At 45.0% G+C, this 144,179-nt stretch overlaps 1 protein-coding gene across 2 annotated transcripts; it reads right to left on the reverse strand.

Annotated features, from left to right (window-relative positions):
• Positions 1–33,170: 33,170 nt before the first annotated feature.
• On the reverse strand, positions 33,171–110,244 carry DIPK2B (divergent protein kinase domain 2B). Of its 2 annotated transcripts, none has more exons than XM_083172673.1 (5): positions 109,956–110,244; positions 65,745–66,009; positions 38,004–38,177; positions 35,929–36,217; positions 33,171–33,971 (listed from the first exon to the last, which is right to left on the reverse strand). In XM_083172673.1, exons 1-5 carry the CDS (start codon positions 110,171–110,173, stop codon positions 33,634–33,636), a joined length of 1,284 nt encoding a protein of 427 aa, XP_083028799.1. In that variant the 5' UTR covers positions 110,174–110,244; the 3' UTR covers positions 33,171–33,633. The 2 variants fall into 2 exon arrangements, with proteins under 2 accessions (XP_083028799.1, XP_083028800.1); XM_083172674.1 differs by lacking the exon at positions 109,956–110,244 and adding an exon at positions 83,904–83,971.
• Between the last annotated feature and the right edge of the window lie 33,935 nt (positions 110,245–144,179).

The raw sequence follows: 144,179 nt of genomic DNA on the forward strand, positions 1-144,179 counted from the left end.
CTGATGAAAACGAGACACTGCCTGGGGAAAGCTACTGCAGGGCTGTTCCTGGTGACCATTGCCCTGTAGAAACAGGGATATGGTCACTCAGCGACCATATCCCTGGCTATTTCAGCTGAAATCGCCACATGTGTAAGGGGCTTAAGATCAGATAGTGTTGGTGTCTCTGCTGGGAAAATATAAACCAGCAATTGTCCGTGCTGCCGTCTAGAAGGGATACTCAGCCCTTCTTAAAAAAAAACAAAAAGAAACTACAAGGGTAGGCGGCGCGAATAGACACACTTAATAAATCAATTTGTTAAAAATCCATATATATCTTTTATTTTATCAATCTCTGAATAAAAACAGGCACTGGCCGGTGAGACCAAAGATCAAAACATCAATTACATGAAATTACACACACATAAATTAATAACAAAGTTTTTGCAATACTCTCAGGTTAACACCAATCACTCACTGAGTGACTTTTAGCAGAGGTGTGATATGGCCTTTAATCAAAGCAGAAAGAGCTAGGTAGCGGTTCGCTTATTTTTACCATGCAAGCAGTTAGTCATTTGTTCCTGTCCAACAAGGGTTAATGACAGTTATTAAGAGAGGCAAGCTGCCTGTTTTAAGCGTAAGGAAAGATTCCAATGTGCACTCAGTGGCTCTTATTTAGCACTGGTTAGTAGCTCAGTCACACACAAGCTTGGCAAGAATTGATTAATGCAGAGAAGGAAAAAGGAATATTATACTTATTCTCCTGTAGCTGCAGCGGTGCTGTAATTTGTAATCCACTTTGTAGGGGTTAGATGCCCATGCCTCAAGCGGGTTCCCGGCTGTGCTGTGTCTCCAAATATAGCCAGCCTTATCTGGAACTCTCTGCTACGGCTTCCGGGTCTTCCAAACAGCGGTGTTTCCTCTAACCATCTGATGAAGCCGCTGACACTTTGTGAGGCGGGGAAACGCGTCATCGAGTGCCTGTTACAGGAAACACCGCTGTTTTGGAGACACGGAAGCCGTAGCAAAGAGTTCCAGATAAGGCTGGCGATATTTGGAGACACAGCACAGCTGGTAACCCGCTTGAGGCATGGGCATCTAACCCCTACAAAGTGGATTACAAATTACAGCACCGCTGCAGCTACGGGAGAATAAGTATAATACTCCTTTTTCCTTCTCTGCACTAATCAATTCTTGCTAACAAGCTTGTGTGTGACTGAGCTACTAACCAGTGCTAAATAAGAGCCAGAGTGCACATTGGAATCTTTCCTTAAGCTTAAAACAGGCAGCTTGCCTCTCTTAATAACTGTCATTAACCCTTGTTGGACAGGAACAAATGACTAACTGCTTGCATGCTAAAAATAAGCTAACCGCTACCTAGCTCTTTCTGCTTGGATTAAAGGCCATATCACACCTCTGCTAAAAGTCACTCAGTTAGTGATTGGTGTTAACCTGAGAGTATTGCAAAACTATGTTATTAATTTATGTGTGTGTAATTTCATGTAATTAATGTTTTGATCTTTGGTCTCACCGGCCGGCCGGTGCCTGTTTTTATTCATAGATTGATAAAATAAAAGACATATATGTATTTTTAACAAATTGATTTATTAAGTGTGTCCATTCGCGCCGCCTACCCTTGTAGATATATGAAATACCTGATTTTTCATATTCCTAATGAGAATGAACATTAAGCTCAATCAAACAATAGAGAGGATCAGTGGGGATTGACAATGTTTTGCAATGAAAAGTTTTGTAGCTATCAAAGTGTTGCCCATTATATATGTCATTTTGGGGCAGCTCTTCCTGGTATAGGTGAAGTATCGCTAACAATGGGGTTGGGGAAATGGATGAATTCAGAACTGTAGACCTAAGAGCAAATACTGATGACCATAGTTTAGCTATGGCAGGACACGCCCAAAAAATATGTATTAGAGAGCCCACACCACCGCAATTAGGCCAGCCAAGATTGGAGTGAAATGGCCAAATCTTATGGAGCAAGGCCGGTGTCAAATAGAGATGATGCAATAATTTATTTTTTTTTAATCCTTTTTTTAGTGGGAAATACACCTAGATAAATGAATACATGACATAAAGATCTACCAGTTATCAGTAAGTGAGGTAGAGCGATAATTTTCCCATTTCATTAAAGAGGGCAATTTAATAAATCCTGCAGGCTTTATCAAGAGGTGATTCCACCTTTACTATCAGTACATGTCAATCTATCATGGAGATACTTGAGAAGTTTAAATATACTGTGTGGAGGTTTGGTGATACCTGCCAACCAGTGTCTAAGCTGAAGATTTTTTTTTTTATATATATATATATATATATAATCCCTATGGGAAAGGGAATATTGGTATAGGATCTGAGTGAGAGAGCAAGGTGCCAGGTGAAGATGCCTCAGCTAATGAGGATATTCCTCGGGATGACCAGGATACAAAAGAAAGATTCGAAATCCGTCGCACCACCCCACCAAGGGAAACATCAGAGCATGGAAAGGAAATGTCTGTTGATGTATTAGCGAATTCTAACCATGCCTGACATGTAATCAGTACCAGGAAACCGGTGTAAAGGAGCAGAGGTCAAATGAAGGGAGAACTCCTAATCGGGGTACTTGTTTCCTATCTGGGCGCCCGCTACGTTAATTGCGCACCTTGCTAATCTCCGTATTAAAATCGGATCGCATCGGATACCACAAATGCACATACACGATATTGAACGATGCGATCCGATTTTGTTCCCGCTTTTATGGTTGGCCCATAGGATGGGCCATCTGTAACACTACTGTATTTATTTACCCTTGTCACATCTGCACAGAAACACAGTATTGACGTCAACCCGAAGCGTGGCGAGCGCAGCGGTACGCGTCCTCCGACTTTTTCATACCCCCACTATCCACGTCGGCGTGGAGTTGAGAATAGAAAGTGTGGCGAGCCCGAAGCGTGGCGAGCGCAGGCGGATACTTCACAGGTATCCGTGTCCCCTCGCAGGCTTCACAGGTATAGTTACATAGTTACATAGTAGATAAGGCTGAATAAAGACTTGCGTCCATCTAGTTCAACCTACGTTTTAATAGCTTATCCCTTGTAAAAGACAGAATATGGTTCTTATTAGTACCCCTGGATATTTTTATCCAATAAATGTTTGTCCAACCTTATTTTGAACGTATTTATTGTATCTGCCAACACCACCTCTCCAGGAAGAGAGTTCCAAAGTTTGACTGCTCTGACCGTAAAGAAATTTTTTCTTTTGAGGGAACGAAATTTTCTTTCCTCTAATCTAAATTCGTGCCCTCGTGTCCTAGTTTCCTTTCTTGCAGTAAAAAGAGTGCTTGAGAGTTCCTTATATTGGCCCCTGATATATTTGTACATGTTGAGCATGTCCCCCCTTAAACGTCTCTTCTCAAGTGTAAATAGTCCTAGCTTGCTTAATCTCTCCTAATAGCTTAAATTCTCCATTCCCCTGATAAGCTTTGTTGCTCTTCTTTGGGTTTTTTCCAATTCCATGATGTCCTTTTTATAGTGTGGGGCCCAGAACTGTACTCCATATTCAAGATGCGGTCTAACCAATGCCTTGTATAGTGGCATAATTACTTTTGAGTCCCTAGTTTCCATGCCCCTTTTAATACATGCTAGAATTCTGTTGGCCTTTTTTGTTGCAATGTGACATTGAACACTGCACCCCAGCTTATTATCTATATGGACTCCTAGATCCTTTTCAAGTGCTGAAGTACCTAATGCCTCCCCGCTTAGGTTGTAACTTACACACTGGTTACGTCTCCCGAGATGCATAACCTTGCATTTATCCACATTGAACCTCATCTTCCACTTTTTAGCCCACTCATCTAGTTTGTTAAGATCATTTTGAAGTATGTTCACATCCTCTGTTGATTCAATAATTCTACTCAGTTTAGTGTCATCAGCAAAGATGGATACATCGCTGAGAATCCCCATCCCTATATCGTTAATATAAATGTTAAACAAGATGGGCCCCAGTACCGAACCCTGTGGCACTCCACTTAGTACTGGTATCATAGTTGATACTGCACTGTTCACAACCACTCTTTGTTCTCTATTACATAGCCAGTTCCCTACCCATCTACAGATATTTGCACCTAGTCCCAGGTCCACCATTTTATTTATCAACCTCTTGTGTGGTACTGTATCAAAAGCTTTTGCAAAATCAAGGAAGACCACATCTACTGCGCTTCCATTATCAAGGTTTTTGCTGACATCCTCATAGAAGCCCAGTAGATTTGTCTGGCAGGAACGATTTTTCACAAACCCATGTTGGTTAATACTAAGCAAACTATGAAGGTCTAAGTATTCCAGGATACCATCCCTTAAAATGCCTTCAAATATTTTACCCACTATTGATGTTAAACTCACAGGCCTGTAATTTGCAGGGTCATCCCTTTTACCTTTTTTATATATTGGCACTACCTCTGCTATTCTCCAGTCTTTTGGTACCATACCTGTTGATAGTGAATTTTCAAAAATGCAATATAGAGGGGTCGCAAGTTCCTCCCTTAACTCCATAAGTACCCTAGGATGTATACCATCTGGCCCTGGTGATTTGTTAGTTTTTATTTTGCGGAGCCTCAAAATTATATCCTCGGTCGAGAGATCCATATTGAGGTCCGGTTTGTTTGTCCCAGTTGGGGTATCTGTGCTTTCCACTAACTGCTCTCCCCTAGTAAATACTGATGAGAAGAACTTATTTAACACTTCCGCTTTTTCATTATCTTCTGCAAATTTTTTACCGTTGATATCTGTTAGTGGGCCTATGTTCTCTTTAATTATTCGCTTGCTGTTTATGTACTTGAAAAACTTCTTGGGGTTAGTTTTGCTTTCTGTGGCTATACGCTCTTCGTTTTCCCTTTTAGCTACTTTGATTACTTCTTTACAAGTTTTGTTTGTTTCTTTATACTTGATGAACGTCTCCTCATTTACGTTATTTTTATAGAACTTAAACGCTTTTGTTTTATTGTTGTTCGCTGTCCTTACTTTTTTGTCCAACCATGTTGGCTTTTTTTTGTTAAATTTACCCTTGTTGACTTTTGGAATGTATTTAGTAGTTAGTGATTCTAGTACATTTTTAAATGTATCCCACATTTCCTCTGTATTCTTTCCTTCGAATAACTCTCCCCAATTAATTTCTTTTAGAGCTTCCCGGAATAAAATGAAATTAGCTTTTCTGAAGTTTAGTACTTTACCCGGTCCTGTATTATATTTAGGTTTTCGGAAGTTGATTTCCAGTGAAACCATGTTGTGGTCACTGTTCCCTAGGTGTTCAATTACTCTGGTGTTTGAAACTAAATCTATGTTATTTGTTAATACTAAGTCCAATAGTGCCCCATTACGGGTTGGAGCATCTACCGTTTGAGTGATAAACTGATCCTTGAGCAAGCTTAGGAACCCACTGCTTTTAGATGATTTACATGTCTCATTTTTCCAGTCAATATCTGGTAAATTAAAATCCCCCATTATTATTACCTGCCCCTGATCTGATGATTTTTTAATTTGGTTTAGGAGTAGAGACTCATCCCTATCGTTCACGTTTGGTGGTCTGTAGCATACCCCTACTAAAATTTTATTATTGGGTTTTTTATTTTTATCAGTTATCTCTGCCCACACGGCCTCCGAGTTATCTTCTTCTGTATCTGAGATCATAATTTGCCCACAAGATATTAAGTCCTTTTTTACATAAAGGCACACCCCCCCCCGCCCCTTCTATTTTCCCTGTCTTTCCTGTAGAGTGTATATCCCTCCATGCTTAACGCCCAATCGTGTGACTCATTACACCAGGTTTCTGTTATACCAATAATGTCATAGTCGTCCCTAATGGCCACGGCCTCTAGTTCCCCAATTTTTCCTGCTAAGCTTCTTGCATTAGCCAGTATGCATTTGAGTTTGTGTTTATTATTAGATGCTACCGTTGAGGCTACGTTGGGATCTCGTTTCTCTATTGATTTCTTACTGATTCTAGTTTTTTTCCCCAACCCCCCTTCTCCACCCTCCAATCTCTTAAATGCCCCTTCATCACTGTACTGTCTAATATGCCCATAGTTTATATCTGCATCCCTCCCCCCTATATCTAGTTTAAAGACTCCTCCAACCTTCTAACCATCCTGCCTCCCAGCACTGCCGCCCCCTTTCCATTCAGGTGCAATCCGTCTCTGCTGTATAGATGGCGCCCGTCTGAAAAGTCCGACCAATGCTCTAGGAACCCGAACCCCTCTTTCCTACACCATCCCTTTAGCCACGCGTTTAGCTCCATAAGCTCCCTCTGACTTCCTGTACTAGCGCGTGGCACAGGTAAAATTTCAGAGAAAATTACCTTGGATGTCCTTGCTTTTAATCTACGTCCTAAGTCCCTGAAATCGTTTTTAAGGACACCCCACCTGCCGCTGACTTGATCATTTGTGCCAACATGCACCATGACCGCTGGGTCTGTTCCAGCCCCTCCCAGTAATCTGTCCACCCGGTCCGCGATATGCCGTACCCGAGCACCCGGAAGACAACAGACTGTACGACAATCACGGTCCCGGTAGCAGATTGCCCTATCTGTCTTACGGATGATAGAATCCCCTACCACCACCATCTGTCTTGTGGTCCCTGGTTCTCTAGCCCCCGCTATGTCTGATGTGCCTGTCCTCTGGTTGCTAGAGGTACATGTCACATCCGACCCCACCAGTATTGAAGTAACATCCGCAGTAGCTTCATCCAGTCTGGGGAATCTACTGGGATTGGTTAAGTCAGCACTGGCCTGCCTCTTCCTCCCCCTACTACCCCTTCTGACTGTTACCCAGCTAGCTGGCTCTACCTCCTCATCTACTGCTAAAACCCCCTGATCCTCCAAAGTTTCCACCGTGAGGCGGAAACTTTCTTCTAATTTGGCAATGTCCCTCAGAGTTTCGATGGTCTGCTTTAGATCAGAAATCTGGGCTTCCAAAGCAGTCATCTCTACGCACCTCACACAGATGTATTCTCTCTGGATCTTTTGATCCAAATGCGCATACATCTGGCAAGACACGCACTGAGTGAGATTGCCGACCCCACTCATGGTTAATTAGTTTGGGTTCTGCTGTTTCGTACGGGGGTGCTATATGCTATATTATTTTAAATTAATTTTATTTAATTTTATTTTATTTTATTTCAGTACTTATTATCTGTGGACTATGTTACTGGGGGAAACTAATGGGCACCTATACCTTAGTCAGAACACAAAAAAAAGAAAATATGTAGTGTAGAGTGAAGGAAGAAAAGAGACAAAAGACAAGGAGACAAAAATGTACTGCTTATAACAGTGATCCTATGCAGAATCTACCCTATAGAATAAAAGAAAAGAATACCCCCAAACAACTCTAAACAACTCTAAGCAACCCAATAAAAAAAAAACAAAAAAAAAACAGTACAGTAAGTGGCAAAAGACGACAAAAGAGACAATTTATACAGTTTGATGCAGTATACTTGCGGTTTTTTGCTTCCTCAGTTGATCGTGCAGCTCCTTGCTTCGCAGCGTACCCCGTCCTTTTCCTGGTGCTTGCTTCCCTTGACCGACCTGCTTTTCTTCGCCTCACTGCCGCACACGTGAGTCCTGCTCCGGCTCCCTGATGATTCTTCTTAGGTAACCTGGTTAGGCACCTGTTTGATGGCGCCTGTTTGTCAGTGAAGTGAAGGTAAAGTGAAGGACTGGCCTGGTTCCTGCCTGAGGGTGTCCGGGCTTCACCTTGTCCCCCTGGTGCCACTGATCAGCCCCTTAGACCGGTCCTCCTTGCCTGGTCCCCCCTTACAGCACTGCAAAGCCCCACGTACACCCCTCGTACACCCCCTTGGTGCCGCTGCCTCTGTACAGTCGGTTCCGGTGTACAGACTCTTTTTCCCGGTGCTCTTTGCCCGGGCCCCCGCGTCCCCTCGCCACGCTTCGGGCTCGGTGGCTCGCTGCGCTCGCCACACTTTCTATTCTCAACTCCACGCCGACGTGGATAGTGGGGGTATGAAAAAGTCGGAGGACGCGTACCGCTGCGCTCGCCACGCTTCGGGTTGACATCAATACTGGGGTGGCGTTAACAATGGAGGCGCATTTTAAACCATCAGGGGGGGTTTCCTATACAAATCGTGGGTTTGCGGGGTTATTACATTGAAATCAATGTAAAATCGGGTCTCAGGGACCATTTAACATTGATTCCAATGTAAAAATCAGGTTGATCGCGTCACCGCATGCGATGCGATCCGATTTAAAATGAAATCGGATCGGATAGCATCGTATGCCATCGTACACCATCGAGTACCGAATCCGATGCGATCCGATTTCATTACGGTGCCGTACGTAGAAAACCTGGGCGCCCAGATAGGAAACAAGTACCCTAATCGGTTATGGGAAAAAGGAGACCATACTACATTCTAGCATGACCCATACATTATGGTTATCAATGACAAACCAAGCACCAACCTAAGAGAGAATGTTTGCAAGCTGGTAACTACAAGTCTGGATATGTAACCCCTCCATCCTGTTTGGAAAGGGAGTGTTGTGGATTTCTTGACTCATGCACAGGTTATCTTAGTTTTTTGGAAGAGGGACAAAAAGGAGATGTTTAGAAGGTGCCCTGATTTTCCCCTAATATGGTAGATGAAATTCAAAGAACTGTTACACTGAGAGAATTATCACAGATTTTGCATTACTGTATGCAATATACACCAATAATACATGTACCAGTGGTGCTCTCAATATTTATAACCGAAACCATGTTTAGAAAGACCAACACGCTCACATAAATTGAATTAAAACTTACGTTTTAATCAAATTAAAATATGACACAAAAATAAACACATTAAAAACCGAATAATAATGGTGCTTATTTTTATATATATATATATATATATATATATATATATATATATATATATATGCACTTCTTAAATAAATAACACTTGGGACCGAGATCAGTCAAGCAGATAAAAGATTAAAATATCTTTATATATATTAAAGTCTAAAATACTTGGTATTCCCAGGTGGTCTCTCCTCCAAGTATTAATCAAGCCCAACACTCTTGGCTTCCAAGATCATTTGGGGTTGGGCTTTGCAAATGTGGTATGGCTTTAGGTTTATATAAACCATTACTGTGACAATGAGAAAACAATAGATGTACAGACATCAGTCAAGATTTTAAGGGATTTTTATGCAGATAAAGGATTTAACCTCAATTGCTGTTTATGTAAGAAGGGCAAACCTATCCAAAAGTCCTATCTTATTTTTTTTGAGGGGGGGGTATTTTTGAGTCGTAATTTAATCTGTGATTAACAGTTAAGATTTCATTTCTGTGAGTTCTCCAGCGAAGAGAGTTGTCTCCCTCTAAAGTTAAGGTCCATACACACTGGGCTATTATGCCCAGCGTGTATGGACAGCTATGATCGCTATCATTGCTGGGGGAAAAGCCGCTCAGTGCATACACACTGAGCGGCTTTCCCTCTGTCTGTCAGTGGGGGGGGGGGGGGGGGTGCAGCGCTATTCAAAGCCGCTCATCTGCTGGTAATACAATGATGTGGGAGCATGCATCATCGCCGAGCCGTACACACTGTACAGCTTTGAGCTGAAAGCTGCACAAACTTGGTGTTTTGAGCGGCTTTCAACCCAGTGTGTATGGGCCTTCAGTTTAACTATTTTTCTGATTCAGAATCTATCACCTGCTTCCACAGATAGATCCTCAAAACATGACCTGTTGTGAAAACTTGAGGAATGATGTTGAGAAATGCTGTTATAGGCAATGTTATCATTTCATAATGAAGAATGGTGACCAACATTTAGTGCACAAGAACAAAGTATATAACTTTATACAGCGCCTGGGTTAGGTGAAGTAATTGCAACAGAATATGTAATACAGAGGTGATCTATGATGCAAAGTATACTTCCTTTAAAACACATGGAGTTCCATTAGGTCCTCATTCACTTAATTCAGATTCCCCGGGGCGTGGCTTGGCTTGGCTTGGCTTGGCCGGCAACGTGAGCGGGTGCGGGGATTGAAAGCTCTGTCCATATCCTTCTAATATATCCTCCCCCGGGACCCGTGGAAGCTCCATACCTGTTACCCCTGGCTCTGGAGTTACTCCTGTCCTCCCTGCACCACTTGTGACGCTTTGGGGTGGATCGTGGAGGCTTGGGCGGCTGGCTGGTCTGGTGAGACTCGTGTGCCCTGTTTCCTGGATGCAGGCGCCATTTTAGAAGCTCCGGTGGATACCGGCATTTATGCTGCTATACTAACCACTGTCCTCGCGGATGCCGCATGTCGGGAGGGCGGACCGGTGAGAGCGTCTGGAGACCCTCTGGAGGATTAGCGGGGGAAGCGGGAGCTGCCTCTATTGAGGTGCGCTGCTTTGCCGCATGGAGGGGCTGGTGCCATCTTGCTTACCCGTCCCCTGAGCTGCGGTTCCCTAGAGGAAAATAACTCCTAAATGCGCTGGGCTCAGCGATATTTCTGACTACTTGGAGCCTGCAAAGAGGGATATATGCCTTGGTAAGCAGTTGATCCCCAACACTTGGCATCGGCTGACCTTTGTTTGTACCAAGGCTGGATACACTGATATTACCTGTTTGCCTGCACGTCAATATCTAGGGTAACTGTGCCTGGTTATTTAAATCCTGTTCTATCGGACTACTCTCAAGCTGTGGCTCTTTAACACTTATTTGGTGATGTGCTAGCCATTGCCTTTCACTTACATGACTATATTGTAGCTGGGAGTGGCTCTTATTGTTAATAATCGCACTCCTTTACTGTTTGCTATAAATTAATATGGATCTACCCGTCCAACAAATACTCTTGGCAATCCGGGCCTCCACTGCCAGACTTTTACGTAAGTTTGAGGATTTACGCTGTGATTACCCTGTTTCTTCCTATCCTGAGGATGTCCTGGAGGTTGGGGAGACTATGGATGATGGCCTGCTAATATCCATTCTGTCTGGGAACTTTGCTCCTCCTGTGCTTGCTCCTGATATGCGTCCCTTTCAGGCTGACCCTTCATTCAAATTGGCTTTGGACTCTGTAGATGTCTGGGACCTTTTGCCTGTACTCATTGAATACTGCCTGATCTTTCCGCAAGTTGCTGAAGCCATGTCTCATACTATGATCTCCCTATTTTGGCTTGGACTTGAGACTGTCCGGATGGACGAAATGCACAATACTACTTGTTTTTTAGATGGCCCTTTTAGGGTGCATATCCTCTTCCTCAGTTATTCTTATGATTGATATTTCACTGATGATGTCCGAGCTTTGCGTACTTCATTTTCACTAATGCTGTATATCTCCTGGTTCTCCAATATGTGATACTCCGATATGTTATGCTTACATTGATTGTGGAAACAGTGATTTTTTTCTTTTTCAATTTTGGTACTTTTCTTGAGAGAGCTTCATTTTCATTCATATGTACCAACGGTTTAAGTTCATTGCCCTCGGTATATATATTCTGCTAAAATATCCTGATTGGGGGGGGGGGGGGGGAGTTGGGTGAGATTTGGGTGGTTTGATTTGGGTTTATGGAGGGAACATTTTATTTTATTGGAGTTAGTGGGTTTAGGTCTCCCGACAGTTGACTATATCTTGGATACACTCCATATTTCTAGTCCAGTAGTATTATTTCTATTATTGCTCTGTGTATGACTCACCATTTTTTATTGATGCATGTGCCCGATTGGCGCCTCCGGGCTATTGCACTATATCCTTAGTAATGTAGGGGGTCAGTACTGCCTATTATACATATATGTCTATATCCTCCTGTATATGTTTTAAATATTACCTACTGTCATGCAGTATCTGTCACACCAGGGGACTCAGTCGACAAGACTGAGACCTCTGGTGGGGACCTGGACCGGTACCTGAACCGGGGAGGTTGGAGAGGACCCTTGCGCATGGAGTGCGCGACAGTGCACCCAGAGCCAATAAGCAGTCAGAGGTAAAATACAACCGGAGTTTATTTGCAGATGGTTGTAGTATAACAGACAGTAAAGCATGCAGGATAAATGACAGAGTTCATGCAGATTGCAATACTTTACAGATGTGATGATATGTGGGATCGATGGTGGAACATCAGATGTGAAGACTGTGGGTCCGGAATGACGGATGGAAGACTTGAGCTTGACTGTGGGTCCAGAATGACGGACGGAAGCTTGGCTTGGAGATCCGGAATATCGGACTATCGATGATGTGGGAACATCGGATCCGGGTATCGGATATGGAAGCAGACTGTGGGTCCGGAATGACGGACGGGAGATGAGACTGTGGGTCCGGAATGACGGACGGAAGCAGGAGATCCGGAATATCGGACTATCGATGGAACATCGATGGTGGATGATGCTGGAGCATCGGAAGGACCAGAGTCCCGGAGCTAGGCTTGGTCGCTGGGCTGAAGAGGCAGGATCACAGGCGATGGAATAACCTGGACTTCACAGGAGATGGAACAACCTGGAACACACTGCAGCATGGAAGACAACACCAGCATAGAAATACACTTGCACGGAGACAAGGACAGCTGACCATACACTGGAGACAACTGAAGCACTAGCAATGGTTCTGAGAGCTCCCAGCATACTTATCCCCACTGGGTGGCCAGGATTGGCTGAGGAAGTATGACAGGGAGATCAGAACCAACAGGATTGGACAGCACAGACATGTGACTGGAAAGAACATGGCAGCCCCCATGTCTGCTATGGCGGGAAAGTGTGTTTGTGCACACCATGCTGGATACTGGGAGCAATGGCGGCGGACAGGTGGATTGCCGTGCACTGGGGACTGTCACTGGGAGACAGGACGCCGGCAGAGATGACGTCTGGACCGCAAGCTGAACCTGCGGAGGCACTTAGCCGGTAAGAAAGTCTGTCTGACAGCTCGGATCGTGACAGCACCCCCCCCCTTTAAGCCTTTAAGGGTGGCCCCAGGACACCTTTTAGGCTTGCGGGGAAACTTGGAGTGGAACGCCCGGATGAGTCTGGGATCATGGACATCGATGGCATTGGTCCATGATCGCTCTTCGGGGCCGTAGCCCTTCCAATCGATCAAGTATTGCAGACGACCATATCGGATGCGAGAGTCCAAGATCTTACTGACCTCATATTCTGTTCCACGCTGGGTGCAAACCTTAGGAGCCTTGGGGAGCTTGGAATGAAAGCGATTCAGAACCAGCGGCTTGAGCAGCGAAATGTGGAATGTAGCTGGCACTTTCAAATAGGGCGGCAACTTGAGCTTGTAAGCTACTGGATTGACGACTCGCTCAACTGGGAAAGGACCAATATATCGGGGAGCGAACTTCATCGATGGCACTCTCAATCGAAGATTCTTGGTTGACAACCAGACACGATCTCCTGGACGGAGGGCTGGCACAGCTCTGCGTTTCCTGTCGGCAAATTTTTTGTACCTGCTTGAAGCCTTCAGAAGTGAAGAACGAATGAGCTTCCAGGATTTGACGAATTGCCGGATGGTCGTGTCGACCGCTGGAACAGAGGACACAGGTTGCAGAGTGAAGTCAGGAACTCGAGGATGAAACCCATAATTGGCAAGGAATGGAGTGACATTTGATGAAGAATGATATTGGTTATTATGGCAGAACTCTGCCCATGGAAGGAGTTGAGCCCAGTCATCTTGGGAAGAAGAGACATATGTGCGGAGAAATGCTTCAAGGTCCTGATTCACCCTCTCCGTTTGGCCATTGGTTTGAGGGTGGTAGGCTGTGGAAAACTTTAACTTGATTTGAAGCAGGGAGCACAGGCTTCGCCAGAACTTGGCTACGAATTGGACTCCTCTATCGGAGATGATTTCAAGAGGCAGCCCATGAAGCTTGAATATCTCTTTGATGAAGAGCTGGGAAAGCTTGGAAGCTGACGGAAGACCGGTGAGGGGAACGAAGTGAGCCATCTTGGTGAACCGGTCAACAATCACCCAGATGGTGGTGAACTTGTCAGACTCTGGAAGATCAGTTACAAAGTCCATAGAGATATGCGTCCAAGGACGATGTGGCACTGACAGTGGCATCAATTGCCCAGGAGGAGACTGACGACTGGTCTTGTGCTGAGCACATTTAGCACAAGAGGAAACAAAGTCCTGTACATCCTGTTTGAGGGACGGCCACCAGTAGGACCTGGTGATAAACTCGTAAGTTTTCTGAATGCCTGCATGGCCAGCGAATTTTGAAGAATGCGCCCAACAGAGCAACTTCTTTCTTAGAGCTGGCTTTACATATCTTTTCCCTGTAGGGGGCGTGAGATTTGAAACTCTCGTTGCGGAGAAGGCCACTGGATCAATAATGAAATGTTGATGTGTGGACTTAGACTCACTTTCTTGCTCCCATGAGCGGGAAAGGGCATCAGCTTTTCGGTTTTGTGTCCCTGGACAGAACGACAGCTTGAAACGGAACCTGGAAAAGAAAAGTGTCCATCTGGCTTGACGGGAATTTAAACATTGAGCAGACTTGAGATACAGAAGATTCTTATGGTCTGTGATAATTGTGATCTCATGAACAGCGCCCTCTAGAAGATATCTCCATTCTTCTAATGCCAACTTGATGGCGAGGAGCTCTTGGTCACCGATGGCATAGTTACGCTCTGCAGGCAGGAACTTACAGGAGTAGAACCCACAGGGATGAAGACGACCATCGGGCGCTTTCTGCGAGAGGACTGCCCCAACACCCACGGAGGAGGCATCAACCTTGAGAATAAAGGGCAAGGTGGTATCAGGTTGTCTTAAAACAGGAGCGGAAGTGAACCTCTGTTTCAACAGATGGAAGGCTTCGATGGCTTCTGCCGGCCACTTCGCTGGATTAGACCCCTTTTTCGTTAAGGCAGTGATGGGAGCCACAATAGACGAGAAATTACGAATGAATTTTCTGTAATAATTGGCAAAACCCAGGAAACGTTGAATACCTTTCAGCGAAGAGGGAATTGGCCAATCTTGGATGGCCTGCAGTTTTCCTGGGTCCATTTGAAGACCAGAACCGGAGACAATGAAGGGTATAGACTTCACCTCGAAGACACACTTCTCCAGTTTACAGTAGAGATGATTTGCTCGCAGCCGGGACAGAACCTCTTTGACCCAATAACGATGTTCTGTGATGTTATTGGCGTAGATTAAAATGTCATCGAGATATACAACTATATGACGATACAGAATGTCCCGAAAAATCTCATTGACATAGTGCTGGAACACGGCTGGGGCATTGCTGAGCCCGAAGGGCATGACGAGGTACTCATAGTGGCCGTCTCTGGTATTAAACGCCGTCTTCCACTCGTCGCCCTCTCGTATGAGATTATATGCACCCCTCAGGTCGAGTTTCGTGAAGAAGGTTGCACCGCTGACACGGTCAAACAGCTCGGTGATGAGGGGCAACGGATATCGGTTCTTTACTGTAATGTCATTGAGGCCGCGATAATCAATGCAGGGACGTAGGCCTCCATCCTTCTTCTTTACGAAGAAGAACCCTGCGCCAGCAGGAGAAGTCGAAGGACGGATGAATCCCTTTGCCAGATTTTCCTTGATGTAATTGGTCATGGCTTGAGTCTCTGGAAGAGAGAGAGGATAAGTTCTACCTCTGGGTGGTTCTTTGCCTGGGATAAGGTCGATAGGGCAATCCCACGGTCTGTGAGGAGGTAGGACATCAGCGCCAGACTTGCTGAATACATCTGAGTACTCTTGGTAGGGAAGAGGCGGAAGGTCTGCTGCATCGGCTGAAGAATGACGAGCTGGGAGTACCTTTTGGAGACAGGTACCGGAGCAGGAAGGATCCCAGGAAAGGATTTCCGATGTCTTCCAATCAAGACGAGGATTGTGAGGAGGAGGGTAAACCCAGAACCAGAGCATGAGTGGCTCGGGGTAAAACCAGGAAGGACAAAAGTTCAGTGTGCAGGACTCCCACTTTTACTGTAAGTGGCAAAGTTCTGCGGGAGACTGTCGCATCAGGAATCCTACTGCCATCCACAGCAGTAAGGAAGACAGTCTTGGAAAGACTTTCAGTGGGTAACCCCCACTTGCGGACCAGTTCTGCAGTAACGAAGTTGCCAGCGGCACCGGAATCAAGAAGTGCGGAGACAGTCTTGAAATGCTGACCAACTTGTAGGGAAACTGGAAGGACACAATCAGTTGCTGATGGAGAGGACTTAATTACTCCTAGCCTACCCTCTCCTTGACGGGCTCGGAGGAGGAGTTCTCCTTGACGCTTTGGGCATGCAGAAATTTGATGTGCAGGATCGGCACAATACAGGCAGAGCTGTGCCAACCGTCGACGTTCTCCTGGAGACAAACGGAAACGGTTTATCTCCATTGGTTCTTCTTTGGAATGGACCGCAGGAGCAGTGGGTAAAGAAGGCGGAGGAGTTGGCACTTTAACTGGAGCGCTCTTGTGACGTTCTACAGCCCTTTCTCGGAAGCGTAGGTCTACTTTGATACACAATGAAATAAGGTCACTTAGACCTGAGGGTAAGTCTCTGGTAGTGAGTTCATCCTTGATATGATCGGATAGGCCATGCCAGAAAGCTGCGTATAAGGCCCCATCACACCAGGAGAGTTCAGACGCCAGAATCTGGAACTGGACCAGATATTGCCCGACGGAGCGGGATCCCTGTCTGAGACGGAGGAGTTCAGTGGAGGCAGATGCTGATCGCCCAGGCTCATCGAAGATACGCCGGAATGTTGACACAAAGTCCTTGTAATTGGACAGGATGGCATCAGATCTTTCCCATAAGGGAGACGCCCATTCTAACGCTGCTCCACACAGGAGGGAGATGATGTAGGCGATCTTGACCCTTTCAGTAGGGAAGTTGCTGGGTTGCAGCTCGAAGTGAATCTCACACTGATTGAGAAAACCTCGACAGGTCTTGGGGTTCCCATCATACTTGGTGGGGACAGACAGATGAAGGCGAGGTGCAGCAGCCATTACAGGAGGATGAACTGGACTTGGAAGTTCTCTGACAGGCTCAGGGCCACTGAGAGTGGTCTGTAGCTTATCCAGCCGGGAAGACAGATCGTGCAGACAATGAATCACTTGGCTCTTCGCAGCCTCTTGCTGATCCAAGCGAACAGCCAGTTGCTGTACAGGGCTGGGTGGAGAAGCTTGGTTTGCGGCTGGATCCATTTGGCTAGTGCTTACTGTCACACCAGGGGACTCAGTCGACAAGACTGAGACCTCTGGTGGGGACCTGGACCGGTACCTGAACCGGGGAGGTTGGAGAGGACCCTTGCGCATGGAGTGCGCGACAGTGCACCCAGAGCCAATAAGCAGTCAGAGGTAAAATACAACCGGAGTTTATTTGCAGATGGTTGTAGTATAACAGACAGTAAAGCATGCAGGATAAATGACAGAGTTCATGCAGATTGCAATACTTTACAGATGTGATGATATGTGGGATCGATGGTGGAACATCAGATGTGAAGACTGTGGGTCCGGAATGACGGATGGAAGACTTGAGCTTGACTGTGGGTCCGGAATGACGGACGGAAGCTTGGCTTGGAGATCCGGAATATCGGACTATCGATGATGATGTGGGAACATCGGATCCGGGTATCGGATATGGAAGCAGACTGTGGGTCCGGAATGACGGACGGGAGATGAGACTGTGGGTCCGGAATGACGGACGGAAGCAGGAGATCTGGAATATCGGACTATCGATGGAACATCGATGGTGGATGATGCTGGAGCATCGGAAGGACCAGAGTCCCGGAGCTAGGCTTGGTCGCTGGGCTGAAGAGGCAGGATCACAGGCGATGGAATAACCTGGACTTTACAGGAGATGGAACAACCTGGAACACACTGCAGCATGGAAGACAACACCAGCATAGAAATACACTTGCACGGAGACAAGGACAGCTGACCATACACTGGAGACAACTGAAGCACTAGCAATGGTTCTGAGAGCTCCCAGCATACTTATCCCCACTGGGTGGCCAGGATTGGCCGAGGAAGTATGACAGGGAGATCAGAACCAACAGGATTGGACAGCACAGACATGTGACTGGAAAGAACATGGCAGCCCCCATGTCTGCTATGGCGGGAAAGTGTGTTTGTGCACACCATGCTGGATACTGGGAGCAATGGCGGCGGACAGGTGGATTGCCGTGCACTGGGGACTGTCACTGGGAGACAGGACGCCGGCAGAGATGACGTCTGGACCGCAAGCTGAACCTGCGGAGGCACTTAGCCGGTAAGAAAGTCTGTCTGACAGCTCGGATCTTGACAGTATCTATTCTTTTGGTGTCTGTCGGGGTTTTTGTACCTTGTTTATTTGTTATGTTATAAAATCCAATAAAAAACACTCAATTAAAAAAAAAAATCAGATTCCCCAAAGGGTAGAGTAATCCAACATATTTGGAGAGAAAAAGGCTTATAATGGTGAAGCCAGTTTTTATTACACACAATATACACAATACACTTAAATACACTTAAAAAAGGGTTTCCAGAAGGCAGGGTGCAAAAGGTACTAATTACCAAATGATGTATCCGAATTGGTGGTTAGTCAGTTCAAGCGCATATGGTTTGTCAATATTCACCAGTCTGGTGCCCGGGTGTCAGATCTGGGAAAAATTGAAGCAAGGTAAAGTCCTTAAGTCCTCCTAGTCTGGAAATCCGAATGCCACCAAAACTCTCCCAACGCGTTTCGACCTGAAAGAATGAGGGTCTTTCTCAAGGCTGTGTGGATGGCATACAGCAGGTCCTCTATTTATAGCTGGTCTGACAGGTGAAGTAATCAGCGGTGACAAGCGTTCACCTTCAGCTCGCTCCGCTGACTACTTCCAGGTCCAGCAGTCCGCTATGTCACTTCCGGCGAGTGGAACGCAGTCGAACTTCCGGTTTCCTAAGCTACGTAGTCACGGAGATATCGTCTAGCTGCTTTATTATTATCAGGACTCCTGTCCTATCAACAGGAATCCTAGCAGCAACACATAGAACGATCTACGGAAGATAATGAAAATAATATATAAACTTAAATATTCCATAGAGTACATATACGGGTGTAAATTACAATATAATAAAAATACATACAATACAATCATAAAAAAAATCTACTAAAAACGTGGGCTAAAAAATGGAACAGTTCGTAAAAAATTTCATAAAAACCATTTGATTTCAAAATTGGCGTTTAACCCGCCCGGTTTTAAAGTGCCAAAGTCATATATACTACGCATCTCTGCTTTAGCTAACAGAGTATTTAGGTTGCGTTGTCTATATTTGGGTTTCACGTTTTTGATAGCTACCAAACCAGGATAGTCCCTTAAACACACATCCATATTTTACTGAGCATTTCAAGAAAAATACATAAATAACACAGTATGTTCTAAGCTATTTGTTATGAGATTGTAGCCAATAGGTGGTTTTGTATGAATACTAATTTAGGAATGATCTAAATGGACACATTTATACCCCTTTCACATTTCAATGTCGTGTCCGGCACTTCCACATTAAACACGGGTCACCTATTGTACAGAGGGCGACCCGGGTTTAACCCTTTTTATAACCTGGCTCGAATTGCTGGATTAGTCACCAACCTGGCAATTACCCAGATGCAAGGTGCGGTTTGAAGGGGTAGTAGTCCTCATATGATAGTGTGCCCTAATTTAGATCAATTCTTTTAGGGCATGCGCTCCCCCATCTATTGCTAATTTAATTGCATTAAAATAGTGTAAACTGGCTTATTTGGGCTTGTTCCAATCATGTTAATAAAACCCCTTTCACTCCGCATCTCTTAAACGGTATATTACCGTTTAAGTGGCTTTTTTTTTTACACTGGCAGACCCGTTTTTGGAAGCCTTCCAAAAACAGGGTCAAAGCCAGTGCGGTCTTCAGTGCCGCCCCCCCCCCCCCCCCCCCCCCCCCCCCCCCCCCCCAGGATCCCGGCAGTATGGACGGATGCATTGCACTTGTAAAAAAAAAGTGTCTTTCGGAAAATGGCTGCCCCATAGGAAAGCCCGTTTAAAAAAACTGTCTTTCGTATGGGGGCAGCCATTTTCCGAAAGTCACTTTTCTTATAAGAAAAGTGACTTTCGGAAAATGGCTGCCCCCATACGAAAGTTTTTGTTTTTTTTCCTGTATTTGTTATCCTCCATCCTACTCCTTGTGTTTTAAAATTTTAGGCTGTTGCACAACCGCTTATACATTGATGCACACTTACCAGTAAAGGAAAAAGTAAAGTGCTTTGAAAGAAAATAGAAAACACATTAAAATTGTCACACAAAAAACACATGTAAAGTGTGTTTTACATGTTTTCATGTATCCTACCAATATTATTTTTCCCACATGTTTGTAAACAAAGATGAAGTTTAAAAGCGGTTTTGCGCTCTATCTATATAGATATAGATAGATAGATATATGTGTGTGTCCCATATGTCTGGCACTATAATATAATATATTTCATTTTGTGGCTTTTGTTTAATTTTGCAAATAGCCTAAAGTAGCACACATAAAAAGGTATAAAATGAAGGGTTATATGTCATAAAATTCTATATCATCTAAGAATTGCCTAATACCAAAAGAACTGTGCATGTAATTATTTTATAATGTAATTTTTCAGATTTCCTTTTTAGATTTAATTTGTTCTTAGAGGTTCTTTTCGATCTACTATTAGGGGGTATTCAATCTAGGATCACGGCTGTCGATCCCTGCCAACAGCCGTGATCCTGGCCCGTTTTCGGTCAGCCCAACAGCTGAACGACAGGCGGGATTCAATATCCCGCCTGCCGATCGGCGCAAAGGGGGCGTGGCCGTGAAAACGGCCGTGGATTGTTGATCTGCGGCCGGGATCGCGACAATCCACGGCCTTTATCGGCAGAACGGGCCTGACAGCTTCTAAAGTCGGGCCCGTTCTGCCGTGATCCCTCTTCAATGCTGTCGCTAAAGACTGCATTGAATAGGGAGCCGCCGCTATTTCCCCCGTCGGAAATAGCGGCGACACATTGAATACCCCCCCTAGTGTTCTTTAATCTTGAAGAACACATAAAATACACTGGTCAATAGGATTAGAATTTATTTTACTTGGCGAACTAATGTATGTGGTATTGAGGCTGCACTGTTTATACTGTACTTACTTGCTCATTGTGTCAGTTAGTTTCTGATTACCTTCTAGTTTATGTAAGCTTTACCTCTCTTCAATGCTTGGTATATACAATATAATTATATCTCCCTATTCAATGCTGCCTTGAAAGAAAGACCCTTAAGTGGTTATTCAATTCCGGCCGCTATTTGCAAGGAGGGAAATGGCAGATCGACAGAAGGGTCCCGACTTTAAAAACAGGCCCGTTTTGTCGATTTCGGATATGATCACAGTCAAATATGGACAAATCGTGGCTGGATACGCCCACTTTTTTGCCAAGTGAGACATTGAATGACGTCTGGCGATCTGCGGTTGAACAAAACGAAAGTGACCCAGGGTCTTGGTTGTCGGGCTGGATCAACAGTCGTGACCTGGGATTGAATACCTGCTTAAGTGTATGATGATGTTGATATTGTGACTATATTAAATTCTGAAATTATAACTGTTCAGCTAAGTGTTTTACCTTTCAAAGGTACGTGAAGGAAATTAACTATGCCTTATGCCAGCTAATATGATTTCAGAATTTTGGGGATGTGACAAAAAGGTAAAATATTTTTACTACCGCCATTTAAAAAGGGGGAGTTATCTTCAACTAATCAGAAATATAATTTAAAATCAGATTATAAAAGGAATTCTAAATAATTCCCAGACATATGTATTACATACTAGTTGATACCTGATTTTTTTTGTAGATACTAGAAAATACGGTACTTGTGTATTATCACGGCGCCCCCGATATTAAGTCGCACAATTTTTTTTGGTACTTGTTTCCTAGCACGGCCACAATCGCGGGCATCGTGTGTCATTTTTAGTGGTATACGACGCGACCGACGCGATGCCCCCGATTTTCCCATTGAAATGCATTGAAAATAGTCAAAATCGCGTCGGTCGCGTCGTATGCGGCTAAAAAACCCTTAAATGGTCCAGACGCGATGCCCACGATTTCCCCATAGGAAACGATGTTAAATGGCTCAATGTACCCGCGATGCCCCCGATTTCTCATAGGGAACAATGTTAAATACCTAAATTTCACCAAATCATCATAGGGAACAATGGTAAATGGGCCAGAAAGCCCCAAAAACACCCCAGAACAGTGAAATGTCCCCCCAAAAGTACTACGCCACCCCACGATCAACGCGAACCCGAAGCGTGGCGAGCGCAGCGGTACGCGTCCTCCGACCTTTTCATACCCCCACTATCCACTAGGGCGTGGAGTTGAGAATAGAATAGTGTGGCGAGCATGGCGAGCGGACGCGGATACCTTCACAGCTAAACGCGTCCCTTCGCGGCCTTCACAGGTATCCGCGTCCCCTCGCCACGCTTCGGGCTCGGTGGCTCGCTGCGCTCGCCACACTATTCTATTCTCAACTCCACGCCCTAGTGGATAGTGGGGGTATGAAAAGGTCGGAGGACGCGTACCACCACCGCTCGCCACGCTTCGGGTTCGCGTTGATCGTGGGGTGGCGTAAAATACTTTTGGGGGGACATTTCACTGTTCAGGGGTGTTTTGGGGGGTTTATGGCCCATTTAACATTGTTCCCTATGATGATTTGGGTAAATTGACCCATTTCACATTGTTTCCTATGGAAAATCGGGGGCATCGCGGCTAAATTGAGGCATTTAACATTGTTCCCTATGGGGAAATCGCGGGCATCGCGTCGCGACCATCGCACCCGATTTTTTTAGTGCTTGCGATGGCCGCGATGCCCCCGATTTTTCCTCACGATGCCCACGATCATGATCGTTGTGGCCGTGCTAGGAAACAAGTACCATTTTTTTATTGCATCGCATGCCATACACACAATGCACTGCGATGCGATGCGATGCGATGTAAGCCCCCTATACGATGTTAAATTGTATAAGCACCCTAATTGGTGCTTACAATGTTAAATGCACCCCCACGCCACCCTCCAGTATGAATGTGAATCTGAAGCGTGGTGAGCGCAGTGGTACGCGTCCTATGACCTTTTCATACCCCCACTATCCACGTCGGCATGGAGTTGATATTATATAGTGTGGCGAGTGCAGCGAGCCACTGAGCCCGAAGCGTGGCGAGCGCACGCGTATACCTGTGAAGTAATGCGCCTCCTCTCGCGGGGCTCGCCGCGCTTCGGGCTCGCTGCGCTCGCCACACTATATAACATCAACTCCACACCGATGTGGATAGTGGGGGTATGAAAAGGTCGGAGGACGCGTACCGTCGCCACGCTTCAGGTTCACGTTCATACTGGGGGTAGCGTGGGGGTGCATTTAACATTGTAAGCACCCATTAGGGTGCTTATACAATTTATAATCGCATCGCATTGTATGGCATTGTATGCCATATACAATGCCATACATTATGGGACATCGCATCGCATACCATCACATGCCTTATGGTCTGCGATGCGATGGGCGCCGTGATAATACACAAGTACCGAAAATACTATGATTTATTGGCCAGTCAGCAGTCGATTTTAAAAGTAATAGCTTAAATCCTACTGCAAAACTGCTTTTCAACAAATAAAACCAATTTCATTTAAAATCTATTTTACATCTGCAAGGAAAACCACTTTTCATGTTTTTCATACTGCATCTCAATCTATATATCAATGATTTTCATTATATCTGGTTTAGATTGCTTCAAAGGGTTTAACAAATATATAATTACAAGTGGCCAGTGTAATTTGATATCTGTTGGTGACAAAATGGTAACCATATAAAAGTTTTTGGCATTTCATCACTTTAGCTCTGCAAGCAGTTTGTTTTTAATGCAGCTTCCCATTGAATATAATTTAAATAATTTTCCGTAGTTAACGGTTCAACTGTCAAGCATCAGATTTTCACATTTCTTCCTCTGTATGATTTTTTGCTTCAGAACTGACAGTGGAAAGCATATACATGCAGACATATTTGGCAGCATTTTTTTTTTCTGTCGAATTTTGAAAAGATGTGTAAAAATGGCTCCTTGCCCTAAAAGTGGATTTATACTCCTGAAAAAAATGAGTTTTATGTTGCTACCAGTAAAGAACGGTTCATTTACTTGACATGATAAATAGGACAATACAATATATCTTTGTTTATCTATTGTCATTGTCACAAACTAACTTTTAAGATTCCAATCTCTACGCAAAATCCTTATCTAGTCCCTATCCATACTCCTTTCAGCCAGTGTGACATGAGTATTACCGTTTATCATTAAAAAAAAAACAGGGTTTTTTTGGACAATACTTATCACTATTAATTTGCAATCGCTGATATGTTGACAGGAACAACTATTTGGATAAGACATCAAGCACCACATTCTGGTGTCTTTCTTCTGAAATATAGTACTGATTGTTTCTCACCCATAGTTACAATTTTGATGTTTTGTGTACCCAGTGTACCCCTGGCTTAGTCCCTGTATGCTCCTACCTCCAATAATCTGTCTTCACAGCTCCCCTTCTCCATATCTTCACCTCAAGAGAGTAATAGTTAGCTATATATATAATCAACTGCAGCAAGTACGGCGCTCTGGTTTGAGAGAGAGAATACATTGACATGATGCAGGTATAACGTTCCAGTCAGTGAAGGATTGTCATCTGGATACAAACAACAAATGAAAATAATCTTAACTTATACCCCATTTGACACTCAGGTCTGTGTTTCTTTTTGTCGGACATCCGGTCCGTATAGGGTCGCAAAAACATGAGGCAACGTCAGTGATATCTTTAATTACCGTAACAGTACACAAGAAGCCTGACAAACCAACAAAAGTTGGTTCGGACCAGGGTCATTGTCCCGGTAGGAAAAGGAAAATAACACTGCTCTAGAACAGAGGTCTCTCTATAGAACCTGAACAAATGACAGTTATGGCAATATCATCACCATTAGGGGTCCCTAGATCCCAATTTTGTTGGTTTAGCTATACTCTTAAATGCTTTTATCAATTAAAGCCCAATCAGCCCAAGAAGTGCAAGTGCAATGTATATGATAGAAATAAGTTAAATGTTTAATTCTAACGCATAGAAATGGATAAATTAAGAATACAAAAAAACATAGAAAATATACAAATCAATTATAAAAAACTCCTAAAATGACAATCAAATATCCAATCCTAGTTAGAATATATAGAAACACTTCGCTGTTGGTGTTATTTGATTAGTATAACAGAAGGAATGTCTCTGCAGCTGGTTTTATTGCTTTCTGTTAGTATACAGTATATAGAAAACAGAGGGGCAGATTTATTAAGCTCGGCGAAGTGATAAAGTGTCTGGATTTTATCACCGGCCAATCAGCTCCTAGCTGTGAAGTTAAAGGCATTTTATCACTTCACCGATCTTAATAAATCTGCCCCAGAATGAGAGATAAGCTTTAATTAGTCCATGTTGGTTAGTGATTAAGGGGGACATTTACCAAAATGGATTCGTAGAAAAAAGGTGTATTCGTAGGGAGAAATACACCTTTTTTTTACGAATTTGTATTTTCGGGATTTACAATCCCAAAAATACAAAAATTCGTAGTCCTAAAGATGGAACATTCGTATTTGTATTTACAAATACGAATGTCTACACCATCGATAGAATACGACAGAAATCACCATTCAAAAGAATGGTGGTTTCTGATTTACTAAGCAGCCGTACTGATAATACGGCTGCTTAGTGGTGTAAAACACCCACGCAAATACGACAGGAAAATAGAACACCATTTTCATGTCGTATTTGCGTTTTAGCCTGCACGGATCAGTCAGATCCGTGCAGGCTTCAGTGTAAAAAAATAGAAAAAATAAATAAATAAAAAAAAAAACGGCGTGGGGTCCCCCCCACAGCCGAAACCAGCACCAGGCTGACAGAGCCTGGAGCCGGTAATTAAAAATCAGGGAACCCGACAAATAGGGGTTCCCCGATTTTTAACAACCAGCCCCAGGCTCCTGCTCTGGGGCTGGTTCCCAAAATACGGGGGACAAAATGACTAGGGGTCCCCCGTATTTTAAGAACCAGCCCCAGGCAAAACCAGCCAGCAGGCTAATGCCACAGCCGGGGGGAGACTTTTTATGCAAGTCCCCCCGGCCAAAGCATTAACACTACCGACCAGTCAGCCTGGCCAGGGGCCCTGGGGGAGTGGGGACCCCCCCAATAAAGGGGTCCCCCCCCTCCAGGACTTACCTGACCAGGCTGAAGCCTGGTGCTGTCCTCGATGCCCCTGGGCGGTGGGCATCGAGCTGATAGTTGTGTAAAAAATAGAAGAAACCATTGTTTTTTACTGTGGCACTACAAGTGCCAGCAAGCCTCCCCAGCAAGCTGGGACTTGGAGAACCACAAGTCCCAGCCTGCTGGGCATTAAAGGGCCCGCTGGGTCTTGTAGTGCCACAGTAAAAAAAATAGTTAAATGAAACACACTGACACACATTTTAAATAAAAGTTTAATACATACAAAACACACATACTGATACTTACCTAGCTTGATCCCGTTGGTAGGTCGCTGGCTCCGGTGTCGGCGGCTCCGTGTCGGCGGCTCCGTTGTCGGCGGCTCCGTGTCGGCGTCTCCGGGGTCGTCGGCGTCCTGTCCGAAGATAATCCATGTTGGACCTGTGGAAGGAAATCCTACTCACCCAGGTCCTGCATGGATGGTCTTCGTTCTTCATCCGTCGACATCCCGGTCTTCTGACAGCTGCTGGCGACTTCCAGCAGCTGTCGGCATCTTCCGCGACACTCCCCGGCTTTCAGAGCCGGAGAGAGAACCTTCCTGGTCGGCGTCTGGGCTCAGAATGAATTCTGGCCAATCAGGAGCCGCCTAGCCGCCTAGCGGCCAATCAGGAAAGACCTTTCCTGATTGGCCGCTAGGCGGCTAGGCGGCTCCTGATTGGCCAGAATTCATTCTGAGCCCAGACGCCGACCAGGAAGGTTCTCTCTCCGGCTCTGAAAGCCGGGGAGCGTCGCGGAAGATGCCGACAGCTGCTGGAAGTCGCCAGCAGCTGTCAGAAGACCGGGATGTCGACGGATGAAGAACGAAGACCATCCATGCAGGACCTGGGTGAGTAGGATTTCCTTCCACAGGTCCAACATGGATTATCTTCGGACAGGACGCCGACGACCCCGGAGACGCCGACACGGAGCCGCCGACAACGGAGCCGCCGACACGGAGCCGCCGACACCGGAGCCAGCGACCTACCAACGGGATCAAGCTAGGTAAGTATCAGTATGTGTGTTTTGTATGTATTAAACTTTTATTTAAAATGTGTGTCAGTGTGTTTCATTTAACTATTTTTTTTACTGTGGCACTACAAGACCCAGCGGGCCCTTTAATGCCCAGCAGGCTGGGACTTGTGGTTCTCCAAGTCCCAGCTTGCTGGGGAGGCTTGCTGGCACTTGTAGTGCCACAGTAAAAAACAATGGTTTCTTCTATTTTTTACACAACTATCAGCTCGATGCCCACCGCCCAGGGGCATCGAGGACAGCACCAGGCTTCAGCCTGGTCAGGTAAGTCCTGGAGGGGGGGGACCCCTTTATTGGGGGGGTCCCCACTCCCCCAGGGCCCCTGGCCAGGCTGACTGGTCGGTAGTGTTAATGCTTTGGCCGGGGGGACTTGCATAAAAAGTCTCCCCCCGGCTGTGGCATTAGCCTGCTGGCTGGTTTTGCCTGGGGCTGGTTCTTAAAATACGGGGGACCCCTAGTCATTTTGTCCCCCGTATTTTGGGAACCAGCCCCAGAGCAGGAGCCTGGGGCTGGTTGTTAAAAATCGGGGAACCCCTATTTGTCGGGTTCCCTGATTTTTAATTACCGGCTCCAGGCTCTGTCAGCCTGGTGCTGGTTTCGGCTGTGGGGGGGACCCCACGCCGTTTTTTTTTTATTTATTTATTTTTTCTATTTTTTTACACTGAAGCCTGCACGGATCTGACTGATCCGTGCAGACTGCTAGAAATAATTCGTATTAGCGGCCGTATATACGGCCGCTAATACGAATTCCTACGACATCGGTGGGTTACAAAGCAGTCGTATATGACTGCTTTGTAAATCCCCCTCCGGAACACGACTTTGCATACGACTTAAACAGTCGTATGCAGTCGTAGGGAAAATACCAATACGAAAAACTAGGTTTTTCATATTGGTAAATTTCCCCCTAAAAGTCTGTTAGTTAAGCAATTTCATAAAACATCACAGATGTAGGGTTAGGAGAAGTTGGTTATTGGTGTTCTAGTATATTTACCACTCCTTCACAGCACTGATGGTGCTTGCTGCTTTTTATAAGAACATGCTTGTAGGTAAACATTTGGCCACCTGAGCAGTATATGTAAAGATGCAGTCCCCGGCCTGGTTAGCACTTCCAGTTCTGCCTTCTCAGCGTTTGCAAATAATGGAGGCACTGCTGTCCACAAGAATACTGGTACAATCGATGGTGAGCATCTCTAAAGAACTTATTTGCCTAATAACGATCAGCGACTTCCTCAAAGCATAAAGTATCATGTGGCAGATGATTGTTATACAGGGCACGGATATCTGGCATTTCACAGGTTTACAGCGGTGTCTACGCGTGTCAAGCCTCGCTCTGCGTGTCGCTTGTATTCCAAGCCTCTGTTTGGGCCGTGGCGCTCATTGGTTATTCCCATCACATGATCAGGACTGAATCTTGTGGATTTTTAGCAGTTTCAGCATACCGGGTCTCACTGTCACTTCCTGTGTGTATTCCAGACCTCTCTTTGGATTATGGACAGCATTGGTTATTCTTTAATCTTATAACCAGACACTCCTCTCCATCATAACAAATCGGTAGCCTATAATTTCAAATACAGCGATGTGTACTAGCTTTCTCTCACCAATAAGTCTATATTAGCACAATTAAGTACTGCTCATTTTATTAATTTAATTAGATGGCTAAAACATATATAAATAGGGAAAGGGTAAACATGAAATAACATTAATAAAAACAATGTTTATAATAATAAAGGATACTAATCAATAATCTTCATAGTGTTGATAATCAATAGATAAGGTAAAGAAATATAAAAAATAAACACTGAATAGGGGAGAAAAAGTAAAACCTACATTATTAATGTATAAATCAATATACATATGTATAAACAAATAGATATACAACTATTTTGTCATTTTATTTAGCGATATAAATCATGATATGGTCGTAAATATCTCTACATATATACTTAGTGTCTATTATTCGATTATGTGTATTTAAAAATAATGTTATACAACTCTTATACTAATTAAATCCAAATTCAATGTCCCGGTCCCTTCTCCCTAAAGAGGTCTGTGTTATTACTCAAACCTATTCGTAGTAACAAAGCTGGACGGCTTGGTAGGCCCAATTCTGTACCTCAAATCAATGAACCCGTATCTACAAGTGTTCAACATAAGAATGGAGTCCTTGAGAGCAGTAATCTCTGGCCTGGAAAGGGGGGAGTTTGTGGTCTCTCTGGATGTCAGAGATGCGTACCTGCACATCCCGATCTGGCCGACCCATCAGGCATTCCTGTGGTTTGCCCTGCTGGAGGATCATTACCAGTTCTGTGCCCTGCCTTTCAGGCTGTAATGGAAATGGCAGAGATGATGCTGTGGCTGCAGGGGATCAACGTCATCCCTTACGTGGATGATCTCATAAAGGCGGGATCCAGGGAATAGCTGTCAGCCAGCATTTCTTGGACCACTCCGCTGTTGTCCCAACACGGGTGGCTTCTAAATTATTAGAAGTGTCACATCTGCTGCCTACCCAGAGACTTCTCTTTCTGGGGATGATTCTGAACACAGAGACTCTGATTCAGGCCTTCCATCTGCACCTAAATTAGGCAATTCAGGTGCAGTAGGACAACGATATGGCTGTAGCATTGGCAATCTTCAAGGAGGGACAAAAAGAAGGGCCTGCCATGCTGCAGGTCTCCACAATTCTTCTCTGGGCAAAAAAGCACGCAAGGGCCATATCGGCCTATTTTCATTCCAGGCGTGGAAAACTGGGAGGCAGACTTACCTAATCACCACGATCTACAGCATAGCCTCCACCTACAGTTGTTCCAGCTGATCCTAGCTCAACAAGAAGCTGCAGTTTACTGTGACAGGACCAGGGACCCTCAACGGCGGCAGTGGACAAATTTTCAACTCCTTGGTCATACCAGCTGGTAAGCTTATTTCTTCCAATTCTGTTGCTGTCCCGAGTACACCGCACGATCACTAGGGAGAGGGTGCAAGCAATTCTGATTGTGGATGAACCTTGGCCTCTTCCGCTGAGAAGGGATTTTCTTCAGCAGGGGCCATTCATTTATCCGAATTTACGCCAGCTTTGTTGAAGGAGATTCCGGGAAACGTAATCCCTACCATGATTCAGGCTAGAAAGCTGGTCACGTCCAGACACCATCATCGGATCAGGAAGCAATATGTGTCATGGTGTGAAGGGAGACCTTGTTCTCCTATGCTTTTCTGACTGGGTCTGTTTCTAAGGTTTCTGCAAGCTTGAGTCGATATGGGGCTGCGTTTGGACTTCATCAAGGTGCAGATCTCAGTCTTGTCCATCTTCTTTCAGAAGAAGTTGGCTCTGTTACCAGAGTTTCAGACATTTTTACAAGGTGTTCTGCACATCCAGCCACCTTTCGTACTGCCCACATCTCTGTGGGACCTTTCAGTGGTATGGTTGTTTTGCAGTCCTTCTGGTTTGAGCCGTTGGACTCCGTTGAGGGTAAGGGCCTTACATGGAAAGTGGTCATGCTTGTAGCCCTGGCCTCAGCTAGACGGTGCTCCAAATTGGGTGCTTTGTCATGTAAGTCCCTCTAAGTTTTTCTAGGACAGTGCGTAGCTCAGTACTCGAACGCCGTTTTTGCCAAAGGTGGTTGCGGCATTTCACTTTAACCCGCCGATTGTGGTTCCAGCTCGGTCTGGTTACTCAGACATTCCTTTGGATGTTGTCCGTGCTTTTAAAGACTTATCTTAAAAGGACAGCTGGGACTAGGAAGTCTAATTCCCTTTTTGTGTTGTATGATGCTCACAAAAGTAGTTGTCTTGCTTCAAAGCCGTCAATTGCTCACTGGATACAATTGACTATTCAGCAAGCTTATTCTTCGGCGGCTTTGCCTGTTATGAATTCTGTTAAGGCTTACTTTACTAGATCTGTGGGCTCCTCCTGGGTGGCTGCCTGCGGAATCTCAGCCATACAAATTTTCCGAGCTGCTACTTGGTTTGGGAAGAAAATGCTTGTTAAGTTCTACAGGTGTGATACCCTGGCCAAAGAGGATACCAAGTTTCGGCAGGTGGTGATGCAACAGTCTCACCACATTCCCGCCTGTTCTAGAAGCTTTGGGACATCCCCATAGTGCATCCCCATAGTTTTAGCACGGCCAAATAGCAAAACTGTTGCAAGGCATGCTGGGATATGTAGTTCAACAGCTGGAGGGCCAAAAGTTCCCCATCCCTGCCATAGTGAATCCCCAGTATACATTATGGATTATAGAGAAAATAGGATTTTATATACCTGCCGGTAAATCCGTTTCTTGGGGTCCATAAGGGATACTGGGCTCCCTGCTCAGTGGTTTTCCATCCTGCAGGTGGAGTTGAAAATTGTCTTGCAAGTTGTTATTCCAACAGTTTTTTTTTTCAGTTATGAATGGTGTGTGGTCGTTTGTCTCACCACTTGTATCTCAAGTTTCCTTCTCTCAAGTATGTCTTCCTCCGGGTACAGTTTTACCTAGACATAGCTGTGGGAGGGGCCATAGATGGGAGGAGCCAGCACACCCTGTTTCAAGTTTTATGTGTGCAGGATCCTTTGGACCCCATCTATACGCATATTACTAAGTGAATCCCCAGTATCCCTTATGGACTCTTTTCCTATAGAAAATAATCTGAATTATTTATATACCATTAGACACTTTTATTTATTTACAGTTTCTTATATAGCGCAGCATATTCCATTTCGATGTACAGTTGGAAACAACAGTGATAAAACCAACTGGGTAGTAACAGACCGATATAGAGGCAGGAGGGCCCTGTTTGCAAGCATACAATCTACAGTTTTTTTCAAAAGAGCACATAAAGCATATACACAAATTGCCTATAGAGTATGCTCAAATATATCAAAATGAAACCATAGGTATAAAATCATGAAATTATCACTACTAATTGAGATTGGAGTGGCTTCTGTGTCCCCATGGGTGCAACAAGCCGTCCAATAGTGTGTAAGTGATCTGATGCCTAGTTCGCAGGTCAGATTACTACTGCAGAACATACTACTTGTAATAGATGCATCCTGCTGCATTACCATACAAAACTATCACTGGGGCTTCCAAGTAAACAGTGGCTGTAACTACAACCACATCTGAAACGGCCCCAGGCAGCACTCTGAGTGTCTTCCCCAATGGCTCAGACCCCAGCAATGGAAATGGGACAGATCAACAAGAGAGAGTAGGAGTGGGTGGCTGTAGGCTGAGGTGTCTATTTCAATAATAAATAACTTGGAATTATCCTCTGTAACAGTGGGGAGAGGGGATGTCAAGGGCTAATGGGCAATTTTTACTAAGCAATTTTGAGTAAATGCATGAGAGATTTTGACTAGATGCACTGGAGATTTTGACAATGCGATTTTGTCTAAGTAGTGATAGTCTATGATCTATTCAAAATCGCCTTGCCTGCACAGTCCATCTACAGTATGCTAGCTTCTTGGAGATTTTGACTATCTAGTCAAAATCTCCTGCCAAAAATCTATCTGTGTGTACATTCCTTAAGACTAAAGGCCCCCATACATTAGGACCCAATTCTCCTCCGAGCCGCCCGTCCGCTCTCTGGGAGACTCACATACAATTTAGGACTTGATGTGCCATTTTTTACATGTGATAAATTGCATGCACTTTATCACACGTTAAAAAAAAATGGGGAGCTGCAGGGCGGTGAGGAGCAGTGGGGGCGGGCAGCGATGGCGGCTCTCAAATTAATGGCCAGCGGGGGGTGCTAGTGAGGAAGCAGTGCAGCCGCGGTGTTAATCCGATAATCAGAACAGTGGGGCAGGCGGTGGTGATCAGTGTCCAGCGCCACAGCGGGCAGCGGCGGCGGCTATTACAACTTTAAAATAATGTGGCAAATGACTCTCCGGCTTTTGATTGGCTGAGATAGAGAACTCTCAGCCAATCACCGACCACGGAGGGAGGCCGCTGATTGGCTGAGAGTGCTCTATCTCAGCCAATCATTAGCTGGGCATTTGACACATTATTTTAAAGTTGTATTTGCCGCTGCTGCCTGCCCGCTGCACACAGTGACAGCACGCTGATGATCACTGCACGGCCGCACTGCTTCCTCACAGGTACCCCCGCTCACTCATTTAAGAGCCGACGCTGCCCGTCCGCTGCAGGAGGTCGGACGTGATCGTACATGCTGCATGTCCGACCTCCTGATCCAGTCCGATGCGCACGGGACTCTGCATCGAATTGGATCAAATGTCAAACACCTGTGATTTTGGTCTGATTTCATGCGATTTATTGGCCCAAGTGATGAAATCGCGTGGAATCGGTCCAAAATCGCATAGTGTATGGGGGCCTTTAGTCATGTCTCAGTTGTACACACCTGGTGCTGTGACCAAGCATTATTTTCTTGCCATAAAATGATTAACAATTACACCAAATAGTGACAAATCTTATTACCACAAATTCCCATATGTTTAATATCTATTATATTTGCAATCTGGATATCTGTATGCAAATCGTGCATCACAAGTTCGCCATGGACTTAAGATCTGCAGTAGTTCTTTAATTATTTTGCGTGCCTCGAGGTCACTAAGAAGATTGACTGAGCAGATGCTTAGATAGTTGTCTATTTTCTGTTGAGTGGAATTTGGAAATTTTCCTGATATCAGGTAAGGTAGAAGATCCTTACACACCAGTATAAGATTCTGGCTCTCCGTGACATTACTGCAAGATGACAATATAGGTGGACACTCAGAATATAGGCAGCTGAAAATATCAGTTTGTTCATTTTTTCTGTCATTGTTTGTTTCTCCTGAGAACAAAAATGTGAAAACAAAAGGACTTAATCAGAGGCAGAAAATTTATATATGATGATACATAGATACTATTGTTCTGTATCTTAAAACTTTAAATTTTTAAACCATAAAGCAGACATAAAACAAAAGAAAAATTGTAGAGGATCTAGGGGGTTATTCTAGTTCACTCCTTCTGGCAAATTCTTTCTTAGATGGAAAAAACCATGTGCACTGCAGGGGAGCAGATGTAAAATGTGCAGAGAAAATTAGATTTGTGTGAGTTATTTTGTTTCTGTGCAGGGAAAATACTGACTGCTTTATTTTTACACTGCAATATAGATCTCGCTTTGAAGTAAAACCCCACCCAAATCTAACTCTCTCTGCACAAGTAACATCTATCCCACCTGCAGTGCACATGGTTTTGTCCATTTAAGAAGGGCAGTACGGAAGGTGTAATGGATAGCATTACTGCCTCACAGCACTGAGGTCATAGGTTCAATACCATGGCCCTAACTGTGCTGAGTTTGTATATTCTCCCCGTACTTGCGTGGGTTTCCTCCGGGTACTCCGGTTTCCTCCCTCAATCCAAAAATAAACTGGTAGGTTAATTGGCTCCCCCCAAAAAAATTAACCCTAGAATGTCTGTGTGTGCATGTATATGTGGTAGGGAATATAGATTGTAAGCTCCACTGGGGCAGGGACTGATGGTAATGGTCAAATATTCTCTGTAAAGCGCTGCGGAATCTGCGTGCGCTATATAAGAAAGTGCTAATAAATAATAAATAAATAGAAGGAGTGAACCAGAATAATCCCCCAAAGTTTATGTGAAGTTGAAGGTTTGGTACATTTGATATTTTAGGGCCTGATTAAGAGATGTATGCCTAAAATGCCAGCACCTTAGATCCGATGCCTGCCTATCTATAGACGCAGTATCTGATCACCATTGCAACATTCGGTTGAAGAATCAGCCATCTAAATAACTCCTATGGGCATGTCCAAATTGTGGCCCAGCTGTTAATCTACATATCCCAGCATGCCTTGCCATAGTTGTAGCATTTCCTAATAGCAAAACTTTTTCAAGTCATGATGGGACTTGTAGTTTCACAGCAGCTGGAGGGTCATAATTTGGACATGCCTGCCCTCAGGTTTCTGAAAATGGCCACCACATCTCTGCTCCCAAGGCCCATAAATCTGCATCAGAGAAAATGCTGTCAAGCCTCTGTTTTTTTTAAACAGTCCTTTTCTCATTACTCAAAAGGCTGCAGCCAGTCAGTTAAGCAGTGGTATTGCGGGCACTGTAACCAGGGTTAGATAGGGTTGCAGTGATATTGCAGCACATTTGCACTGTGGGTTGAATTTACTAAGGTAATAACAATGGAAGATGAGACGTTGCCCATAGTAACCACTAAAATTCTAGTTATTTATTTAGCATCTTCTAGAACAGGGCTGGGCAACACAGGCCCTCCAGATGTTGATGAACTACACATCCCAGCATGCCTTGCATCAGTTTCAGCATGGCCACATAGCAAAACTAATGCAAAGCATCCTGGGCTGTGTAGTTTATTAACATCTGGAGGGCCCGTGTTGCCCAGCCCTGTTCTAGAAGATAATAGATAGAATCTGATTGGTTGCTATGGGCAATATCCCATCTGCAATAGAGCTCCCATCGAATTTACCCCTGTGTCTCTGGTGCATGTGAAGTCCTGATAATATCAGGTACTACATGCGGGGCTTAAGCTCTCCTGAGTGACTTCGCTATATACCGCATATCAACTAACAGTACTATACTATTACAATTTTTAGAAGATACAAACCCCACACCAGGTATTTTTCTTCTTATTTTGCAATGATGATGTTACGCTGTAGCAGTTTTTCATGTGTGTGCATAGGTGTACCTGTGAGTTATAGTTGGCAAACCTAGATGGATATTTCATGCATTATTATAAACATTGGTAGCTGAACAAAATTGCCTACCTTGTTGCATATCGATAATGCCCATCTTGCTAGTATCTCTTATGAACAAACGTCCATCGCTAACTGTTCCAAAAGTGCCACCATCAATATGGGTAAAATAAAAGAAATAATTGAAGTCGTTGTTACTCAAGTAGTGAATGATTTGGACAAGCTGATATGCTAAGTCTGCTGCTATGTCGGAAGTAGAGGCGTAGAAGGATGTCAGTGGCTGGGTACTTGTGCTCACAAACAGTCGTCCACAGGAACCTAAGTACTTTGAGAAAGGCCATCCCTCTGCTCCAGGGAAAATCTAAGACATCAGTGAATACATAGCCATCAGATGTAATTTAGGATACAATAGGTTGTGCTTAAATATCATCTATAACATTTTTCTAATTGTTATTGTTGGAGTGTCTGATGAAATGATAAAACTACTGCTACAGTAGGAAATGCTTTACAAGTTCTCTATAAATGTTTCCCTTTGTGCTACAATAACATTAAAAAGAAATGCTGGGTAATTGAATTAAACATTAAGCTCCAAAAAGAAACAGATTAGGCTAAGGCGATTTTACTAATTACCAATTGTAACCTAGCTTAATGCTGGTCAGTGAGATTAGCTAGATATGAGCTGCCCCTTGCTGGCAGATGTCTCTCTTGAGCAGGACGGGCCAAAGATTTTTAGTCAAAATGTGGACTAGTAAACTATATGTTTCCTCCTGTTTACTGGGAGCAATGTGTTGTTTACTGTGGGAAGGACACTGAGTGGCATATTATGTACAGGGAGAACGTATGATACTATGTACTGGGGGGGGGGGGGGGGTACTGTGTGGTACAGTATATTGTGTACTGTGTGCATGGTATGGTATAGTATTTACTACTGCCCATTAATTTCAATACACCACCATATTTGTGATTTTTTTTCAAGGAAAGATGTACGTAATTAATGGTTGCCGCACATAAATGAGTCGAACTACTAATTTTTATCACATCAGCATATGATTGTCATAAAATACTCGATATTCATAACTTGCTAGATAACAAGGTTTACAATAGAATTTTACACATATGATCCCCACAACTGTTCAAAACTCGCTCTCAAAGTCACGTGGTTGTGTGCACTGAGGTCAGGTGCATTCCTGGTGCTCATCTGGGACAGGAAACAGCTGAGATTAATCTCTTCTGTTATTATAGTATATATTTGTGAGTACGACCAATGTGTTATGAATAATGGCTCCCAGGAAGGAGTTATTGATCGAAAAACAATCTGCCATCATCAATTTGAGAAAGGCAGGCTTTAGTTTATGACAAATCACCCAGCAAGAGAAGGATTTCTTTGGGGGGTGCAGTGGACCCTGAAGACACATGCCGAAGCCAACAGTGCGCCTGATCGCCCGCAACTTGGACAGCCTTATGTGACCCCAAAACAAGAGGACAAAAATATTAGAGTTCGTAGAAGATTGAAAATGTTTCAAACATCCCCACAGGTACGCGCTGCACTCATCACAACACGAGAGAAGAAGTCACTACTGTCAAGCGCCACCTCAAAGCCACAGGTATAAAGGGGCATGTAGCAGCCCGTAAACTATTGCTGAGGCCCATTAAAAGAAAAAGAAGAGGTTACTTTGGGCTAAAGCGCACAAGGACTGGTCATCTGAGCAATGGAAGAAGGTTATTTCCACGTTTTAAAAGTTTGGGTCAAATAGGTGCAATATTGTCCATCATGTACCAGGTGAGTGCATGCTGTCATTGTTCCTACAGTGAAGCATGCAGGAGGTTCTATCATGGTCTGGGGCCTGAAAGCAGCTATGGCCAGTTGCATTGATGAGCCTCACACCAAACTTTTTGTTGTGTCCTGAATTTTTTACATTCTACTGTTTTAAGAGGGGATCGTGGGCCTCAAACTGAAGGTGACCCAGTATTAAACAAACTTACTTCATGCCCCATATTAGATTCACCTCTAATAGGCTGGCACTTTACCAAAATTTAATATAAACATTTGAAAACATTTGAGTATTTCTGACAGTTTATTAAATAATAAATATATTATTTATTTTTCAATAACAGTTGTATGCTGTTTTCAGAACTAATCAGTTTACCTGTAAAACAATTGGATATGTATTAACAGAAAGTGTGTAGAGCAGTCTCAGCTTGTCCCGGTCTGTCAGGTGTGTCATATACACACTACCCGCATCAAAAACTTCAGCATAGCGGCGGATTATTCTATCTAGCAGACGTTGGGAGGGGCAGCGAAGGAACTGAATTGGTAGGCCCTGAAAAATACAAAAAAGTGGTTACATGTATTTATTTTTTTTCTAATAAGAAAACCTGAAGCATAACAATTCCACTTTCTGTTCCCACTCATGCTTAGTGGTCATAGTGGCATAAAAAGATTAATGTAAACATCGCAAGATATTTCTAAGTATGTAATCTAAATACAATTCAATAATCAGTGCACAATTATATATCTAATAAAATTAATAAATGTCTCTTCTTATCACAAATATAAATCCTAAAATATTCTAAGAATTACTGAGTAATTGAGTTGAAAAACAAAATAGGAAATCGATAGGTTATGATTCTAGCAGTCATGTCGTATTTTATTTGCAAAATGGGTATATTCGAAAATTACTGGATCCCAAGAGTCTTAGGAGCTCATCAAAAACAGCATGTTACGCAAAGTAGCATTACATAGCTATAGCCACAGACATACAATTTGTAAATTATTATAATGCAAAAACAAACCTGATTGTTGAGTACAACTTTGATGATGAAATCCTGACAATCTCGGAATGGTTAGACTGCTGAGGAGGAGGGGTTATTTATTGTGGGGGAGGGGCTAAGGGCAGGTATAGTGGGGGAATATTCATCAGAACACTATTTATCAGATGTCTGTGACAGAAATGCTCACAGTGCTGTGGAGCAGGTAAGTTACCACTGGGCCATCAGGGAGTTTGCTGGTATTCTATCATGTTGACATTTTAGCAGGGTACACATAATAAGTGTCAACATGGCCAAAGTCGACATGCTACATGATAAATTTTGACATTGTATACCACATCCCTCTGCCCGTCAGGCGGCTGTTCATGTTCGACAGATTGGCGCACCGTCCTGTGAGAGTCTACCAAACATTACATGAAGGTAGGGAACTATGAACTATAAATACGAGCGGTTTACAAAAACCTGTGAGATCGGGCCACAAAGGTTTTGAGTTGGGGTGCCATTACCGGTATTTCCACATCATTGCAATGGCAACCCACCCCTCTCACACCCCTAACATGATTTATACCTATAAGCTCAATTTACAGTCAGAAAAGGCTGTGTTTGTAATATTGATACTTTCAATTGGACAGTTCAGTAGAGACTGCATTAAAATAGATGATGTGCATTTCCATAGCTCCATAATGTCATTTCCTACAATACTTTCTAGAATAATTTCTCTTCTTGAAAAACAAACATCTATAAATTGCAAAAGATGCTACACACACCGCAATAAATAAATGTGCATCTTTGCAAGTAGAAATGGGTGTGCTGTAATTGATAGCTATGCACTTTTTTTTTTACCAGATGGTGTGAACATTTCCCCTTACAAATTCACTCAGAAATGTGTGAACATTTACAGTATTTCTCTTATTTAAATAAAATGTGTTATTTAAAAAAATGGTAAGAATGTAGTTGTATCAGCTACATGATTCTGCTGCAATTAACCTGTAAAAAAATGTAAATGCAACATTTTCTTTTTCCATTGAATATGCCTTATAATTTTCATCCTGAATGTCATCTAGCCACCTCACACTTAATATTTCAAATACAGAATTAATTATATTTCCGCCAATAAATTGTAGTTACCAACCTGATATCTATTGCTGTTGAGAAGATGACAATCACTCCCAGAGCGCCTCTGCGTGATGTCACGTCCGGGACGGGCGGCGGAGATGGAGCGCCGGGGGAGCGTCGGGGGCGTTGCCTAGCAACGCCCCGAGCTTCCGGCTCTGTAGTTCCGGCTGCTGGACGTCGGGGCGTTGCTGGGCAACGCTCCCGAGTCTCCAAGCAGCGTGCGGCGTCAGCGCAGCTGACGTCAGCACAATCACAGGCGGCAGATTCAAATAAATAGCCGGCGTCTGCTGGGAACAGACGCCGGTTATAGCTTTGGTCATACCTGAGTGTGCCTTGGTGTTCCTGGTTCCAGAAGTACTCTGCAGTGCTGTGCCGTTCCGTTCTGTGCCTCGTGCTGTTCCTCGTGCCGTGTCCCGTTTATCCGTGTCCGGCTACAGATAAGTGTCATCAGAGGACCTGGTTGCCAGTGCTTTCTAGTCCCATATTCCACCTGGATAGAAGCATTGCTGCCAGTTATATCTTTTGTCTTTATATTCCATCTTCGGCATTGTTGCCCTCAGTTGTTGTGATAGCATTCCATCTTCGTAGCATTGTTGCTCCCTTGTTCACCATTTACATTTATTACCATTTTCACGTATTGTTACGTTTAGTCATACTCCCCTGGATCTATTCCGTATTATTGGGTAGTGTCCCCCAGGGGTATTACACGCCAGGCGTCCGGGGTCCCCTTGCCTTCTGTAGGTGTAGTTAGCTGTGCCCTTGCTCTCTGTTGGCCTTGGCGGTCGTGTTGTCCTCTCATAAGACCAGGTGGCATCGGGGTTGGAGCCGGACTAACTGGCTCCCTCGAACGCGGCTATTATTGGTGAAGTCTAGCTCTTTGCACACGTCCGCCAATCCCGGTTTGAGGCAACGGAGATAGGGGTGGCAAGGTGGTCCCCAGATCATAACATTATAACCGGCCTGATAAAAGTTGTAACACAACCATATTACCTCTACAGTGGTTGTGTATTTCTTGGTTTAGCATGGATCCCAATGCGGGGGTTCCGGCCCAGGTTTTTGCTGAACAGTTACACCATCTCACTCAGCAGTTGCAGGATCTTACTCTCAGAGTTGAGTCTCAGGAGGAGGTTCGTAGAGCAGCTCCTGCAACGGCTATGTCGGTTAAGGAACCCAAAATGAGTCTTCCTGATCGGTTCACTGGGGACAGACATCAGTTCTTTAATTTTAGGGAGAGCTGTAAATTATATTTTCGGTTACGGCCCCTGTCCTCCGGATCTGAAATACAGAGAGTGGGGTTGGTGATTTCCCTCCTCCAGGGGGATCCACAGACATGGGCATTTGGGCTGAAGTCAGACAGTCCGGCTCTCCGGTCCGTGGAGTCTTTTTTCCAGGCAATGGGGATTTTATATGATGACCCAGATAAGGCAGCCGCAGCAGAGGCTCACCTTAGATCTCTCAAACAGGGTCGCCAGGTGGCAGAGGCCTATTGCTCTGAATTCCGGCGATACGCCAATGATTCAGGGTGGAATGATCCAGCTTTACGCTCCCAATTTAGGGTTGGGCTGTCTGACCAAATAAAAGATTCCCTGGTGCAGTATCCCACACCAACGTCCTTGGACGACCTCATGCAGCTGGTTATCAGGGTGGATCGCCGGCTCCGTGAGAGACGCTCAGAACGAGGGGCAGGGTTGGCGCCATTGCCCAGTGTCCCCGAGGATTCCACCATTGACCTTGGGGAACCTATGCAGTTGGGCGCAGCTCGCTTATCTCCGCAGGAGAAGGCAAGACGGCGTGCTCAGGGTCTCTGTTTATACTGCGGGGTCCGGGGACACTTGGTAAATGCTTGTCCTGAGCGCCCGGGAAACGCCAAGGCCTGAGGATGCGGGGAGACATCCTATCAGGCCTATCTCTTATATCTCCCAGTAATTCTTTATTAATCCCCATATGTATTTGTTCTGAGATTCATAGGTGGGATGGCCAGGCATTTATTGATAGTGGGGCTGCGGGTAATTTTCTGGACTCCCAGTTAGCTAAAGAACTGGGGATTGCCCTCATACCAGTATCTCCAGAGATTTCGGTGTATGGCTTAGATGGCAATCGGTTGCCCAGTGGAGTTATTACACAGCGCACCGTTCCCCTACAGGTCCAGGTTGGGGTTACCCATTCCGAGCTCCTATCCTTTTTTATTTTTCATAGTCCTGTTACACCCGTAGTGCTGGGATTACCATGGCTTAAACTACACAACCCACATTTTGATTGGCAGTCAGGGGAACTTGTAAGTTGGGGTGAGCAATGTTCTCATAATTGTCTAGTTCTGCCAGTCCGCATGGTGACTCCCTCAGTTTCTGGGTTACCTGAACCTTATTTGTCATTTTCTGATGTGTTTTCCAAAAAGGAAGCAGACGTCTTGCCCCCTCATAGACCATATGATTGCGCCATTAATCTCGTTCCTGAGGCCAAACTTCCCAAGGGGCGACTATACTCCTTGTCCCTTCCTGAGGAGAAGGCGATGGAGGAATATATTGAGGAAAACCTTAAGAAAGGGTTCATTAGGCCCTCAAAATCACCCGTCGGAGCCGGGTTTTTTTTCGTGGGGAAAAAGGACGGCTCCCTTCGCCCGTGCATTGATTTTAGGCAGCTCAATGCCATTACAGTAAAGAATTCGTATCCTCTTCCACTTATATCTGTCCTCTTCGATCAGCTTCGTAAGGCATCCATTTTTTCTAAAATTGATTTGAGAGGGGCGTACAATTTAATCCGCATTAAAGCCGGTGATGAGTGGAAAACTGCGTTTAATACGCATTCGGGACATTATGAGTATTTGGTTATGCCCTTTGGTCTCGCTAATGCACCTGCAGTGTTCCAGGATTTTATTAATGACGTCTTAAGGGAGTTTCTGGGAGTTTTTGTCGTAGTGTATCTGGATGATATTTTGATCTTCTCCCCATCACTGGAGCAACACCGCTTGCATGTATGCGCAGTTCTAAAAAAATTGAGGGAGAACAATTTGTATGCTAAGTTGGAGAAATGCGAGTTCGAGGTGGAGAGCATTTCTTTCCTGGGTTACATTATTTCCCCTCAGGGTTTTCAAATGGACCCAGTAAAGCTTCAGGCCATTAAGGATTGGGTTCAACCATCTAACCTCAAGTCCACTCAAAGGTTTTTGGGGTTTGCTAACTATTATAGGAGATTTATTCCATTCTTCTCTGATATAGTAGCCCCCATAGTTGCGTTAACCAAGAAGGACGCCAATCCTTCGGTCTGGTCCGATGCCGCTGTTAACGCCTTTATTAAGTTGAAGGCAGCCTTTCTTTCCGCCGGGGTTTTGAGGCATCCCAATCCTGAATTACCCTTTGTCATGGAAGTAGATGCCTCAGAAGTAGGGATTGGGGCAGTCCTCTCACAGGTGGATAGGCAGGACGGGTTCTTACATCCTTGTGCTTTTTTTTCTCGGAAATTTTCCTCAGCGGAATGTAATTATGATGTCGGCAATCGGGAGCTTCTCGCCATTAAAGCAGCCTTGGAGGAATGGCGACATTGGCTGGAGGGGGCTAGGTTCCAGGTTACCATCATAACGGATCATAAAAATCTGGCATATCTCCAATCAGCCAAGAGAGTCAATGCTATGCAGGCTAGGTGGACATTATTTTTTGCCCGATTTAATTTCATTATCACTTATAGGCCAGGGTCAAAAAATGTCGTTGCCGATGCTCTTTCGAGAAGTTTTTCCGCTGTCCAAGAACCGCATTTACAACCAGAGTCTATTATTCCTGCCTCTTGTATTATTGCTGGGGTTACTCATAGCCTTCTGGATCAAGTCATGTTGGCACAAGCTTCGGCTCCTAAGGCCGTGCCAGAGGGTAGACTCTTTGTACCTTTTGAGCTCCGCAAAAAAATTTTTTGGGAGTTTCATCAATGTAAATCAGCGGGTCATCCCGGCAGTGATAAAACGTTATCTTTGTTATCAAGAGCTGTCTGGTGGTCCACCATGAGGAGAGATGTCAAGGAATGGGTGTCTGCCTGCGACGTCTGTGCCAGGAATAAGACTCCCCGTTCTTCCCCCATTGGTCAGTTGGTTCCCTTGTCGATATCCCGGAGGCCATGGTCACACATTTCCATGGATTTTATAACTGATTTACCACTATCCAGGGGTTGTGATTCCATCTGGGTGGTGGTAGACCGATTCAGTAAGATGGCACATTTTGTCCCCTTGACTGGTTTACCTTCCGCGGAAAGGTTGGCCTCTTTGTTTTTATGCCACATTTTTCGCTTGCATGGTCTTCCTACTGATATTGTCTCAGATAGGGGCGTTCAATTTGTGGCCAAGTTTTGGAGGTCTATTTGTTCTGCGTTACAGATTAAGCTCAGTCCATCTTCGGCCTATCACCCACAATCTAATAGGCAGACGGAACGTGTGAATCAGACACTCGAGCAGTTCCTACGGTGTTACGTATCAAAGTCCCAACAGGATTGGGTGGAAAATCTGCCATTCGCAGAATTTGCCTATAACAATGGCTGGCATTCTGCCACCAAGATGTCTCCATTTTTTTGTAACTATGGTTTCCACCCTCGGGCTAATTCGTTTGATCCTGTTCCCGCCAGAACAGGTAATCCCAGGTGGGTGACCAGTAGGAGGAGTATCTGGGCTATGGTCCGTAGGGCTCTCCTCTCTGCGACCACGGCCGCAAGGCGCTTCTCCGACCGTCACAGGAGACCTTGTTCGTTTAAAGTCGGAGACTGGGTGTGGCTATCCACCAGGAATATTAATATCCATCAGGCATCCAAGAAGTTGGGTCCTCGCTTTATCGGTCCCTACAGGATCATTAGGAGGATCAATCCTGTGGCCTTTCGACTCCAGATTCCACGCTCTCTGAAGGTCAATCCCACGTTCCATGCCTCATTACTTAAACCTGCCCATCGGCCACGTGCTTACAGGCCGGCCCCAGTAATTCGGCAAGGCATCAAGGAGTTTGTGATCGATAGTATTCTTGATTCGAGAATCACTCGCGGGCGTTTGTTCTTTCTAGTCCATTGGAAGGGCTATGGACCTGAGGAAAGGTCCTGGGTCCCGGACAAGGACCTTCACGCCCCATCCTTAAAAGAATTATTTCATAGGCAAAATCCGTTGAAGCCAGGATTTGGAGGTCGGTTGACCTCTCCTCAAGGGGGGGGTACTGTCAGCCGCCGCCGTCCCAGAGCGCCTCTGCGTGATGTCACGTCCGGGACGGGCGGCGGAGATGGAGCGCCGGGGGAGCGTCGGGGGCGTTGCCTAGCAACGCCTCGAGCTTCCGGCTCTGTAGTTCCGGCTGCTGGACGTCGGGGCGTTGCTGGGCAACGCTCCCGAGTCTCCAAGCAGCGTGCGGCGTCAGCGCAGCTGACGTCAGCACAATCACAGGCGGCAGATTCAAATAAATAGCCGGCGTCTGCTGGGAACAGACGCCGGTTATAGCTTTGGTCATACCTGAGTGTGCCTTGGTGTTCCTGGTTCCAGAAGTACTCTGCAGTGCTGTGCCGTTCCGTTCTGTGCCGTGCCTCGTGCTGTTCCTCGTGCCGTGTCCCGTTTATCCGTGTCCGGCTACAGATAAGTGTCATCAGAGGACCTGGTTGCCAGTGCTTTCTAGTCCCATATTCCACCTGGATAGAAGCATTGCTGCCAGTTATATCTTTTGTCTTTATATTCCATCTTCGGCATTGTTGCCCTCAGTTGTTGTGATAGCATTCCATCTTCGTAGCATTGTTGCTCCCTTGTTCACCATTTACATTTATTACCATTTTCACGTATTGTTACGTTTAGTCATACTCCCCTGGATCTATTCCGTATTATTGGGTAGTGTCCCCCAGGGGTATTACACGCCAGGCGTCCGGGGTCCCCTTGCCTTCTGTAGGTGTAGTTAGCTGTGCCCTTGCTCTCTGTTGGCCTTGGCGGTCGTGTTGTCCTCTCATAAGACCAGGTGGCATCGGGGTTGGAGCCGGACTAACTGGCTCCCTCGAACGCGGCTATTATTGGTGAAGTCTAGCTCTTTGCACACGTCCGCCAATCCCGGTTTGAGGCAACGGAGATAGGGGTGGCAAGGTGGTCCCCAGATCATAACACTAGGTGTCATCCTTGACTCTCAACTTTCCTTTATGCCCTACATTCAATCTGTCTCAAAATCTGCCACATGCATCTAAAAAACATATTAAAAATTCGCCCTTACCTTACACAAGACACTGCAAAAACTCTAATCCATGCTCTCATCATCTCACGCATTAATTATTGCAATAGTCTCGGTACTTGTGTATTTTGGCGGCGCCCATCGCATCGCATACCATAACGCATGCGATGGTATGCGATACGACGCGGTTTCGTTCGATAGTGTGCGATGGCATACAATTTTCAAATTGTATGGCATTGTACATGGCATACAATGCCATACGATGCGATGCGATTAAACATTGTATAAGCACCCTAATGGGTGCTTATATAATGTTAAGCACCTAAATGGGGGCTTACAATGTTAAATGCACCCCCACGCCACCCCCCCACTATAAACGTGAACCCGAAGCGTGGCGAGGGGCGTCGGTACGCGTCCTACGACCTTTTCATACCCCCACTATCCACATCGGCGTGGAGTTGAGAATAGAATAGTGTGGCGAGCGCAGCGAGCCACCGAGCCCGAAGCGTGGCGAGGGGACGCGGATACCTGTGAAGCCCGCGAAGGGACGCGTTTACCTGTGAAGGTATCCGCGTCCCCTCGCGGGGCTCACTGCGCTCGCCACGCTTCGGGCTCGGTGGCTCGCCGCACTATTCTATTCTCAACTCCACGCCGACGTGGATAGTGGGGGTATGAAAAGGTCGTAGGAAGCATACCGCCGCCCCTCGCGGGCTCGCTGCGCTCGCCACGCTTCGGGTTCAAGTTTATAGTGGGGGGGGGGGGTGGCGTGGGGGTGCATTTAACATTGTAAGCACCCTTTAGGGTGCTTATACGATTTTTCATCGCACAGGGGGTAAAAATCGCATCGCATGCCATCCGGTACATGGCATGCGATGCGACGCGTTCATCATGCGATGTACATTGGGGGCGCTGCTATAATACACAAGTACCTAGTCTCCTTATTGGCCTTCCCCAATACAGACTCTCACCACTACAGTCCATCATGAATGCAGCTGCGAGGCTAATCTTCCTAGCCAGACATTCATCGCCTGCAAAGCTACTCTGTCAGTCACTTCATTGGTTACCTGTATTCTACCGTATTCAATACAAAATCCTTTTACTTACACACAAAGCCATAAACCAAACTACACCAACATACATATCTTATCTTATCTCAAAGTATCTTCCAACCCGACCTCTACGCTCCTCCCAAAATCTGCGTCTCTCATCCACACTCAATACTCACTCCCATTCCCGATTGCAGGACTTTCTTCGGGCTGCACCCACTCTGTGGAATGCCCTCCCAAGTACAATAAGACTCTCCTCCAGTCTCCAAACCTATAAGCATTCCCTAAAAACTCATCACTTCAGGCAAGCTTATTAAATTCCAGAACCAGTCATGGAACCTTGCATTCTGGTGGAATCGATGCAATAAAGAATACAGTATCTATCCTTATGTATCAATGCCTATTTCCCTATAGATTGTAAGCTTGCGAGCAGGGCCCTTCTACCTTTTGACTGTCTGTAAATCCTCTGTTTGTTGTATCACTGCCTCCTTTTGTAAAGCACAACAGAATATGCTGCGCTATATACGCATCCTCCGACCTTTTCATACGCCCACTATCCATGTCGGCGTGGAGTTGATTTTAGATAGTGTGGCAAGCGCAGCGAGCTACCTAGCCCGAAAGCATGGCTGGACTTCCGGGCAAGGCTGGACTTCATGGCCGCCGGGACTTCCTCTCCCTGCTGCCGTCTCTCCGGTCGCCGCTACTCCACCGGTGCTGGGCGCAGGGCACACTCTCCGGGCTGCCAGCGGGACCTCCAGGCTGACCCGCAGCAGCCCAGTCCTGCAGGCCGAACAGCAGCCGATGCTCCCCCACGCCGGGCATCTCTGCATCTGGGGGGCTGTGGCGTCTCCGTCTCCGACCGGAGGAAGCCTCACCCGTCACCAGGGACTCTCCGATCTCCCCCTGCATCCTCCCCGTCCATGCCACGCTGAGCTTAGCTCTCCTTCACCGGGGGCTGGGAGCTCCAAGAATGGAGGACCGAGCTCTCCTACATAAGACCATACCCGGCCCCCAATTTAATTGAGCAGTTATGGCAGCTAGGAACCCATGTTCTGTAACTTTCTCCTCGCCACAAATGAGATCTCAAATTCAGTCATAATTAAGAAATTGATTGTATGCCACTTCCACTTTTTTTGTTGACAGCTCCTGTTAAGCTCCTTGTTACTAATACCCCATGTTGACTATTGTAGCACATATGTGTCATTCTTGTATAAACAAACACTTTAGTCATATTTAAATCACATCAAATTCATCTTACACTAATTACTGAAAAGCAAACAGCTTGGCTTTTCAAGAAATGTAATTTGAAAATGTTATATAGCCAAGACACTTTTTCTCAAAATTATACTAATTGCATTTTGTAAATATCCTCATTAGCTACTTCTATAATTGCTATAAGATTCCTAAGCAAATTCAATGTAAATACAAGCAATCAAAATATTTACAGAAGTGAATTGAAAAATGTCACTGAAATAGCAAGAACAGACAAAAACTGTCTAACAAGCAGACACTGCATACCTAACAAATTGCTGAGTGACACTGCTACCACACATGTCTTATAGGGGAGGTTAGCATAATGCTATTTCAGGATAAACACATTAATGTCAAATGAAAGTTGTTTGTTTGGTGAAATATGAAAACAGCACCAAAGCAGTTTATTAAATACCCAACAGTGGTGTTGCAAGGGGGACTTAAGGGGTGCAGTGTAGGGATGGCCATCGGCACATCCCCCATCAATGGCTTCTAGAGCAGGAACCATCGATAGCTATAAACCATTCTATCTCACACCATTGATGGTTCCTGCCATCGCTTAGCCGCACATGCGCGGAGCAACGGAAGGGTCGCTGCGGGCAGCCTGCTCGGCCGGGATCCGCGCGCATGCGCAGAAGTAACTTTAGCCATCAATCCAGTTTCTTTTGCACATGCGCACATCTTCCGGTGGGGCGGGCCGCCCGCAGCGATGCCAATGGACACATTGACGCTGCGCACTCAGTGGGCATGCGCCCACAACTTTTACCATCGGAAGCCATCCATCGATGGCATAAAACTATTCAACCATCCACTATCGATGCCCAAAACATCGAGCACTAGGTCCTAACCATCGATGTTTTGGGAACATTGATAGTCGATGGGCATCCCTAGTGCAGTGATCCACCCAGGTGACAATAAAATGCTGGCTCCTCCACAGTGACAGGAGCTGGGTGCTGTAGTGTAACTTTATCCTTTAACACTTATCTCCCACCACTGAGAAGAAGCCAGCAGTGCAGGCACAACTCTCCAGGAGCAACCCAGCTTCTCTAGGGATTCTGGGAACACCACCTGAGTGAGGTAATCATGGGTTCCTGTGAGGCCCCACCCCAGGGACTTCCCACAATGTCTGACCCTTCCCATGAGGCCAAAGGAAGGGGGGGGGGGTAATTGGCCGCCACCAACCCAGTGCTGTGACCAGTGACGGTTCACTTAGATGGAGCCTTGACAAAGCTCAAAGAGAGCGAAATGCGCATTGGCATATCACTGAAAACCGTTTGTGTGTTATACCATGTGTCTGCCATAATTTGCATGTTAAATAACTTCATAATGCAGTAGTGGACGCTAGGCAGGGGATTCAGTGTTAAACTGCAGTAAGCGTGAGTAACACGCTAGCACACACAGCAAGTGTATGGGAACATATCCCTGTGCTGTGTAGGTGCTGAAGACGGAGACCTCAAACAGAGACTCCGCTACTGAGCTGTGCATACACACCGGCACGCAGCTATCATATGGGAATATCTCCCTAGGCTGCGATAGCGCTGAATGCCCGCCACCCCATCTGAAACTGTCAGCCCGCTCTAAGCACTTATAGATGAGATCTGCAATGTGCGGCCAGTGTGCACAGTAGAAATACAGACTGTGCACCAAACAGCTGCATTACTAACCCGCTCTTAGTGCTTATAGATGCGACCTGCAATTTGCGGCCAGTAATACAGTAATACAGACTGTGTATCCAACTGCTACATGCATATTGGGGATAGTATTCTAAGTGCCACCCCATCTGAACTATTAGCCCGCTCTGAATGCCTGTAGATGCGATCTGCAACTTGCAGCTAAATATGCACTTTTGAAATACAGATTGTGCACTAAACTACTGCATATACATTAGGAAATTTATTCTAAGTGTCACCTACAAAGACATATTGTATATCAAGTACTAAATCTTCCTATCAGGTTTTAAATATGTGCAAATAAAGTGTGTACACCAAGCACAACCTTTCACAATATCACCTGACAACCCTGATGAGGTAAAAGAAATTACTATTTGTAATAAATCCTGACTGAGAATCTTTCCAGCCAGACATTTATTATGGCTTCAAAGAAAATAATATCCGATTTGTTGCAACAGTATATGCCAATTTATTGCAACAGTGTTTGCCAATAACTCTAAACCGCAACAATTACCAAACCAGCCATACAGGCTTAAGTGATACAGATCTACAGATGGAGTACAAGCCATCCTTGCTGGTGGATCGCCAGAACGAGGCCAGGATGAGCCGTACTCCATCTGTAGCACATAATACAGCACACACAGCGGCTCTATATCGCTATATAAAAAGGCACACAATGGTATAATAACACTGCTACTTATCAACAAAAGCACCAGAATAAACCAGACTCAGTAACAGTTTACAGATTTTAATCTTCTTATTTTCTTTCTATTCTATATTCATTACTTTGTTTTTATACTTTGCCATCGATATCCCTTATACACGGACATAATGGGGGAAATTTACTAAAGGAAATTTGTAAAAAATAGGTGTATTTGTATCCAGAAATACACTTATTTTTTACATTTACTATCCCGAAAATACGGCAATTCGTATTCGTATTGATAGCACATCAATACGAACACGAATTGCCGTATTTTCGGGATAGTAAATGTCAAAAATAAGTGTATTTCTGAATACAAATACACCTATTTTTTTTACAAATATCCTTTAGTAAATTTCCCCCAATATATCAGGTCAGAAACAATTAATACAATTGACCAACAAAAAATTAAAGGATGGCTTTTTACCTTTAATCATCAACTAATAAAGATACTATCATACACTATATACTTTTTAGGTTCCACGGGACAAGGTGGATGAGGAGTGCATCCTAGTTAAACTGATTTCTTTCTCTTTTTTTCATTTAAGTCATATTCTAAATCAGTTGAGAGCACCCACAAATGGAGAGGAATAATATATATAAAAACCCTCTCTGTTTAAAAATTATTTCCATCCACAAATCACTGGCATCCTAGAACATTATATGGTGCGGGTCTTTTTCTGTGTTTGAAGTGACAGTTCGTACCTTTTGGGGGAGGGGGGCTACCGCTGACAGCCTGACTCTCCGCACAGGCTGGCACTGCACGACATTCTCCCTGCTACAATACATCTTGTTCCTGCTCATGCTATGAGGCAAGGAACTCTACTCCCTGCACTCAGGTTACGGAGTCCCTCCCCCTCTACATGCTGCTGCACGGAGCCCGGCAACCACACCATTGAGTATTAACCCTCTCAAATGCTGGTTATACAGTATATAGTCCGTTACAAGTGTGTGTTTTTAGTTCTTATATCTACCAGAGCTAAACATTGTGTGTATGTCATTTCTTTAATGGTACTTTATAGGAAATTTAAATGTCCTGGATTCCTTGAGCCAAAAAGGCCAAAGGCCAAAATCCTCGGGATTTCAATCTGGGATTGGATTTCGGGATTGTCCGGCACATGCGCAGTTTTAGGGTCTTATTCTGGTTCACTCTTAGAAGCAAATTCCTTCTCAAATGGACAAAACCTTGTGCACTGCAGGGGAGGGGGGGGGCAGATGTAACTTGTGCAGAGAGAATTAGATTTGGGTGGGGTTTTTCTTCAAAGTGAGATCTATATTGCAGTATAAAAATAAAGCAGCCAGTATTTTCCCTGCACAGAAACAAAATAACTCACCCAATCTAGTTCTCTATGCACATATTACACCTGCGAGTCTGAGAGTGATTTCGAATAAGGCCCTTAATGCCTGCATCGTCGAGCACTGTGTGCGGTGCGGAGTGACGGCAGAGGTCATGCTGCGCAGCACATACCGCTGCGCAGCACACATTTAAACACACATTTTGTCATTTTTATTTTCTTTATTTTCATTGGTCAACTCAATCCCAGAAATCCCAGGATTAAGAGTTTTCCAATCCTGAATCCCGGGATTGAAAAAATGACCGGAATTGGAATCCCTAGCTGTGGGGTCGTATGCTGCACTGTCTTTACAAAGGTCCTCTAGTGGCCGAATCGGTGACTACAAGGATCTTTGAATCTGGTATAGTAAGATGGAAATTTCCTGTAAAGTATCATTAAAGAAATTGTTGTTTTATTGGTGAGTGCCCTCTCTGGATTACAAGGATCCTACATATGCACTATTATTGGGACAGAAATTATGTCACCTTAGAGGAGCACCCCATATGCCTGCATAGGATGGCCGTGAGTGCAGATTCTCCAAGACTATATATATATATATATATATATATATATATATATAGTACACAATTTTCGGACCCCCAAGGGGAAGAAAACAAGTGGCACTCTGCGGGCTTCCTTTAAATGTGAAATCCTTTATTCCATCAAAGTGGACAGGTACAGGGGCGTCATGTCGACGTTTCAAGGCCGCTTGGCCTTTTCATCAGGACGTGTAGAATCCCAAAGTGCATAAAGTGCTGTGGTGATGCTGTGCAAAAAAATGAGTGTCAGTGTCTTATCTTTTTATAGCAGACTGTAAGTGGGATTCAGCAGCATCTCTGCGGCGTGCGGGAGCCGCCAGCCCGGAAGTGCTGGTGACGTACATCCCTCCCGGCGTGCCGTTCCCTAGCAACACCCAGACGCCAGAGTGACTACTTCCTTGGCGTCCGTGTAGCTGGTTACCTAGCAGCGCTGTGTATGTTTTGTCTCATCGCTCCCTCCGGGTGGCTTGTCATTCTCCGCTGTGCTCATGCAGATCTGTGCAAGAATCAAATATATAATTAAGACCAGCAATAGCAAAACGGCTGGATATAAAGTGACATATGCAAATAAATATATTAAAAAAAACACACTATAAAAACAGTCTGCTATTTACATTTAAAAACTAAGTATGCATGTGCAAGGTTGGTTGGTGAAAACTACTTAGATCTTCAGCAGCAGATAATAATTCTTAAAGGTGCTGTATTAATTAGGGCAGTTACTATTGTTGTTATATATCCTCACAGCACTATATGCACCCCCCCCCCCCATACAAACTTTGGGGCACGCCCAGAATTCCATGTTATATATAGAATACCAACATTGTTTCAAGTGTGGACACAGTATACTCTATTATAGAAAAACACTCCAGGCTATCATCTCCCACTTACAGTCTGCTATAAAAAGATAAGACACTGACACTCATTTTTTTGCACAGCATCACCACAGCACTTTATGCACTTTGGGATTCTACACGTCCTGATGAAAAGGCCAAGCGGCCTTGAAACGTCGACATGACGCCCCTGTACCTGTCCACTTTGATGGAATAAAGGATTTCACATTTAAAGGAAGCCCGCAGAGTGCCACTTGTTTTCTTCCCCTTGGGGGTCCAAAAATTGTGTACTACATCCAATATTAAGGAGGCACCGCGGCAGTTGCCCACTTCTCCGGAGTGCCAGACATCCGAGCCCTATATATATATATATATATATCACTCTCACGGTGGCACTCCAAGGTCAGAATAAAGGGTCGACACACACTGTGTGTGTCGACTCTTTATTCTGACCTTGGAGTGCCGCCGTGAGAGTGATATATGGATACCTGAACTCAGGGAACTATTGGAAGGCACCAGGCAAGATATGCACAAAGCTCTTTGGAGTGCCGGCCAGACGCCCGATATATATATATATATATATATATATATATATACAGTGGTCGAAGTGGAAATTTTAAAGTGGGGGTATGGAAAAGTCAAGGTGTGTGCTATGCACGCTCCAGGAAAAGTGGGCGTGGCCTCTTAAAAGTGGGCGTGCCCTTGAGTATAGTGTGCCACGCCATATACCTCATATACATTATGCAACACAATAGCAGACTCCCTTATACTTGGTCCTTAAACATTATGCCACAGGGGCTCAGCCAAAATTCACCTTATGCAACACACAATGAGCCAAAATTCGAATGGAATGTGCCAAAAATCACATTATACTACCCGGATGGAGCAAAAATTGGCATTAAGGTGCCCACCCATGGAGCAATGGGCTCTGTGCATTTTGAACTAGATCGCATCGCATCTAATTAAAAACGTATGCGATGTGCTAAAGCAGTGTGTGTTTTGAAATGAATGCAATGTGATCTAGTTCAAAAAGTACGTGCAGCACATACTTTTTTGGGGAGGGGCGCCCATCGCCTCACAAAACAGGATCCCTCTGTGTACAGTATGTGCACCTTTATGACAAAATAAAAGTGTCAAAATTCACATCACGCCACCTGGATTGAGCCAAAATCTTCATCATGCCACACTGAAAGAGCAAAAATTCACGTTATGTAACACTTATTGAGCCAAAATTCCCATCATACCAACCGGATTGAACCAAAATCCACGTCATGCCACCCTGATTGAGGAAAAAAGTCACATTTTGCCACACGGTTGAGCCAAACTTTACATAATGTCACACAGATTGCGGCAAAATTTGGGGATGCAGGGACAGGGACTGCGGGGAGGCAGGGACACAGGCGCGCATGGGCATGGGCACAGACAGGCAGGGACAGGGGCACAGATGGGCAGGGAGAGAGGCACATTTGGGCAGGGACACAGGCCCATATGGACAGGGACAAACATGGCCAGGGGCACACCATATCAGGGACAGAGGAACACAGGGGTAGGGACACACATGGCTGGGACACTGGCGCACATGGGTACGGGCACGCATGGCAGACAGAGGTACAAACAGGCACACAATCCTCCTCCCCTGTAGCCCTGCAGCAGTCAGAGCAGACTGCCGGGGACGCACACAAATAAATACATAAATATCCACATAACCACACTGACCTCAATGTAGGATGGAGAGGGGCTGCCTGCTGAATGCAACTGCCTGGAGTTGATGCTGGCTGCCCGGAGCCGCCAGGAGGGGAATGCCAGTTGAATGCAGCTGCTGGGTGGGGAGGTGATGGGGCCATCCACCTGCACTCCTGCAGATGGGAGAGTAGTGTAGTGCAGAGGGGTTGCCTGTTTACTTCAGCTGCAGGGTGGAGAGGGGCTGCCCATTCCCTGCTGGCGCAGGGTGGGGACTTGGGAGGCAGGTGATGCTGGTCGCCCTCAGCCGCTGAGAGGGGCTGCCTGTTGTCACGGGGTGGGGAGGGAGGTGACACGGCTGTCCACCCTCAGCCGCGGAAGGGGGGGGGGGGGGGCTTCTGGTGCATAGGGGCTGCCCTCTGTGATATGCTGCTACTAAAGTAAAAAAAAAAGTTCAGTGCTTGAAGTGTCAGTATACCGGCCCACTTCGAGCACTGGGTTGGACACTATGTCAGGGAAAGAGAGGGAGGAGTTCTTATGCTTGCTGGAATGTGGGAGTGACTTTGCAATATGGAGAAGCAGTAGGTGACGCCAGGGAACGGGTGATAGGGGGAGGCAGTGGGTGATGTCGATTATGACTAGGATAGGCAGTAGGTGACGACAGGTAGAGAGTGACATGAAGAGGCAGAGGGTGACAGGTAGATGCAGAGGGCGAAAGGAGAGGCACAGGGTGACATTAAAGCAGGCAGACGGTGTCAGGTAGATGCTGCGTGGGACAGAACATGCACAGGGTGACATGGAGAGGCAGTGGGCGACATTAAAGGGGGCACTGGGATGGATGGGATGGGGATTCACTGGGCTGAATTAGGGCGACTATTAGATGATTAAGGAGGGAACACCCCCAACACCAATGCTTGTTCCGCTTCGGACCCAGTACTCCTCTCACAGCACAGAAACATGCATCACCTTTCACCCATAGCAATCAGAATTTTGGTACGCTATCCACAATGCAAAAGGACAGGTGCCCCCACCCCCTATACTTTTGGCACATTGAACAAAGGGGGGGGGGGTGTTCTTGCTGGGAAGGGGCCGCACAATATCATTCAAGTGACACCACACACACTAGTGCAACATTATACCACACATTAGTGTCCCTTATACATGTTATCGCTCCTTGTTCACATTACACCACTTCCGTTACTGAGGTGAGTGTGAAAGGCTGAGCAGCAGGGCCATCTTAACAGAATTGAGGGTCCTTGTGCAAAGCAATGCACTGGGGCCTCTACCCACCCATTGACATGAATAGGTAATAACTTATGCCTCCTGCGGTCCCGCACCCTCTCCCCCACATGCTTCCTGGTGGGGGACTTAGGCTGCTGGGGGGGAGGGGGGGTGTTGGATTGGGCTGCAGAGAGGAGTTAAGTTAATGCACTTTCAGGGAGGGGGGGTTAAGGTTAGGTTTTGGGGTAAGGGGTTTAGGTGAGGAGGGTTGTTCGCGTTGTTGGGGGTGAAGAGGGTTAGGCTGCTGCAAGGTAGGGGGAGAGGGCTAGGTAGCGTATGGAAACCCTGTCGGAATTCTCAATATCAGGATGCCGCTGTCTGTCTTGTTACCACTGGCATCCTGACTTCCGGGACTGCTTATTTATCCCTACATTGGCATTAGCAGGTACCTTCCTTCATTTACTTTGGGAATGTCAAGTTGTTGCTGAATTCTGGGAGAAAGTTATACGAATTATGATCGAAACCGGGGTACCGAATGAAATATTAACTATCAAGGGGTGTGTTTTGAATATAATAGGGAACGGCACTACTGACTCAGGCCTCAGGGCCTATACCGTGGGACTATGCTCACTGGCTAAGGTAATAATAGCAAGAACTTGGATGGCCAAAACAGGTCCCAAGATTCAGGGGTGGTTAGCTCTTGTTAATTATACGGTGAAACAAGAAAAATGTATTCACTTGAATAGAAATACGATTAAGAAATACGAAGAAATTTGGTCCGGATGGCTAGTTTCAAGTCATTATAAGTAGCACGGAAACACACTGAATTAGAATATCACTTATAAGTTAAATACTTGCTACTGTACATGATTGTTAAACACATATACCTAACCACCTATAATACTTGCTTATTTAACACATTTTTGGTTTAAAGTAAGAATTGTTATGTACAATTAGTATTATATATTTTACTTTTTATTTTTCCTTTTTTCTTTTCCTTTGTTTTTTGCTTGTATATCGATTGTACCGGTCACATAGGTACGCCATATAGTATAGATTAGCACCTTTTTCTTTTTTTTCCGTTTATATTCACATTTACTAGAAGCTGCCCAAGTGCAATAGATTTATCCTGGAAGCAGAGTAAGGAATTATGATCAAGCCGCCAGCAAAAAACATGGCTACCCGATCCTGATTAATATATTTGGTAATAGAACACTGGAAGCCGTCACTGCAAACAGTATAAAAAAATGTGCACAAGGGCGTAACTACCATAGGTGCAAGGGTTGCAGCTGCTATGGGGCCCAGAGCTAGAGGGGGCCCATCTTTACTGTCTAAGTAATATGTTTTACATACATGTATCACCATCACTTGCTAACTAGGGGGCCCTTCAAAACTTTTGCTATGGGGCCTAGGAATATATAGTTACACTCCTGCAAGTGCATTGTTTATATGTATGTTTGTGCTTTTTCTTTTCTTTAATGTATGTGAAAATTGAAAGAAACTTTAATAAAGATTAAAAAAATTGCTCAAGCTGCTCATCAAACAGCATTGTTTAATCATAGAAGAGATACAAGGTTTTAAAGGGAGCACTGCCCGGGGTTGTATGAGTCCTCCCCCCCCCCCCCCCCATATATAATAATCGCCAGTGTAGTTATATGGCAACACCATCCTCTGCCCCTTGGTTTGGTGGCCTCTGTCTCCTACCATGCACTTTAGGGTTATAGTGGCCCATTTGTTAAGGATAGCATATACAATGCAATCTGGACGGGGTCTTAACTCCTAGAATCGCTTTGCAATATGCTATCCTAAAGTCCGGATCCCTGAGAACTGCTCTGCCGGGTACCAGAGGGTCAAACTGCCCCGCTGGCAGTGCAGGGTGTAGCCTGTAGGCTACAATAGGCTACCACCATTCTAAGATGGCAGTAGTTGTGGGACCAAATATCTGGAATGCTTCAGATATTGGTACATTGGGCAGCATTGCATCCCTCATAAAAACCTATGGGGGATGCAGCTGCGTGTGGGACAGGAGGGATCGCAGCAGGTATCTGATATTCCTGCTGCAGTCCTTTCTACATACATGCTGGTGGTACTTTGTATTTGCAAATTTGAAATACTACCTCTACAAACGGGCAAATGCAGGATTCGTATACCTGTATATACACACACATATGTGACATAGACAACCTACACCTGTATACACACATACAGATACACACATATGCATAAATACTACAGTGGTTTAAAAAACAGTATCCACTTAATGTTCGGGTGTATGGAGTGTAACATAACAGCAATAGCAACACTTCTAGCACTATTGTCAGAAGTTTTCTCCATAGTATTCACATTAAAGGCTTACACACACACACACGAACACACACTTGATAACTTAAATATACTCACTCACACATAAAATATATACATACCGTGTACATACACAACAGAAGCTCACAGATACTCACATTTGAAGACTGCTCTGTCATTAGCCCCTCCCCCACGGCACATTCCCACAATTCGCGGGTTGACAGGGGGGGCGGAGTCAAAATGAAGCCATTTTGTGAGACACCTGACTTTTTAGATTCAACCCCCCCCCCCTCCTGACAATTGCGGCCCGTGGTGTCACTTTAAGTGGCCCGTAGCCTCCAGCCAGAAGCAGGCAGAGCATTAGATGCAGCACATACAGCTCGGGACTGTAGAGGTGGGGTCTCCGGCGAGCGTGCATTACCTTGTGTGTGTTCAGCGGTGAGCGGGTGTCGGCAGCCACTTGTAAGTGTGTGTCCAACCACCACATGGGCTCCACTCCATCCTCTGTCACAATCTCTCCCCCTGCTGCGATCACACTGACAGCAGTATGCCCGGAGGGAGGAGGAGGTGGGGATGGGGGGGGGGGGGGGGGGCAGCAGCATGCAGAGTAGACTCAGCAGCAACGGAGGGAGTGGGGAGCTTAGGCTTCTGTCTCCTCTCCTTGTGGTGCCTGCTTGGCCTCTCCATCCTCTGGCTTACACAAGGGGCAATACAGAGAAGGAGGGTCAGGCAGGCCAAAATACACTTAATGGGTGCAGAGTGGGGGACATACAGAAAAGGGGGAGCAGGCAGGGGAATATACACTGAATGGGGGCAGAGTGGGGGGCATGTAGAGAAGTAGGGAGCAGGCTGGGGGAAATAGATTGAATGGGGGCAGAGTGGGGGACATGCAGAGAAGCAGGGAGCAGGCTGTGGGAAATACACTGAATGGGGGCAGAGTGGGGGACATGCAGAGAAGGAGGAGCAGGCTGGGGGGAAAACACTGAATGGGGGCAAAGTGAGGGACATGCAGGGAGGGGGGGCAGGCTGGGGGACATACAGTGAATGGGGCAGGCTGGGGGACATACAGTGAATGGGGGCAGAGTGGGGGACATACAGTAAAGGAGGGTCAGGCTGAGGGAAATACACTGAATGGGGGCAGAGTGGGGGATATGCAGGGAAGGGGGAGCAGGCTGGGGGAAATAGATTGAATGGGAAATAGGCTGAATTGCCCACATACTGAAGCGCTAGAGACATCACATCCAGTGACGTGCGCAATAGATATAATTATTCTGATTGGACCACTGTTTATTATATGGTCCAAGTGTATAATAGCACCTTTAAGGGATTAATAAATAAATAAAAATGACACTTTGTGTGAGTGAGGGTACGATATCATATTTGGGATATCCCTTCCTGTTCCCCTGAACTAGCTACCGTATTCTAACACATACTTCTTTCCTCTATTCCCTGTATGAAAATCCTCATGTGAGAATATTACACAATTGGACAGACAAGAATCCAGCGCCTATAGACCTTTGGTTCTTTTTGCAATGTCTGGCCACAGGTTGGTCTGTATGACCGTTAATGACTGCCTGATGTATGGCTGTCCTATGTAGGGCCACCTTTCACCATCTTGTTGTTTTTTGGCTTGATAAAGGGGCTCTGCCCTGAAATGTTGCACTGAAATTATTCACCCATACCTAAGTGCCGCCCATCTCTGCTACTAAAAAATATATATATATATATATATATATATAGTCCAGATTTCTCCAAAGAGAAGTAGGCACTCTCCGTCGTAATCATAAAGATATGCGTTTTAAAATTCAATTCATCATTTATTTCATCAAAATTATAGATAGATTGTGTTCATTATAGCCCCAACGTTTTGGTCCATCAGTATCGGACCTTTATCAAGGAGCATGGGTCAAATGAACTCATAGGAAGACACAGCATGGAAAAGGTGAAGATATCTCCTTGGACAGGCTGTCCTCCTGTCCAAGGAGATATCTTCACCTTTTCCATGCTGTGTCTTCCTATGAGTTCATTTGACCCATGCTCCTTGATAAAGGTCCGATACTGATGGACCGAAACGTCGGGGCTATAATGAACACAATCTATCTATGAATTTGATGAAATAAATGATGAATTGAATTTTAAAACGCATATCTTTATGATTACGACGGAGAGTGCCTACTTCTCTTTGGAGAAATCTGGACTACAATTTGGTGTTCATTCCTGAGGGCATGAACCCCATGTAAGCACCCCACCATTTGTCTCTACACACCAGTGAGAGTGCGGTCCTCCACAAAATATATATATATTTGCTACAGATCTTGGATCTGATTGACTGGGAGCCTGAATACTCATTTGCTTCAATAGATGTACAGGCATTATATACATGCATCCCACATATAAAGGGTATAGAAGCAGTCAGAGAATGTTTATCCAGAGATCCGATGGTTTCAAAAGCTCAAAGTGATTTTATTTGCGATTGTTTGTTGTTTGTCTTGAAGTATAATTACTTCGAGTTCCTCAATGAGTGGTTCCTACAGGTGTGTGGGACCGCTATGGGGACGATTTGCGATCCGAGCGTAGCAAATATTTATATGGACACATGGGAAACTGACATATTGCATGATGATTTACGATGTAATATTGTACTCATAAAAAGGTATATAGATGATATTATAATCATTTGGCGTGGAGATAAGACAGCTTTTGATGAGTTTATGAAGGTAATAAATACCAATACCTATAATTTAAAATTTACCTCCAGCTTTCACCGTAATAAAATAGAATTTTTGGACATCATGCTAAATGCAGATGATACCCCTGGTCAAAAGAAAATTATAACATCTACCTTCTTTAAACCAGTTGATGCAAATAGTTACTTGGACTATTCCAGCTGCCACTACACCAACTGGAAAGATAATATCCCTTTTTCACAGTTCCTTCGTTTAAGAAGGAACTGTACAGATACAGCAGTTTTTGAGCAGCAGGCATGTGTGTATACACAGCGTTTTAAAGAAAGAGGATATCCCATGGGTATTGTACAGGGTTCACTCAACCGAGCAAGAAATCTGGACAGACATAAACTATTATATCCAGATGAAACCCCCTCTAATAGTCAGTTACTCCCTAAAAAATCGTCTGATGCCCTCTTCATCACACAGTATAATACTCATGAAAGAGAAATAAAGAGAATATTCCAGAAGCATTGGAATGTTTTAAAATTGGACCCTGTTTTGACTGCACATATCTCAGACACCCCAAAAGTGGTCTTTAGAAAAGCCAAAACTTTGAAATCTTTAGTATCCAGGAGTCAACTAGATGTGATCGATGTAAGACCCCCCAGTAACACTTTTTTGTCATTAAGAGGCAGTTTTCCTTGTAATTCGTGTAAAGTATGTAAATACATGAAAAAAGGACCCCACATCGATGGGACTGATTTTAAGGTTTTAAATTTTATCAATTGTAATTCCACACATGTGGTGTATCTGGTGACTTGTGGTTGTGGTATCAATTACATTGGAAAAACTAAAAGATGCTTGAAAGTGCGAATTTTAGAACACTTGCGTAACATCAAAAACGGGGTGACTAACCACAGTCTACCCCGGCACTTCAAAGAAAAGCATGACTGTGATCCAAGCAGTTTCTCCTTTAAAGGAATCGAACTGGTTGCTAGACATAAGAGAGGCGGTGATCACGATAAATTCTTATTAAAACGTGAAACAATGTGGATACTTAAAATGAACACATTGGTACCCGCCGGTCTTAATGAAGGCTATGAAATCACACCCTTCATAAATTAATTCACAGTACCTATTCCCCTTATGTTACCATGTTTACTTACATGTGTGGTTCAAATGACAATGTATACAGCTTATGTCATTTTATGTATGAATACCGCTGATAATAGTAAGGTTTTGCGGGACATATGCTGTGACTTCTACTTAAGAGAGATCTCCAAAAGATCTTTTTATATATGCATCTATTTTTTTCTGTTTTTTTTCTGTTCTATTAGTGATATTGTTATATTGTGTATTTATTTATTGTTGGAAAAATTTGATTTTTATATATATATATTCCAGTACATTAACATTGTATGTGCCAATCGTATAATTATATGTGCCAATTGTATAATTATTGTTCTTAGCCAAGTGGCAACGCCGCTCTCTTCACATAATGAACGGGCTGCGAATCTAACATTGGAGCGCAATAGTCATATACGCCCCTTGTACCTGCTCCTATTATACGGCTGGTCAGCGCTTTGACTGACAGCCGCTTTTCCTTAAGACACCGGGGTTTGGACGTAGAGACCACGCCCTCTGACGAAGTCCCAGTGACGAAATGCGTCAGGGCGTGGCCTACGTCCCCCACCGGTGTTGGAATCACTGCTAGCTGACGTCGCTTCTCAGGCTCCCTTCGTCTCCGGCATCCCCGCTGACCTGCACGGCAAACCAGCCTGGCGGACCATTGGAGGTTGTTCGAGTAGACACCGTTCCTGTGACGTGAGCAGCTTTGCCTTTGGCATAATTGTCATATCTTGTGGTACCCAGTCCACAGCGATCATTTATGTGGTACGAGGCTATTTTGTTGTGTACCTGGGATACTTTGTTTTATCCTGATTAAAACTCCTTTTAATGCACTATGAAGCGCACCTTTCTTCTCATCTTTGCCTATATGTATATATATATATATATATATATATATATATTCAGGTGACCAATTGGCACTTAATATCAACACAAATCCATTTCATATATGTGTGTGTGTGTGTGTGTGTGTGTGTGTGTGTGTGTGTGTGTGTGTGTGAAACAAGCATTAATCCCACTGTTCTTGTTGGTATTACGGGCAGCTGCTAAATATAGAGGGCACCCATCGAGTTATACTTTGCACCCTTATATATATGTGTATAAATCCACAGGGATGTCGCGGCATAGCAGGGAGTGGGCATTCACTCCCACTATGCCATTTACACGGATACGTGAGTGTGTCTCTATATACTCATCACATATCTGGAAACCCCCCTTTACAAATCCTGCGTTTGCCCCTGACCCCACCCTGGATTTGCAAGCTACTATGCTTCGGGAGGCATTTCTCCAGGATGTGACTCTTGAACAACTCAGCACTGTCAGCGGCAAAGTATATTCACTCATTTTATCTTCGATACTATAGAGGTGTGCAGGGAAATGGTCAAAAATGGCTTACAGTAATACAGTAATAAGCGTTAATGTGTATAATCAAACATCATTGCAGCACATCTCAGGGGATTGAACTGGCAGTGTTTGAAATAGAATAAAAGGCTGTGAGACCCATGTAAAAGTGACTGCAAGACTAAAATTAAACATATTTTATTTCTCAGGAAAGTAGTGCTTATATTTCTTGCAGAAATATTGTATACTGTTGCAAACACTATATTACAGCTGTCAATGCAAGAGCAGCATTCAATTTAAACAACAGTGACATCTAGGTGTACAGTATGTCAATAAGCATACCTCCCAACATTCAATGGGAGGTATGTCCAAAATGTTAGGGGCATGGTCTCATGGCAAGTGGGTGTGGTCTATTGCCACGAGGCCACCTCCTGTTTTTGCAGCTGTGGGGGAATGGCTAGCGAATCTGGGTGCTGCTAGCTATGTCCCCAGCCTGTCAAGCTGCAGGAATAGATGCTGTGTGTATGCGGGGGACAGCATACCCTCCAACTGTACCGAATTTGCCGGTACAGTACCATTTTTTAACAGTCTGTACCGGCAAATACAAATTGTACCAAATATACCGATTTATTTGGCTTTACTCCCCCTGGCTCCTGTCAGTCACTGGTGCGCTCTCCATAATTTGTCCCGACTCAGTCCTCCTCCTGGCTCCCGGGCTCCACTCAGTGTCAGCCTGGTGCACCGCTCTCCCCTGGCCCAGCACCCGTTTCCAAGAGTGCAATGCGGGATGTCCCATGCGTCATAATGTCATGACATCATGCACCGGCACCACGTACCTGACGCTTTCAGGGGAAAGGATTGTCATCCCCTCCCCTATCCGCATTCGCAGTGAGCAACTTCTGTCTGAGGCTGAGCAGCTCAGTGTGGGGTGCGGCCAGCACAACTGCGGGGGGGATTGGGATTATCAAAGATGAGCCAGAAGCAAGCACTCTGCAGCAAGTAAGGTGGCTGCACTTATTCAATAATATTATTTATCAATATCCTTATCCTCATAAGAGATATTTAAGAGTGGGTGACATCGAGACACAGTCTCTATTTGATGCCAGGGAACTGCTTCTGCTGGGGAGAAGGCACCCCCTGGCCCCACATGTGCGCCAAGGGGGACACAACAGCTGCCAACAGTGACTAGGGCCCTGTCCCACCCCCCCTTTACCTGAGGTCACACCCACTTTACTCGTGACCACGCCCCTTTCTGGGTGTGTACCGATTTCTACCCTTCAGATGTTGGAGGGTATGGGGGGCAGGGAGGATCTCCCAACTGGCCCCACCACCACCACCACGGGACACTGCTGGTCTTGGAGGGAATGTGGGAACGTCCCATAAAACCAGGACGTTTCTGTGAAAAGCAGGACACTTGGGAGGTATGCAATAAGGGAAGCATGTGATTGGTGAAGATCCCAACCTTACTGGCATTTACATTAGATGTTTACAGTCTCTTTATTCGGATTCAGTATTGAATCCCGGCGGTCGGGATCCCGGCATTCAGAATCCCGACGCCGGAATCCCGACAGCCAAAATGCAGACAAGGGGGGGACGTGGATCGCCCCCCCCTTGCGGGCTCGCTACGCTCGCCACGCAGCGGGCCCGGTGCCTCGCTACGCTCGGCACACTAATTTATTCTCCCTCCAGGGGTGTCGTGGACACTCACGGAGGGAGAATGTGTCGCCATTTCGGCGGTCGGGATTCCGGCGTCGGGATTCTGAACGCCGGGATCCCGACCGCCGGGATTGTAACTGCATCCCCTTTATTCTATGCCTAACTAATAGACCCAGGTACTTAGAGGCATATTTATTAAGCCTGGTGAAGTGATAAAGTGGCTGCTACCTTTTCACCAGGCAATCAGTTCATAACTGTCATGTTACAGACTGGGATAGAAAAATGGTAGTTAGGAGCTGCTTGGCTGCAGCATTATTATTACTGGCCACTTTATTGCTTCACCAGGCTTAATAAATTGTCTTACACATGTATATTTGCCTTAAGCTTGACATATTTCTATAACCCAGGTCTTGTGTTCCATGAATGTCACCTAAATCTGTTTAAGGAGATAATAACTAATAGATAAAAGAAAGACTTACTTGCACTAAATCTGGAGTTAGGCGTTTGGCAGCCACCCACTTCTGGAACCTCTCTGTTCTCCTCAGTATCCCCTCTATGCTGCACGTTTTCCTCTTGAGGAAGAAATTACAGATTCTCCTGTCGGCCAAGTCATGCTGGACTTTGCTAGATAGCCGAAAAATCTCAACAGGTCTCCAGTTTTCTCCATCATCAGTATAGTTTCCAGAGTAATTCTGAAGATCAGCAGATGGAAGTTGAAGATGGGGAGCAAGCCAGTTCTGAAACCTGGTTGGGCAGAGGTCAAGCAGACAGTAGCATGTATTAATGAATATTTCAAAACAGATTTATGTTTATCTATAGATTTTGTTTAGTATAGAAGCTTTATTTGCATCCCTACCATAACGGTATATACAATATATATTATCATACATTTCTAAAAATTCTGTTTCACTGAAACATAGGTCTTTTTTCATCAGAAATTCATAAATGGTCAACATTTGTTCCTGGCTAGACCATAGTCACAGCGTCCCAGTAATGGTGGCCAAGGTAAAATATGCTCTGTCAGGAGACTTTGAAAGGACACCTGGATATTTTACCTTAAGCACTATGGCTCTCTTTCAACAGGCATTTCATCATGGCTTACTGATTTAACTATTCACTGTACATATAAACAACAACAATCGGGCACAATGATACTATATAGACACTCCACTACTTAATCTATATACCTATTCACATTGGTTATGTATAATGTACTATGTACATACTTTTTGTTATGGAATACCTTTTTCTATATCTTTTTGTATATGATATTTGTTCTGGCCTTCCTAGTTTTCAAAGCATTCAGTCCAGAAAGGGCCCAACTCTGGCTGCAGGCCTCAGTGATTCTCCCCCCGCCAGCCTCACTGACTCTCCTCCACCCCACCACACACAAGCTGGCTCTCCCTCCAACCAGGGTTCCTGAGACGCTGGGCCCCTAGCTCCACAGCAGAATGACCTTGGGATCCATCCATGCTGGCTGACTCCTGTGGTGTGCTGAAGGGGAGATGGCCTGTTGAGCCCTTCCACTGCTGCCCTGTGAGTAGCAATGGTCAAGATGGTGCTGCCAATGGCTGCCTTGAATTGGTGTCGCTCAGCAACCATTTTATGTACCCCGTTTCCCCCCTGTTGTGTCCTTTAACTCTACTGTTTACTTGTTTTTACCTATCTGGCTGTTGTAGTGACCAAGTGGTGCCACTGATGGCTGCCTAGGTGCTGCGCAGCTCAGAAAATATTTGTTTCCCGATGAAGGTGAAGGACCCACAGTTGGTGTTAGCAGAGTAGTCTGGATGTAACCTGCTGTGGTTCCTAAGTATTCCAGTATAAAGTACAATTGATCCACTGGTCAGTCCCAAGGGTCTGTCTTCAGTTATGTAATTGATGTTTTATTGTGAAACATTGTTTTCTTTGACAATTGCCTATGTATAATGAATAAAGTAAGATTTTATATAGAACAATATCTAAAGTGATTACTATTTTGTACCCCCCAGGAAAATGTAATTTATAATTTATGCATTGTCACTCCTAAGTAACTATCTCTCCGTATATATAAGGATATGACACATTGTTTCTTTTAGAGGTGAGTCTCCCATAACCTTATTCAAGTTTTATTCCTTGGACTGACCAATGTCTGAGCAGATAGGTTATACCAGGGGAGGTTACAGAGGAGGGGCTGCAGCACACTTCAAAATTTAAATACTGGAGGGGAGGCACAGCAACTGCCACCAACTGCCATTCCAAACTTACTCACTGGCAGTGGGTGTTTCTCCTCTATTTGAATTTTGGACCGTTCTGCATCCCAACCCCTGGAGCCACCACTGGGTTACACACACAATTCTTTATGACTAGAATCTCACTTCTTTCATTTTCAAAAATAAATAAAAAACATCAACTATTCTTCTTCCACATAAGCCACATACAGGACACATAGGGGGGAATTTACTAACAAAAATCTGCGGAAAAAAATAGTATTTTCATACGAAAATACGATTTTTTGGGGGGGCGTATACGTATTTTTGGCATTTACTATGCCAAAAATACGAATTTTCGTATTCATATTGATGGGACATTCGTATTTGTATTTACAAATACGAATGAATACAGCATTGATAGAATACGCCAGGAATCACCATTCAAAAGAATGGTGGTTCCTGATTTACTAAGCGGCCGTATTTTCAATACTTTTGGGCTCCTTCTCTCTGTGGAGCGATAGACTTTGATCTACAGGAAGTAGGGTATATAAATGAGGTTCCCTTCAGACAGAATACACCTTGATAAAGCTGTGAGTCAACACAGCGAAACGCGTTGGTGTTTCCTGGACCCCATTTGGAGAGAGATAAGAATCAAGTCCCAGCAATTAAATTGTTGACCACCTGCTCAACTTTCTTCTGATCCTGTCCCAATCCCATCCATTGAGACCGTGATAAAACCCTGGACTTCTGGATTGCCATTCCTATTGAAAGGACACCCCGGGCTGGCTAAACCAACATCTTTGCCAATGGCCAACATCCAAGGCATCCATTAGGACATCAAAAAAACGGTTACACCCATAACGGACACAAGCTCCCGGATCAGTGCAGGTCTTATCAACACAATATTGGTGACTATATCAAACATATTCTCTCCCAATAGGTCCATTATTATCATTATTTTTATTTTTTATTTTTCATATTTTTATGTATCATGTTTATGTGAATATGTTTATTGAGAATTTTTAAAAAGTCATTAAATACCATTTCTTAATTAAATTGATGCATGCACCTTACTAGCACTTTTTTGAGCGCCGTTTCTCCTCCTTCTGTTGTTTCTTTTTTTTTTTTTGGGGAACTGACCATCCCCTGAATCGGCTGCTCTCTAAGGTAACTTACTCATATAGAGGCGCTCTAACAGATTGACCTAGGTCAATCATTACCAAGTATCAGTATGTGTGGGCTTTGGATGTATTATAGTTTTATTTTTATTGTGTGTCAGTGTGTGTTTATTTGACTATTTTTATTACTGTGGAACTACAAGTGCCAGCGGGCCCTTTAATGTCCCGCATGCTGGGACTTGTGGTTCTCCAAGTCCCAGCTTGCGGGGGAGGCTTGCTGGGACTCATAGTTCCACAGTGTTAAAGAATAATTTTATCTTTCTTTTACACTGAAATCAGCCCGGTGAAAAACGCACAGGGTCACCGGGGACAGCACCAGGTTTCAGCCTGGTCAGGTAAGTCCTGGAGGGGGGGGGGGCTTTATTGGGGGGTCCCCACTCCCCCAGGACCTTATATAATAGTTGTCCCCGGGCTGTGACATTACCCTGCTGGCTGGTTTGGCTTGGGGCTGGTTCTTAAAATACGGTGGAGCCCTAGTTATTTTTTCCCCTGTATTTTGGGAACCAGCCCTGGACCTGGAGCCTGGGGCTGGTTTTAAAAAATTGGGGAACCCCTATTTGTCGGGTTTCCTGATTTTTAATTACCGGCCCCGGCTCTTTCAGCCTGGTGCTGGTTACAGCCATGGGGGGGACCCCACACTGTTTTATTATTTTTTTATTTATATTTAAAAATGTTTTTACACACTGCAGCCTGCACGGATCTGACTGATCCGTGCAGACTGCCTGTACTAATTCGTATTAGCGGCCATATATACTTCCGCTAATATGAATTAATACGACATTGGAGGGTTACAAAGCAGTCATATTTGACTGCTTTGTAAATTCCTCTCTGGAACACAACTTTGCATATGGCTGAAACAGCCGTATGCAGTCATATTCATTAGTAGTAAGAATACGAATAAAAAAATTTTGTATTCGTATTCTTAGTAAATTTCCCCCATAATATCAGCCATTTCTGCTCACACCTAGATCCACAAATACATTTGCTTTATGCACACTTACATGCAAATATAATGTCTGGTAATTACTTCTGAGTTTAACTGCTACAGTATAATTTACCCAAAAACTCAATAACTCCCAAACCATCATATTATGTCAATGGAACTTTACCTAAATCAAGAACATCCACCATATATTAAACACACTCTCTAATCATCACATTTAAAGACATTTATTGGTTATCAGTATTATTTGAATCTACTGTATATAACATTATTTGAATGGGCCAGCAAAACTGTGGTAGGGGAACTAATTTCTCTATGTCATCTAATTACCCCCCCCCCCTTTAGGCAGAGTCAGGGCCAGTGGTAGGATTTTGGGCACCACCATGCAAACTAGAATGCTTTTATGTGAGAATTACTGTACATGCCAAATGTGGAGGTTAAATGTTCCACCTCACCATTAGAGGTGGTGGAACTTAGGGCCTTATTCTAGTTCACTCTTTCTGACAAAATCCTTCTTAGATAGACAAAACCATGTGCACTGCAGGGGGGCAGATGTAAAATGTGCAGAGAATTAGATTTGGGTGAGTTATTTTGTTTCTGTGCAGGGTAAATACTGACTGCTTTATTTCTACACTGCAATATAGATCTCACTTTGAAGTAAAACCCCACCCAAATCTAATTCTCTTTGCACAAGTTACATCTGCCCCACCTGCAGTGCACATGGTTTTGTCCATCTAATAAGGATTTTGTCAGAAAGAGTGAACTAGAATAACCCCCTTAGTTCCACCCTGTTCCCCCTCACTTTAACCCCTGCTCATAAGGTTACACTTACTAAGATTTGACTTCTATTTAAGATGGGATGTTGCCCATAGCAACCATTCATATTCTCTGTATTATATTCTAAAAGGTGCTAAATAAATAAGAAATAGAATCTCAAAAGAACTCCCATCTTAGTAAATTTACCCCATAAAGTAAGTAGAGGCTAATAGTAGAGGAAAAATAGACTACTGCAGTGGTTCCCAAACTGTGCGCCTAGGCTCCCTGGGGTGCCTCGGGACACTTGCAGGGGTGCCTCGGGTTGGTCATCCAGGACCAATTCAAATTATTTATGATCAATTATTACTGGACAAAACCAGTGCTAGTGGCTGCCGATCATAAAATGTGTACAATCAGAACCAAATCCTGCCCCTTACCACATAACTGACCCTAAGAAGCACATATAAACACAATCTACTTAATTTGATATATTTTTGGGGGGGCCTAGGGGTGCCGTGATTAGAAATAGATTGGGAACCCCTAGACTACTGAATTGCTAAGCAGGATTTATTTTACTGGGAAAAATGTAAAATAAAAATTTAGTTCAGGAGGCGATGGGTCTTCTTTCATTTAAATGAACAATTTGTTGTTTTCTTCTGGTAAATACTTATATTTATATGTACAAATTTACTGACATGGATTCTTATTTGCAGGATTTTGTGTATAAATATTTAGAATAGAACACATGCCGTGTTCCAAGGTAGAGTAAGTTTCAAGCCCATATGAACACTAAATAATATGGAATATGTGGGTAATGTTCAGTTGTAAACAATTGTGCCATATTGTATCATAAATGGGCACATAGCTTATCATGTACATACTGACTCCGGTGTTTCTTATTCTGTTTAGTAGCCACTTTTGGGTTGGACATAACTTCTAGTGGCCTAAAATTTTGTACTTGGCTTTCTTTTTATTGCTGACCCATGGCAGAGTGGCTGCAATCTTTTTATTTCCATTTAAGTAAATTCATTCTAAAGTACACTTTGCATACCTCCCAACTGTCACAATATTTGAGGGTGGTGGGGCAGTTGGGAGCTCCCCCATCAGTCACTGCTCTGCTTAGCAGACCAGCATTGAATAGAGGCGGTGTGCATGCACACCACCTCTATTCACTGCAGACAACAGGGAATTCCACACTCCAGAGCCACGCCCCCTTTTTGTGAGTCAAACCCATTTCCAGTAGTGCCCAGTGGTAGCCGCACATGGGAATCCTGCTTCTTATAATCTAAATGTTGGGAGGTATGACTTTGGTCAAAACAAGATAATGTGCAGGCCTGATGAATAGTTGGAACAGAACAGTTCTATGGGTTAATCCAATTGCTCACGAATGGTCCAAATTACTGTTGCAGTGGCGTGTAAACTCCAGTAATGGCACCCCAACCTGTACCCCTGCTGCATCTTCTAGTGCCTGGCTTGCAGTCCTAGGGGGCCGCAAACAACAAAAGACGAGTTGCTGTTAATTAGATTAACCCACATAATTAATTTGTTAAAATTACTGCAATAGTGAACTATTTGCAGAGAAGGTAAAACATTTTTTAAAGGAATAAAATATGTTCAAATCAGTGCTTAAGAAAGTGGTTTTGCTGCCAAGGTGGCTTCAAGACGTTTTTTTTAATAAACATTTTGTATGAAACTTTTAAAGTAGCAGAAATGTTCTGTTTTTTTCTTCTTTTTGTTGCTAAGAGCATATACACATTCGGAGCTAAATAATTGTAAAGGGCAAAGCCATAGATTAGCAATCATATTAAATAGCAGAGTAGACTTACTTTATAAAAAGACATTCCATACTATTTTTTTTTTTAAATCACAGAGGAGAAGACTTGTAGACACTTAAAAAGGAGCAATCAAAAGAAAAGATTACAGTATCTTAAAATTAAATTAGTTTAGATTATATGCTAGACGGTTATTGCATATTTGGATTTAACTATAAAAAGAGAGAAAAAGATGTAAAACACTTAGCAAATTGCAATGATTATTAGTTTAGTGCAGAAACTGACGTAATTTGGCTTAGTGACTTCGTGATGGCTGTGATAAGAAGAACCCACAGAGGCAAGAAGTACCCGTAGCAGTAAGAGTGGTCGTTTGAGGATATTAATGAGCCACTAAAGCCAAATATAATAAAATATAAAAATATTCATTGTATAATATTCAAAGACAGTATGTCCAATTTACTCGGCATTAAGCTTAAGATTCTCGAAACTGTATGTACCCTTATTATCTAGCTTAGTGTTAGCTATTGGCCTTTGTAATTTTCCAAGTGGACCCATTCAGAGCCATTAGACCTACCAATACGGAATCTGCTATGCATAAAATTATTATCCACATTTTGTCCATACAGTATATATACACTTGTACTTTAGCGAATATGTTTGTGAATTAAACTAGTAACATATATATTAGGTACAGACTCAACTAGCCACAGGCTAAGGAGTATGTACAGATGGAGCCGGCTTTAGCTTTGCAGCGGCCGGCTACCGCCAGGGGCGTGCGCGCATGAGACGCTCACGTGCCCCTTGGCAAACGGAGCCTGCCGCAGGTCCCTGCCGCCTCCCCCGCTGGTCCCCCTTCCCATTCCGACCCCCCCCCCAAACTGGGCAGTGTCTCCCTGAAGCGGAGACAGGCAGGGAGATGCTGCCATGACACTGGGACGCGTGTGCACGTGAGACGCACGCGCATCCCAGTCTCTATCGCCAGCGCAAGGGATCTGGCAAGCGCCAGCCTAGGATGGCTGACGCTCCATCTGTATGTCATTTTCCAACAGCTAGCACACATTAACATATGGATTGTTTGCTAAGGCTTGTAGGGCCCCCCCGTGGCATCAAAGCTGACTCTACCCCCACACTACTGCCACTGCTATGCCCCTTAGGAGAGCAAAAAAGAGAGTGAGGAGATGAGAGAGACAAATAGGGTGTTAGGAAGAGAGAGAGATGGGGTAAGAGGAGAGACCCTGGAGAGGGGAGAGAGAGAGGGTATCAGGAAGAAATTGGGAGGCGTAAGATAAGAGAGGTGGTCAAGGACAGAGAGAGATGAGCAAGGCAGATGATGTCATTGAGAAAAAGGGGGGCAAGAGAGAGGATGTTGTTGAGAGTGGGGAGGGAGAGCCAGAGAGAGAGACGGGAGCAAGAGTGGAAGAGAGACAGAATGTCAGGGAAAGGAGGTGAAGTGACCAGGAGTGAGACAAAGGGTATCAGGTAAAAAAAGAGAGAGAGAGCTTGTTGGGAAGTTAGAGGGGAAAGAAAGTGTGAGGAAGGGGAGGGAGAGGAAGAGAGAGCGTGTCAGGGAGAGGCAAAGAGGCAGAGAGACAGAGTGGGGGCATAAGAGAGGGTATCAATCAGAGAAATATAGGATATAAGAGGAGAGAAAGTAGCAAGAGGGAGAGACCATGTCAGGGAGAGACAGGGAGATGGAAAGAGAGAGGGGAGGAAGAGAGATAGAGAGAAAGTGAGGTAAAGTGAGTGGGAGAAACAAAGAATGTGGGGGATAATTAAGACCACAAGGATACAGTACAATAAAACTACATGCAGTGTCCCTTATGGGCATCAGAGTAGCCTCTAAAGGATGATAAACTTTATTTTGCACATTAATCATTTTTACATGATAAAACAGAAGAAAATGACTTTTTGTAGGGTCTTGAATAAGCTGTGTTGTACCACATTTAGAATAAATACCTGCACAAACAAAACTATCACGTTTGATGCAGGGACTAGGCTGGAGTAAAAGGGGCCAGCTTGGGAATGTCCCTGCATGATCCTGGGACCATATTCCTGGGTAAATCCCTGCATTTTCTGGTGTGAAAGGGGTATTATTTCAAATAGCCGGGACCTGCAATGCTCCGAATACAGCCGGGCAGCCCCCCCGCTCTCTGTCCGGCTGTCAATGGCTGTCACTTATGCCTGGTGGCGGCTGTCCCCCAGTTACCATGAGCATGTATTCCCCCTTAGAAATGAGCATGTAATCCCATATGGCAATGAGAATGGAACCCCTGGCAATAAGCATGGAACCCCTCGGCAATGAGCACATAGGTAAGCAGCACTTATGTAGTATAATTTTTAATTGCCATTATGGTGTTTGGCATAATACATAATGGAAATTATGGTGTGTGGCTTAACATGTAATGGGCATTATGGTGTAAATTTTTAATGCGTGCCTTTGGCATGCAATGTCCCTGTTTGAGAAGCATATTGTGAATTTTGTCTCAATCCGTTTGGTATAGTGTGTATTTTGGCTCAATCCATGTGGCATTATGTGTAAGAGGCAAATACAGTATAAGGGTGTTACTATTGTTGCCTGATTTATATAAGGGGTATATGGTGTGGTCAGGGCCGGTGTAAGGCTTCTCAGAATCCAAGACAAAATTTCAGCCTACTGCGCCCTCAACCCCCCACTTCCTCCTCCTGTGGCCACCAATACCCACTTTCAAACCCCTTAGGGGTTACTTTCCTAACATTTCATCAATGGCAGGGAGGCTCCCAAAAATCAGGTGGACCTCCCAGCCCCCCAGCAAGGTGGGCAAGTCTCCTGCTTTCCCTGGAGGCCTTTCTTTGCTACCCACAAAAGAGTACAAGGAGGAGGGGGAAGCAAAGTAGGGAAGTACGCCTCAAGGGAAAGTATGGAGGTGAGGTCTTAGAAGTTCCAAAGCTGCATTAAGTAAAATAAGGATCCTCATAGACAGCCTTGATTTTTTGAAGGGCAGACTTGGTGGCGCCCCCCCACCCCCCCCAGATCCCGGCACCCTAGGCAGCTGCCTAATGGTAGAACCGGCCCTGGGTGTGGTAAACTTAGGTGACCACATAAAAGGTGCTGAAATGTTGTCTACCAAGTTTTGGCTTTCAGTATTTTTTTTTTATGACTGGAATGCTGCAATATATTTCCCTGCATATACTATATATGTATATATATATATATATATATATATATATATATATAATTAGATTAAATTATTTACACAAATCGAGACACACCCATGAGCAGACTGCCCAACCAGAACACTGGTCACGCCCCCCACATTATTAGGATCTGGCCACAACCCCTATTATTGCACATAATAGGCCCTTGATCATTTTCAGCTCCAGGCCCATTTAGACCTTAATCTGGCACTGGTCATACCTGAGTATACTCCAGAATATAGCAGCATATACTGTAGTGCCCAAGATCAGGCTGGGCATGATTTAAAAAAACTGTGTTATTCATATATCCATGTATTGAAAACGTTAAATTACTTTACATGACAAATGGTTGGATGTTAAAGGCCATGCTGGTATGTAGCCACAAAACGTCAGAAGAAGCGACAGTAATCGCCCAGGGTCTGGTATGAGACTATTATCAGAGAACTAAGATCTGAAAAATAACAAGAGTCAGGTCTGCATTTAAGAGAAGACCTGCAAACTACCCAGTCATGGCCTTTCCTTTCTGGTACATGTATCCTAAAACAAGCCATGCCGCATTTTTATCAGAAGATAAAGCCATCCACCCCTGACAGAATGGTTAAGAAACCCCAGAGTGCAAGCTTGGATTCAATCCATTCTGGTTTTGGGAGGGTTAAAAGAGGAGGGCACTAAGGTGGCGTGCAGCCTGGGTTTTATATATGAGAAACACAGGCTGGAAACCGTCCATTATCTGATGACACTGGAATATCTGAAGAGGCTTCACTTCTCCATCATTCCCTGCTACATGTGATCGGAGCAGTGGGTTCTTTCCCTATTTTTATTTTATTGACATTGTAAATACTTGTGTGACTTTCTAAACTATCATATTCTTGTAACCTTTCTTTTCTGTATCAATTTTCTGTATTTCCTCATATATTAATAATTTTATGTGCAGGTTAGAGTCAGCTCTTGCCCTGGGTGGAGCCCTTAACTCAGTATTCTGGCTGGTGGCAGTAACCACATTTATTTATCACACATGCTGATGTAATCAGTGGACACACCTGGAATCGTAACATATACCACTCAGATATTGCCATTATCAATATCTGTGATCAGAGCCACAACAAGATCTTCTTTCACTCCCTGGCGAAATGCATCACTGGACTCCACAGCCTACTCTCTTTGGAATACTACTGCACTCCTTGATTTGGAACCCCATCTTGGGCACTTCAGCAGTGAACAGCCATTACCCGGACCAGACTGTGGGAAAATACAAGGTGAACACTACTATCTACATTTCTCCACTCCAGGGATACCACTCCATGCAAGCGAGTTTCATTCAACGGATCCTATTCCTTGTGAGTGCTGACACTTTGCCACTTGGAACATTTATCACCTACATAAGTATGCCTCCCTTAAGGTCACCATAGGAATGGGATTTCTGCTGCTAATATAAGTGCTCTTCTACCAAGAGAGACGTGGTAACCATTGACCATTTACCATTTCAATTTTAGTTATGAAGATTCCCCAACCAATACCATTTTATATTGTGATATCTTTAATTGTGTATTAAAAATGTATTATTTTTTTTATTTCCATCCCTTGAGTTTTATCTTTGACCTCTCTCCAATATCTGGGATGTGTTTGTCCATTTTTTGTAAATTTGAATTCTGACAGCTAGGGTGACATTCTATGTGTAGCGGTAAAAACCGCATGATTTTTACCGCACCTAATCGCACTTTTGAAAATCGTAAGATTGGGCCGTTTTTTGCATATTTAATGAGATGCAAAAAACGGCCCAAATAGTGCGAATAGGTGCGATTTGATGCGATTTCTTTAGTCCTGAAAATGTGCGATTTTCAGGTCTGAAAATCGCACATTTGTGCAGGAAATCGCAATTAAAAAAAAAAAAAAAAGCTGGTGCTGGTGACATAAAATCACGGTCCCCGACAAATAGGGGTCCCCTTGATTTAATGAAACCAGCACCAGGCTCAAGGTCCGGCGCTGGTTCCCAAAATACGGGGGACAAAATGACTAGGGGTCCCCCGCATTTCGAGAACCAGCACCAGACCCAACCAGCCAGCAGGGTAATGCCACAGCCGGGGGACACTTATTATATAAGGTCCCGCGGCCAAAGCATTATCCCCCTGGCTGGTCAGCATGGGCAGGGGTCCTGGGGAAGTGGGGACCCCCCCAAAGAAGGGGTCCCCCCCCTCCAGGACTTACCAGCCCATGCTGAAAGTCCGGGGCTGTCCCCGATGCCCCTGGGCGGTGGGCATCGGGCTGATGAAAAGTGTAAAAAAAGAATAAAAACTATTGTCTTATACTGTAGAACTATGAGTCCCAGCAAGCCTACCCCGCATGCTGGGACTTGGAGAACCACAAGTCCCAGCATGCGGGGCATTAAAGGGCCCGCTGGCACTTGTAGTTCCACAGTACAAGAAATAGTTAAATAAAACACACAGTGACAAGCAGAAAAATAAACGTTTAATACATCCACAGCCCACACACACTGATACTTACCTACCTTGAGCCCGTGGGTCGGTCCCTGGATCCGGGGTTCGGGGCTCCAGGGCTGAAGAGTGAGAGAACTGGGAACAAGTTGTACATTGGCTGGCATTTTTTAGACACCTGGAAATCCTGTGAATGAGGCTGCCACTAGGCACAGTAGTAATTACTGCCCCATTCTGCCCAATTTTATTTTCATTGTTTGGATAAAAGCCCACCTTATGTATGATAACGATAAGAAAGCTATAGCATTTATTTTATTATGTGTACATATTAGTTAGGACAGTTTACAGGGCGGTCTGTGCATCTTCCACCCTCTTATTCAAACAGCCAGGTGCCAACCCCCAACATGTGTCACCCGTAGGCACGTGCCTCATGTATAACAATGTAAAACTAATATAGGCAATCCAAAATATCCATAGGAACATAGAGGGTGAAATTTAATAGGATGACAGCATCAGAAAATGAGAGATTTTGTAAGAAATCTCCAGGGTTTTTTTTAAAGCGGCAATCATTTAAACTGCAAAACCAGTTTGATTTTGGAGTGTAAATGATTGCCGCTTTAAAAAACCTGGAGATTTCTTACCAAATCTCTCACTATCTGAATCTCTCATCCTATGTCACCCATATAGTGTTGATTTACATTGTTTATTACATTGAGAGTTTTAAAATAGCAAATTTATTAAATGTGTACTGCAGCTTGTTGAATTAGAATTGTATATTTCCCAATCCGACATGCTGGCTTCTGCCTTTCATACTATTGCCATTTTGAAACTTGCTAATCTAAGGTGTTTCAAAACAGATGTTTAATAAGTCAGACAACATACAGTAATTTAGAGTCTAACAGCGCCTAGTGTGGTGATCCTGAGTGATCCTGAAGGTATGACAGTGGTTTAGTAACATATTCCTCCCATGCTTATTCTGTGCAAATATATGTTACTCACATACAGTATTGCATATACAAAAGTAATCGATAGTTAGAAGCTGATAGGCTGGTGCATTATCACTGACCACTTTACCAGCCAATCAGCTCCTCCTATCTGTAAACTGCAATGTTACAGGCTGTGTTTGAAAAATAACAGCTACCGTAGGAGCTGATTGGTTGGTTGCCTGAGTGGCCTCGTGACATCACAATGCTGCCCTGCCCACTAGGTCTCCATTTTGTCTGAATTTACTTCAGAGCAGCACATGCCATACAGCATCGTGGGAGAATTTTCAGAAAGAGTTTACAATTCACATTTATAGTGGGAGAATTACTTGCCCCAAGGATCTACAGAGCATACTGCGGGAATAGGTAATATATTTAATTCTCACATTAAGGTACAAGGCCTGGAGCCTAAATTGTAGTTGAAAAACGATCTGACCTAAAATAAGAATTTATAGTCTATGTTTATGAAATGTGTGAAATTAATAAATAACACAATGAACATCAAACATATAAATAACAATGTAGTTAAACAAATACAATATTGATCTGCTTAATTACTCCAAACTGCAGCTGCTTCTAATATATAGAGGCTGGAGATATATATATATATATATATATATATATATATATATATATATATATATATATATATATATATATATATATATATATATATATATATATATACATTTAGCTTTATACATAAAAAAATGCTCATCATACCTCCAGCCTTTATTAAGCCCCACATACATCCCAATCACTGCTTGCCCCTAATAAGAGGCCCCAATATTCCTCCATCAAACTCTAGCTATCCACCATAGCAGTCTCACACACCCCAGTCACCTCTGATCAACCCACTCTCCCAATATTGGTCTCAGACTACAGGTGCCCATACACTAATAAGATTTATCTTCAGACCTGGCTGGTTGGTAGAAAAAACATGGTTCATGGTTATGGATGAGTGACAGTTGGTCAACTGCCTTTTGCTCTCACTCCTGCCTCTGCACTCATTTTGGCTGAAACATTGCCCAGTTTATGTCCTTAACAGCCCCCCCCCCCCCCCCCCCCCCCAGCACTCCATGTCCTCTTCTAACCTCAGTGTGTGTCTGCCAGTGCTCCCTTGGAGTCATCAGATCCATTTTCCTTCATCCAAAGTGGCCCCATCACCCCCAGCCTGTGGACCCCCCCCCCCACACACACACACTACTTTACACATTGTGGCCTCCACACACACCCCTACAAAAATATTGGCCCCTCTCACCATTAACCTGTGTCCCTCACACACCCCTGCACTCAGTGTTGCCCCTGTCACCCCAATCATGGCCCTGACACCCCTCCCACATATTGATTGTGGCCTCTGTCTACTCCAATCTATTGCCCTCATCTCTTCTGCATGTAATGTGGCCCCTGTCACTATTAACCACACACCCCTGCACCTCCTTCCTCAAGTGCTCCTTATCAGCCATCAGTATCTGCACTCTTTCGAGATCTCTGTATCAATCCCAGCAGGGTCCATCTTCCGTTCCTGTCCGGCGTGTGCTTCTCTATCTGGTGACTCTCCATCCACTCACTGGCCAGCCCTAGGCACTTAGGGCCAGATGCACTAAGCTTCAAAAGTGATAAAATGGAGAGTGATAAACAACCAACCAATCAGCTCATGCCTGACATTTTACAAACTCAGTCTCTGGCATGTCAGGTAGGAGCTGATTGGCTGGCTGTTTGTCGCTCTCCATTTTATCACTTTTGGAGTCTAGTACATCTGGCCCACAACTTCCAACAGCCATCTGATCAGTCCGTCCACATGCAGCACTTGTGCTTCCCTCTCCTGAGATCCAAGCCTTGGAGAGGAGGCAAAAGTTTCCCACACACCTTCACCGTGGCTTGCAATGCTTGTCATGACAGGTTGCCTGCGGGCTGCCTGTCTTGCAGAAAAGAGTCCCCGCTTTTCAGGGGTACATCATGTCAAATGAAAAAACATATTGGCAGGCTGCCCACCATAACACAGCCATCGACAGGCCCTAATCGCTTGCCTATTTTGCCTAGAATTAAATGCTCGTCTGCTCTTGTGATAGAAGAGTTTCCATTGCAACACCCTAAGCAGTTTATTTGTTCAGCACTGACAGCCATTTCACTGGATACTGTACAAAGCAGTGTCTCCAATATACAGCATTGGGCCATATAACAACCTCCTATTTCCAGTGTGGCATTGAACAACTAGCAGATAAATATAGATTACTATTGTCCAATGATTATTCAAATAACTAGGACATTGCACATACACTGGCTCTGGGAACAAGTTGTACATTGGCTGGCATTTTTTAGACACCTGGAAATCCTGTGAATGAGGCTGCCACTAGGCACAGTAGTAATTACTGCCCCATTCTGCCCAATTTTATTTTCATTGTTTGGATAAAAGCCCACCTTATGTATGATAACGATAAGAAAGCTATAGCATTTATTTTATTATGTGTACATATTAGTTAGGACAGTTCACAGGGCGGTCTGTGCATCTTCCACCCTCTTATTCTCCACTCAATCTGGTGCATGCTACTGTACGGTGAAATATTCTTTAATTACTGGTAAATCTTGAAATGACAATATAGAAACAAACAGCCAGGTGCCAACCCCCAAAAAGTGTCACCCGTAGGCACGTTGCTCATGTATAACAATGTAAAACTAATATAGGCAATCCAAAATATCCATAGGAACATAGAGGGTGAAATTTAATAGGATGACAGCATCAGAAAATGAGAGATTCTGTAAGAAATCTCCAGGTTTTTTTTTAAAGCGGCAATCATTTACACTGCAAAACCAGTTTGATTTTGGAGTGTGTATGATTGCCGCTTTAAAAAAAACCTGGTAATTTCTTACCAAATCTCTCACTATCTGAATCTCTCATCCTATTAAATTTCACCCAAAATCTTCAAAATGAAGCTCTAAACTAAAGCATCAATAATAAAAATCAACCTAAAAACAGGATCAAAACTCCCTCTATGCACTCATGATATTCCTGTTGCTACGGTGCTTATGCAAGAAGTTCAATCATCTATACAAATCAAATACAGTATAAAGATAAAGTTATATGGGACTACAGCACCAACTTCATCAACAGACAAATTTATCCACCACAATATCAAACAATATAGAACGACCCACCAAGGTAGTTTCATGTATGTAACAGGTATATACTGTAATAATGTTAAAAAAAATCCACTTTGGAGAATTCTACAAAAATATAAATTCCAAGGTATTCTTCACACAGGAAGTTCTGTTTATTATAAAAACCAATAAAAGTCATAAATAGCATTGCATTTATTATTTATTCATTACCAGTTTTTTATATAGCGCACACATATTCCACAGCGCTCTAAAAAGTCACTCTGGCAAAATAAACATATGATCTTTAGAGTGGGTAAAATGAGAACTCACTGTGCTGCATACATTACCCTCAGCTGTTATCTTCTAGAACAGGCATGTCCAAACTATGGCCCTCCAGCTGTTGTGAAACTACAAGTACCATCATGCCTTGCCACAGTTTTGCTATAAGGAATGCTAAAATTATGGCAAGGCATGCTGGGATGTGTAGTTTCACAACAGCTGGAGGGCCACAGTTTGGACATGCCTGTTCTAGACGGTGCTAGATAAATGAAGATGTTGCTATTGGCAACATCTTCATTTTTTTAAAAACCTGCACAAATATACCAAATTGACTCCACAATCAGTAACACTATTGTTTACCCAGCATTGAGCCTGCTGATGTCTTGAAGAATCACCGTTGGCTGCGGTTCAGATTGGTGACGGAGGGCCAGATGTACTAAGCTGATTCATCTGGCCCATAGCACGTCACACATGACAATTGAATGCAGATAATTTTAATCAATGTGTTATCACGATTTGTTTTCCTCATTAATTCTATTCCTTTACTGTCTCTTCTGTAGGGAGTTGTGGACACGCCGCAGGTGTTACCCTGCCAAGCGGCAAAGAGATAAAATGTCCAGTAAGGGCAATAATTTTGGCCGCAATGTCGGACCAAAAAAGGCGACTATTTTGAATTTAAAAATGATCAAAGACACATCAAAGTCTCTAGAACATGTCAGAGTAAAGACGTTTGCAGAAATTATGCAAGAAAAGGCTCTCAAGCGCCAAAAAGCCATTGATGAGGCTTCATCTGGCTTAAATGCTCCATGTTCTACAGAGATCCAGCAGATTTCCAAGCCATCAGGTAATGCACACAGTCAGGGCAGGTGCAAGGCACCGGAGCGCCCCAGGCGAGTCGGGGTGGGGGCACCCCAGTGCCGGGGGGTACCTGTTGTGCTGTCTGGGGGGTCCATGCTGGCATCTGACAGGAGCCTGCAGTGGTGTCCTTGCCGCGCGAGTACCTGCGGCACTGTGTATAAAGCTGGCGGCGACGAGGGGTCCCTGCAGTGAATAAGAAATAACTAATGCTATGCAGCGGCGCGGGAAGCGCTTCTGTTTTGAAAACACTGACCGCACACTGATTGGCTGAATCTTCCCGTGCCGCCGCATAGCCCGGCGGATAGCGCTAGTTATTTCTTATTCACTGCAGGGACCCCCCACCGCCGCCAGCTTTATACACAGCGCCGCAGGTACCCGCACGGCAAGGACACCACTGCAGGCTCCTGTCAGAAGCCGGCATGGACCCCCCTTCCCGCTCCCCAGACGGCGCAGCAGATACCCCCTTTGCACGGGGGGGCGAGGGGGGGGTGAGGGGCGAACTGCCATCAGGTAATGCACACAGTCCTTAAACTCAAAGAACCTGTTATTTATTTGTGCTTATACTGTATTTCAGTTTTAACCAATACCCTTCACTGTCCAGTCTTCTATAGTGTTTATAGGAGTACCTGTAATTGCTTCCAATTCTTACTTAGTGGCCGGGCATTTACTCATATATGCTGATCCTCACTGCAACACCACTGGCAGGTTGTGTTCTGCTGCTAGAAAACTGATACTATGCCATGTATTCTAGTCATATATATTGCTAAGAATACTGTATTTCTATCACATGGGCGGCATATTGGCAATAGTACTACTTAGTGTCTGATTCATGTTTGTACTGCATGCAAATGCTTTCACTATAGCAAAGGTTTAGGCTATGGAATTGCTAATCGTCACATGTAGCGGCTGCCCAGAACAGAAACTACAAGGCCACTGGAACCCTTGCAAAGTCATATTGAAACTGCATACACATACCTCCCAACGTGACCCATTCCAGGAGGGACAAGATGCACTGTTTCTGGACATCCATGCTAGTGGCCATTTCAGAGTTGCAGGGCTGCAGCACAGTCCAAAATTCAGATAGGGGAGCCCAAACCAACTGCCACCCTAAACAGCACAGTCTGGACTCACTGGCAGGTGTGGCTCCCCTATATGAATTTGCAACAGTGGTACAGTCCCACCTCTGCAACTGCAACTGGCAAGTATGTCCAGGAGCACATAATGTTTTGCCCCTCCTGGAATGGGTCATGTAGGGAGGTATACATACACATACTGTACACAGCCTATATGCAATGATGAGGATCATTGACTGCTTATGTATTCCTTTGGCCATACAGATGGGTCTGCAACAGTACCTATTCTGGTGCCATGTTTCTCTATGTACATGATCACAGCTGAAGCAGATACACTCCCCAAATATAGACAGGTGTTTTTGTGTTTTTTTGCCATTACCTTCCCCATACGGTCCCTTCCTATAAATCACTCTGCTTTACAAATATCACTATAAGCGAGAACATCTGCCCAGTCTGCATGAACACAGGCATTGCTTACAAACATAAATTAGGACATGAATTTATATTGGATATTATGACCGCATCTTAAAATTACATTTCTTTACAACTTTGGGGTAAATCTACTAAAATGGGAGCACTATTGAAAATAGGATGTTGCCCATAGCAACCAATCAAATTATAGTTCTTATTTATTTAGTACCTTCTAGAAGATAATAGAATGTGATTGGGGGCTATATGCTACATACCATTTTCAGCAAAACTCCCATCTTAGTAAATTTACCCCTTAGAATCTAAGGGCGGGATGTACTAAAGGGAAAATGCGGTAAAACCCCCGTTTTACCACATTTTCCTATGTGCTATTACCCGGCAGCACCGATTTCGCCGGCCAGGGTATCGCCCTTTGGGTGGCGATACCCTATAGAAGCCTGTGGGCTTCTTTTCGCCGCCCGCCGCCTCGCCACAACCCCGCCGCCTCGTCGACCCCCCCTTTCCCCCTCCCTTGGGCTTACCTTCTTGCAGGTCCTCCTGGACCCCGGAAGGTAAGCCCTTCCTCCCCCTAGCAATGCAGCTGGACGTCCTTCCAGCTGCTGGGGGGAGGAGGAGGCGCCGGGGACAGCCTGCTTAGCTGTCCCCGGCATGAAGGCAGTTCAGGCGGCAGGGAGGAGACGGAGACTTCCCGCACACCACAGTAAAGGTATCGCTGGGTGTCTCCGTTACCGCACCGCGATGCCAGCCGCATATGTTAGTACAGGTATTGTGATCAGTGCCATAGATTAATTATTTCGAGGAGAGTAGGGGGGGGGGGGATGTTGCGAAACTGCACTACATCCATATACTACCTCCCCACACTACATCTCTACTCTACCTTTAGATTGCTACGCTACTGTACCTCCCACAACACATCACTACGCTATCTCCCCATACTACATCACTATGCTACCTCCCTCACTGCATCCCTAAACTACCTCTCCACACTACATCCCTACGCTACCTCCCACACTGCATCCCTATGCTACCCTACATCGCTATGCTAACTCCCACACTGCATCCATACACTCCATACTGCATCCCTATGCTACCTCCCAACAGTGAATCCTTATGCTACGTTCCACACTACATCACTATGCTTTCCTCCCCCAACACTACATCGCTACGCTATCTCACCACACTGCATCCTTAGGCTTTCCTCTCCACAATGCTTCCCTTTGCTACCTCCCCACACTGCACCTTTTTCCTACCTCACATACTGCGCCCTTTCACTACCTCCCCACACTGTGCCCCTTCGCTACCTCCCCACACTGTGCCCCTTCACTACATCCCCACACTGCTCCCCTTCGATACCTCCCTACACTGCTCCCCGTCTCTACCTCCCCACACTGGATAATAGCATTATATCAGTTATATCATAGTTATTTAATTTGTTTGACATTTACTATATCCAGTAAAAGTAGCAGCTAAAGGGTCCCTGCACTGGGTCAAAGCTGCATAGCGGTATGGGGCATCATGCAGAAAGAAGGAACAAGTGTGCATGGTGAGGGTAAGGGGGCAGCACAGGGGTGAGGTAGTCATTGTTGGTACTGGCATTACCATAGGTCCTATCCCCCTAATTTAGTTTCTAGGTATTTGTTGTTAAGCCTGTAACACAAATATAGCAGCACTAGGAGCAAGGATCCTGCAGGTGGTTGGAAGGAAGAGGTGTGCAGAAGCTTCTGCTGGCACAGGAAGCCTTATATGGGGGGAGGGGAAGAGTGTACACTTATACATACTGTCGCTTCATGACCTGGCTATCCTACCACATACACCAGATAGGAAGATAATAAACCCTGCAATTTACAGTGTCCCACTCCCTGGCTTCCTCCATGAGACTGCTCCAAGCACTCTACTGGGCATCTGATGCTGCCTGCCCTGCTGCACTGGGCACTTCCCTTTTATCACACTCACAGTAATGCGGAGCCTGTGCCATTATGCAGGGGAGGGGAGGCAGCATCATCATACAGCAGCTGTAGCAGAAGAGAAGAAATTGGAGATAAATACCTTACTGTCAGCTCCACTACGCTGGGACCACATTCATCATGATACCAATTAAGTGGCTGCTCTGCTGCTCTCTGGTGAGGTGACCCCCTCAGGCTCTGGCCCCTGTCATGTGACCTGATAGCCCAGCCCCAGACACAGGACACAGAGGGACCTTGCTAGTTGCTACAGCAGCTGCAGGTGCAGGCAGGCAAGTGAGGCGGCGATACGGATTTGTTTGTCAGTGACTGTGACTCACATGCTGCTGTCATCATGGCTGCCTCCGTGGTTAGCCAGTGCACGGGTCGGGCAGCAGCAGGCCGGCAGCACAGTCAGTCACAGTCTCAGACTGAGATTGTGATTATGTGCCAGCGAGTGCCCGGCGCCCCCACAGTCCCTGCTGCCCCTCGCTCCCCCAAGCGGCAGCAGGGGCTGCCTTGCACAAGCTACGCCACTGTTTAAGATCAGGGATATGAGTATAAAAATAAAACTGTCCAGACTACATGCAAAAGCAGCCAGTGTTTACATTGCCTGTAGAAAAATATGTACTTTCATCTCTTGCATTGCTACATAATGCATAATAACCCTCTCTGCATCCTTACATTAAGAATGTCAGCAGTTAGGATTTCAGAGTCGGGATTCACATTAATGTCAGCTTTCCAACACCACTCTTCTGTCCATCAGCATCTGTATTCTGACCAGGGCCGGCGCCACCACTAGGCAGGACTAGGCATTTGCCTAGGGCGCTGGCCACTGGAGGGCGGTACTGAACCGCCGAGGTACCATAGAGAGGTACCAGAAAGCAGGGAGCGGGGAGCAGGTGAGTATGTAATCCTCCTCCCCCTCCCCGACCCCATCCCACCCGTTAATTAACGCTGCCCCCCCCCCCACGCCGCCCGCTTCCTGCACCCCGCTGGGGGGATTGCAGCGCGGCAGTATCGCCCGCACACCCCCCCCCGTGCCGTATCGCACCCTCCGTACCCGAACCCCTCCCCCCCGTGCTGCAGTATCGTCCGCATCATCCGGGCGGCGGGCGGCACGGGGGGTTTTGCCTGGGGCGGGCGGGGGGCTTGCACCGGCCCTGATTCTGACTGCTGGCACCTGGTACAAACCAGATAGATATTGGATGTAGGCATATGCCCAACTATAAAATGTGTTTATTCATATTTCATTTTTCAATTTTTTACTTTATTGTAAGTATAGTAAGATGTATTTGGATTATTTTCTGTGTAAATGAGCTCACCGGTATTCTTGATTACAGATAAAGAAAAGGTGGAGAAAACAGTGACACCTCCTAAAGCTGCCAGAAAACGCACATACTCAGAAATTACCTTTACACCAAGAGTGGCACCTGTAAGGAAACCTGTCTCCTATTCACCTGTTTTGTTTAGTTTTACAAATGTATTAGAAAAACATACATCTCGGCTAAAGGCGCAGTCATTTTCCATAGAAATATTTAAATTTACATAAGCCTAATGCACTTCCTGCTTGTAAAAATCAAGAAAAATCCCCCATAGTATTTCTATACTCTTTCCTCTCTGGAGAGAGCACAGAACAGTTGGCCGTACATACTAGGAATGTGCACCGGCCACTTTTCGGGTTTTGGGTTCTGATTACCTTGAGGTTTTGGGTTCTAATGGGTTTTGCCAAAACACCTCCTAAATGTTTTGTGTTTGGATTTTTTTGGTTTTGGGTTCAGATTTTTTTTGTTTAAAAAGCATAAAAACAGCTAATATCGCTCCTACGCTATATTAACCTCAATAACATTCATTTCCACTCATTTCCAGTCTATTCTGAACACCTCACACTATTGTTTTTATGGCAAAATGTTGCGCCGAGGTAGCTGGATAACTATGCTAAGCCACACAAGTGTGTGGCACAAACACGTGGCTAAAGAGTGGCACTGCAGCAGCAGACAGGATGGCAGTTTAAAAAACTAGGCCCCAAAAAGACCCCTATCTGGCTTGATCGTGCACTGTTTACCATGTGCAGCCAAGGAGCGGTGGGCATTTTGTGCAGCACAGAGTTTGTCTGCAAGTGTGTAACTGTTTCGATCACTTTAACATCCAACAAGATCCCTATCTGGCTTGATTGTGATTATGATTATTATTAATAAATTTAATGATCTGATTTTATGATTAGGTACTGCTTGGCACTCAGTGGCACACGTCAGTGCACCAGCATGGAATTATTTTTTACAGTCCCGCGCAGCACAAGTATTATTTTTTTATTAAATTATATATAGCAGCCTAGTATGTAGTTGTACTACTAGGTAGGTACACTTAGGCAGTAGCACTGCCAGTGGCAACAGTGGACTGAGTAAATAATACTGGCAACCTCTGCTCACAGTATTCAGTGCAGGCAGTACCAGTGGACTATATATAATTAAATTATTTAAAGCCTTGTGAAATCTGTCGCCGGGCAATGATGTTCTGCCCACGCGGATGGACCCGAGTCAGGCGGGAATCTCCGAGTGCTGCTCGGAATCGGGCTCGGAATGATGACGTACGTGGGGGATCGGATCTCTGGAATCCGAGTCTGCACATCTCTAGTACATACACAACTGGTGACCTGGCCCTGGGAGCTTCCATGATTCCTATTCTTCATTAGGCAGGGAGCTGAGATATGAGAATACAGCCACCTGGAAGTGAGAAGAGGTTCTCTATTTTGGAATATATATCAATGCTTCATTAGGTTATGCAACGGAACAGAGTAAACCAATATAAATCACACATTTTTCATGTTATGGACTGAGCTGATGTTTAGGGTCATGCTACCATGTTCCTAGGACACTGGTAGCAGCAGTTTCAAATTGGCTACCTTTGCTGAGTGTGGTTACAAATACAGGTTATTGTAATGAAAATGTCATTTTCTATGATGAACTCTGTAGTAACTATTCAAAATTGTATTTTTGTAAGTACAATGCATATTGGGGGAAATTTACTAAAGGAAATTTGTAAAAAAATAGGTGTATTTGTATTTAGAAATACACTTATTTTTGACATTTACAATTCCGAAAATACGGCAATTCGTATTCGTATTGATGTGCTATCAATACGAATACGAATTGCCGTATTTTCGGGATATTGCCGTATTTCATTACAATAACCTGTATTTGTAACCACACTCAGCAAAGGTAGCCAATTTGAAACTGCTGCTACCAGTGTCCTAGGAAAACTTTTACCATGTTTTGGATCAGATAAATGGCCAGACTAATTGTCATTGAAAAACAGTCTTCATTGCCTTATCACCGTTAGCTATTGGATCTTTACTACCTCACCGGTGTACATTTATGTCTCTCCTGTTCGATCCCTGTGTATATTTTTTATGTCATATTACCCTCATAGATTCCACTTTGTTGCCTAGCCAGGGCCGGCAACAGAAATCTTGGGGCCCCATACATTGATATTTCAGGGGGCTCCCACCCCCTTAAGCACTAGTAGTTGTGTGGAGCAGGGTGGGACCTTCCAGCTGCAGTGGCAGGAGGCAGAGCTGCCTGGGGACAGCCTGTCGGAACACGCAGGGACTCGGGGGTGGAGAAGATAGGAGGCTTACAACTGCATTGGCGAGGCTGACTGGTGATGGACTGTCGGGACACGCAGCTCCCGGCCGCCACTTACACACACACACTGACATGAGGCGGTGCTGCTGCGGAAGGCCTCCTTCAGCCTTCCGCAGCAGCACCAGCTCAGGTCAGTGTGTGTAAGCATCGACCGGGAGCTGCGTGTCCCGACAGTCCATCCCCAATCAGCCTCGCCAATGCAGTTGTAAGCCAAGCCTCTTTTTCTCCTCTCCCGAGTCCCAGCTGGTCCGCGCCGCAAAATTCTTGTTAGGGGGGATTAAGTTCCAGCTGCCCCCCAGTAATCAATTGCCGGGCACCTGAGTGTACGGATGAGCGGCAGAATTTGGGGCCCCTCTGATTGCCGGGGCCCGGTTCAGCTGTCCCCCTTGACCCCCCCCTGTCGCCGGGCCTGTGCCTAGCAAATGTATGTGACGGGATCATTTTTTTTTATATTGTAATTACGCTGCTGCATCTTCGCTGTAATAACTACCGAGCCATTCCCCCATTCAGCCCATTTGCCTATTATCCGACTATGGGTTCGAAGCGAAAGGGGGGGGGGGGAGATGTAGCTGGGTGGTTGAGTAGGATGCGAGAGGTAAGTTAGTCTTAGTTTTGGCATAGATTAGCTATTATAGTTAAGGCCACTAATCTGCCTTCTCCCATAATTATAGTAGTTAAGAGGTTTGGCTTTGGTAATTTTTCTGGGATCCAGGTACGCCTCAAGTTGGGGGTGGGTTGTACAGGGTGGGGGGTTTTGTGGAAGGGTTGCTTTGGGTTTATGGGGAGGCATTTTGTTTTATGTTTGACGCGTCGATATTAATAGTCTATTTTTGTATTTTATTCTACTAGATATACAGCCATTTTGTAGGGAATCTATGTTAAGTAACCCTAAATATCCTGGTACGATAAACCATCCTGTGCCTTCCTGGACACCCACCCGTATGGCGCCTTCGGGTATTTCTGTTTTATAACTAATGCAGGAAATTATGGTTCTTGCACTGTACTTATTTTTTGCTACATATGTTGTATCATATGTTCTACTAGATGTACAGTATCTATGTATCGACGTGCTTGCCTGTTTGGGCACTTGTTATTTGAAAAATCAATAAAAATTTACAGGATTAAAAAAAAAAGGGTACTTTTTTCCTAGCACGGCGCCCGTCGGGTTTAAGTTTAAGGTACTTAAGGCATGCGGTCGACGCGATGGACCTGATTTTATGTCAATCACCAGTGTATTTGCCTGTGAAAGACAAAATCGCGTTGATCGGGTCCATCGTGGGCCATTATAATTGCCGTGACGCCACCGATGCGGTCAACGTGATTTTCCCATAGAGAATAATGTTAAATTAGAAAATCGCGATGATCGGGTCCATCGCGGCCCATTATAATCGTCCGCAACGCGACCGACGCGATCAACCCGATTTTCCCATAGAGAATAATGTTAAATTATTTTTAAAGTTAAAATCAGGTTGATCAACCCGATTTTACATAGGGAAGTCACAGCGAGCCACCGAGCCCGAAGCGTGGCGAGTGCAGCGTGCCCCGCGAGGGGACGCGTATACCTGTGAAGTTATGTGCCTGCGCTCGCCATGCTTCGGGCTCGGTGGATTGCTGCGCTCGCCACACTATATAGAATCAACTCCACGCCGACGTGAATAGTGGGGGTATGAAAAGGTTGGAGGACACGTACCGCCGCCCCTCGAGGGCTCGCTGCGCTCGCCACGCTTCGGGTTGGCGTCAATAGTGGGGTGGCGTTAACAATGGGGGGCCTTTTCAACCATCAGGGGGGGTTTGCTATTAAAATGGGGGGTTTTGGGGCTTTTTACATTCAAATAAATATAAAATCAAGTCTCAGGGACCATTTTACATTGATTCCAATGTAAAAATCGAGTCGATCGCGTCGGTCACATCGCATGCGATTTGGCTGGCATGCGATGCGATCGACGCAATTTTTCCGACCCGATCAATACAATCAAAATCGGTGGCGCCGTGCTAGGAAACAAGTACCAAAAAAAGGTGTTACTCTGAAGCTATTGTACCTTTTTAAAATGCTTTATGTATTGTTACATCCACAGATTCCAGTAGGTGACCAACCCACAGTGCCACCGCCAGCAAAGAGACAGAAAACTGAGGCAGCATTAGTAGAGGAGCCTTCAGTTAAAGCTGATTACATTGATGACTTGAACTGGGGAACATCAGAGACAGATTTGAAGGCCTATGTCTGTATGGCATCAAACATAACCATAGGTGGGTTGAATAGTACTTAGGGCCTGATTCATGTTTGTACTGCACATGCGTTCATAGTAGCAAATGTTTATGCTATGGAATTGCTAATCATCGCAAGTGATATAATCTCCAAGCCATTCGCAATGATCGGGGCAGGCCAGGGGCAGACGGCGGTGAGAACTGGGAACATCCATGGGAACTCCCAGCGTTTTATGGGCATCCCAATGAAAGCACTGGGTGTTCCCATGGGTACGCGGGTGGGATGATGTGTGCTGGGGGAAGGTGGTTGACAATACAAAAGTAACTTTCCACTTACTTCTATTTTCAAAGTCAGGATAAATCATTCAATGGTCGGCAACTATAAAATTATTTCTCCTGCAGCAGAGGCATGAGAGGTGATGTGTTTTGTTACTCATCCCCTCCCACGGTAGCAAGAGGAATTGGTGGCGTGGGGGGGGGGGGGGGGGGGTGTATTGAGCAGGGTGGTGGGGCAGAGTCACAGGCGCCTGGTAAGCTCTTACCAAGCAAACTAGAATCAGCACCTGTAAGCAAGAACATGACAGTATCTCGGTGCATGCGCAGTGTGATCCCGGCACATGCACAATCTGCATGAACATAGGCATCGCATACAAACATGAATTAGAATGATGAGATTATATTTGATATTATGACAGCATCTTAAGAGTAAACTTCTTTACAATTTAGGGATATATTTACTAAGATGGAATTTCTATTGAAGATGGGATGTTGCCCATAGCAACCAATCAGATTATACTTCTTATTTATTTAGTGCCTTCTTGAAGATAACAGAATCCGAGTGGTTGCCAGGGGAACATCCAATCTTCAACAGAACTCCCATCTTATCAAATTTACCCCTTCAAATCGAATTCAATGTACTGCTGCTTTTTGGGCATATATACATTTAACACACATAAATTCACACATACACACACCACATACACTGCATACATACACTGCTGGGATGTTGCCCATAGCAACCAATCAGATTATACTTCTTATTTATTTAGTGCCTTCTTGAAGATAACACGTCAGCATGGAGTTAAGAATAGAAAGTGTGGCGAGCGCAGCGAGGGGATATGGATTACTTAACATGTATTCCGCGTGCACTCGCCACGCTTCAGGCTCGTATTCCGTGCCCTCCCCACACTTTCTATTCTCAACTCCACGCCGACGTGGATAGTGGGGGTATGAAAAGGTCGGAGGACGCGTACCGCCGCCCCTCGCGGGCTCGCTGCGCTCGCCACACTTCACTCGCCACGCTTCGGGTTGACGTTGATCGTGGGGTGGCGTTAACATTTGGGGGGGCCATTACGAACTTCAGGGTGGCTATTTGGGGTCTGTGGGCCATTTAACATTGTTCCCTATGTAAAATTGGGTCAATTGGGCCATTTAACATTGTTCCCTATGTAAAATCGGTAATCGCGTCGGTCGCATCGCATGCGATGCGAACGACGCGATTTACATTTCACCATGCATTTCTATGTAAAATCACGGCCATCGCATCGGTCGCATCGCATGCCATTATAATGGCATGCGATGTACATGCGATGCCCGCGATGGGCGCCCATCTAGGAAACAAGTACCCTCCCATCTTATCAAATTTACTCCTTCAAATCTAATTCAATGTACTGCTGCTTTTGGGGCATATATACATATAACACACATAAATTCACACATACACTGCATACATACACTGCATACATGTACATACATACATACATACATACATACATACATACATAGATAGATACATACATGCATAAATACATACATAGACAGCATACATAAATACATACAGACATATATACATACATACACACATGCATATACACAATAGACACACCACATACACTGCATACATACACTGCATACATACACTGCATACATGTACATAGATAGATAGATAGATAGATAGATAGATAGATAGATAGATAGATAGATACATAAATACATATATAGACAGCATACATACATACATACATACATACATACATACATACATACATACATACATACACACATGCATATACACAACAGACACTCACAATGAATACATACTGTACAGGTATACAAACAGACACAAAGAGCATACATACATACATACTGTACATACATAGAAACAAACACAGACATCACACAGCACGAAACAAAAGAGGGCAGAAGGACATCAATCAATATTAGGGTCCATTTAAGGTCGGAGCTGCTGCTGCTGCTGAGGATCTACATGGCTGCTCAGTAGCTCCCTCTGTTGGTGTCTGTGATCTGCAGAGAGCTCTCTCTGTTAGGAGCAGCAGCACTGCAACCAGGGCTATTTTTCAGCAGGCTCCAGCAGGAACAGAGGCCCTTATTCTAGTTCACTCTTTCTGACAAAATATTTCTTAGATGGATAAAAACCATGTGCACTGCAGGTGAGGCAGGTGTAAAACCCCACCCAAATCTAATTATCTCTGCAGTGCACATGGTTTTGTCCATCTAAGAAATATTTTGTCAGAAAGAGTGAACTAGAATAAGGGCCTCAGTTCCTGCTGGAGCCTACTGAAAAATAGCCCTGACTGCAACTATCGTGCTATGTGAGAGGCCAAAGGAGTGCAGAGACTGAGACAAGCCTTTATCTATCTCTAAGTGCATCGCTTGATGGGACACCCTTAAGGGACAGGGGGGCCCTGGTTAAGTACCCCTGAATCTCCCTTACTCTGGTTCTGCAGGAGGGGGAAACTTACCTAAAGTCCTCCATTTATAATTATTGTGCCTCAGAACAGGGAGGGATGTAGGGTGTGGAGGGATCCTGATGGCATTGTTACGGAGGTTACAATTACATAATTTACTGCTAAATCCAGGAGAGAACACTGCAGACATTTTTCCAGCATAAGAAATAATGGGGAGCATTAAAAGTGCTCTGACTCCTCCATACAGGCAACCTCCTAGATACTGTCATTTGAAATAGTTATTCTCTGATCATCACCCATGATTAGTAGAGGATTAATTAGTAGAGGACAGGAGTCATGGTGCACATATAGGGGGAAATCTATCACTCCTTGCTTCAATAATTGCAGTTAGAGTAGATTTAAGAAGATGAGTGTATAAATAAAACTTCCATACTACATGCAAAAGCAGCCAGTTTCTACCCTGTGTGTAAAATAAGATGTATTTGCATTGCAACATAATGCATACTAGCACTCTCCACCAGTGACGTGCGGTGAGGTTAGTGGTTGGTGAGGCACTGGGTTGGTGGAATCAGCGACCAGGGGGTCTGGGGGGAGGGCTGGGTCCGGGTTGCTTCTGCGCTGGCAGACAGGTGTCTGACCCTCGTCGCTGGCTCCACCAAGCCGTCACGGGGTCTGCCCATTGGTCTGCCCACATACCTCTTCTACTAAAAAAAAAAAAAAACACTTGTGGCCAAATGTACTAGACTGTGTTCAGTGGCTGTGCAGGATGCCAGCTGAACTCCGAGGTTTTTTTAAGAGGGCAATCATTTACAAGAGATGGGTTTGCCTTGTAAATGTCTGCCTCTTTAAAAGAACCTCGAGTTTAGCCGGCATCCTGCACAACCACTGAACGCAGAGGCTAGTACATTTTGCCCATATACTTCACTTAGTGGGGGATGTTAGTGGTGCCCACACCCCGTGTGCCAGTGGAAAGGAGGAGAGCAGAGAGCCCTGGGATATAAAGTACACAGACCCACCTTGGTGTCAAACATGAAGAAACAGGGGGTGTGGCCACTCAAAAGGGACGTGTCCTTGAGTGCAGTGTACCACACCAAATACCACTTCTACACATTATGCATATAGTAGATCCCATTATACTTGCTCTTTACACATGATGCCAAACGAAATGAGCCAAAATTCAGATAATGCCACACAGATAGAGCCAAAATTCACATAATAGCATACAGATTAAGCCCAAAATCACAATAAATACCATAAACAGGGACATTGCGTGCCGAAGGCACGCACCAAAAATTTACACCATAATGACAATTACACGTTAAGCCACACACCATAATGTCCATTATGTATTATGCCAAGCATTGTAATGCCTATTACAAATTATGCTGCATACTGTAAATGCTGCTTACCTACATGCTCTTTGCCAGGGGTTCCGTGCTCGTTGCCATGTGGGATTACATGCTTGATGCCAGGGGTTCTATGCTCGTTGCAATGTGGCATTACATTGCTTGTTGCCATGTGGAATTACATGCTCACTGCCATGTGGGATTACGTGACTGTTGCCAGGTGTTCTATGCTCATTGCCATGGGAGGTTACATGCTCGTTGCCATGGGGGAATACATGCTCCTGGTAACGAGGGGACAGCTGTCGCCAGGAAGAACTGTGGGCACTGACAGGTGGGCAGAGAGCCAGGGGCTGCCCGGCTGTATTCACAGCGCTGCCCATCCCGGCTATTTGAAATCTTGCGCTGCCGCCTGCTGGGTCTCAGAAGCGGCAATGGTGGCTCCTGACTGGCTGGCGAACCCGGGAGATGGAAGCGCAAGATTTCTAATAGCCGGGACGTGCAGCGCTCTGAATACAACCGGTAAGCCCCCGGCTCTCTGCCCGGCTGTCAGAGCTTACAGTTCTTTCCAGCAGTGGCTGTCCCACACCCCGTTACCGGGAGCGGCCGTGCATACCCTGTGGCACGGGCATAACTAGAACTTTTATGGCCCCATAAAAACCGGGAAGAAGGGGGCTAGGGAGACAGGGAGGGGGGAGACAGGAAGGTAAGAGAGGGCACTGAGAAGGCAGAGAGTGGGGAGAGGGGGCTGAGAAGACAGGGTGTGTGAAGAGGGGGTCTAGAGGGGGCTTGGGAGACAGGGAGTGGGAGAGGTGAGACAGGAAGGTAATAGAGGGCCCTGAGCAGACAGGGAGTGGGGAAACAGGGGGGGGGGGGGGAGATGGAAGGGGGATAGATGGGGGAAGCTTGGGAGACAGGAAGGTAAGATAGGGGCCTGAGCAGACAGGGAGGGGGAGTGGGTCGGGAAAGGCTGTGGAGAAAGGGTGGAAAAGACTGGGATTAGGGAGAAAGGGAGGGGGAGTAGGGGGCTAGGTATACAGAGAGGTGGCTGAACAGACTTGGAGTGGGAGAGAGGTGGGTGGCGACAGTAAAAACTTGGTAAAGTGCCTCCTTAGACAGTACCTGCCTAGTCCCCCTGTACCTGCCTCCTAAGCCTCCTAAGACAGTACCTGCCTAGTAATAGCGGTGCAGACCACTCGCTGTGCTGCGCTGCGCTGGCATCTCCAGCTGCAGCCAGTGATCACTGCTGGCGCTGTGTCCCCCGTAGAGAGGCCCTGGCTGTTCCCCGCTGCCGGAAGCTAGACCCCCAGTCGGGTCTCACTGACAGGCACGATCAAGTGCCTGTACGTGCGGTAGGGAAGGACCCCACAGCAGCAGCTGCTGAGCGGCTCACTACAAGCGCGGCAGGACAGATATAAAAAAAAAGTCAGAAATGACAGCGGGGGGGGGGGGGGGGGCACGTGCCCGGGTGCCCCCCCCTAAGTCCGCCAGTAAGCCTGGGCACAGGCTGATAGCAGCGGGAGCTATCGCGCGCCCCTGAGCGCTTCTTCTCTCTCCCCTTCCCCCCTCACGGCAAAGCAAGTCGGCGGACAAGCCATGCAATGGCGTCCCGTCCGTCCGGCTCTTCCTCCACTACTGTATAGATAAAGCCCCTCTGTGACAGTAAGGGACGTGCTTTCTGCGTACATGAAAGCACGCCCCTGTCACTGTGGAGGCGCCACTGTCCCCAATCACATCTGCCCTCAGTGACAGGGGCGTGCTTTCATATAGGCAGAAAGCACGTCCCTGTCACTGAGGCACTGCTATAGGTGCCGTATATGCACCTTTTTTAAATGGGCTTTTGCAGCCCGATGCTCGGTCCCTCCCACTGCCCGCCCCCCTGTTTAATACTATACTATAGGCAGCGGGAGGCACCGCACTTGGTGCCTCCTGAACGGAGAAAAATGGAGAAAAAGTATTATAATAATACAAAGCATATACATATGACACATAATATGTGTCATAAGTATTTTCTTTGTATTATTTTATTATATTAATCATTAATGACAGGGGAGGCACTGCCTCCCCTGCCTCCCCTGACTGCACGTCCCTGCTCTCCACATACATAAGTGTCTGGTACTATCACCGGCCAATCTGCTTCTATCTCCTTTTTTTAAACCCAGCCTGTAACTTAACAGTGAGGAGCTGATTGGCCGGTGATAAAGTTCCAGGAACTTTATCACTTCTCCTTATCACTGCTTCATACATCAACCCCTTACATTCAGGATGCCAGCAGTTGGGATTTCAGCATCTGCATTCATATCAATGTCAACATTACAGCACCAGCCTACTGTCCGCTATTTGATAGATATTGTCAGATAGATATTGGATGTAGGCATATGCCCAACTATAATATGGGTTTATTCATATTTAATTTTTAAATTTTTACTTTATTGTAAGTATAGTAAGATGTATTTGGATTATTTTCTGTGTAAATGAGCTCACCGGTATTCTTGATTACAGATAAAGAAAATGTGGAGAAAACAACACCTCCTAAAGCTGCCAGAAAACGCAGCTACTCAGAAATTACCTTTACACCAAGAGTGGCACCTGTAAGGAAACCTGTCTCCTATTCACCTGTTTTGTTTAGTGTGAGGTTAGCAAACTGACCGTAAGACTGTAATTATGATATTTTATTAGGTGTAGTAATTAATGTACTATTTTAGTCCGTCTGTACCCTCTTTATGTCTATATTCCCCCTATATGTGTGTGTAGTTCCAGATCATATATTATTAGGCTGTATAATCCCACCAGAAATGTAATGTCTGTATTTCCCAGGACTTTATTCATGTAAGCATTATACCATTGATACCATTTGCCCGTGCCCTTACTTGGTCATACAGGAAAAGGGTTATCATAAACTGTCCTCCCAAAAGGCAATCTCCACAGGGGGTGATCCAATTACCCTGCTATTGTGCTGCTATTTACAGGAAAGAGATAGCAGAGGAACCATCTCCACAGGGGGGTTTACAATTCTTTGTAAACCTCTGGGCTCTAGCAGACTTTGTGGAACCGGGCACCGCAGGGGGTGATCGAATCCCCCTACTATCAACAGGAAGGTTGTCCACAGGGGGTGATCAGCCCATAATGTAATCAGCCGATTATTGTTCCTGCTATTTACATGAGGGTGATAGCTGAAGGACAATCACCACAGGGGGTGATCAAATTCCCCTGCTATCAACAGGAAGGTTGTCCACAGGGGGTGACCACACAACGTAATCAGCTGGTTATTGTTCGTTGTATTGATACTCCCTTGCATATCACTGGTCACTAGCAGACTTACTGGAACCGACCCAGCAGGGGGGCTGCAGCAGATGGCCAGCTGGATATTACCTGGGGGGATGTGTCTGACTCTGGGGTCCACCAATCCGAACCAAGTACCGGCCCACTGGCAGTTTAAGCCCCGTGGGAAATTGGAAGTTTTTAAAATGACTGGCACACAAGCCAGGAGGGAAAAAATTGATGGACTGTCCTGGACTAAGAGGTTATGCTCTGTCTAGGTATCGTGTGGACTTATATGCTATCACTGCTGTGTGGAATAAGTGATAGTTTTGTGCTTTGGACTGTGATGCTACAAGGACTTTGCTACCCGGATGTTTTTATGCTACATTTGCCTCTTGTTCCTGTCTTTATCTACATGTGTGTGCTGTGATAAAAATAAACCATATTTTGGTTTCATCTGCTCGGTGTCTGAGTGATTGAGGAACCCCGTATCTTCACATTTGGCGGCAGCGACAGTGGGATCATTCAGACACCAACCATCGAGCACAGAAAGCACAGAGAACAGAGGATCAGACCATATGTAAGGAAACGGAAAATGCAATAAGGTGATGATGCAAGTGAGCAGGTGTCAGTCCTGTGAAAGGGAAAATGTTTCCAAGGAAAGAAAATCGATGCCTCAAGACCCCTGCAGCAGAGGAGCTCAGGGACGGAGGTTCTTCAGTGTATCGGCAGGCTGGGAAGCCGGATCTGTTATTTATTGTCAGGAAAATGCAGTATATCTGGGAGTACTGGGAAGAGGCTCAGCAGATGATCAGCGGGTGGAGAGTATCCAGCATACAGGACAAGTTGTGTTACCTGGGAGATGCATTCCTGCACTGTAAAGGTGAGGCCACCTCGTGGAATCTGCTGGGGGAGCCAGAGTTTGTAGAATTCACAGAGGAAATGATTGCTACAGTTACCCAGATGCTACAAAGAGGACAATATTCTGAGGCTGAAGGACAAGTCCAGAATAAATTGATGCCCCAGATAGAACCAGAGGAAGGGTCTAGAAGGGGGCTACTGCAATCTGGGCAGACAACCGAGGGGTCTGCCACGGAATTAATTGTTACCGCAAGAGAAGGGTCGTTGTCAGGGGGGCCCCTAACTGCCCTTGAAGAAATGAGTATGGAGGAGCTGATAGCAGAATGTCAGCTGCGAGGTATACCCATCCAATCCTGCACTCGCGGGGAAATCCTTCAGCAGATCCTTCACGATCAGGGAGATCCTACAAATGCATTTGCTGATTATCGGGCATGGATCCTCCATTTCGGTGCACAGTTGAGTGTGTGGGAACAATTGCAGTGTCTGGAGGAGTGCTTCGTGGTGGCAGAGGAAGAGGCGATTGATCGCGGGCTCCTGGATACCCCAGCATGGCAAGATCAGTGTCGCAGGGGGCGTGATGAAAGGCACCGCCTGCAACAGCTTCTCCCACAGCCTAGGGGAGAAGCTGCTCAGTGTTCTATACAGGGGAAGGTTATCCCCAAAATGAAGGAAGTGGGGCCTGTGAGCCAGGCACCCCGGGAGGAGCTGCACTACTGCTTCCCTTTTGCTGAGGTAGGAGATGCAGAATTATTAACCTGCTGCCAGGGGATCTATGAGGACTGCGTCCAGGAGGAGATCACAGTGGTTAGAGGAGTATATGACAACATCCAGGCCACAAGCATACCAGTCGCAGATGATGTCGTGCTTCAGGCTGCCCAGCATATTCAGCTGGGGAAGGTGGTTATCCTGGAGACTGAGGACTGCGCAGAGGAAGCGGCAGGTGAGACCCAGGCTTTTGAGGGGGTAGGACTGGCCTTGGACCAGCCTGCCCTGCAGCCACCAGCGGAATTGTTCCTGATGGAGGGTCCCTTCTCAGCCCTGGGCATTGAGACCAAATGCTGTACTGAAATTTGCCATGCCCCTAGTGTGGGTTTGAGGTAGGAAGGGCTTGACAGAGTGGCGGAAGTGCCAGGGCCAGAGCTCCAATATTGGGCTGCCGTTTGGCAGATGTTCCTTGGGCAAGAGGGGGAGGTGGAAACTGCTCCCTGCCCCCTTGTGCCAGAGACAAAAGTATTAGCACACCCTATAGGTGTGCCCGGTGTGAAAGTTTACGATGTTGCAGAGGGGGGGTACCCAACATTTGAGGACGGGGGATTGCTAACTCACTTGTTAGTTAACATGCATAACTTATATTGTGATATTGCCCTTGCTGCTTCTGCAAACCAGCCGCCTTTTACAAGATGGGTTTGGTATGATGTCACTCTGTGGGACTCAGGTGGTAGATCCAAACCTCAGATTCTCTGCTCTGCATCCCACTACAGGTTGTTATTGGTTCCAGAACAACTTGGTACAGGAACTAAAATAGTAGGGGAAGGAATGTGAGGTTAGCAAACTGACCGTAAGACTGTAATTATGATATTTTATTAGGTGTAGTAATTAATGTACTATTTTAGTCCGTCTGTACCCTCTTTATGTCTATATTCCCCCTATATGTGTGTGTAGTTCCAGATCATATATTATTAGGCTGTATAATCCCACCAGAAATGTAATGTCTGTATTTCCCAGGACTTTATTTATGTAAGCATTATACCATTGATACCATTTGCCCGTGCCCTTACTTGGTCATACAGGAAAAGGGTTATCATAAACTGTCCTCCCAAAAGGCAATCTCCACAGGGGGTGATCCAATTACCCTGCTATTGTGCTGCTATTTACAGGAAAGAGATAGCAGAGGAACCATCTCCACAGGGGGGTTTACAATTCTTTGTAAACCTCTGGGCTCTAGCAGACTTTGTGGAACCAGGCACCGCAGGGGGTGATCGAATCCCCCTACTATCAACAGGAAGGTTGTCCACAGGGGGTGATCAGCCCATAATGTAATCAGCCGATTATTGTTCCTGCTATTTACATGAGGGTGATAGCTGAAGGACAATCACCACAGGGGGTGATCAAATTCCCCTGCTATCAACAGGAAGGTTGTCCACAGGGGGTGACCACCACACAACGTAATCAGCTGGTTATTGTTCGTTGTATTGATACTCCCTTGCATATCACTGGTCACTAGCAGACTTACTGGAACCGACCCAGCAGGGGGGCTGCAGCAGATGGCCAGCTGGATATTACCTGGGGGGATGTGTCTGACTCTGGGGTCCACCAATCCGAACCAAGTACCGGCCCACTGGCAGTTTAAGCCCCGTGGGAAATTGGAAGTTTTTAAAATGACTGGCACACAAGCCAGGAGGGAAAAAATTGATGGACTGTCCTGGACTAAGAGGTTATGCTCTGTCTAGGTATCGTGTGGACTTATATGCTATCACTGCTGTGTGGAATAAGTGATAGTTTTGTGCTTTGGACTGTGATGCTACAAGGACTTTGCTACCCGGATGTTTTTATGCTACATTTGCCTCTTGTTCCTGTCTTTATCTACATGTGTGTGCTGTGATAAAAAGAAACCATATTTTGGTTTCATCTGCTCGGTGTCTGAGTGATTGAGGAACCCCGTATCTTCACATTTAGTTTTACAAATATATTAGAAAAACATTTATCTCAGCTAAAGGCGCAGTCATTTTCCATAGAAATATTTACATTTCTTGCTTGTAAAAATCAAGAAAAATCCCCCACAGTATTTCTATACTCTTTCCTCTGTGGAGAGAGCACAGAACAGTGGGCCGTACATACACAACTGGTGACCTAGGCCTGGGAATTTCTTGCTTCATATTCTCCTGAGGCAGGTGAGCTGTGATGTGAGAATGCAGCCACCTGGAAGTGAGGAGAGGTCCTCTATTTTGGAGTGTACAGTATCAATGCTTCATTAGGAGTTATACAACTGAACAGTAAAGCAACATAAATCACACATTCATCATGTTTTGGACTGAGCTGATGTTTATAAGAACATAGTCTGTCTGTTCACTAAAAAACAGTGACCTCACTGAGAAACAAGGTCATGCTACCATGTTCCTAGGTCATGCTACCATGTTCCTAGGTCATGCTACCATGTTCCTGGTAGCGGCATTTACAAAATGACTACCTTTACTGAGTGTGGGTTACAGATACATGATATTTTAATGAAAATTTATTTTTCTGTGATGAAATCTATAGTAACTATAGTAAGTTCTTAAAGTTGCTATGAGTTAATTGAGCACCAAAGTTTGCAAATGAAATAGTCTACACGTGTGTATATAATTTAGTATTCTTGTCTGACACCATGTTTCTGTAAAAGTTCTCATTCTGAAGCTACTGGACCTAAAATGCTTTTATGTATTGTCACTTCCACAGTTTCCTGTAGTTGACCCCGCCACAGCACCACCCCAAGTGAAGCGGAGAAGAACAGAGGCAGTAGTAGTCGAGAAGTATAAACCAACCATGGAAGATGACTATCTGCTATTTCACTTTCTGGCCTATTGGAGCGTGACAAGAAATACGCTTCTGAGAAAAACAATCTACTAAATTTACAGCAGAAGGACATTTTATCACAAGGCTTAGTACATCTTGCCTTAAATATTTTTGTGACTGGGGCTCAAGCCAGGTCCTGTCCATATTTCCATCAGCCTCCAGCACTTTTTCAAAATGATAAGGCCTTGGCACAAAAAATAAATTTCTGTAGTTTTTAGGCATTATGTGTTGAATTACCTTCATTCTACTTGTCTGGATGTCAACTTTTCCTGATCTCATTAACGAATGCTCCTTATTTGTGATGGACAGAATTGCTAAATATATTGTGGCTTAAATGTCTTTAATGTGAAAGCATGTGTTTTCCTTGGATGTGTAATGGTTAGCATTACTGCCTTACAGCACTGAGGTTATGGGTTTGATTCCCACCATGGTTCTTATGCTGGCCACACATTAGACCGACTTTCCTCCAACCATCCAACTAGTTGCTTGGATGGAATAAAATCTGGTACTAGATGGGAGCAAAGGACAACCAGAAATGTGCTCACAAACCAAAAATGGACAAAAACATTTAGTCAATTTGTTTAAATCAAACAGGTTCAACTACAGTACAGTACAGTGTCTGAGCGACAGTTTTTGTCCTTATCCAAGTTCCAATCCAGTACCATATTGTTATTTTATCAAAGCAACTAGTTGGATGGTTGGAGAAAAGTTTGTCTAATGTTTGGCCAGCATAACTATGCAGAGTTTTTATATTCTCCCATGCTTGAGTGGTTTTACTCCGGTTTCCTCCCACAATCCAAACAAATATTGGTAGGTTAATTGTCTCCCAGCATGTATAGGTAGTAACATAGAAACATAAAATTTGACAGCAGATAAGAACCACTTGGCCCATCTAGTCTGCCCCTTTTTTAAACATGGTAGTGAATGTATGTTGTAAGTTCCACTGGGGCAGGGACTGATGTGAATGTTCAATATTCTCTGTAAAGCGCTGCGGAATATGTGTGCGCTATATAAATACCTGGAAATAAATAAATAATACATTGTTTTGGAGGGGGTGATCAGAGTGAGGAGCTGGCCTCCACTAAATGATCAGAGTCCATCAGGGAGAAAGCTAGAGAACACAGGGCATTCTCTGTAAAAATGGACTCAACCTGTTTATGGTACACAGCAGTTTATAGGTGATTCAAGGTAGCCATTTATTGGGGGAAATAAGGTCAGGGAGAGCTGCAAAGTCTGTATTTTCCTATGAGATTTAATTTTTTAAATATGCTGGAAAGGTGATGTACTGTAGATTGGCCCTCAATCTATGCTTCTATTAGAATGCTTTTTGCACCTACCAGGTATATAGAGACAATTTCAGTAAAGAAAGAAAAGCAAGTTCTTTTGTGTCTGGAACAAACCATGTTGCTTTGCAAGGGGAGTAAATACTTTTATATTGTTTCTCTGCAGGGTAAATACTGGCAGCTTTTACTTGTAGCCCACAGACAATTGACATCTCTATTGTTACACTGCAATATAGATTTCAGTTTTAACACAACTCAACCAAATGTAAATCTCTCTGCACATGTTACGTCTGCCCCACCTGCACTGCACATGGTTTTGTCTCATTTGTGTGCTTTTTTGCTTTGCTAACAAAGCTGAATTAGGCCCGTAACACAGTATATATGAGAAGGCATATTTTAGGTAGAACTGTGCACAGACCAATTCATTAAGAAGATATATTCTGTGCCACACACACAGCATTCCACACAGTAGTGTATCGAGTATTTATTTTGCCACATATCAGTGTCCCCAGATCCTATTATGACACACAGTAGTCAATCAGCTGGCAGTCCACAAAGGCTTAGATTACTTGCCCTGGTACCCTTCGGGGGAAGCCATAGGGTGCAAACACTTTTGGGCAAACATGGGTGCAAATCAGCTGGATGAAGGGGTAATACAAACACTACAAAAAATAACAAATACTGGTAATGAACCAGCTATTCAGGAATTGCCAAGTAGAGACTGGATTGAACTAGCTAGACCAGGCCTGGCCAACTTGTGGCTCTCCAGATGTTGTGAAACTACAAATCCCAGCATGCCATGCCACAGTTTTAACACTACCTTATAGCAATCCTGTTGCAAGGCATGATGGGATTTGTAGTTTCACAACATCTGGAGAGCCACAGGTTGGCCAGGCCTGAGCTAGACAGTAACCGCTAAACCAGGGCTGGGCAACACCGGCCCTCCAGATGTTGATGAACTACACATCCCAGCATGCCTTGCGTCAGTTTCAGCATGGCCACATAGCAAAACGAATGCAAAGAATTCTGGGATGTGTAGTTCACTAACATCTGGAGGGCCGGTGTTGCCCAGCCCTGCGCTAAACAGATACTGAACCAGCTATTCAGGAACTGCCAAGTAGAGACTGGATTGAACCAGCTAGACAGTAACCGCTGAGCAGATACTGATCCAGCTATTCAGGAATTGCCAAGTAGAGACTGGATTGAACCAGCTAGTGAGTAACCTCTGAGCAGAAACTGAACCAGTTATTCAGGAACTGCCAAGTAGAGACTGGATTGAACCAGCTAGTAAGTAACCATTGAGCAGATACTGATCCAGCTATTCAGGAATTGCCAAGTAGAGACTGGATTGAACCAGCTAGTGAGTAACCTCTGAGCAGAAATTCGCCCATCTGATTTTTGGGCGAATTTTAGACACATTTATACAAATCGCATACCAATAAATATGCGATTTGTATACTTTTCAATGTGAAAACATCAGGATGCGATGTGCTGCGAAAAACAGCCATCGCATTTACAGAATGTCAAATTTGTTGGCCAAAATCGCACTTCTTTCACATTTTCGCTGCTCATTAAATATGCGAAAATGGAAAAACATGCGATTTCGGCCGTTTTGCGAAAAAAAACGCATCCCATAGAATGTCACCCATTGTCTTTTGATCAGGCATGACAATGGGCTTAAAAAAAAATAAGCACACCAAACAGTATCAAGTACATACAGTATATGTATGTATAAAAGATACCTGTGAAAAAAAAATGCTCCAAACAGTACAGATTAAATATATATTGGTGCGTATCACAGGCATTACAAAGATTAAAAACAGTATATGCACGTATCACAGAGTTTACAGATATGTATTACAAAAAAGATGCCTATGAAAAAAAGATTATTGTGAGAAAATGCCTACCAAACAGCATAAATATTTCATATATATTTCCACATATCACAGGCGGTATAAAATTTTAATATATTGTTTGCGCCTATCACAGACAGTACAAGGATTATAGATATGTGCTATGAACAACATACAGTGAGGTACAGCCAGCAGTCACAGTACCGTATGCAAGGCCAGCGTCAAAGTACTGTATGCAGTGGGGTTATAGCCAGGAATCAAAGTACCATATACACAGTTGGATACAGCCAGCAGTCACAGTACCGTAGGCACAGTGGGGTTATGGCCAGTAGTCACAGTACCATATGCACAGTGGGGTTATGGCCAGTAGTCACAGTAATGTATACACAGTGGGGTTATGGCCAGCAGTTACAGTACCATATGCACAGTGTGGTTATGGCCAGTTGTCAGGGCCGGCGCCACCACTAGGCAGCTTTAGGCATTTGCCTATGGCGCTGGCTACTGGAGGGCGGTACTGAGCCACCAAGAAGAACATGTGCAGTAGAAATCTGCCAAGGACGACAGCAGTACAGCCCAGCAGGTTGCAGGAGCGGGGAGCAGGTGAGTGATACAACCCCCCCCCCCCAACAACACAATGGTAATCCCCCACCACCCGCCTCTGTCTTCCCCGCTGCTACCTCCGTGGCTGCGCTGCTGCTGCTTCTGTCTCTCTCAGCACAGCTACACATGGACGCAGGGGCTCCCCCACCCACTTCACATCCTTCACATACACCACCCCCTCCCGCTTCACATCACCACCACCCCCCTCCGCCGCCCGCTCCCTCCCCCCCACGGCCATCAGTCACAGTACCGTAGGCACAGTGGGGTTATGTCCAGTAGTCAAAGTACCATATGCACAGTGGGGTTATGGCCAGTAGTCACAGTAATGTATACACAGTGGGGTTATGGTCAGCAGTCACAGTACCGTATACACAGTGGGGTTATGGCCAGCACCTACAGTACCATATAAATAATGGGGTTATGGCCAGAAGTTACAGTAATGTATACACAGTGGGGTATGGACAGCAGACACAGTACTGTATGCACAGTGGGGTACAGGCTGCTGTCACAGTATGCACAGTGGGGTAATGCAATGTAAAAGATAAACTACAGCAGAGCGTGCAGCGGAGTGTGCACTCTGCATACTTTTTTATCCCATATAATGGCACCGAACCGTGTTCCCGACACCTTATTCTTGCAATTCTTGTGACAATCTGGCGCCGGAGGACGGTGCTCGGCCTCACTCTGGGATCCAGGTCTGGTGGGAATGGGATCCCATTTTTCGCATAGCGGTTCAGATTCCTAGGAATCTGAACCACTCATCTCTACTAATGAGATATCGTGGGGATGGGTCCCAAGTGTAAACACAGAATGCAATTATGTTTCATATACACCTTCTACACAACGGATCTATGATGTCTTGATCAACCATGTTATGTTAAAAACCATCTAGTTAGACGCCTAAAGTAAGTTGACCGCATCTAGATAGCATTTAACGGAAGTTAGAAGCCAGTGTTAGAACAACTGGAGCATCGTCGACGGCCACATAGTCACTTTTTTTGGTGCCGAATGTCACAGGTCGACATGGTTCATACTTTACTATCCAAGTGGACATAGAGATTATAATAGTGTGCCAAGCTCAGCGAGCCCTGCGAGGGGATACTGTGCACATATACCGTGTCCACGGGGACCCCTGTAACATTTGGCACCAAAAAATTTGAAAAACTCAACCATGTGACCGCCGACCACGCTCCTGTCGCTCTAACACTGGCGTCTAACTTACTGTCGATTTAGATGCAGTCGACTATCTTTAGGCATCTAACTAGAAGGAGTCGACTAAGGGTGGTCAACCTGGTCGATCTAGACAGCTTCGATTCGCTATACCAGGTAAGAGGAACCGTTGGCTCTCCAGATGTTGTTAAACTACACATCCTAGAATGCCCTGCAACAGTTTTTGCATGACCAAATAGCAAAACTGTTGCAGGGCATGCTGGGAGACGTAGTTCAAAAACAGCTGGAGAGCCGAAGGTTCCCCATCCCTGCGCTATACCATAACTATACACACAGCCTGAAGGTCATTTTATTATTATACTTTATAGTAGGGTCCCACAATGGTTCTGCAGAACCTCGTAAAGTATAAAATAAACATTCCAGACTGTGAGAAAGGAATTAGGGTTAAATACATTTTCAGTACACAGTAAGAATACGGTAAACAGAGGAGTAAACAGTACAATAATAAAGCAGTTGTCAATAATGATTATATTATTATTATTATTAGATTCCCTCATGCCATTTTGTATAATTGCATTGTCTTCTTGACAATTTTATTCTAAGCTTATGCACCATATTATCAAATGTTAGATGTTCGGTTCTCAGATGTACTTGGACATATACCATTAGGATTTTGGACTAGACTTCTGTCACCTAATGCAAATTAAAGGCTCCTAAAAAAACATATAATTTCTCCTTGGTCCACCTCTTGGCCACATCTGCATCTATAAAGGTCCCCTAGGCTTCAACTCCCCCATTCTGACACCTGGTTTACTTTACTTTATCTCCGTGTCTGTCATTCAGTTTGTTTATATATAAACAAACTGATATATCTGCTTTTGCTGTACATTATATTTGTAGAATTATATTGCATTTGTGCAGAATATATACTTTCATTCATAATATAAATTAAGAAAAATATCACCTACATAGTAATAAAATGAGCTTAGAGTAAACTAATGGAGAACTCAGGTGTAACTGCATGTTATCTATTTATCTCTACATATGTGCATAATATGTTGCCTATGTTACATACAGTATATATTTAGTACAATGGGCTGCTGACCTGATTTCTTCTTTCAGAAACTTCTTGCACGCGGAGGTCCCTATACAGACATTGCACTTGTCGAGTCCAAGAAAGTTTTTCCCAAAATGATAGGAACTTTTTAGTTTAGGATCTGAAGAATTTGTTGCTGCCACGTTTTCTTTCTTCATCACAGATAACAGAAGAATCAAATAAAGAGGAAATAGATTCAAAATGAAAAAACATAAGGAAGATCCCATTTTCACTATCTCAGATTAGTCCAATTATGTGAGCAATTTCTTTAACAATCCAATATCACGTGTAAATGGAAGACGTGTTGCAAGCATTGAAAGGAAGGAGGAAATCCATGCAGGATGCAGATAATACACATTACTATGGTCATGCTTCCTATGGTCATTTCAGGTGCTTGGCTTTTCAGCACTAACAGTCAGAAACTTAAAGAATATAAATCAGGCTCAAATCAACTTCACTTTTAAGGATTAGTAACGGTCATTGTTGTACTGCACATAATAGTCAACATTTTAATACTTCTAAATAAAATATATATAAACGTATTGTTTAAATATTCTTCATACAGTAAAACATATATCATATAAATGCAGGGATGGGGAGCCTGTTCCATTCAGCTGTTGTTAATCTAAATACCCCAGCATGCCCTGCTGCAGTTTTTAGCCATGCTAAAACCATTGCAAGGCATGCTGGGATGCTCCCCATCCCTGAAGGGCATTGTCAAATTGCCCAACACTTCAGCATGATCTGTATTCCATTCGACTGCCATTTAATAAACCTGAATGCAGCTGAAGCAAAACTTTATAATGGGATCACTGATCAATCTGAGGATAGGAAGTATCATTTTCACAGCTGTTTGGGGCAAAAAAAGTGACAGTGTACACAGAAGTACATACAGCATTACACAAACACCTTGCTTTTGGTTAAATGCATGTGTAAGCTTTTGGGAAAGTGTCTGACTTTTTGTTTTCTTAAAGTACTATGGGGGTTATTCTGGTACACTCGCAAAGATTAAGCCTTTGGGGGGCCCGGGGTACTTTAGCCAGGGGGGCCCCCTTGCACTTGTCATTACTGGCCGCACACTGCATGGGAGTATATTACACTGTCAAAACACAGAGTAAAGGCAATATAAACTTGGTCAATGGGTAACTGCGCATATATATATATATATATATATATATATATATATATATATTATACATACCATATGAAAAGCCTATGTTTGTCCCTCTGCACCTTACTCTGTAGGAGACCTCACAGTCCTAGTGCTGCCTTTGATTAAAAACCCTCCCATGACTAAGCTGCTGCTGCTGTTCTCCATGGGCATGTAATGAGCTCCACCAATTAGAGCTCAGCACAAACCTCTCAGCCTCTGCCCTCTGGTTTAAAGTGTCATGGGACTTAGTCAACTCCCAGTAATGCACTGCACACTTGTGCAATCAGTGTGCCTTGGCTCCCGATGCTCAGCACCATTAATCATTGTCACATTGGCAGATAGGTGAAGCTGCAGCACTACCCCACTCCCATGCACAAAACCTTCAGCTAAAAAAAAAAAAAAAAAATGTTTTTTTTTTTTTTAAATACATGCCAACCACAGGGGGGCCCCTAGCTAGTGGGGGGCCCAGGGGCACTGACCCCTTGGGCCTCCACTATAATCCGGCCCTGCGCAAAGGCACAATCACTCTCTAATGGACAAAACCATGGCCCTTATTCTGATCGATGCGGATATTCCCGCTTGCGTACGGGCCGCCGATGTTTATCTTCTGCGCATGTGCAGAGGTCACTCTGCGCATGTGCAGGCGATTTCGCCGCAAGGATTCTCTATACGCCGCACAGGGGGCGTAGAGGGGCGTGAGGGGCTACTTATCCTCATTACCCTATGCATACGCCCCGCGTTTCATGGGCGTTCCCATGCAAACGCGGGGCGTATGCATGGTAATGAGGCCGTGACGCGTGGGTATGGGGCGGGCATCTGACATCGCCGGATGTCAGCTGCCCGCCCCCATACAAGATTTCACACGGACAAGTGTCCGTGTGGTCTTGTGTTGCAGGACCTGGTGGAGCGTGCGGCCCTGCATTCGATGTTCGGCGACCATCGAATGCAGGGGCTGCTCCCACCATGGAGGAGGCGTATCCCCGTCCAATTTCATGCGGATCGCCACATATCCGCGTACGGACGGCAGGTGGCGATCCGTATGGAAGGCGGGGATTCGCCTGCACGGTCGTGGCCGCATATTCTGATCGGGCCGCACCGATCAGAATAAGGGCCCATATGCACTGCATGTGGGGCTTATGTAACATGTGCAGAGAGAGTTAGATTTGGGTGGGGTTTGTACTTCAAACTGATACAGTATATGTATTGCAGTGTAAAAATAAAGCAGCCAGTATTTACCCTGCACAGAAACAATAAAACACCCAAATCTAACTCTCTCTGCACATGTTACATCTGCCCCACCTGCAGTGCATATGGTTTTGTCCATTAGAGAGTGAATGTGCCTTTGCAAGTGAACCAGAATAACCCCCTATATCATACCTCCCAACATGACCCTCTCCAGGAGAGATATAATGCTCTGCTTCTGGATTTAACTCATAATTTAGGATTACCATCACCTGTGTAGAAATACCTTTCTTATCAATTAACCTGTGTGAAACATAGATTAAGAGAGAAGTCCAGAAACAGCATTGTGTCCCTCCTGGAGAGGGTCATGTTGGGAGGTATGATATACAGAGTAGAGATGTGTGGTTCTGTTCTCCAGAATCTGAATCCACCTGAATTTTGAGGAACAAACCAAAACCCAGATTGGATCACATGAGGATTGTCACGTGGCACAGCACTGGGCTTCAGCCTTGCGAGTCCCCCAAATGCCGTCCACACTGCTGCTTGCACGCCCCGATCCCCCACAGGCATACGTATGGTCACCGACCATCTAATGATTTTGCAAGCGCTCACAGATCTGAGACACCTCTGTGGTGTCTCAGATCAGCGGGCGCCCTGTGCGGGAAGCATGCAGGCAGCTGACATCCGCTGATATCCGCTAATCATGCCCTTTTTTTGGTGTTGGTTCTGCCTACATCTGATTTGTTGCGCCTTTGCAAGGCAACTTTCCAGGGCCACTTTTTGTTTCCAGTCTGACTCTGCTCCAATGTATTATGTTTGTATAATGACTCTCTTGTTTAAATTTAAAAAAAATCACTTCAGCACTAACTGAATGTCACGCCATTTTTCCAAAAAGTCTGCATCTGTACAATAGAGTCTGAGTGCTCTAGTGCTCAGACTGTATTGCGCTGGGCAGTGGGGCACTTCTCCCGGCAGAGAGGGCATCCTCCTCACTTAAAGAGCCGCTGTATTTCACCAATAATGTGATAATTCAAGGAAAGATTAATGTATACACACTAGCAAATTCAGTTAAGGGCCCTCTTAATATAGCACCGCTGAACTTCACCAACACAGCAGCAAATCATCAGGCTGCTCAGCTGATACAGCTATCTCCCCATGAGAACGGCAATATACCTCCATTTGAACAGGAGGGTGGACTGATTCTTCAGATCGGTGTTTCTCTCCAGTGATGGATTACAATTGCTAATAAGGAGACTGTTATGAAACCCTGTGCGGGACTGGTAAATATGCCTTGTTTAATCAACTAATACACTTGATGCCTGTCCAAAGCCATATCCAGCATCATACCAGAATTAAGTGCAGTTGCGTGTTTTATGTTGTCTGTCTTGTAGTGTCATTTGTGTATATTTTATATGAAGTGCACTTCTATTGTTTTTTTTTATATACATTTTCGGTACTTGTGTATTATCATGGCGTCCACTAAGCAAATAGCTTAGTGGGCTATTCTGCGTAGGAAAATCACATGAGTAGCGTCTATAGTGCTGTGCGATGCGATGCAATGTGATGCGATATCCATGTTAACTGCACAGGAGTGCTTATATAGGATCGCATGGCACCATATGCGATGCGATATTTCATTGTACAAACACCCATGCCATGAGATGTGATCGGTGCTTACTAGGACAGTGATGCAAGCACCTCTGGCATTCTTTTAGGTCACCCCCAGTATCCAGGTCAGCCCAAAGCGTGGCAAGCGATGATGGAACGCGTCCTCCGACCTTTTCATACCCCCACTATCCATGTCGGTGTGGAGTTTATAAAATAAACTCCACGCCGACGTGGATAGTGGGGGTATGAAAAGATCGGGAGGACGCGTAACGCGTCCCCTCACGGGGCTCGCTGCGCTCACCACGTTTCGGGATGATGTGGTTAACTCACACCAGCGATATCATTCATCTTTCACAGTATTGACGACGTGTGTTAACGAATAACTGGTCTAATGTAGTAAAGAATTAATGATGAAAGAGCATATAACAATCAATAATGACAATAATCAAAAAGAACAATGACAAATAAGAACAATAACAATGATAGGAACAGTAACAAATGAGAAGAGTATAAGAACAGTCAATCTGCCTTTGGGAGCAGAGTCAGAACATGTAAGATTCGTTCAAACGGCTTATCTGCAGCCAAACATTTGCGCCACATAAACTCTTGTAAATAAGAATCCAAATGATGGCGTGCTGTTCCACGTTGCCGCTTGTTTCGCCATTTTGCAGACCCCCAAAGACGCTCTATTGTTTGTGTGTGTGCACACCAGTTTCCAGGTCAACGAAATTATATTTATGGTTTACACGGGCATGATGGTATCCTGCCCGTTCCAACTCCTCAGTGCTATATGCCCGCCAACAATCGCTGTAAATGGTGGTTCCGGGCTCAATGTTACTGTTAATGGCGGCCATAAGAGTGCTTGCGTCCTGTTTTGGCACAACGGTGATGAAGCACTGCCCCGTTTCCTGTACGATGCCTCCAAACACCCATTGCTGCGGTAAAACCCGACTAACATTACTTTGTCTTTTAGCAAACTTTGTCTACCTCGACGATCTGTCCTGGGCCACCAATACGGCGCTGCGGCTGTGCCATCAAGTCCATGGTACAGGCCTCCCGCATCCAAGCGTTGTTCAGCACCACCGTCTTATTGCACATCTTCAGCTCACGCTGGCAATACTCTACTGAGGTCAGCTCCTCTGACCAGGAATAAATAAACCTCAAAAGAGTTAAGAATGACAAGCGGCACCCCAGGAAGAAATAGGCCACTCTCAGGCTCGCCTTTTGCCGGCATGCGCTTATGTGGCACCTTCACATGCACTCCTTGATGGACAAGCACATGGGGTGCCCATTACTGCACGTCGCCGTCACTGGCAGCAGGTGATGCTCCTGGAAAAAATGGAAAGCGTCCTCCTCAGTCTGAGGGAGCGTGAATAGGCTCATTGATGATGCTGCCATCTCACAGAAATTAATGCAAATCACAGTCGAAATAAGTGGAAAACACTGGAAAATCACGAGCTCTGAAATACACCTCTTGTCACCACAGAAAATCACCTCAGAGTAAATTTTTGACAAGATCTGACAGGGGGCGGGAATGACACGGAGCGGGAAGGGTAAAATCGCATCACATCGCATGTTAATATAACGTTATGCAATGCGATGCGATTTCACTAAGTTAACGTACAGGGGCGTAACCAGAACCTTGTGGGCCCCATAGCAAAATATTGAAAGCCCCCCCCCAAACACCACCACCGCCACCACCACCACCACCGTTGCCCCTTAGTGTGAGTGAGGGGAGTGAGAGACAAATACGCTGTCAGGGGGAAAGAAAAAGAGGAGCGATATAGATAGGAAGGCAGGGAGAGAGAGGGTTTCCTGAAAAAAAGAGGGAGTGAGAGAAAGATAGTCAAGAAAAAGAGTATGTCAGGAGAAAATGAGAGATTGTCATAGGGAAGAGAGAGTGTCATGGAGAGAGAGACAGTGTTAGAGAGAGGGTCAGATAGAGAGAGAGGTGGGGGGAGAGAGAGAGAACAGGTCTGATATTGAGATAGAGACTGTGTCCGGGGGCCAACTATGGGGTAAAGGGTTAGGCTGTCACATATTGAGAGAAGGGAGAGGTGGGACAGAAGGTGCAAAAATGAAAATGGAAGCTTGTTGGATGGCAGAAAGATTCAAACAAATAGAGGCCCTTATTCTGATCGGTGCGGCCAGAGCCGCATACGGGGCTCCGGCCGCACCAACCAATCCCCGCCTACTATACGGATCGCCACGGCCGTCCGTACACGGACGGCTGGCGATCCGCAAGAAAATGGTGGGGCGTACGCCTCCACCATGGTGGGAGCTGCCCCCTGCATTCGATGGTCGGCGACCATCGAAGGCAGGGCCGCACGCCCCACCAGGTCCCGCAAGCTGAGACCACACGGACAATCGTCCGTGTGATAGCTTGTATGGGGGCTGAGAGCTGACATCCGGCGACGTCAGCTTTCCGCCCCCATCACTGGCGTCATACCCTCATTAGCATGCATACGCCCCGCGTTTGCATGGGAACGCCCATGAAACGCGGGGCGTATGCATAGGGAAATGAGGGTATGAAGCCCCTCACGCCCCTATACGCCCCCTTTGCGGCGGACGAACTACGTCTGCGGCGAATTGGGCTGCACATGCGCAGATTGACCTCTGCGCATGTGCAGACTAAAAACATCGGCGGTACGGCCGCACGCGGGCCGTACCGCACGATGCAGAATAAGGGCCAGAGGCGGGAGGTGAGACACACTTATATGCAGAGTATGGTGAAGAAGCACAAAGAAGTGATGGGGGGAACGGATGCAGTTGTCTCACACAGGGGGGAAACAGAGTTACAGTACGTCACATGGCAAGCTGTCACAATACAGGGGGGAGAGGTGAAAGAAGCTGTCACTTATAGGGGGATGACAGACACATGCAGGTGAGGGCAAAACATATAACGTGCAGGAGGGGGAAGTAGAACCTTTCTAGATCAAGTGCCCATGTCACCCCTCAGCCCCACACCTTACACACATAAACAGGAGTTTGGGGTCAGTACTTATCTCCCCCATTCCACTATAAATCCACACATTTCTGCGCTGGCCATATTTGACAATGCAGAGAGCCGGTGACCCGATGAGCCTGAGCTGCTGTCCCTGCACCTGCCCCAGGGCTCTTCACATCCTTTTCTTCCCTTCCCTACTGTTTAGCCGCGGCGCGCAACTCCCTCCCCTGCCACCCACTACCTGTACAGTTCTTGTGTATAAGGACTCGGAGGAGCGGCAATGGACGACAAGCAGCAGGGGTAAGCTGCATTCGGTTTCCACCAACGGCGCTGGGATGATCTACACCACAGGCTCCGCATAGTCCAGACAGGGCAGGGGAAGGAAAAGGCTGCCAAGCAGTCTGCACCGCCATCTGCTGCAGCGCCCTCTATAGTGTGGTGGTCTACATGGCTGGGCTAATAAGTACCTGGTCCCTACCTTTACTACAAGTTGGGAAAACTCGGCGCTGCAGCGGCTGGCGGTGCATGCCACCATTACTACAGAAAATAATAATAAAAGGGTGCAGGGGATTGACTGCTGGACCCTCGGGCCCCCCCAGTGGCCGGGCCCCATAGCAGTTGCATCCCCTGCACCCTCTATAGTTACGCCACTGTTAACGTATGTAAGAAAAGTGGGCGCCGTGATAATACACAAGAACCACATTTTCATATACTTTGGATATACATGAATTTGTCTTTTTAATAAATTCTAATTTATAAAAACACTGTTTATTATTATGCTGAGCACAACTGCGCCTCTTGAGGGTACTTGTCAGTGTAAGCTGCATGATCTCTTCCTCCCTTTTTTCTTTTCCTGTTCTGAGGTACACAACCTCTAACAAAGGGCAGCAATAGTGCACAGGAATTGGGATCCTTCAAGTACATTGGACCAGCGCTGCTAATAGCCTTATGCTGTGTACACACGGGGGAGATATATTGCTCAGCCATATATTGCTGAGCAATATATGGCTGAGCAATATATTGCTCAGTTTCTCCTGTTCATCAGCGACCAGAGATGGTCGCTGATGAAAAAGAAACTGCCCGGGGGAGCCCGGCAGTGGTAATCAGCTGGTCGCAGGAGCATGTTCCTGCGACCAGCGATCACCACAGGGGCAAAAACGGGAGCGCGCACCTGGCGATATATCGCCGATGCACACTCCCATTGCACAGCGACCATATTTCCCGCGATTTTGGACAAAATCGCCCCCGTGTGTACGCACCTTTAGGGTTATATTCTTTGGTCTTTTTTGCATCTTAATATATGGCTTAATGAGCAGCTGCCTAGTGCCCCATGGTTCTAGGAGCCATCAAACAGGGGCAGACTGGGCCAGGGGACATTTTGTCAGTGTGTGCTAGATATGCTTGACATTTGTTACATGTGCTTTTGTTTTTTAGCCTTGAACTATGTAATATAAATGTAATATATGTTAAAAATGGATAATTTACAAAATATTATTTTGACATCTTTCATTTTAATATTATCATGGATTGCTAAGGTGCTACTGTGCCCTAATAACACAGGAAGGAGGATCAAACAGAAACGTGTTGATGCCGGAGGCAATGAGGTGACAGGGGTTTGAGGACTTGGTGAATGTTAGAGAAGTGAAGTACTGTACTGTATATTTACAGTGGCGCACACAGGGGGGTTTCTGAGTACCCAGAACCCCCCGGGAGTCTAAGGGCCCCTGGCTGAAAGCTGAGGGTCCCCTTTTTCCATGGGTACAAAAATTTTAAAAACCGCCCCTTGGGAACCAGAGATATCTGACTTCAAAGCAGTGGTCCCCATCCAAGTCTGTTAATTGCTTTTCCCAGTCAGATATTTCAGGTTCTGTCTAACTTAGAGTTTTTCTGAGGGTAAATTCCAAAAGATGGGACTCTCCCCCTTTGATATACACTAGTAGCTTGTCTCTACTGTTACCAAAACCAGAGATATTAGCCTTCCAGCAGCTGGTTACTGCTCCAGCTCCACAAACCTGGTATGTAGTTTTATATACTCGTTGGCAGATTGCTCTGCCTCCTAAACTCTGATCCTCTAGTCCCCAATACCACTTGGTAGGTGGGATTCTCTATTTTTTAATTCCATTAAAATCGAAGTAATCTGTATCTGGGAACTGGAGATATCTGCAGTCAAGCAAGCTGTCCTCCCACCAGAAAATTATGAATAATAAGCCCACTCCACTATACACCCCTCCTCTGCATATTAAACATCCTCTACCACCCTGGAAGTTATGTATCAGGGCCCCTTCATTCAGCCCAATGCCCCCTTCTCCCACCCAATGTCCCAACATCTGTGCAGTAAAGTGGTAATTAGTGGAAATTACTGATCCAGGCCCTACATGCGGAGCGGTTGATATAATACCCCCTACCACCCGTGTCAAAACAAAATCATGGATGGCCCCATACAATAGTTTAGGTTGTGCTTCTAATAATATATATGGGATGCCGTCAGCTTACCGACAGTCAAATTACGACAACCATTGCCAGACATTAAAAATACGAACACTTTTAAAATACTGACATGGTCAAAATGCAGACACGGTTAAAAGGCTGACATTTAAAATGTTGACATGTCAAAAAAAATCAATGTGTGTTTTTCAGAATATTTTCTTTGAAACGGACTTGTTCTTACTTCAACATCCAAGTGGGCAATATATTTATATTTCCCAGCTCAAATCTGTTCTAGTGCTCAGTGCTCTAAGTAGTACAATGATACTTTTGTGGGACTTGACTGCTTTGGGTATGGAAAATAGAAAAGAGAAACTACAGCAGCGCTACTACTACAGTGATACACAAAAATCAGGGTTGGTAAAAATAAACTTTATATAAAAAAAAATATGGGCAATTTAAATGTACATAAACACAATGAAAACATAAAAATAGGCCTCACTATCAGGTGAAACTTTGGGAGCATTAAAAATATGGGATGCTTTGGGTATGGGTCATTGGGTCGACTAACATCATTAATTAATTAATTACTAGCACGCTGGTTATTAATCGGTCGGACAAAATGTGCGGCTTTGGGGCAGTGTGCGCGTGCAGCTATGGGGCAGTGTGCGGCTATGGGGGCATTGTGCGTGTGCGGCTATGGGGCAGTGTGTGGCTATGGGGCAGTGTGCGGCAATGGGGTCAGTGTGTACGCAGCTATGTGGCAGTGTGTGACTATGGGGGCAGCGTGCGTGCGTGGCTATGGGGGCAGCGTGCGTGTGTGTGGCTATGGGGGCACCATATGTGTGCTGCTATGGGGGCAGCATGCGTGTGCGACTATGGGGGCAGCGTGCATGTGTGGCTATGGGAGCAGCATGCGTGTGTGCGACTATGGGGGCAGAGTATGTGGGCGACTACAGGGGCAGCGTGCGTGTGCGGCTATGGGTCAGTGTGCGTGTGTGGCAGTGTGCGGCTATGGGGGCAGTGTGTGCGACTATGGGGCAGCGTGCGTGTGCGGCTATGGGGGCAGCGTGCGTGTGTGTGGCTATGGGGGTACTGTGCATGTGTGGCTATGGAGCAGCGTGCGTGTGTGGCTATGAAGCAGCCTGCGTGTGTGGCTATGGAGCAGCGTGCGGCTATGGGGGCAGTGTGTGCGGCTATGGGGCAGCGTGCGTGTGTGTGGCTATGGGGGCAGCGCGTGTGTGGCTATGGGGGCAGCGTGCGTGTGCAGCTATGGGGGTACTGTGCGTGTGTGGCTATGGAGCAGCGTGCATGTGCGGCTATGGGGGCAGTGTGTGCGACTATGGGGCAGTGTGCGTGTGCGGCTATGGGGGCAGCGTGCGTGTGTGTGGCTATGGGGGCAGCGTGTGTGTGGCTATGGGGGCAGCGTGCGTGTGCGGCTATGGGGGTACTGTGCGTGTGTGGCTATGGAGCAGCGTGCGTGTGTGGCTATGAAGCAGCCTGCATGTGTGGCTATGGAGCAGCGTGCGGCTATGGGGGCAGTGTGTGCGGCTATGGGGCAGTGTGCGTGTGTGTGGCTATGGGGGCAGCGCGTGTGTGGATATGTGGGCAGCGTGCGTGTGCGGCTATGGGGGTACTGTGCGTGTGTGGCTATGGAGCAGCGTGCGTGTGTGGCTATGGAGCAGCGTGCGTGTGTGGCTATGGAGCAGCGTGCGTGTGTGGCTATGGAGCAGCGTGCGTGTGCGGCTATGGGGCATTCTGCATGTGCGGCTATGGAGCAGCGTGCGTGTGTGGCTATGGAGCAGCGTGCGTGTGTGGCTATGGAGCAGCGTGCATGTGCGGCTATGGAGCAGCGTGCATGTGCAGCTATGGGGGCAGTGTGTGTGTGTGCGTCTATGGGGGCCAGCGTGCGTGTGCAGCTATGGGCCACTGTGCATGTGAAGCTACTGTATGGTGAAAGTGATGGGGGGGGGGTGTGTGTGTGCAGGCAAAGGAAACTGGTCTAGAACCCAGATTACTGACCTGTGGGATGTATGCAGACTTCACCTCACAGTCGGTGACAGCTGCCCTGTCTTCCTCAGCCAGGCATTTCCCTTCTCACTGCACAAGTGCCAAGGGCCAGCTGCCATCTGCTAGTGCATGAGCGGATTTCAGTAAAAATGGAGGCGGGGCTTCATGGGCTGTGGGTAGGCAGGGCTTCACAGGACACTGGTGGGACAGCATACAAATGGCAGGGGCTTCGGGCATATTAGCAATGTATTGTAAAAGCTGTGCCCCCTCCCCTACAGCACTGAGCACTGTCTTGCACTTGCAGCCTAAGGTCAGTTTAGCTGTGCTAGCCGCACTGCCAGCCGCCGCCCAGCTAGGAGCGACGTGATTATTACTGGCAGCACCTCTGCAGTAGCTCCGGCACTCCCCCTCCATGTACCCTAACCTACTCACTGTGCTGGCGGCTACCCCGATCTCAGCTCAGGCAGGCAGCGTGATCGGGTGCCCCACCAATGTAAAAATGAGCCACCCCTAGGCATGGCAAATGCCCATGGCCAGGGGTCTTCAACCTTTACTACAGTGTGGGCCACATTAAACAATTCAACGATGACCCGAGGGCCACTAATCTCTACTGTGGTATTTAGCACAGCCCTTCATAGATAGAAATCACAGCCCCCATAAAGCCCAGCCCCCCGCATACTGTACATAGTAGGCACAGCTGCCCATACACATAAACCCCACCCCCAATATATAGTCAGCACCAGGGCTATTTCTAGACAATTAGGATCCCAGTGCGAACAGAAAAAAAATGCAGCTCCCCCATACATAATATTATATGGAAGAAATTGCCCCAAAAAGGGGTGTGCCATAATTCTAAGGGGCGTGGTCTAATTATAAGAGTGTGAACTAGAAGGAAAACCATTACCTGACATCTCACTTTTGCAACATGCATGACCAGACATTGGTTACAGCAGGAATGGTTGTTGTCCTTCCACACTTAATTTGGCTGGCTGAAGGCCGCACAGTGACATATAAACATGAAGACCCACACAGTCAGTAGCGTAACTAAGAAATATCTTCCCTCCCTGCCACAAATCTTGGCAGCGCCCCCGCCCAACCCCCTTACCCCTCCACATAATGCCGCTGCTGTATGCACCGGGACCTGCCGCCGGTGAATCAGTCTGCGGTCCCGGGCGGCTCTCCCAGCCCCTGCTGCCTATAAAAAAATGTGACACACAGAAAATGTCTGCCCCCATACAGCAGACCATTTTAAGGACAAAAACTGTCTGCAGTATGGGGACAGCTATTTTCTGTATGTCACATTTTTATGACAGCAGAAGCCTGGAGAGCAGGGAGAGCCGGACCGCGGACTGATTTGCCGGCGGCAGGTCCCGCGGCAGACGGCAACAGGTAACAATAGCCCCGCAGCCCCCCTGGAGGCCTCACCTTCTAAGCGCCTCCCCACCACCGCAGGGGCTGCGGGGCTATAGTTACGCCACTGCAAACAGTGACCTAGTATGCCTCACAAATCAAGCCCAAACAATGACAGGCAACTTAAATCAATATACACTGTTTATCCGTAATGCCCATTACACATTGTGCCACACACCGTAATGCCCATTACACATTATGCCACACACCATGATGCCCATTACACATTATGCCACACACCATGATGCCCATTGCACCTTGCAATATAATGCCCCCAATACTCCTGCTTATAAATATGATGCCCCCAGCAGTGCCTCTCATAAAATGCCACCAGTAATGTCCATCATAAAATGCCACCAGTAGTGTCCCTCACAAAATGCCACCAGTAGTGTCCGTAGCAAAATGCCCCAGTATCGCCCCCCATAGTCAGCACCACATTGCACAGCCTGCCAGCCCTCCCATAGTCAGCACCGCATCGCAGCCCACCCACCCATGTTCAGCACAACATTGCAGCCAGCTCCCACCCCCCATAGTCAGCAAAGCATTGCAGCCAGCCCTCCCCCCATAGTCAGCACCGCGTTGCAGCCAACCCCCCCCCTTCCCCAGTCATTTACCCGACGTCGGGATCCCGACTGTCAAAACGCCGACAGCTGGGTGCCCGACGGCCACCCACTATTTTCCCTCGTGGGGGGTCCACGACCCCCATAGAGGGAGAATAGAATAGGTGGCTCGAGTGCCCGCAGCGTGGCGAGCGCATCGAGCCCACAAGGGCCTTTTTTGCGCACGCCATGCTGTCTGACTCCGGGCAGTCGGGATCCCGACGTCGGGATAATGACTGTCGGGATCCCGACTGTCGGAGTCACATACCACACCGCTTCCCCCTTCCCTAAGAAACCTGCCTGAATCTTCTGCAATGTCACAAGATGCTCCGTGTCCCTGGCAGAGGTCTCAGGAATCACAACAGCTCTGTCAGAGGGCTGGCGGTGGCGGCTGCTGTCAGTCTCTTCACTGAAAGGGCGCGGGCGGGACAGGTGCGCGGCGTCAGGAAATACACAATGCGCATGTCTGCGCACAGTCCCGCCGCGTCCCACATGCAAAGGGAACTAACGCAGAAGGTTTTTTTTACACGGCAATGACAGGCGGCAGGCGGCAGGCCACTCAAAACAACTCAGTGTGCTGCCACGGGTTGAAGACATCTGCCCTAGGCAATTGCCTAGTTTGGTGTGATGTGGTAGCAGCTATAAACTAGCACCACTAGGTGGCGCTGCTGTACTCAAATTGTATATCAGTTAATATATATTAAACCATTTAGATGGGAATATCTTTCTTTTAATAAAAAACATATCAATAACAATTAAAATTACATTTCATATGACACAAGTGCACTTCAATATAACATACAAGACATACAGCATATTACATAAAAAGAGGCAATGATTCTTTGTGAGGCTTGTTTAGCTATGTATGTAGTTCATTTGCCAAATATTATTCTATTGAGGCTGTAATATAAATGATATTTACATACCCTCCAACTGTACCGATTTTGCCGGTACAGTACCGTTTTTTATGGTCTGTACTGGCAAAAACAAAGTGTACCGATGTACCGATTCTCAGCCTGGTTCCAGTCGGTCTTCCTTCTTCCCTCGATCGGCCCCGGCTGCGGGTAGTAAACACTAGCACCCGTTGCCAGTGGTGCTTTGCAGGCCCCGGGCAGCGTGCATCCGGTGCGTACCCTTACGCACTCCTCCATCGGCGCATTCTCTTACAAGGCACCATGGAGCAGGAGGACTCTGGAGCACCTGCGGCGGCTGGCGGGACGCAGTGAGAGGGGAGCATGGTTCAGCGACACACAGTGAGTGGGCATACACACATATGTATACACAGGTATATAATATATATATATATATATATTATAGGAATTTAACTTCACATCATGCATTAAAAAAATGCCCAGTACACATTCGTAAAGGGGGCGTGACCACGCACCCTTTGCCCATGACCACGCACCCTTTCTGTATGTGTACCGATTTTTGCCCTTCAAATGTTGGAGGGTATGTATTTACCAGTCCCATAAATTTGACTGCAGATCTCCTTTATAGGTGTTTAAATGGACACGATTTCCTTTCTCAGAGCTGTGGATAATAGTCCCCTTTTTTAGTAACGTATAATCCTCCTTTCAGCATGGGGACAGGCTCCAGGTGCTGGTGTCCATACTACATTGTCCCATATAATTGGATCCAGGAGACTGCTGGTAATGGCGACTGGCAATACCGGGCTGTGATTTTACATTGAGGGATTTTCGGTCACTGAAAGTATAGTTTGCAAAAAACTTTGGTGGCCATATTGTTTATGGGCAAACTGCCCTTAGTCATTTAAGAAGGATTTTCAAATAGAATTCTGACTAACAGACCGTTGTAATATTTCAAAAGACCGTCATAAAGTTAAACGTGAATAATAATAATAGCGAGGAGACTTTTATATTGGAAATATAGAATAAATCAATCCAAAGATATATATTCATGTGGCCGTTAATTTTAAGTTCCTACAAAAAATTATATAAAAATACATTGTGTCAAGTTAAAATAAAGCTGGCAGCGCCAAGTGTCCATAGCCGAAAACGAGGCTTGGAACTCATGATTAGAATAAAGGTGCACATCTACGTTGCGATTCGAGCATGAGTTTTGAACTTTAAAGTTCAAAACGCTTCGCATGTGGTTAGAATCGCACTGTGTACCTGTGAGGATGCAATGCAATGCGATGTGCGTCCCCGTGGTTACAATATTATATAGCACAAAAAGTATGTGCAGTCAGTGCTTTTTGTGCTACATCGCATTGCATTACTTTTGTAGTGCAGTGCGATGCAATGCGATGTACCTAGTGACCATAAGGTCACTATATAATAAAAAATAAAAAAAAGGCTAAAATCGCATCACATCGCACCAAGACAAGTGCCAAAATCACACGGCACCAATAAAGTACAAAAGCACAGCACACTGAAATCGGTACGTGTATGGGCACCTTTTCATCCATCAGATAGATACATATTAAAGTGAGGCTAGACACACACATTCATTGATTGGCTGGAGAACTAAGAGGGTGTGTATCTATAACCAGTCCCGTACCCGGAAGTATTCCGGATACAAAGCACAAACAGCTGTAAATGCCCTATGTAAGAAATCCATGCAGCCCACACACTAGCGTCATTGCTATATTTCTTCATTGAGCAATCCTTTCATCTCCAGAGTACAGGAGGCCATCCCCTTGTTACCTGCAAAAAGTTTATTGATCTGAAGATCATTGCTATCTCTGCTTCAACCAGGAGCCCGGGATTCCAGAAATCTAAAAGGCTGTATTATTGCTGAATACAGCTACAAATATACAAAACCCGGTCTATATACTGCAGGTATAGGGAGATTCCTCTCTCTTTTTTCATTTTTTTCATTGTGTCTGGCCAGACAAGATATTAGAGAGCCTATGCCTCTATCTCTCATGTAGTGGACATCAACATCCTCCATCCACCCCCCCCAGTGGGAAAATATAGAACTGGAGACAACAACAGCCCTCATATCTACCACGCTGGCACTTTCATTGACATATTGCTGTGTCAGAATCTCTGTCCCTACTAGCAGAGATCAATTCATTAATTATATCTGGATGCTGAATAGTGTTAAAATATTTTTTCTTTATTTTATATCTATATTCTATTTTTTAAATTTTAGAAATGAATTCTGTATAATTTTACATTGTGTACTTTCATCACTGGCCAGTGAATCTTAGTGTAAGTAAGTCCGCAGTAAATCAACTGGGCTTGCACCAGACATAGAAGTACCTGTGGGCTTAAACAACAGAGTTAGCAGCACTCCTGGGCTTATACAACAGACTTAGCAGCACTCCTGGGCTTATACAACAGATTTAGCAGCACTCCTGGGCTTATACAACAGAATTAGCAGCACCCCTGGTCTTAAACAACAGACTTAGCAGCACCACTGGGCTTATACCAGACTTAGCAGCACTCCTGGGCTTATACAACAGACTTAGCAGCACCTCAAGTCTTATACGCCAGACTTAGCAGCACCCTTGGGCTTATATAACAGATTTAGCAGCACCCCTGGGCTTATACAACAGACTAAGCAGCACCTCAAGTCTTATACACCAGACTTAGCAGCACCCTTGGGCTTATACAACAGACTTAGCAGCACCCCTGGGCTTATACAACAGACTTAGAAGCACCCTTGGGCTTATACAACAGACTTAGCAGCACCCCTGGGCTTATACAACATATTTAGCAGCACCCCTGGGCTTATACAACAGACACAGCAGCACCCCATGGCTCATACAACAGACTTAGCAGCACCCTGTGCTTATACAGCAGACCAATTATTTCAGCCTCAGTTATGGTAGACCCTGTCGCTGAAAAGGTTTGTTAATCTGTGCATGTCCTGTTTATGTTGGACAATTCCATCTAATAGTGTGATATTGCTTCAACACATTTATTAAACCAAACACAATAAAAACTGTAAAAATGGACTTGTACAATGTAAGAAAACATATGAATGCTTATCTGATCATTTTAGCAGTGGAGAGGTAGCAAATGGTGCCCAAAATATATTGAAAGGGGATGATGAAGCCCAGGAATTTCAGGTTCTAGCCTATTCTTATCCTTATACCATTACACTAAAAATTGAAATGTCCTTTTATGTTTTATGTACCAGGGAATAACATATTTAATTTCTACGGGACCTAAAATTACCAAATCTGGGTCTTAGTACTTAAAATTACCTATTTTGACAGTTTGAACCTAATAATTCTGTTACTTATGTTGAAACTATATAAATTTATGTGGAAATGTGTGCAATGAGTAGTTTTCATATGCAATTAATATATACAGCTGTTTTTTTTGGTTTTTTTTTACAGCCTTGTAGTGCAGCATAAGCAGAGAGACGCAAGCACAATACATTTGCTTCTATAGGAAAGCCTTGGCTGCAGCCTCATGTGTATAGTGCTCCCATGATGTGTGCACATCACATCAGCAAATGCTGTAAGGCAGTAGCAGGACACAACTGCAGTGGCATCAAAAGTGGGGTGCATGCTGCACTCATGTGTCACCCACTGATGAGTGACCCCAAAGTACCGTCTCCTGTTTAGTGACAGGAGCCGGGTGCGGCACGTAATGGGCCTTATTCTAGTTCTATCTGCACCTGTTACATCTGCCCCACCTGCAGTGCACATGGTTTTGTCCAGCTAAGAAGGAATTTGCCTCTAAAAGTGAACTAGAATAAGGGCAAATGTCAGTGTATGAACCAGCACTGCAGATATACAGTCTCCGGGGGAAGATGGCATCTCCTGGACCCCCGGAGTTAAATACAGGGGAAGTCAGTACACTTAGCCATGCACCTCCCATGTAGCCACACCCCATCTCTTGAAGTCACAATAATGTTTTAGTGTCCATTACACCAGGTGTGGAAGGGATTAGTGATGCCACAGCACATCTGTAACAAAAGCGCAATGTTTCACATAATGATATGTTGCATGGTTGTGTTTTACTTTCATACAATGCTTAAATTCCTAAACTGACATTTTTAAATCCTATAAAATCCTAAATCATGGATTGAAAATACATATTTTTCGTGTTTTAGATCCTATAAATCTGGAGCGTAGTGATGAGCACCATTTTTAGTAAACTTTTACAGTTTTATTTGAAAAACTATACAATGCTTAACATTTTTTTCTTATTTTGCCTCTATCTTTCCTTTATGCTTAGTACTGATGTGCTAGAGATTGCGAAGATGGATTATAACAGAGCCATCAATTTCCTTCTCAGTCTGCTAATGGATAAGAAGTATGCTCTTCCCTTCTGGGTGCTTGACGCTATTCTCTTCTACTTCCTGGCATTCCGCTCAGACGATATAGTAATATATCTATGGAATATTTTTTATTAATGTGTGTTGAATACTGGCCAATATTGTGTTTGTTTAAAGATTTTTATTTTTTATTTTTATGAAAATAAAAAATGAATTATTATTCCAAACAGCACTGCTTCATTTGTATAGAGGATGAAATTTAATAGGATGAGAGATTCAGAAAGTGAGAGATTTGGTAAGAAATCTCCAGTTTTTTTAAACCAGTTTGATTTTGCAGTGTAAATGATTGCCGCATTAAAAAACCTGGAGATTTCTTACCAAATCTCTCACTTTCTGAATCTCTCATCCTATGTCACCCATAGAGTGTTGATTTACATTGTTGATTACATTGAGAGTTTTAAAATAGCACATTTATTAAATGTGTAATGCAGCTTGTTGAATTAGAATTGTATGTATATATGTATATTTCCCAATCCAACATGCTGGCTTCTGCCTTTCATACTATTGCCATTTTGAAACTTGCTAATCTAAGGTGTTTCAAAACAGATGTTTAATAAGTCAGACAACATACAGTAATTTAGAGTCTAACAGCGCCTAGTGTGGTGATCCTGAGTGATCCTGAAGGTATGACAGTGGTTTAGTAACATATTCCTCCCATGCTTATTCTGTGCAAATATATGTTACTCACATACAGTATTGCATATACAAAAGTAATCGATAGTTAGAAGCTGATAGGCTGGTGCATTATCACTGACCACTTTACCAGCCAATCAGGTCCTCCTATCAGTAAACTGCAATGTTACAGGCTGTGTTTGAAAAATAACAGCTACCGTAGGAGCTGATTGGTTGGTTGCCTGAGTGGCCTCGTGACATCACAATGCTGCCCTGCCCACTAGGTCTCCATTTTGTCTGAATTTACTTCAGAGCAGCACATGCCATACAGCATCGTGGGAGAATTTTCAGAAAGAGTTTACAATTCACATTTATAGTGGGAGAATTACTTGCCCCAAGGATCTACAAAGCATACTGCGGGAATAGGTAATATATTTAATTCTCACATTAAGGTACAAGGCCTGGAGCCTAAATTGTAGTTGAAAAACGATCTGACCTAAAATAAGAATTTATAGTCTATGTTTATGAAATATGTGAAATTAATAAATAACACAATGAACATCAAACATTTAAATAACAATGTAGTTAAACAAATACAATATTGATCTGCTTAATTACTCCAAACTGCAGCTGCTTCTAATATATAGAGGCTGGAGATATGATGAGCTGTTTTCTATGTATAAAGCTAAATGTATATATATATGTGTGTATATATATATATATATATATATATATATGTACATTTAGCTTTATACATAGAAAAAAGCTCATCATACCTCCAGCCCTTATTAAGCCCCACATACATCCCAATCACTGCTTGCCCCTAATAAGAGGCCCCAATATTCCTCCATCAAACTCTGGCTATCCACCATAGCAGTCTCACACACCCACTCTGATCAACCCACTCTCCCAATATTGGTCTCAGACTACAGGTGCCCATACGCTAATAAGATTTATCTTCAGATCTGGCTGGTTGGTAGAAAAAACATGGTTATGGATGAGTGACAGTTGGTCAACTGTCATGTGCTCTCACTCCTGCCTCTGCACTCATTTTGGCTGAAACATTGCCCAGTTTATGTCCTTAACAGACCCCCCCCCCCCCCCCTGCATTCCATGTCCTCTTCTAACCTCAGTGTGTGTCTGCCAGTGCTCCCTTGGAGTCATCAGACCCATTTTCCTTCATCCAAAGTGGCCCCATCACCCCCAGCTTGTGGACCCCCCCCCACACACACACTACTTTACACATTGTGGCCTCCACACACACCCCTACAAAAATAATGGCCCCTCTCACCATTAACCTGTATCCCTCACACACCCCTGCACTCAGTGTTGCCCCTGTCACCCCAATCATGGCCCTGACACCCCTCCCACATATTTTGCTTGTGGCCTCTGTCTACTCCAATCTATTGCCCTCATCTCTTCTGCATTTAATGTGGCCCCTGTCACTATTAACCACACACCCCTGCACCTCCTTCCTCAAGTGCTCCTTATCAGCCATCAGTATCTGCACTCTTTCAAGATCTCTGTAACAATCCCAGCAGGGTCCATCTTCCCTTCCTGTCCGACGTGTGCTTCTCTATCTGGTGACTCTCCATCCACTCACTGGCCAGCCCTAGACACTCAGGGCCAGATGCACTAAGCTTCAAAAGTGATAAAATGGAGAGTGATAAACAACCAACCAATCAGCTCCTGCCTGACATTTTACAAACACACTCTGTGGCATGACAGGTAGGAGCTGATTGGCTGGCTGTTTGTCGCTCTCCATTTTATCACTTTTGGAGTTTAGTGCATCTGGCCCACAACTTCCAACAGCCATCTGATCAGTCCGTCCACATGCAGCACTTGTGCTTCCCTCTCCTGAGATCCAAGCCTTGGAGAGGAGGCAAAAGTTTTCCACACACCTTCACCGTGGGTTGCAATGCTTTTCATGACAGGTTGCCTGCGGGCTTCCTGTCTTGCAGAAAAGAGTCCCCGCTTTTCAGGGGTACATCATGTCAAATGAAAAAACATATTGGCAGGCTGCCCACCATAACACAGCCATCGACAGGCACTAATCGCCCGCCTATTTTGCCTAGAATTAAATGCTCGTCTGCTCTTGTGATAGAAGAGATTCCATTGCAACACCCTAAGCAGTTTATTTGTTCAGCACTGACAGCCATTTCACGGGATACTGTACAAAGCAGTGTCTCCAATAAACAGCATCGGGCCATATAACAACATCCTATTTCCAGTGTGGCATTGAACAACTAGCAGATAAATATAAATTACTATTGTCCAATGATTATTCAAATAACTAGGACATTGCACATACACTGGCTTTGGGAACAAGTTGTACATTGGCTGGCATTTTTTAGACAACTACTAGGCACAGTAGTAATTACTGCCCCATTCTGCCCAATTGTATTTTCATTGTTTGGATAAAAGCCCACCTTATGTATGATAACGATAAGAAAGCTATAGCATTTATTTTATTATGTGTACATATTAGTTAGGACAGTTTACAGGGCGGTCTGTGCATCTTCCACCCTCTTATTCAAACAGCCAGGTGCCAACCCCCAACAAGTGTCACCCGTAGGCACGTGCCTCATGTATAACAATGTAAAACTAATATAGGCAATCCCGAATATCCATAGGAACATAGAGGGTGAACTTTAATAGGATGACAGCATCAGAAAATGAGAGATTTTGTAAGAAATCTCCAGGGGTTTTTTAAAGCGGCAATCATTTACACTGCAAAACCAGTTTGATTTTGGAGTGTAAATGATTGCCACTTTAAAAAACCTGGAGATTTCTTACCAAATCTCTCACTATCTGAATCTCTCATCCTATGTCACCCATATAGTGTTGATTTACATTGTTGATTACATTGAGAGTTTTAAAATAGCAAATTTATCAAATGTGTAATGCAGCTTGTTGAATTAGAATTGTATATTTCCCAATCCAACATGCTGGCTTCTGCCTTTCATACTATTGCCATTTTGAAACTTGCTAATCTAAGGGGTTTCAAAACAGATGTTTAATAAGTCAGACAACATACAGTAATTTAGAGTCTAACAGCGCCTAGTGTGGTGATCCTGAGTGATCCTGAAGGTATGACAGTGGTTTAGTAACATATTCCTCCCATGCTTATTCTGTGCAAATATATGTTACTCACATACAGTATTGCATATACAAAAGTAATCGATAGTTAGAAGCTGATAGGCTGGTGCATTATCACTGACCACTTTACCAGCCAATCAGCTCCTCCTATCTGTAAACTGCAATGTTACAGGCTGTGTTTGAAAAATAACAGCTACCGTAGGAGCTGATTGGTTGGTTGCCTGAGTGGCCTCGTGACATCACAATGCTGCCCTGCCCACTAGGTCTCCATTTTGTCTGAATTTACTTCAGAGCAGCACATGCCATACAGCATCGTGGGAGAATTTTCAGAAAGAGTTTACAATTCACATTTATAGTGGGAGAATTACTTGCCCCAAGGATCTACAGAGCATACTGCGGGAATAGGTAATATATTTAATTCTCACATTAAGGTACAAGGCCTGGAGCCTAAACCTGACCTTAAATTAGAATTTATGTTTATGAAACTATGTTTATGAAATGTGTGAAATTAATAAATAACACAATGAACATCAAACATATAAATAACAATGTAATTAAACAAATACAATTTGAAAAAAAGAAAAACAATATTGATCTGCTTAATTACTCCAAACTGCAGCTGCTTCTAATATATAGAGGCTGGAGATATGATGAGCTGTTTTCTATGTATAAAGTTAAATGTATATATATATGTATATATATATATATATATATATATATATATATATATATATATATATATATATATATACATTTAGCTTTATACATAGAAAAAAGCTCATCATACCTCCAGCCCTTATTAAGCCCCACATACATCCCAATCACTGCTTGCCCCTAATAAGAGGCCCCAATATTCCTCCATCAAACTCTAGCTATCCACCATAGCAGTCTCACACAGCCCAGTCACCTCTGATCAACCCACTCTCCCAATATTGGTCTCAGACTACAGGTGCCCATACACTAATAAGATTTATCTTCAGATCTGGCTGGTTGGAAGAAAAAACATGGTTATGGATGAGTGACAGTTGGACAACTGTCTTGTGCTCTCACTCCTGCCTCTGCACTCATTTTGGCTGAAACATTGCCCAGTTTTTGTCCTTAACAGACCCCCCCCCCCCCCAGCATTCCATGTCCTCTTCTAACCTCAGTGTGTGTCTGCCAGTGCTCCCTTGGAGTCATCAGACCCATTTCCTTCATCCAAAGTGGCCCCATCACCCCCAGCCTGTGGACCCCCACACACACACCCTACTTTACACATTGTGGCCTCCACACACACCTCTACAAAAATAATGGCCTAAACTAATTGTGGCCCCTCTCACCATTAACCTGTGTCTCTCACACACCCCTGCACTCAGTGTTGCCCCTGTCACCCCAATCATGGCCCTGACACCCCTCCCACATATTGATTGTGGGCTCTGTCTACTCCAATCTATTGCCCTCATCTCTTCTGCATTTAATGTGGCCCCTGTCACTATTAACCACACACCCCTGCACCTCCTTCCTCAAGTGCTCCTTATCAGCCATCAGTATCTGCACTCTTTCAAGATCTCTGTAACAATCCCAGCAGGGTCCATCTTCCCTTCCTGTCCGACGTGTGCTTCTCTATCTGGTGACTCTCCATCCACTCACTGGCCAGCCCTAGACACTCAGGGCCAGATGCACTAAGCTTCAAAAGTGATAAAATGGAGAGTGATAAACAACCAACCAATCAGCTCCTGCATGACATTTTACAAACTCAGTCTGTGGCATGACAGGTAGGAGCTGATTGGCTGGCTGTTTGTCGCTCTCCATTTTATCACTTTTGGAGTTTAGTGCATCTGGCCCACAACTTCCAACAGCCATCTGATCAGTCCGTCCACATGCAGCACTTGTGCTTCCCTCTCCTGAGATCCAAGCCTTGGAGAGGAGGCAAAAGTTTCCCACACACCTTCACCGTGGATTGCAATGCTTGTCATGACAGGTTGCCTGCGGGCTGCCTGTCTTGCAGAAAAGAGTCCCCGCTTTTCAGGGGTACATCATGTCAAATGAAAAAACATATTGGCAGGCTGCCCACCATAACACAGCCATCGACAGGCCCTAATCGCCTGCCTATTTTGCCTAGAATTAAATGCTTGTCTGCTCTTGTGATAGAAGAGATTCCATTGCAACACCCTAAGCAGTTTATTTGTTCAGCACTGACAGCCATTTCACGGGATACTGTACAAAGCAGTGTCTCCAATATACAGCATCGGGCCATATAACAACCTCCTATTTCCAGTGTGGCATTGAACAACTAGCAGATAAATATAGATTACTATTGTCCAATGATTATTCAAATAACTAGGACATTGCACATACACTGGCTCTGGGAACAAGTTGTACATTGGCTGGCATTTTTTAGACACCTGGAAATCCTGTGAATGAGGCTGCCACTAGGCACAGTAGTAATTACTGCCCCATTCTGCCCAATTTTATTTTCATTGTTTGGATAAAAGCCCACCTTATGTATGATAACGATAAGAAAGCTATAGCATTTATTTTATTATGTGTACATATTAGTTAGGACAGTTTACAGGGCGGTCTGTGCATCTTCCACCCTCTTATTCAAACAGCCAGGTATTTTAAGAGAAAGAAGGGAAAGACTCTCTTTTTGTCGGGGCACTCTTATCATGAAAAAAGTTTTTAACAGTTCAAAAAAGGTAGTTATAAGTATGGTAGGGGGAAGACACAAAGGGCCCCAAAACACTAGGCGATTATTGAAGTAATTAGTGCAACATTACTTTGCATTGGTGTATGAAAAAGTTTAAAAAAAATTCTTTAATAGTATATTGTTAAAACTAAGCACTAAACACAGACAAAACAATGACATAACCAAAAAAGATACATTTAACATAAAACACTTAATGAGCTTATATTGGCAATGGCACTCACGTAAATGGGACCTGTAGAAGAACGTTTCTCCTGGGAGAAACAGTCCCCTAAACAGGGCAGTGATTATATTCGTACAGGGGTCTCAGTCCCTGATTTTAATGCCTTTCCAAAATCAGCTCTGGTATTGACAGTTTTAGGATAGGGATCAATTTAGTCACAAAAAGAAGAAGAATACATAAATATAAAGCTCCTTGGATCTGAGGTGACAGTATAACTTAATTTATCCAGCCACACGAGGCTTTGTTTACTCTGGGTGTCCAAAGTGACGACACACTGTTCAAATACAGCCAGGTGCCAACCCCCAACAAGTGTCACCCGTAGGCACGTGCCTCATGTATAACAATGTAAAACTAATATAGGCAATCCAAAATATCCATAGGAACATAGAGGGTGAAATTTAATAGGATGACAGCATCAGAAAATGAGAGATTCTGTAAGAAATCTCCAGGTTTTTTTTTAAAGCGGCAATCATTTACACTGCAAAACCAGTTTGATTTTGGAGTGTAAATGATTGCCGCTTTAAAAAACCTGGAGATTTCTTACCAAATCTCTCACTATCTGAATTTCTCATCCTATGTCACCCATATAGTGTTGATTTACATTGTTGATTACATTGAGAGTTTTAAAATAGCAACTTTATTAAATGTGTAATGCAGCTTGTTGAATTAGAATTGTATATTTCCCAATTCGACATGCTGGCTTCTGCCTTTCATACTATTGCCATTTTGAAACTTGCTAATCTAAGGTGTTTCAAAACAGATGTTTAATAAGTCAGACAACATACAGTAATTTAGAGTCTAACAGTGCATAGTGTGGTGATCCTGAGTGATCCTGAAGGTATGACAGTGGTTTAGTAACATATTCCTCCCATGCTTATTCTGTGCAAATATATGTTACTCATATGCAGTATTGCACAGGGGCGGGCTGGGCCGGGGGGCAGGGTGCCATGTGCCCCCCGGGCCGCTTAGCCAGTCACTGGCTGCGGGCCGCGCTGGTCACCATCCTCCACCTCCAGGCAGCCCTCCTGCGCTGGCCGCGGCTTCCAGAACACGGCCGCGGCTACAGGAAAATGGCCTCCGGCCCCCTGCACTGAGGATATGTCCTCAGTGCAGGAGGCCGGCGGCCATCTTCCTGTAGCCGCGGCCGTGTTCTTTAATAGAAGGCTGAGCTGCACGCAGCCACGCAGGAGAGTAAGAGGCCGGAGAACTGGACGCACCCACGCTGGCTGCTAGGAGGGAGGAGCCCTGTCTGACCTTTGGCAACTGCAGTGAGGGAAGACTCCTGCGGCCTGCCAGTGACAAGTTGATGTGTGCGGACGCGGCTGGCTGTGTCCATGGAGGCACAGCCCCCCGCCGGCAGCCGCAGATACCACCGCCCCCCCCGCCGGCAGCCGCAGATAACACTGCCCCCCCGCCCCCGCCGGCATCCGCAGATACCCCCTGCCCCGCCTCCACCCGCAGGTGATATCCCCGGAACCCCCCTCAGAGACAGGGGCAGGAACCTTGAGTCGAGCAGATGGGGAATAGGCTGGAAGCCAAACTTATAGACAGCGCAACTGCATGTTGAATTTGCCGCTGTCCATGAAATAATCACAGCTCGCGGATTGGCAGTCGCTCCTGATTGGCTGTGAGCTGTGATTTGCTTCAGGGGAGCGGCAAATTCAAAATGCCGCAGCGCTGTCTCTACAAGTTTGGCTTCCAGCCCAGTCGCCGATCTGCTTGGCTCGGAGTCCTAGGAGCAACAGTAGCAGCAATCTCCTGCATCTCAGGAGCTTTGTATATGGAGCCACGGTCTCCTTCCATGCCTGTCATTGGGCCTGACACACCAGTCCCATTTTGTCCACCTCCTGATGCACCATTTTGTCCACCTCCCTTGCAACAGCACGCCCGCCTGCCCCCCCCCCCACTCCTTCTATTGTCGCATGATTAACTGGACCCCCATGCTCCAACATGTACTGCCCAGCAGTAAGGCGATAGTCCAGAGGCCTATCGCAATCCCGCACCTGTGAAGCAGAGGAGCCGCAGTGCCCGAGGATCAGCGTAGGACAGGAGGGTAAGTTTGTAATTGCTTTATGCTTTATGAGGCAGAAGGGGGCCATAGGGTGTGTCAGTGTAATGGGCATTGCGGTGAGTTACATAATGTGTAATGGGCATTGCGGTGTGTCACATAATGTGTAATGGCATTGCGTTGTGTCACATAATGTGTAATGGCATTGCGTTGTGTCACATAATGTGTATTGGGCATTGCGGTGTGTCACATAATGTGTATTGGGCATTGCGGTGTGTCACATAATGTGTATTGGGCATTGGAGTGTGTCACATAATGTGTATTGGGCATTGCGGTGTGTCACATAATGTGTATTGGGCATTGTGGTGTGTCACATAATGTGTAATGGCATTGCGTTGTGTCACATAATGTGTAATGGCATTGCGTTGTGTCACATAATGTGTAATGGCATTGCGTTGTGTCACATAATGTGTATTGGGCATTGCGGTGTGTCACATAATGTGTATTGGGCATTGCGGTGTGTCACATAATGTGTATTGGGCATTGCGGTGTGTCACATAATGTGTATTGGGCATTGCGGTGTGTCACATAATGTGTAATGGGCATTGCGGTGTGTCACATAATGTGTATTGGGCATTGCGGTGTGTCACATAATGTGTATTGGGCATTGCGGTGTGTCACATAATGTGTAATGGGCATTGCGGTGTGTCACATAATGTGTAATGGGCATTGCGGTGTGTCCCTTTATGTGTAATGGCATTGCGTTGTGTCACATAATGTGTATTGGGCATTGCGGTGTGTCACATAATGTGTATTGGGCATTGCGGTGTGTCACATAATGTGTATTGGGCATTGCGGTGTGTCACATAATGTGTAATGGCATTGCGTTGTGTCACATAATGTGTAATGGCATTGCGTTGTGTCACATAATGTGTAATGGCATTGCGTTGTGTCACATAATGTGTATTGGGCATTGCGGTGTGTCACATAATGTGTAGTGGGCATTGCGGTGTGTCACATAATGTGTATTGGGCATTGCGGTGTGTCACATAATGTGTATTGGGCATTGCGGTGTGTCACATAATGTGTAATGGGCATTGCGGTGTGTCACATAATGTGTATTGGGCATTGCGGTGTGTCACATAATGTGTAATGGGCATTGCGGTGTGTCCCTTTATGTGTAATGGCATTGCGTTGTGTCACATAATGTGTATTGGGCATTGCGTTGTGTCACATAATGTGTATTGGGCATTGCGGTGTGTCACATAATGTGTATTGGGCATTGCGGTGTGTCACATAATGTGTATTGGGCATTGCGGTGTGTGACATAATGTGTAATGGCATTGCGTTGTGTCACATAATGTGTATTGGGCATTGCGGTGTGTCACATAATGTGTAGTGGGCATTGCGGTGTGTCACATAATGTGTAATGGGCATTGCGGTGTGTCACATAATGTGTAATGGGCATTCCGGTGTGTCACATAATGTGTGAGGGGCTTTGCGGTGTGTCACATAATGTGTGAGGGGCTTTGCGGTGTGTCACATAATGTGTAATAGGCATTGCGGTGTGTCACAGAATGTGTAATGGTCATTGTGGTGTGGCCCTTTATGTGTAATGGCATTGCGGTGTGTCACATAATGTGTATTGGGCATTGCGGTGTGTCACATAATGTGTATTGGGCATTGCGTTGTGTCACATAATGTGTAATGGCATTGCGTTGTGTCACATAATGTGTATTGGGCATTGCGGTGTGTCACATAATGTGTAATGGGCATTGCGGTGTGTCACATAATGTGTATTGGGCATTGCGGTGTGTCACATAATGTGTGAGGGGCTTTGCGGCGTGTCACATAATGTGTGAGGGGCTTTGCGGCGTGTCACATAATGTGTGAGGGGCTTTGCGGTGTGTCACATAATGTGTAATAGGCATTGCGATGTGTCACATAATGTGTGAGGGGCATTTCCCTTTGAAGCCAGGCCACACACCTTTATTTTTTTTTAGAATGTGTGCGTTCTTTATTTTTAAAATATCTTTTGGAGGGGAACATTTTTACTGTTCCCAATACTGGTGCGCACTGGTACTGGCACTGTGGGGGCATATCTGGCACTGTGGGGGCATATGTGTCTCTGGCACTGTGGGGGCATATGTGTCTCTGGCACTGTGGGGGCATATGTGTCTCTGCCACTGTGGGGGCATATCTGGCACTGTGGGGGCATATGTATATCTGGCACTGTGGGGGAATATCTGGCACTGTGGGGGCATATGTGTATCTGTCACTGTGGGGGCATATCTGGCACTGTGGGGGCATATGTGTCTCTGGCACTGTGGTGGCATATGTGTCTCTGGCACTGTGGGGGCATATGTGTCTCTGGCACTGTGGGGGCATATCTGGCACTGTGGGGGCATATGTGTATTTGGCACTGTGGCGAAATATCTGGCACTGTGGGGGCAAATCTGGCACTGTGGACATCACATTGTGCGGTGTTATGGGCATCATGGTATGGGATTGGGTAATGGGTAATGGGCATTACGGTGTGCGGCAGAATGTGTAATTAGCATCACAATGTGCAATCTGCAGGTACACAATACAATCATGGTACAGGCCACCCCCCCTTATGATAGGCCACACGCCTAATTTTTCAGCACGCCTCCGGCGCGCACAAGCATTCAGCCTTCCAGAAGGATAGGGGTGTATGGGCCAGTGCTCTGGACTTGCCCCCTAGGCTAAAAGTTACCAGCCAGCCCCTGGTATTGCATATACAAAAGTAATCGATAGTTAGAAGCTGATAGGCTGGTGCATTATCACTGACCACTTTACCAGCCAATCAGGTCCTCCTATCAGTAAACTGCAATGTTACAGGCTGTGTTTGAAAAATAACAGCTACCGTAGGAGCTGATTGGTTGGTTGCCTGAGTGGCCTCGTGACATCACAATGCTGCCCTGCCCACTAGGTCTCCATTTTGTCTGAATTTACTTCAGAGCAGCACATGCCATACAGCATCGTGGGAAAATTTTCAGAAAGAGTTTACAATTCACATTTATAGTGGGAGAATTACTTGCCCCAAGGATTTACAAAGCATACTGCGGGAATAGGTAATATATTTAATTCTCACATTAAGGTACAAGGCCTGGAGCCTAAATTGTAGTTGAAAAACGATCTGACCTAAAATAAGAATTTATAGTCTATGTTTATGAAATGTGTGAAATTAATAAATAACACAATGAACATCAAACATATAAATAATAATGTAGTTAAACAAATACAATATTGATCTGCTTAATTACTCCAAACTGCAGCTGCTTCTAATATATAGAGGCTGGAGATATGATGAGCTGTTTTCTATGTATAAAGCTAAATGTATATATATATGTGTATATATATATATATATATATATATATATATATATATATATATATATATACACATTTAGCTTTATACATAGAAAAAAGCTCATCATACCTCCAGCCTTTATTAAGCCCCACATACATCCCAATCACTGCTTGCCCCTAGTAACCTCTGATCAACCCACTCTCCCAATATTGGTCTCAGACTACAGGTGCCCATATGCTAATAAGATTTATCTTTAGATCTGGCTGGTTGGTAGAAAAAACATGGTTATGGATGAGTGACAGTTGGTCAACCGTCTTGTGCTCTCCACTCCTGCCTCTGCACTCATGTTGGCTGAAACATTGCCCAGTTTATGTCCTTAACAGACCCCCCCCCCCCCCCCCCCCCTGCATTCCATGTCCTCTTCTAACCTCAGTGTGTGTCTGCCAGTGCTCCCTTGGAGTCATCAGACCCATTTTCCTTCATCCAAAGTGGCCCCATCACCTTCAGCTTGTGGACCCCCCCCCCCCCCCCCCCCCCCACACACACACACACTACTTTACACATTGTGGCCTCCACACACACCCCTACAAAAATAATGGCCCCTCTCACCATTAACCTGTATCCCTCACACACCCCTGCACTCAGTGTTGCCCCTGTCACCCCAATCATGGCCCTGACACCCCTCCCACATATTTTGCTTGTGGCCTCTGTCTACTCCAATCTATTGCCCTCATCTCTTCTGCATTTAATGTGGCCCCTGTCACTATTAACCACACACCCCTGCACCTCCTTCCTCAAGTGCTCCTTATCAGCCATCAGTATCTGCACTCTTTCGAGATCTCTGTATCAATCCCAGCAGGGTCCATCTTCCGTTCCTGTGCGACGTGTGCTTCTCTATCTGGTGACTCTCCATCCACTCACTGGCCAGCCCTAGGCACTCAGGGCCAGATGCACTAAGCTTCAAAAGTGATAAAATGGAGAGTGATAAACAACCAACCAATCAGCTCCTGCCTGACATTTTACAAACACAGTCTGTGGCATGACAGGTAGGAGCTGATTGGCTGGCTGTTTGTCGCTCTCCATTTTATCACTTTTGGAGTTTAGTGCATCTGGTTCACAACTTCCAACAGCCATCTGATCAGTCCGTCCACATGCAGCACTTGTGCTTCCCTCTCCTGAGATCCAAGCCTTGGAGAGGAGGCAAAAGTTTCCCACACACCTTCACCGTGGATTGCAATGCTTGTCATGACAGGTTGCCTGCGGGCTGCCTGTCTTGCAGAAAAGAGTCCCCGCTTTTCAGGGGTACATCATGTCAAATGAAAATACATATTGGCAGGCTGCCCACCATAACACAGCCATCGACAGGCCCTAATCGCCCGCCTATTTTGCCTAGAATTAAATGCTCGTCTGCTCTTGTGATAGAAGAGTTTCCCTTGCAACACCCTAAGCAGTTTATTTGTTCAGCACTGACAGCCATTTCACTGGATACTGTACAAAGCAGTGTCTCCAATATACAGCATCGGGCCATATAACAACCTCCTATTTCCAGTGTGGCATTGAACAACTAGCAGATAAATATAGATTACTATTGTCCAATGATTATTCAAATAACTAGGACATTGCACATACACTGGCTCTGGGAACAAGTTGTACATTGGCTGGCATTTTTTAGACACCTGGAAATCCTGTGAATGAGGCTGCCACTAGGCACAGTAGTAATTACTGCCCCATTCTGCCCAATTTTATTTTCATTGTTTGGATAAAAGCCCACCTTATGTATGATAACGATAAGAAAGCTATAGCATTTATTTTATTATGTGTACATATTAGTTAGGACAGTTCACAGGGCGGTCTGTGCATCGTCCACCCTCTTATTCTCCACTCAATCTGGTGCATGCTACTGTACGGTGAAATATTCTTTAATTACTGGTAAATCTTGAAATGACAATATAGAAACAAACAGCCAGGTGCCAACCCCCAACAAGTGTCACCAGTAGGCACGTTGCTCATGTATAACAATGTAAAACTAATATAGGCAATCCAAAATATCCATAGGAACATAGAGGGTGAAATTTAATAGGATGACAGCATCAGAAAATGAGAGATTCTGTAAGAAATCTCCAGGTTTTTTTTTTAAAGCGGCAATCATTTACACTGCAAAACCAGTTTGATTTTGGAGTGTGTATGATTGCCGCTTTAAAAAAACCTGGTAATTTCTTACCAAATCTCTCACTATCTGAATCTCTCATCCTATTAAATTTCACCCAAAATATTCAAAATGAAGCTCTAAACTAAAGCATCAATAATAAAAATCAACCTAAAAACAGGATCAAAACTCCCTTTATGCACTCATGATATTCCTGTTGCTACGGTGCTTATGCAAGAAGTTCAATCATATATACAAATCAAATACAGTATGAAGATAAAGTTATATGGGACTACAGCACCAACTTCATCAACAGATAAATTTATCCACCACAATATCAAACAATATAGAACGACCCACCAAGATAGTTTCATGTATGTAACAGGTATATACTGTAATAATGTTTAAAAAAAATCCACTTTGGAGAATTCTACAAAAATATAAATTCCAAGGTATTCTTCACACAGGAAGTTCTGTTTATTATAAAAACCAATAAAAGTCATAAATAGCATTGCATTTATTATTTATTCATTATCAGTTTTTTATATAGCGCACACATATTCCACAGCACTCTAAAAAGTCACTCTGGCAAAATAAACATATGATCTTTAGAGTGGGTGGTAAAATGAGAACTTACTGTGCTGCATACATTACCCTCAGCTGTTATCTTCTAGAACAGGCATGTCCAAACTATGGCCCTCCAGCTGTTGTAAAACTACAAGTCCCATCATGCCTTGCCACAGTTTTGTTATCAAGGAATGCTAAAATTATGGCAAGGCATGCTGGGATGTGTAGTTTCACAACAGCTGGAGGGCCACAGTTTGGACATGCCTGTTCTAGAAGGTGCTAGATAAATGAAGATGTTGCTATTGGCAACATCTTCATTTTTGTTTAAAACCTGCACAAATACTGTATACAAATTTGACTCCACAATCAGTAACACTATTGTTTACCCAGCATTGAGCCTGCTGATGTCTTGAAGAATCACCATTGGCTGCGGTTCAGATTGGTGACGGAGGGCCAGATGTACTAAGCTGATTCACACATGACAATTGAATGCAGATAATTTTAACCAATGTGTTATCACGATTTGTTTTCCTCATTAATTCTATTCCTTTACTGTCTCTTCTGTAGGGAGTTGTGGACACGCCGCAGGTGTTACCCTGCCAAGCGGCAGAGAGATAAAATGTCCAGTAAGGGCAATAATTTTGGCCGCAATGTCGGACCAAAAAAGGCGACTATTTTGAATTTAAAAATGATCAAAGACACATCAAAGTCTCTAGAACATGTCAGAGTAAAGACGTTTGCAGAAATTATGCAAGAAAAGGCTCTCAAGCGCCAAAAAGTCATTGATGAGGCTTCATCTGGCTTAAATGCTCCATGTTCTACAGAGATCCAGCAGATTTCCAAGCCATCAGGTAATGCACACAGTCAGGGCAGGTGCAAGGCATCGGAGCACCCCAGGCGAGTCGGGGTGGGGGCACCCCGGTGCTGGGGGGTACCTGTTGCGCTGTCTGGGGAGCGGGCAGG

The sequence above is a fragment of the Crinia signifera genome, chromosome 2 (assembly GCF_055691185.1).
Source record: "Crinia signifera chromosome 2, ASM5569118v1, whole genome shotgun sequence".
Classification (NCBI taxonomy): Eukaryota; Metazoa; Chordata; class Amphibia; order Anura; family Myobatrachidae; genus Crinia; species Crinia signifera.

Excerpts from the sequence above, each read along its gene's own strand:
- DIPK2B (XM_083172673.1), bottom strand. The coding sequence starts at position 110,173 with ATGGGATCTTCCTTATGTTTTTTCATTTTGAATCTATTTCCTCTTTAT. Across the intron at positions 38,178-65,744 it reads TAACTCCAGATTTAGTGCAA|GGCCTACCAATTCAGTTCCT; the intron begins GTAAGTCTTTCT and ends TGTATTTTTCAG. Across the intron at positions 36,218-38,003 it reads CATATCCAATTGTTTTACAG|ATTTTCCCTGGAGCAGAGGG; the intron begins GTAAACTGATTA and ends CTGATGTCTTAG.